The sequence below is a fragment of the Astatotilapia calliptera genome, chromosome 4, assembly GCF_900246225.1.
Source record: "Astatotilapia calliptera chromosome 4, fAstCal1.2, whole genome shotgun sequence".
Taxonomy (NCBI): domain Eukaryota; kingdom Metazoa; phylum Chordata; class Actinopteri; order Cichliformes; family Cichlidae; genus Astatotilapia; species Astatotilapia calliptera.
In genome coordinates this window covers 23755300-23899478 of record NC_039305.1, presented here as the reverse complement: position 1 = coordinate 23899478, position 144179 = coordinate 23755300, and the positions used below count along the sequence as shown (strand labels likewise).

The 144179-nt window shown below is 40.6% G+C and overlaps 6 protein-coding genes, 1 long non-coding RNA gene and 2 pseudogenes across 12 annotated transcripts; 5 read left to right on the top strand and 4 right to left on the bottom strand.

Annotated features, from left to right (window-relative positions):
- Window positions 1-997: 997 nt before the first annotated feature.
- LOC113021155 (class I histocompatibility antigen, F10 alpha chain-like) lies at window positions 998-5060 on the bottom strand. Its single transcript, XM_026165639.1, has 7 exons — window positions 4796-5060; window positions 4134-4189; window positions 3917-3977; window positions 2751-3071; window positions 1502-1585; window positions 1301-1318; window positions 998-1173 (listed from the first exon to the last, which is right to left on the bottom strand). The coding sequence occupies exons 1-7, from the start codon at window positions 5001-5003 to the stop codon at window positions 1106-1108; spliced, it is 816 nt and encodes a 271-aa protein (XP_026021424.1). The 5' UTR covers window positions 5004-5060; the 3' UTR covers window positions 998-1105.
- A 9649-nt stretch (window positions 5061-14709) lies between these two features.
- On the top strand, window positions 14710-37626 carry LOC113021170 (uncharacterized). 4 transcript variants are annotated; one of them, XR_003272264.1, is made up of 4 exons: window positions 14710-14929; window positions 27926-28029; window positions 31759-31848; window positions 36949-37626. It is a non-coding gene; the product is annotated as an uncharacterized LOC113021170 (long non-coding RNA). The 4 variants fall into 4 exon arrangements; XR_003272265.1 differs by having other exon boundaries at window positions 31756-31848; XR_003272263.1 differs by lacking the exon at window positions 27926-28029 and having other exon boundaries at window positions 37459-37626.
- Window positions 19800-21517, bottom strand: LOC113021146 (uncharacterized). The gene is made up of 2 exons (XM_026165627.1): window positions 21358-21517; window positions 19800-21090 (listed from the first exon to the last, which is right to left on the bottom strand). The coding sequence occupies exons 1-2, from the start codon at window positions 21409-21411 to the stop codon at window positions 19951-19953; spliced, it is 1194 nt and encodes a 397-aa protein (XP_026021412.1). The 5' UTR covers window positions 21412-21517; the 3' UTR covers window positions 19800-19950.
- On the top strand, window positions 24841-26511 carry LOC113021147 (uncharacterized). Its single transcript, XM_026165628.1, has 2 exons — window positions 24841-24981; window positions 25249-26511. Exons 1-2 carry the CDS (start codon window positions 24928-24930, stop codon window positions 26380-26382), a joined length of 1188 nt encoding a protein of 395 aa, XP_026021413.1. The 5' UTR covers window positions 24841-24927; the 3' UTR covers window positions 26383-26511.
- An 18691-nt stretch (window positions 37627-56317) lies between the features above and the next one.
- LOC113021153 (major histocompatibility complex class I-related gene protein-like) lies at window positions 56318-63807 on the bottom strand. Its single transcript, XM_026165636.1, has 5 exons — window positions 63536-63807; window positions 62728-63006; window positions 60606-60908; window positions 59641-59739; window positions 56318-56885 (listed from the first exon to the last, which is right to left on the bottom strand). Exons 1-5 carry the CDS (start codon window positions 63741-63743, stop codon window positions 56776-56778), a joined length of 999 nt encoding a protein of 332 aa, XP_026021421.1. The 5' UTR covers window positions 63744-63807; the 3' UTR covers window positions 56318-56775.
- Window positions 63808-70434: 6627 nt separating this feature from the next.
- On the top strand, window positions 70435-75526 carry LOC113021572 (interferon-induced very large GTPase 1-like; annotated as a pseudogene).
- A 7671-nt stretch (window positions 75527-83197) lies between these two features.
- LOC113020061 (interferon-induced very large GTPase 1-like) lies at window positions 83198-93094 on the top strand (annotated as a pseudogene).
- A 3579-nt stretch (window positions 93095-96673) lies between these two features.
- On the bottom strand, window positions 96674-99715 carry LOC113020060 (microsomal glutathione S-transferase 1-like). 3 transcript variants are annotated; one of them, XM_026163729.1, is made up of 5 exons: window positions 99679-99715; window positions 98500-98538; window positions 97862-97994; window positions 97496-97587; window positions 96674-97024 (listed from the first exon to the last, which is right to left on the bottom strand). In XM_026163729.1, the coding sequence occupies exons 3-5, from the start codon at window positions 97976-97978 to the stop codon at window positions 96778-96780; spliced, it is 456 nt and encodes a 151-aa protein (XP_026019514.1). In that variant the 5' UTR covers window positions 97979-97994; window positions 98500-98538; window positions 99679-99715; the 3' UTR covers window positions 96674-96777. The 3 variants fall into 3 exon arrangements, with proteins under 3 accessions (XP_026019514.1, XP_026019515.1, XP_026019513.1); XM_026163730.1 differs by lacking the exon at window positions 99679-99715 and adding an exon at window positions 98262-98357 and having other exon boundaries at window positions 98500-98564; XM_026163728.1 differs by lacking the exon at window positions 99679-99715 and having other exon boundaries at window positions 98500-98580.
- Window positions 99716-108559: 8844 nt separating this feature from the next.
- On the top strand, window positions 108560-124063 carry LOC113021571 (interferon-induced very large GTPase 1-like). The gene is made up of 9 exons (XM_026166312.1): window positions 108560-108606; window positions 108727-109326; window positions 110399-110539; window positions 110709-110797; window positions 110896-111430; window positions 111727-113990; window positions 118991-119069; window positions 119211-119248; window positions 119342-124063. The coding sequence occupies exons 1-9, from the start codon at window positions 108573-108575 to the stop codon at window positions 124061-124063; spliced, it is 8502 nt and encodes a 2833-aa protein (XP_026022097.1). The 5' UTR covers window positions 108560-108572.
- Window positions 124064-144179: the final 20116 nt, after the last annotated feature.

Sequence of the window (144179 nt, the reverse complement as noted above, 5' to 3'; positions counted from 1 at the left end):
CACCCAATAACTTGTTGTTTTAGTGACCATGAGAGCAACCGTGGCTGAGATACCTGACGATGTTTATGTCTCACATGGTACCGATGACCCACCTTATCATAGTACTTAGTGTCCCTTTACTTTGAAACTTCTACACTGTCACCATTTCTAACAAAACACTGTGTAGACATCTAAATTCTTAAGCTCTTATTTGCTATAATACTTAACACATGAAAAAATCCGATTTGAGCTGACCTCGTTGTTCTCTTTCCCCCTCACCCCTTTAGTAAAAGCTATTTCCTTACAATTGACACATACTTAGCATAATTCACTCGATTTAGCATTATTTCAACAGGATTTCTTATTTTAAACAAAAATACATTGTTTTCCTCCATCATTCTATTCTTTACACTCACATACAGCGTTTAAGGTGACATCTGCACAGAAAGAGTGCAGATGTGACATTGTGCAGTACACACACAGAGAAAGTCTGGGTTGAAAGGTTATTAGAATTATTTCATTGTAGTGATAATTTTCTTGTTCGACTTTATTAATTCTTGATTATATTTTGATTACGTTTCTGATGTGATTAGAGCAGAAATAACTATCAGCAAAAACACTTACATATAACTCTACATATACCCCCAAAGGCTGGATTTCAGGCCTTTTGCTTAATTTCTGACTGCATCACGGCTGAGGAATCTCATTCTTCTTTACATTATTTTACCGAATGTTATTTTAACACATTCAAAATAACCTACAAAATAAAAAAAGATTCTTAAAAAACGGTGGTGAACAAACGTGTGTCTACTCGTTTTTTCTCAATCAACGACACCCCCACCAAGGAACACGTCTGTCCAGCATTATCCCCCACCACCTGATCATCAGGATAAATACACCATACAAATTATATATACATTATATCATTAATAGCTATAGCAGTGCTATAGGAAATATGATATGATAAAATATTAAAATGCATTTTACCTGAGTTATTACAAGTTAACTTGAATTTAAAACAATAACAAAGGAAAAAAGATTTTGTGTAAAAAGTCATGTTTACATAAAACAAAACTGAAATAGACAATCTTCTCAGTTCTTGTTTGTTCAGTGTTAACTGCAGGTGTCAACACTGTGTAGACTCCTCTGTCTGTCTGTGTGGTCTTTCGGAGAGTTCTATCGTGTTGTGAGGAGCTGTTACATCCAAAAGTCCAAATAATAATAACAATAAAGTTAACAATAAATAAAATTAGCACAATATTAATCAAATAATTTAAATCCAGGGTGAGAATACCAGATTAGAGGGGGATAGTGTACTTACAAGAGGAAGGGCATCTGCCTAAAATAAATTAAATAAATCAATAAAATTCATTTTGGACAGTTTTAAATGCCTAACAATCAAACCTTCTCTTACAAAAATCAGAAGTAACAATGTTTAACATGTAGACTATTATATTGCAGAGATAATGAAATTAAGCATTTATGTCTCTACTGACTGGTAAATAAACTTTAAATCTCTTACCTTCTTTCATTTTGTGAATGGCAATTACAGTGACAGCAACAATGATGACAACAAGAACAACCGCTGCAGCAATGATGAGGATTTCTGCTCAGTGACAACAAACAAGATAAAATGTACTGATAAATAAGATGGAATAAAACTGCATCCAATTATTGAAAATATTTTTTTTGACAATTTGTTTGATCATGAAGCCACACACTCAACCTGATGAAAGAAATCTAATTTAAATTGTTCCCTTTCGAGGTCACCACAGCGGATCATCTGCCTCCTTCTCAGCCTGTACCTAACATCCTCCTCTGCTATCGTCTCCAAACCAAACATTGTAGCAGGTCTCACTGCTGCACTGGCCTTTGCTTTGAAATCATTGACCCCAAGTGTTTTACTACATCTGCTCCTTGCATCACAGCTTCACTGTCTGCACCGTCTTGAACCAACTTTCTCTAGAATTCCTTTTTTTTCTTCTAACTAATATCCAAATCTGTGGGCCGTACACACTGACAACATTGAGCATTACCTCTTTGAGTTCCAGCTTCAAACTCATGATCCTGTCTGATACTGTTCAGCTCCAGAACACTCTTCACATGCTCTTCTTTCCAGATTACTCAGTTTCTCTTCCCAAATGCACCATGATAGAACAGTTTGAATAAACCTGGCACTGCTTCCCTCCCACCTGTTCACTTTACACAAAGTACCTACATTCTCTCTGTTATATCAGCCAGCTTTCTCCCATAATCTCTATATTTAAAATCCCACTCATGATGATGATGATGATCCCATGCATTCTTTAGTGTGAATACTTTTTTGATAACATATGTCACATATTGGATTTAAATATGATATGATATCTATGTCAACTCGACTGATGTAACCACAAATGCAGCAATATACAGTGCTTAACAGACACACCATAATTCATGTCACTGAATTTTTAACCCATTTACATGAGCTGTTTTTCACCAAACAAAATGCTCCTAAATGGGCCACAAATAAACAACCAAGGCTTTCATAGACTGCAGATGCTGAATTTGAAACATAGAAGTACTAAACTAATTTCAGCTTGATGGTTTTCTTGAGAATATTAATTTCAGTTTTGTTGAAGTGCTGGAAATTTTTTTTTTTTTTAGGATCTCCATCAGTAATTCCCATAGTAACAGCAACTCTTCTTGGGATCCGATAAAACATTTAAGCGTAACATTAAACATGATCCACAATAACAGCAAACAAAATAACTCAAATCTGTTTGTCTTACTTTGATCATGTCTAATTCTGTTTTTTCGCCAGTTGACGGTTTTATTCAGGTTGGTAATGATGCTGTCCTCAGCGTTAGAAAACTGAAACACACACTCATATCTTTTCCACTCCTCAGGTGTGACTGATGAAACATTCAGGCCAACACTCATCTGGAAGGTCCCATCATTGTTGGGCAGGATCTCTCCAGGATCCACACCTTCATGGATCTCCACTCCATCTTTCCTCCAGAACATCAAGGCCCTTTGAGGGTAGAAACCTGTAGCGTGGCAGCTGACTGGAGAGGAGGGAGTCTTCCAGAGGAGAAAAATAGAAGGAAGAACTGGAGAGAGGGAATGTGGGAAAGAGAAGGTGTGAGAATCGGTGAAAGAAGCAAAGCAGTATACATCAAAGAAGAAGTAAATGTAGTACACTTGTTTGATGAAAAATGTTAATCAAGAAAGACTGTAATAGTAATAAAAAAGTAATAATTTAAAATGGAACAAGCAATTTGAGCAAAAGTTTCACTTTTTGTCCCTCTGTTTCTGTGCACAGGTACCTGCCTAACTGTGAGTGTGAGATCTGTACATATTGGATGCCTGGAAACCCTTCCTCCCTTGATCCCCTCAATTCCAATAATACTTTTTGTATTTAGTTTGGACCACTGTAAATAAACACACTAAAGTGAAATTTTCCAAGTCTGTGTCTGGGTCCATTAGCCTTGACACTGATGACTGAGGGACTATTTCATGTTATTTAGATTTTGTTTTATTTGTTTGCACACATATGTGTGTACATGCATACATGTAAATGAAGGTATGTGTGTATATTAAGGGTATACATGAACTCAAGGTAGTGACTGAAAGAGTGTTATAGTGGCTACAAATGGTGGAAAATTGTACCTAAGGGGGGAGGAGTTTAGTAAGTATGGGGTCAGAGTAGACCTGCTACTCCCTGGTTTAGACTGCTGCCCCCATAATCTGGACCAGAATAAGAGGCAGAAAATGAATCGGCGGATTTATTTTGATAATTTATTTTCCTTGTGTGTCATTTACTTCCCAGTTTTCACCACTAATTTTCATTTTGATCTGCATAAAACAACACGTTAACACACGTTGCCGTTTTTTTTTTTTAAAGATCATTAATAGAAAGATAAAGGATGTAGTTTACACACTCATGTGATTCTACCTTTTCTCAGCAGGGTGCTGTTCCCATTTTTCAAATATTTCTTCAGCCAATCAGGACAAGTCTGAGTGAGGAAGATTGTTTCTGCTGAGTTTCCATTAGCATTCCAGTCCTGTTCGATAATGTCAGCTTCTGGTTTCAGTGCAATCCATTTCATTGTTTTAAGATCAAATTCAAGAAGGTTCTCTGCATTATAACCATACTGTATCACACCATTCACCTCTCCAGTGTTTTCATCCCATTCACAGCCTTCCATCATCTGTAAAGTGTTGACAACTGAAAAGTGAATTAGAAATTAATTAAAATGAATAATATTAATACTGTGAGGCACTGCTATTCTATCTTTGTTGTGTTCTTCCTGTGATTTAACTGATCTGACAACATTATATTGGAAAACAGGCGCAATTCATGATTAAAAGAAAAAGATGAAGGACAAGAGGAAAAAAAACAATTCAACCATCTAGGGTATCCAGAAAAATAATTACAGGCAGTTTGAAGGCACTAATAATTAATGCAATTAATGTAAGGCAACTATTTAGAACAATGTGTACATGTATTCTTTTGTCTCCAAAAGTTGATTCTGTTCATCTGAACGTAGCATTTTCAGTGGGAGAAACGTTTCGTCACTCATCCAAGTGACTTCTTCAGTCTCAGCTGCAGGTTTCCCTTTTCTTATAAATGGTCCAGATGAACAGAATCAACTTTTGGAGATTTACTTACCTGGATGATTGTGAATGCAACAAGATATTCTTTTGTCATGCAGTTTGAAGCATGTTCACATTAGTAAAATTTCTGGTCACAATCAAGATGCACAAAATTACAATTTAAAATCTAGAGACTAACAACATGATGTGACATAAAGTATAAGAGAAAATACTACACCTTCACTTTGGCTGGCCAGCTGCTGCCACTTTGAAATCCACTTTCTGAAGACGTATGGCAGTATCGCAAAGCAAAGTTCATTGTACGAATCCAACTGAGCCTTGTCATTATATAATGTTTTTTGGACCCAGTCTTGTCTTGTTTCCAATATCTTTTTGCTGCTGTCACAGTAACCAAACTCAGTGCGTTTAACCTCTGCAACTGCCATAAACTCTGGGATGTTTCGGACTTCAGAGGATTCAGTAATAAAATACACCAGTGAGTGTTTCACTGTGGGAAACAAACATTGATAACGTGATACATTAAATAAGAAAAACAATATAGACATTATTAGAAATATGAGTCATTCATTGTGATTCAGCTTGAACTTTTTAAATGTAAGCTGCATGCGTTATATGCTGCAGAACGTTGGTTATAAACATTGTTAGATAGAATTTTTTGAGATCCTAATAAATATTTAAGATCAAAAGATGAAATGCAATTTCACCAGCTGTTCATAATCCTGGACCTATTCACATTTTTTCCCCCTAACTGTGGGTGTTTTATCTGATCCACATGGTGGCAGTGTAATTAATAATTTCAGAAAAAAAATCCTGACAGACAGAAACACACGCATAAATAAATAAATAAATAAATAAATAAATAAATAAATAAATAATTCAACTTTGTCACAATCAGTGGGGCTGACTGTGTGTAGAGTCAAAGGTGGACCCAAATGCAGATGAAACAAAACGTGACTTGAATAACTAAACACGAGCCGTTTATTGAGGCTGGCAAATGAACTGCACACAAAAGGCAAAAGGCAGTGCTAACAATAAACTAAACTGGGTGAGCTAAATTAAATAAAAAGCGACAACAGGAACATGGACCTGACATAAGAAAACTTGACATGAACTCTTGGCCTAGAAACCAAGCAGACGATCTGACAATGACACACTGAAACAGAGGACTACACAGGAGGTGATTAGGGGACGTGGGAACACATGGGGGAACAGCTGACTGACATGAGGGTAATGACAGGACAGGGGAAGTGAAACTAAATACAATGAGCAAAGAACACACGACTCCTTCAAAATAAAACAGGAAACATGAGACGCAGACATGACAAAACAAACTTGATAACATAAGACACGCAGCATAAAACACAAAGGGTGAGGGGAAACTTAAATACAGGGGAAGAAAACACAAGGAGTCTAATAACCAAATGAACTTCGCTAATCTAATGAACTTAAACATAAACAGCATCCAAATACTGTAAACTAAACCTAAAACGCTGGGTCAACATACCCAGGAACATGACAAACGTAGAATAAATATTCTATTAAAAATAAAGTTCTACTAAAAATAGTTCCTTAGTTCCAATAGTTCCAAATTTATATACTCATAATGAGTTTTTTTTAGAGGCAATGAGTTTGCATATTTCTTTTTCTTTATTTCTTTTCTTTATTTCTATTCTTTTAATATCAATTTTATAAAAATTAATAATGTAACAGCATGATAATATTTTTCATCCTCCTGTTAGCATGAATTACATATTTGTGTGCATATTTGTACTTTGGTGTTCTGTGGCAGCTGCAGAGATTAGGAATTATCATAGCCAAGAGTTACTTTGTATTTTTTCTTGCTTTTCCCTTTAATGCTGATGGACATGATAACCAGATGCCAGGGCTGTTTAGGGGAAATTCCAGGTTCATCTTTGCTTCCTTTTTCCTAACTTAAAGAGCCACCCCTGGTGACCATCGCCCGATTCTCCTGTCTCATTAAAACCAGGACCATCACAGGTGACCCCTTGCACCCTGCCCACCACCTGTCCCACACCCCCAGACTCACAAACAGCTTCTTCCTCTGGGCTATTCAGACTATTAACGAACACAACCTTTACTACTTAAGTAAGCTTTACTTAGTTTTTTAGAAGCAACAGGTTTGCATATTTCTTTTTAGTTCTGAGAACTACTTAGCTTTTACAGTGCACTTTACATCATTTAAAAAACTATGTTGCTATATTCTTTAACATTTTCACTAAAGCTTCTGCTAAACACTTTTGAGACAGAGTCTTTGGATTTGCTAAACTGCAAATGATGAAGAATCATCTGTTTAACAGAAATATGTATCAGGAAACTATTTCACGTGTATTAAAAGCATTCTGCCTAAATCTTGTGGGAGTGTAGGAGTCTAGCAGTGTAAATAAACCATGTTTAAAATATATGTTTTTTATACTACATACCAACCCTTTTCTACTACATCACTAATGGACAGTGCAGAAGAGTTGTAGTGCAAATCAAAATTCAATTGTTAATCACTGGCTGATAAAACATGCATTTGTGTTATCCAATTTTTTAATCCTAATTATTTCAGAAAATCAGAGCTAAAATGTTTTGGCTCTCCCAATAAAATAAAGCAAAAGTAAAACCACTGCTCGAGGTCAGATTATATTTCTGTTAGAGCTTGAATGTTTGAATGCATTTCTTAGTTGCACTAAGAAAAGACGCCATGGCAGAAAAGACGCAATAAAATAAGGTATCTTTTCTTTATCTTTAATGTTAACTATTGTTGTTCTAACATTTGAAAAAATCTTCAGGGCTGGCAGTACTTAGTTTAAACGCTTATCTATTGTTGCATCTGTTCCTGCTTTCACCCACTGAAGCATGAAGTGCTTCACTTGCCTGCTTGCCAATACCTGCCTATGTCCAATACAATGTGCCAAATTCTCTGACTGTAACACAAAGAACCTGACACGCAAACTCGAATGTAACAAGTTCAGAGTGAGTCCCAGCATGTATGTATTGTAGCTGGGATGTTTGCTACATCAGTTTAGTTCACACTATCAGTATATGAGGTGTGCTTAACCTCAGCTGACACTCAGCATACTTGAACAAGGGTTTAATTGATATTATTATTATTATTATTATTATTATTATTATTATTATTGAAAAGGCATTTCTTTTGTGTCCCAAAAAACAATATAAGCATTTATCTATATGTTACCTGTTCCTGCCTGTTTCCTGGAAAATAAAGATGCATCTTCTGATGCATGCATCCATCAGAAAATGATCCAAGATTTTCTCCTAATAATATTAATACATCTGTCAAGTTCCTTACAGCTTATGCCATTTAAGACTGCCATTGTTTCATGGGGATAACATAAGTAACATATTTTTTATATACATCTTTCTAGACAAAAGATCACAAAGTGCTTCAAAAAGAGATAACAAGATATAAAACAAAAAAAGACAAAAAGTTAACGAAATGTAATTCTAAAAAGATGTGTTTTTAGTTGTTTCTTGAAAGAGACTACTGAGCCCACAGATCTTAACCTCAGTGAGAGAGAGTTCCACAGTCTGGGAGCCACAGTGGCAAAAGATCTGTGTCCCTTAGTTCCCAGCCTTGTATGCTGTATGACAAGTAGGCCCTGATCACATGACCTCGAGGACCTGCTAGGGACATAGTGCTGTAGAAGTTCAGTGGCGTAAGCTGGTGCGTGTCCATGAAGAGCTCTAAAAGTCAGAATCAAATCCCTATATACATGTCAAAGTTAGCATACTTTACTAAAAAATAATTTGCTCCAGTAAAATGATTGTGGATCATGATCTTACCTGCAGAAGCAATGTGACAGCAAAGTTGGGCTAAATCCATTGTTAAGGTTTGTTTCCTGGTGCAAGTCTAGTTTACATTCTCGGTATATGAGGTGTGTTTAACTTCAGCATATTAGAGCAATTATTATTAATTATTAATCATTACATTTTTTTAAATTAAAAAGGCATTTCTGTTATGTTGTTACGGTCGCTGACCTTTAGTGGCTCTCCCTCTGTGAGAGAGTTTTTTTTCTCCTTTCCTGTGTTACAGGTCTGCCTCATGAGCCACAGCTGAGGTGTGTTGCAGCTTGTCAGCCACGGCATATAGTCTGCCATCCTAAACTGCCACGCCCCTGCCACTTCCCCCATTTTGCCAGAACTGTGAGCTACAGTGCTTTGGGCAGCAAACTTTAGTGTGTGTGAATTTAAACTCTGTGTAACTTTGGCTTTCTTTCTTTTATTGTGAGCAAAGGTGTGCCTTTACAGTGGTAATTAGTTCATCACAGTGGAAGCAGGTAGGGGTTCTCCTGTTTTTGGCTCGACAGGGAGCTCAGCCACTGTGTTTTGTTTTCGGCTAGAGAGTTCTTGGTTTGATTTTTAGTTAAAGGGGGTGTTTTGTTTGTTGTTTTGGCCGGAAGACTCTGAAGATAAGCGCTTCCCTGTGTTCATTTTTACTTCAGTAGTTTTCTGCAATAAATCATGTTTAATGACATGATTTATGTCCCCCCCTCACTTCAGTCAGCACTTCGTTTTTAAGTGGGGCATATTTTTTAAGTCTAAAAACTACAATATAAGCATTGATCTACTTAAATGGTTAGGTATCTTGGGACAGGGGAGCGGGACATCAACAAACAGACTGTAGCGATGTGGACAGTGTACCAGTCAGTTGTGATGAAGAGAGAGCTGAGCATAAAAGCAAAGCTCTCAATTTACCAGTTGATCTATGTCCCTACCCTCACCTACCCTCATGAAAGAATGAGACCCCGAAAACAATTGGCGAAGGGTGGCTGTCCTCACCCTTAGAGATAGGGTGATGTGTTCGGCCATCGGGAAGGGGCTCAGAGTAGAGCTGCTACTCATCCACATCCAAAGGAGCCAGACTATTGTCTTATAGTCTCATACTGTTGCTTCAGATTTTCAGTGTCTGCAACCACATTAGGCAGTTTAGATTAAAAAAAATAAGCTAGAAAACCAATGTCATTTCCTGTGCTGAGAATGATCACTTCAATTATATGATTAGATTTGCCTCGGTAAATTTGACAATGGTCACCATATCACACATGACCTCAGAATTTTTTTTTTCATGTAAAACTCTTACACCATTAAAGAAACCCTATAATCCATCGATCCTTGGGTGAGAACACTTCAAAGGAAAAGGAAGCGCTAGCACAATGCACAAACTGCAGGTCAGATCCTGAAATGGACTGGAGGCCAGTGTAGGTTTAACACTCTTTCTTGCCCAACAAAAGGCAAGTTGCTGCATTTTGAACAGCAACAGCAACCCGACCAATCAAGTCCACACAGTTGAGCTTAACAGTTGGGCAGAACTCTTTTGGCTCTCAGCGAAGGCGGTCGCACTTTTCTCCTCTCCTGCCCTTATCTTCCCTGCTTAGCTTCTTATGTCCTTGTCTTGTGTTTTTACTTACTTTTCCCTGGAACACTCTCTCACAGTCTGTTCTCTAAAACCTAAAAGAGGAATTATGGATTTGATCACCTGAATGCAATTGACAGCCCTTCTCAACGAGACGTCTGGGCTCGGGTGAGCCTGACTGCTGAAGATATCTACCTATTCGGAACCATGATAACAGGGTTCTTGCTGATCGGAGCTGGCTTGGCCCTGGCTTATTGAAGAATTAATGAAGCATGGGCAAATGTTCCCATAACTCACATTGCAACACCTGGTCTGTTCTATTTACTTTTTTTTATTTATACATTTGATAAGCATTCCAATATCTTAATGAATACAGAATATAGATCTAGCACAAAGCAAGAAAGCGCGAGATAAAGCTAATCAAAAAGGTATTGGCTGAAGCAAATGTGTGTTATGCCAACCCTTTTAACAAAAGATAATTTAGGAAGCAGCTCATTTACAGGCCTTGAAGCAAAAGAGTAAAACAAAACAAACAAACATAAAAACAAAACAAAAAAAGTCCATCTTAGATGAGTAAGTACTTTAAATTAAATTTCATGACGATAATCCACGCAAAACAACCAAGAGTTTTAGTCTTATTATTATTATTGCTCTTCTAATTCTTGATTTATACATTTTTCTAATCTCTGGTTTTAAACATGTTTTAACCACCAGCAAGTTAGGTAAACCCGGATGAGCAGGAAAGGCAAGATGGATCCACTGAAGCCCCAGTGATCGTTGAGTTGGGAAAAAAAATCCACCTGAATAGCAGAAAGAATTAAACCAACAGCCACATCTCAGGTAAGATTTAGCTCTCAGCAGAAGACCTACACATCTCCCTCTTCATCTGAAAGATTAGATGACAGCAGGCAAGTAAACAAGTGTGCCGGTGATCGTAGAGGGGTTGAGGTTTGATCACCCACATTATGCTTTATTCAAGTTTTGTGGGATGACTTGATATCAAAAAGTGCTTGGTCGTCATATGCCACAAGAGCAGATACACATTGGCAACAAACACAGAATAAAACAATAGCAACTGCTAAGTAAGTTTCAGTAATTACAACAATGAGAAACTACTTCTTAAGTATGTATGGTGTGCCATACTTGAGGGTGCAAGAACACATAATGCTTACAGTAAGTAATCAGTATTGAGAGAGGGTTTACTTTTTTTTTTTTTTTTGCCTGTCCCGTTTGGCTCTTTTGCCATCAGAATTATTGTCTAAAGGCGAAGAAAGATGCCCAGCGGATTTACTTTACCAAATTGACCATCCCAGCCTTGCCGTAATGGTCCATTTGAGTCACCTTTTATTGTTTATTTTATTTTCACTTGCTGAATACGGGACAGACTTGACTGGGGGAAAGAAGGGGAGAAAGAAAGAGAAAGAGCTGAGAAGAGGGACAGGGGAGAAGGGCAAAAAACAAAAACCAACAGAATGGGCAGAAAAAGAAAAAAAATGCATATATCGATCACCTGGATCACCTGTTGAGAAAGAAAAAAGAAAACAAGCAGAAGAAAACAAGAGTAATAGAATAAAGAACATCACAATGATATATGGGAATATGACAGTAAATACTAAATGTTAAACATTATTGTGCAGCACATAAGATCAACAGAACACAGTGTGCTTTGAGGTAGGAGCCAAAAAGGGTGTAGTTTGTGGGTGTGATCACCCGTGTGTACCTGTGTGCATGGACGCGCTTGTTTTTTTTTAAAAGGTTCCTTCATGTAATGATCTGCTAGAGGGTGTGGGGGGGCCACAGCCCCGTCCTCCAGGGCATGAAGCAGGTATGGAGGAGATCAAAACTCCAGACATCCAGAGGCCCCCAGAACACAAGAGACCAAGGAAGACCAACAGAGGGGCAGCCGCGCCACTGTCCCAGAAAGAGCTGAGGAGAGTCCCAGAAGAGGGCTCATTCAGCAGCCGCGGAGCAGAAGCCAGGGGGGGTTGCAGTGACGCGCCCGTGAGCTCCGCCGGCAGCCAGCCGTGCCTGAGTGACCGAGCCCCAGGCCGAGAGGCCGGGGGCACCCCACCTCCGAAGTGGCCCGAGCGAGCCCCAGGATCCAGGCCCCGATAAGCGGCCGCCAAGGAGTGAGCCGGTGTGCTTAAGTAATCAGTATTGAGAGAGGGTTTACTCTTTTGTGCTAATATTTTGGGTTGAAAGAGGAGTGCTCATAGCTCACGCAATCACTTAATCCCAGTTTTAACCCATGCTAATATAACAAAGTTACTGTACATTGATTAATACATTGATTAAAAAGCAAAGTGACAGGATTTGCTCTAAAAGCTAGAGTGCATAGTTATTGTCTTCAAAACACTAAACTGTAGTGTTACAACCACTGCAGTTTAGTGTTTTGTCCAATTTGATGATGATGTTCTCATTTGCACCGGAAAAGTGAAACACACAGACATATTCGAACTGAGCTTTTTCAGCTTCCCATCGCAGTTTGGTGGTGACAGCCTGTGGTGATGTGGCGATCCACGTCACTGTTTGCAGGTCAAATGATAGAAGACTTTCTACATCATGCCCATACAGATTGAAGCCATTTATCTCTCCAGTCTCAACACCCCATTCACAGCTATTCATTCTTTGCAAAATATGAACACCTGAAAAAGAGAGACAGATGAGATCTCAGCACATCTTACAACTGATATCCACTCCAGGTGCCGAGGATCGTTCTTCATAAGGTTTTTAATCCACTCTGTTTTGAGTTCTGGTCCCCTTCCATTGCTGTCACAGTTACCTCCATTATTGTTTTTTATTAATGTTTTATAAAACGTTACTAATCTTTGTCACATTATTGAAATAAATGTGTGGCTTAATTTAGATTTAAAAAAAAGCGGAAAATATTACTTAGGCTAAACATTTGTAATTATGTTAAAGCTCTGAAAAAATCTACTTCTTGCAACTTACATATATGTTATCGTTAATTGATGCATTCATCACTCGGTAACTTACAGAATCTTCTTGATAGCCAAACTACTTTGAGCTAACAGGAAGGCAACAATAACTCAAACAATCACCCATTACAACCAAGCAGAAGAACATCTTTGAATGAACAACACACTGATCTGAGAAATACAGGGCCAGTCTCATCAAGTGCTGACACAGATACACAGATATATAAATTACATAGGCAAATCTATGTACTGAATGCATAATGTACTGAATATATGATATATATTGATAATAGCCACTGGGGGAGGGGAGCAGCTCTGCTTGCCTTTCTGTAAAGTCCCCACAGGTCACTGCAAAAACCCACAGTATGCTCCGCTTTCTCTCTCCCATTACATTCAGTGTTTTGAGCCTCCCCTGTGTTTGTGCAGCATGGCTGAGTCACGTGATGACACAACAACAAAACACAGCAAAGCAGTTATGGTTAAGCTGCTTTCACAGACATATCAGACACATCTTTGATGAAACTGAAACAGTCTTCTGAACGTAAAAGAGAAAATTGACTGAGAATTGATTTAACCACGCTATTACTGACCAATACCAATGTTGGTATTAATACTATTGATTTAATAATTGGAGGTTATCATTGTGCAGCCAGCACATATCAATACATACCTAAATTTATTTATTTATTAAGAAAAAAATATGTATATGTAAATGAGCTGCTTGCTAAATTATCTTTTGTTAAAAGGGTTGGCATAATAAGCACGTGCTTCACCCAATACCTTTTTGATTAGCCTTGTCTCTTGCTTTCTTGCTTCGTGGTCATTTTTTTCTTCTGTATTCACTGAGACATTTGAATGATAATAAAACCCTCCACTTCTACAGCTTCTCTCAGCAGAGGAATAGCAGAAAGAAAGAAAAAAATGGACTGAAAGATTCATAACCAAATTCAAGGCCTATACTCTCTGGCCAGTTTAATAGGTACACCTGTTCAACTGCTTATTAACACAAATATGTAATCAGCCAATCAGATGGCAGAAAATGTAATTTAGTGAATTTAGGGATCTAGACTTCTTGGAAATACAAACATAGCATATAACAAAAATAAAAACATAATAAAAAAAAAGAAATCAAACGTTGTGGCGTACACGTCACAATCGCGCCCTCTCTCTCTCTGACCCAAAAATAGTCATTGTGTATAACTTTAATTTAACCAGGAGAGGGCAGTGTTGCTTTCCTTTTGCGTGATTTACACGTGTTTTTGTTGTTGTACAATATCAACCACCTGGGATCCCAAATTCTTAAATCCACTGCAAATGTAATAACCTTCCAAATAAAGCTGAGCTCTGTGTATTGCTGAATTCTAAATTTCAGTGCTAGACTAAAAATAAATCAAATAAATGTATTGTTTTGCAGATACAAAATATCATTTTAACTCTTTTAAATTCCACTGACTGCAATCTGTCTGAGTGTATAACTGAAATCTAACAAAATTGTAAAAATCTATTTGAGTTAATCTGAAATCATACAGATTAACTGTATGATTTCAGATTAACTCAAAAAATGTAAAAATTAAACATAATTTATGGACACCGTTTGATTTCTTTGCATGTAGCTATATTAACATTTATAATTAATAAATCATGAAATTAATACGCGCATGTTCTCGTAACAATGCAACTAACTGTTTGCTCTTCATTCAGTGAAGTGAGCATCACACGCTGCTCATATAAAACATATTCTGACAAACAGCCGCACAGCTGAGGAGCCTTTTTTTTTTAAAGAAACTTGAAGGATAACTTCCCAAAGTCTGACCTGCATCGGACCATCCGCTCAGTGTCCGTGGTTACCATGGTTACTGCAGAAGCTGCTATGAATTAAACAGTTGTCCCTGAGATAACTTACCGGAGACATGAATGTTTGTTTTTCCATTACAAAAGAATTGGATGACTTGGATAACTTATAGGAGTATCAGACTCCACGTGCCATGTCCTCGGAAATCTGGACTCGTGTGGATTTTTCAAGGACAAACTGGTAAGAGTCGCACACCACTATACTGAAATAAAGAAGCTATTACTGAAATACACGTGCTATATTATAAACTATGATATAAAACTTAAGGTTTAGTTATAAAGGACACCTTCCTACCTTTAGTCTTATTCATGAGCAGTATCAGTTGTCTTCTAACATCCAAGAGTCTGCACGATGTGTTTCATAGGTCCTAACTAGAGATGGACGGTCCGATACTGACCTAAATTACTGGATCGGATATCGGAGAGAAATAAAAAATGTAATCCGATCCATTAAATATCAAAAAAGCACCTCACAAAACTTGCGACCTGGCGTAACTCGGCTCATAACCGTAGCACGTCGGAGCATTATGCATCAAGTGATAGAGCGGCTGTGGCGTGCGGGACCTGTCACGGTCTGGTTGAGCATTTGGAGCCTCGCCACCAAACCGGCATTTCATCTCCAAGAAAGTGATCCCAGAGAGAAGTAAAGCAAGTGTGTAAGTTCATCTCTGAATGTTTGTAAAGCATTCCAGCGTTAAGCTTATCAACCGATATATGGAGCGACTGCCTCTTCTCTCCCCCTCCCTCTCCTGCTGCTACTTAAATCATGAAACTGATTAATGATCAGCTGATCGGCTTTTCTGTCGCGAGTCCGTCTCTCTTGTTTGTTCGTGCCAGAAAGAGGAAACAAGCGGCTGAACAACAGCAGCATGTTTAAGCTTGATAATCTGTTGTTTTGTTTTTTTTTTGACAAAGGATGAACTGAAGCTCTGCCATCACGTAATGTCGCATACTGCTGTTTCTGATGTCATTTAAAAAAAAAAAAAAAAGCATAGAAGAAACAGGACTGCCACTTCAGACTTGTGGTGGTAATAACATAAAAAAAAAAAAAAAAAAAAAAAAAAAGATAATCTGTTGTTAGAATTTATTTAATATTACTTTCTACACCAGGATCTTTTTCTATGTAGCTGACGGCTGGTAACTGTGCAGGGGCGGATCTAGCAAAGTTTAGCCAGGGGGGCCGATAGGGCATGAACAGGGAAAAGGGGGGCACAAATATATACTTTTCTTTCTTATTCTCTTTTAAAATGTCTGGCTTTTAATAAATAATTATCTGAATCTTACACCCAAAATTTTAATTTGATGTAAAAAGTATAGAAGACCATTACTGTATATAGTAACTATTAAGTCTAATATACCCTTGTAAGCTATAGTACTTTTTCCTTTGGGAAGGTACCACCTGTGCATTCTGCAATTCTGTTGAAGAAAGATGTTGAATCTATTTAAATATTGTAGAAAAATAATTGATTTCTGTGCATTTTTTTCACACTGCATCAAATTAAAGTTGATTACGTCGATTAAGCATCATGAGGTGGGGGGTGGTTCCCTTTTTTTATTTATTTTTTGCTGGGAGTTTGCAACCCTATTAGTTAGGTTGCTTACTCTTTTAAATACCAGAATAGGGAGGATGGAGTAGGTTTAAGTTTATTAGATTCATCAGTTTTGCTGAACTATGAAATATTTTCGGTGCAGTGTATTTTTTGCATACAGGTATAACAAAATAGCATTAGTGTTTTTTTTAAACTTGAGTTTGGACCCATACAAAATGCAGCAAGATATTAAAAAAACAGTTTTATTGATTATAAAACACACTATATTGGATTCATATCGGTATCTGCCGATATCCAAATTTATAATATCAGTATCGGACATAAAAAAGTGGTATTGTGCCATCTCTAGTCCTAACATGAGGATCCCAGAACCAAAAAATAACCCAAAGGGTTAAAAAGATTTCCACATTGATGCAGATGATGTATATGATTGTGGGACTTGTATAAAAAAAATGTATATGCCATATTTGTCTGTGAAGGTTCTCAGTCATCCAGGTCATCGTAGTCAAAGGAGCTTGCAAAGAAAAGCGTCTGGACTTCTTTAAGCTGCTTGAAGACATTTCACCTCTCATCCTAGAAGCTTCTTCAGTTCTAAGGTCAAATGGCGGAAAGTCCCAGATTTAAACCCAGTGGGAGTATCCCCCCAAAGAGGGACAAAAGGACCCCCCGATGATCCTCTAATCATGGTGTGAAAATGGGTGTGGGTCCCAATCAGCCAGGGTTTCAGGTGAGCTCATTGTGAAACCTGGCACCACCTTATCATGCCCAGGAAGTGAGTGGGCGTTAAGGCGTCTGGGGGAGGGAACTCAAAACTGGATTATAGATGGCAGACAGTTGGTGTCGTAAACCCCCCTCTGTTCAAAGACGTTCGCTCACGGTGAACGTAAATGGCTTCTTTCACTCCTCTTTCAAACCATCTGTCCTCTCTGTCCAAAATGTGAACATTGGCATCCCATTTCACCGAAACAATAACATAGCGCACAGTGTGACGTCAAAAAAGGCACACACATTTGACGCTGCGCTTGTCTGGAGGAACGGAGTTTTCGAAAATCTCCACCCTGGCAGGTGGTTTCAAAAATCTCAGTTTTCAGTGACCAAAAACGCCATTTACGTGTGGACTAAAGGTGCAAAAATATGGGTTTTCAAAAATACCCGGGTACATGTGGATGTGTGGACAAAGCCTAAGGCTTTTCGTTTGAAAACGCATCCTTTTCTCTCCGTTTTGGCCTCCCATCCACACTGAGATGGCGTTTTCACAGATGGAAAACACAGCGTTTTGAAAACACATACATTTCAAAAGGGTGCTTTCCATGGCAGTGTGGACAGCGAAAATGGAGACTTTCTAAAACGATGACGCATGATGCAGTCATGTGATCAATTAAACTAAGGCTACGTTCACACTGCAGGCAAAGCGCATCAAATCCGATTTTTTTTGACCCTATGCCACCCATATCCGATCATGGTATGACAGTGTGAACGGCACAAATCCGATATTTTCAAATCCGATTTGGGTCACTTTCGTATGTGGTACTGAATCCGATACATATCTGATGTTTTAGAAAGCGACTGCTGTTTGAACGGTCATGTCGCATTAAATCCGTCTTTTACGTCACTGACACAAGACAGACGCCAATTATCAGCGCCGGGGAAGCGCCCGAGAAGACATCGCGAACGCTTCCTGGCCATCCCGTGTAGATGTTAGTGAAACTGTTGGAAAGACAACGTGAACATTTTATTTGTACTGCATAATCTGCAGATTCTGACAGAAATCTGCAACTATCCTTTGAAGCACCGCTCCTCTCTAAAACAGCAATAAGGATCATTATTAGGTTATCTACATTATTATGTAAATAACAAAATAACTTAAAGCAAAATTTGGGAAACGTAAAGTCTGAAGTCTTTCTATTAAGGGCCATCAGTCAAACAATATTGTTTGCTTTGGGTCTAAACAGAGCGCGTTGTGTATGACATCTTCTTTTGCGCATGCGGGCCGCATCGAGCGTTCACACTAGAGCACGTTTGCTGTCGCATTTTATTTGTAGTGTGAACAAGCAGACAAAAAAAATTGGATTTGATCAAAAAATCGGAATTGAGCATTAAGACCTGCGGTGTGAACGTAGCCTAAGATAGCGGAGGGCATTATACAGCAGTGGTTTTGTTTGCTCTCAATTTTGACAGCCTATTAAAGATTAATATCAGTCTGTACATGCTCCAAATAGCTTTTCTTCAAATTCTTTAACTTTCACTCGCTTTTGCAACTTTGTACTTTTGTGTTACTTGCAGCAACAACTGTACCTCATTGTTATTCCATTTAAAAAACTTGGTGCTTTTCCTCAACATTTTGCTGCGACGTTTCAAAAAGCCGGAAAGTAAATAAGCGGCAGACAGAAATGAGGCAGGTCAAATCATCTTGGGTTTCACATATGAGCAGTACTGGAACGTCAGCGTTTTCGGCTGTTTCAATGTGGACGCACAACTCTGTGAAAATGACTGAAAACGCTACTGTGGACGCGGAGCGTTTTCACACACAAAAACGCCTTTCAAATCTATCCGGGCTACTATTAAAAACCAAAACAAACAAATAAAAAAAAACATTAAAAGTCACAAAAACCTACAAGGGCACTTAACACCACACACAGTCAAACAAAATACACAAAAAAGTATTAAACAGAAAAAAGTATACAATCCTAGTAATTTGCACCCCCACAGGTGAACTGCTGCCTGAGCCAAATGTAGTTGTTGTGATATTTGATCCCAGCGCACTCCAAAAAGGAATGTAGAATAGTTCTGTGGCGACTGAAACAAGTCAAACATCGCTGTAAACAACCATCAAAACGCACGGGCAGGGGATCACGAAAGCCCGACTACTTGGGCACAACAATTATAAACCGTCTCACAAAATAAAACTGTAGACAGGAAAAGATAGCAGTTCCTTAAAGGATGGGCCCAAAACAGCGGCTGCTGCAGGCGTTTCCCTCATCCTGACACATATCTTTATATTTTGCTGGGCAAATTTGGTTACCAGGAACAGTAATTTCTTGACAAATGTGCAATCATACAGGTGTGGTGAAAAGTTTAGATTCACTCCTTATGGGTATGAGTGTTATGGGAATTTGGGTTTTTAATGATTTAGCTGAACTGTTTTTTGTTTTTTTTACCTGAATGGTATGATTGTACAGTATTGTATCTTTAATGACTTTAAAAAGTAAGAATTGGGTGCACACGTTTTTAATTTACTGAGGAGAACAAACAGCTATATGGCAGCTGTGTCACTGACAACTGACAATCTAAATGTTCTTGCTTAACAATGACTGTAAAAAAATCAACACTGATCAGAAACTTTTATTCCTCATTTATGCAAACAGATTGAAAATTGGAATTATTTCAAATATACAGTTATGTTGTTTAAAACTGTTCACTATAAATGAGTTTTTAGCTTCAGCCTAAACTGAAAATGTATACACAATCTGAAGACAAATAAAACAAAGCTCAAAATCAAGATCTTTTTTTTACATTTTTTGTTTTTTATTATTTGTTGGTAATAATTTCATGTGGTCTTTAGTGAACAGTTCCACAAGTTCTTGTTACTCTTCTGGGCTTTTAAATAAAGTGAGTAATCTTCTTTGTAATGCCACCATGTGTCAGGTAAACTTTAGCGTACACATGAAAACATCCTAGAGAAGATATTTGGTCTCTTAAATGGTGCATTTCTTATGAAACTTTTGACAATCTCTTTGTCAACATTTCGGTGGCCAATTTTCATTAACTGCATGACAGTGTTTGGATATTTCCACTTATCCTGGAGTTCATTGTATACTGCCACGCTGACCTCTTCAATGTCCTCCAAGGAGATTTTGAGCTTTTTGGACACAATTTTAGCCCAGACTTTTTGGGCAAGCCTCTGTTTAATGGCTTCATCAGCCCCTAGAGGCAATTTCCCTGCTTCATTTGTATTGCTCATTGCGTGCATAACCAGATCTCTGGCAAGGCGTTCCACAAGTTCTCTGTACTCGTCTCGGTTTTTAGATAAAGTGAGTATTCTTTTGGGTAATGCCAGCAGATGTCTGGTGAATGTTGGGACAGTAATATCATCCTCAAGCTCTTCCTTCAGACTTGAAATCAAATCTTTTTCCTTGCACTTATGCGCTCTACAAAGATTGGTGAAAATGGCTTTCGCCATACTGGGCAGCCTCTTTGGACATAGATCCAAATGTTTTCCCTCAATTTCAGGCCAGATTTTCTCAAGCAGACGATAACAGTTGGGAATCCTTGTGGAGTCTTTGTGTTTAGGGGAGACTTTCTCTAAGGCCCGTGAAACTACCAACTGAGTAAGTGCATAAACAAACATTTTTTCTGCAGACACATCATCAGATGCCAGACTGATGACAGAAGAAGAATCAACTTCTGACTCATGTACAGCTGGAATCACAGGCTTTTCCACGGGACAAGCTTCTATTTTGTCCCAGTGTTTTGTATCAGCTGTGGGCTTTTTCTCCATACAGCTTTTCTTTGGTTCTGCTGTGGCTTGGGATTGTGTGTCCACATGCTGAAGACTTGCACTGGCCTCTGTCTCCAGTTCCGGAGTTTCGGTTTTCTTATCATCACCACAGTTGTCTACAGATATTTCTGTAACCATGTCTTCCTTTGCTGGTGTTACCCCTGTTTTCTCATGGGAATCAGCGTCCACTGACTCAAGACACTCCTCTGTCAGTGTGGACACCGGAGCTCCCTTCTCCATGGTTGTCTCTGTTGCATCCACTAACATGGAGCAAAGTGATGTTGTGGCAGGTATGTCTGCTCCGGTGTCCACATGCTGAAGACTTGCACTGGCCCCTGTCTCCAGTTCCGGAGTTTCGGTTTTCTTATCATCACCACAGTTGTCTACAGATATTTCTGTAACCATGTCTTCCTTTGCTGGTGTTACCCCTGTTTTCTCATGGGAATCAGCGTCCACTGACTCAAGACACTCCTCTGTCTGTGTGGACACCGGAGCTCCCTTCTCCATGGTTGTCTCTGTTGCATCCACTAACATGGAGCAAAGTGATGTTGTGGCAGGTATGTCTGCTCTTTGTGAACTAAATGTGTTTAAATGTTGCTCGCTGTTCTGATGCATGAATGCGCTCTGAACTAAATCGCAGGTGTTTATGGAGTTCTGGAGTTCTATTTATAGGGTCGTGTCCTGTAGGCCCCGCCCACTGCCCTTTGATAATTGCCAAGCCCCGCCCACATCGAATGACTGTTGCCTAGCAATCGCTAGATGATAGTAGCACGGATGGGCACAGCCACTGTGACGTCATCCAGTGTTCTTTGATCAAAGAGAAGTAAGTGTTGGCTTTCTTGCTGCTCAGCAATTGATAACAAAGAACCTTGAAATGTGTTTTTAGCTAAACTTTGACACAGCTGCAGGACATTAATAATAATGAGAAGCTACTTAATAAATATATATATATATATATATATATATATATATATATATATATATATATATACAAGAACAAGCTCTGAGCACAAGATCCATAGAGGCTGGGGTCTATCACACCAGGCAAGACCCCAGGTGCAGGCTGTGTAAAGATGCCCCAGAGACAATCCAGCACATAACAGCAGGGTGCAAGATGCTAGCAGGCAAGGCATACATGGAACGCCATAACCAAGTGGCCGGCATAGTGTACAGCAGGGGTGCCCAATCCCGGTCCTCGAGAGCTACCGTCCTGCAGCTTTTAGGTGCATCCTTGTTCCCACACACCCGAATCAAATGAATGGCTTGTTATCAGGCCTTTGCCAAACATGATGGCATGCTGAAGAGGTAATCAAACCATTTGATTCAGCTGTGTTGGAGTAGGGATGCATCTAAAAGCTGCAGGATAGTAGCTCTTGAGGACTGGGATTGGGCAGCCCTGGTGTACAGGAACATCTGTGCTGAGTATAACCTGGAAGTCCCGAGGTCAAAATGGGAGATGCCCCCAAGGGTGGTGGAGAATGACCGAGCTAAGATCCTGTGGGACTTCCAGATACAGACGGACAAAATGGTGGTGGCTAACCAACCGGACATAGTGGTGGTAGACAAACAGAAGAAGACGGCCGTAGTGATCGATGTAGCGGTTCCGAATGACAGCAATATCAGGAAGAAGGAACACGAGAAGCTGGAGAAATACCAAGGGCTCAGAGAAGAGCTCGAGAGGATGTGGAGGGTGAAGGTAACGGTGGTCCCCGTGGTAATCGGAGCACTAGGTGCGGTGACTCCCAAGCTAGGCGAGTGGCTCCAGCAGATCCCGGGAATAACATCGGAGATCTCTGTCCAGAAGAGTGCAGTCCTGGGAACAGCTAAGATACTGCGCAGGACCCTCAAGCTCCCAGGCCTCTGGTAGAGGACCCGAGCTTGAGGGATAAAACGTCCGCAGGGGCGTGCTGGGTGTTTTTTTTTTTTTATACACATATATATATATATATACACATATATATATATATATATATACACATATATATATAAGGTGTGTTGATTTCTCCCTAAGATGGCAAACTGAAACACTCAGTTGGTGACTTTTGGAGATTTATTTCCCTGGATGATTGAGAATGCATCAAGATGAAACACAAAAGGAAGTTCACAGCTTTTTGCAGCTCCCCCACCCCCTCAATCACACACCCCCACTCCCCTCCCTCCAGAATTCCCAGGTAACAACCTAATTTACATATGAATGACTAGCCAATTTAGCTTCCACTTGGCTGAAGCTAAAGCTTAGCTAAAAGCCTACCAGCCATTTGGCTGCTCTCCGGGTTTTAAAGGTAGAAAGGTAGAAGCCTGGGACTCCTAGTGTTAAAATATGCAATTTTCACGTGCGTGAACCAGAAATGTGGGAGGAAGTAGTGCCAGACGGTATGTTTGCAAGATGGCAGCTGTCGATCTAGCGTTTGAAGAGAGAGTCTCCCTTCTCTATTTACTGTGGAGAGCAGAGCAGCGGCGTAAAGGACATCCTGACCGTACCTGGGTCCATCAGGTCCTCCACGAGTGTGAGCAGTTTGGTGAGTTTCACCACTTGCTCCAGGAGATGCGTCTGGCTGACGGCCACTTTCAGCGGTACCACCGTCTGTCCCTCGCCCAGTTTGAGGAGCTGCTGTCCCGCGTCGGTCCAAGCATCGCCCGCTCAGACATCACAGACGCATGGACGCCGACCTGCAATTAAATTTAAATCTTGAAAATATCTTAACCCATTGTTGCGACTTCTATCCACAAATAAAGCCGCTGCCGGCTGAGTTTGTTTCTGTACTGTGACGCGTCTCCAATAAGCCATACTAAGTCCCACTTGTGTTTCACGTATTTATTTAAAACTTAAACAATAAACGTTTGCTTTCAATCAAAACAAATAGCGCATAGCGTATTAACTTACATCATTTGTGAGCATTTGTATTTGTATTGAATCTTTATTTTAAACATGTTTAAATAAAAACAACAGGGGAAAAAAGAGACAAACAAACAAAAGGAAAACAAAGCAACAATATTTATAAGTAACTTACATGTTCAAAAGGACTAGGAAGAAGCATAAGCTTATTTAATCCCACCCCCTTTCCACTATTTAGTAATTAATAGTCAACACTTTTTCTTCCCTCAGAAATTCATTACAATTACATTACATAATGCATGTAATTTTTAATTTATTTAACCCCAGTAATACGTCAAAACATATACAATTTACAGACATATATGCATACTTGTGCACCCACAACACACATATATACACATCACTGTTGTGAAAATAGTGGGTGAACACCCGATCAGAGCCACCTCCTCCCTGATGAGTACGCCTGTGTCACGTAAATAACACGCGATCACCTGAGGTGCAGGAAAATCCAAACACCTGTACAACCACAATAAATAAACAAAACATAAAGATTCACTTTGGCTCTTATACACTTTTAAAAAACCTCTTTGTATTTATCTATTTATTGCAGGACATTAATAACAATGAGAAGCTACTTAATATTAATGAGAAGCTACTATATGTATATGTAAATGGTAAATGGCCTGTATTTATATAGCGCTTTACTAGTCCCTAAGGACCCCAAAGCGCTTTACATATCCAGTCATCCACCCATTCACACACTGGTGATGGCAGCTACATTGTAGCCACAGCCACCCTGGGGCGCACTGACAGAGGCGAGGCTGCCGGACACTGGCGCCACCAGGCCCTCTGACCACCACCAGTAGGCAACGGGTGAAGTATCTTGCCCAAGGACACAACGACCGAGACTGTCCAAGCCGGGGCTCGAACTGGCAACCTTCCGATTACAAGGCGAACTCCCAACTCTTGAGCCACGATCACCCGCTTTGTATATATATATGTCCTGCAGCTGTGTCAAAGTTTAGCTAAAAACACATTTCAAGGTTCTTTGTTATCAATTGCTGAGCAGCAAGAAAGCCAACACTTACTTCTCTTTGATCAAGAACACTGGATGACGTCACAGTGGCTGTGCCCATCCGTGCTACTATCATCTAGCGATTGCTAGGCAACAGTCATTCGATGTGGGCGGGGCTTGGCAATTATCAAAGGGCAGTGGGCGGGGCCTACAGGACACGACCCTATAAATAGAACTCCAGAACTCCATAAACACCTGCGATTTAGTTCAGAGCGCATTCATGCATCAGAACAGCGAGCAACATTTAAACACATTTAGTTCACAAAGAGCAGACATACCTGCCACAACATCACTTTGCTCCATGTTAGTGGATGCAACAGAGACAACCATGGAGAAGGGAGCTCCGGTGTCCACACAGACAGAGGAGTGTCTTGAGTCAGTGGACGCTGATTCCCATGAGAAAACAGGGGTAACACCAGCAAAGGAAGACATGGTTACAGAAATATCTGTAGACAACTGTGGTGATGATAAGAAAACCGAAACTCCGGAACTGGAGACAGGGGCCAGTGCAAGTCTTCAGCATGTGGACACCGGAGCAGACATACCTGCCACAACATCACTTTGCTCCATGTTAGTGGATGCAACAGAGACAACCATGGAGAAGGGAGCTCCGGTGTCCACACTGACAGAGGAGTGTCTTGAGTCAGTGGACGCTGATTCCCATGAGAAAACAGGGGTAACACCAGCAAAGGAAGACATGGTTACAGAAATATCTGTAGACAACTGTGGTGATGATAAGAAAACCGAAACTCCGGAACTGGAGACAGAGGCCAGTGCAAGTCTTCAGCATGTGGACACACAATCCCAAGCCACAGCAGAACCAAAGAAAAGCTGTATGGAGAAAAAGCCCACAGCTGATACAAAACACTGGGACAAAATAGAAGCTTGTCCCGTGGAAAAGCCTGTGATTCCAGCTGTACATGAGTCAGAAGTTGATTCTTCTTCTGTCATCAGTCTGGCATCTGATGATGTGTCTGCAGAAAAAATGTTTGTTTATGCACTTACTCAGTTGGTAGTTTCACGGGCCTTAAACAAAGTCTCCCCTAAACACAAAGACTCCACAAGGATTCCCAACTGTTATCGTCTGCTTGAGAAAATCTGGCCTGAAATTGAGGGAAAACATTTGGATCTATGTCCAAAGAGGCTGCCCAGTATGGCGAAAGCCATTTTCACCAATCTTTGTAGAGCGCATAAGTGCAAGGAAAAAGATTTGATTTCAAGTCTGAAGGAAGAGCTTGAGGATGATATTACTGTCCCAACATTCACCAGACATCTGCTGGCATTACCCAAAAGAATACTCACTTTATCTAAAAACCGAGACGAGTACAGAGAACTTGTGGAACGCCTTGCCAGAGATCTGGTTATGCACGCAATGAGCAACATAAAGGGGTTGAAGAAATGGCGTCCAGCTGAAGAAGTTATACAGAGGCTTACCGAAAAGATCTGGGCTAAAATTGTGTCCCAAAATCTTGAAATCTCCTTGGAGAACATGGAAGATCTCACTGTGACAGTATACAATGAACTCCGGGAAAAGTGGAGAGGTGCTGACAATGTCCTGGGGTTTATGAATAATGGAAATCCAAGACTTGACAAAATGATTGTCAGAATTTTCAAAAGTAAGGCCCCATTGAGAAGACCAAATATCTTCTCTAGGATGTTTTCATGTGTACGCTAAAGTTTACTTGGCGTTACAAAGAAGATTACTCGCTTTATTTAAAAGCCCAGAAGAGTAACAAGAACTTGTGGAACTGTTCACTAAAGACCACATGAAATTATTACCAACAAATAATAAAAAACAAAAAATTTAAAAAAAGATCTTGATTTTGAGCTTTGTTTTATTTGTCTTCAGATTGTGTATACATTTTCAGTTTAGGCTGAAGCTAAAAACTCATTTATACTGAACATTTTTAAACAACATAACTGTATATTTGAAATAATTCCAATTTTCAATCTGTTTGCATAAATGAGGAATAAAAGTTTCTGATCAGTGTTGATTTTTTTACAGTCATTGTTAAGCAAGAACATTTAGATTGTCAGTTGTCAGTGACACAGCTGCCATATAGCTGTTTGTTCTCCTCAATAAATTAAAAACGTGTGCACCCAATTCTTACTTTTTAAAGTCATTAAAGATACAATACTGTACAATCATACCATTCAGGTAAAAAAAAAAAAAAAACAGTTCAGCTAAATCATTAAAAACCCAAATTCCCATAACACTCATACCCATAAGGAGTGAATCTAAACTTTTCACCACACCTGTATGATTGCACATTTGTCAAGAAATTACTGTTCCTGGTAACCAAATTTGCCCAGCAAAATATAAAGATATGTGGAGGGGCCAAAGACTTTGAACATTACCATACATAAAACAAAACTATGATCTCTTTAAGGTCTGCCAATATCAAACATTAAAATAGTTGACAGCAAAGGGTCCACAATTAAAAAGTTTTTCTAGCAATACAAAGTGCTGTGTCACCCCTAAGGTTCAAACATGTAAAGTGAAACACACACTTGTTTCATAGCACATGAAAATAAAAACTAACGAACTATTAAATCATGATACATCCTAAGTGCAGAGCCAGCACTGGATAGTTCAGGTGTACTATAATCAAGCGGTAATGACAAGAACTGCTAACCAAGAACATACCCACAGAAACAAACAATGCTGTTACCAATATTTTTATCTGTACGATATCAATGGAACAGATAATATGAAATATTAGTCAGATATTGCTTTTTTTCTAGTATGAATATAAAAAGAAATAAATTAAATAATTACTGAAGTGCATGCAGTTAGTTACAGACAATTGCAGCAGTGAAATTCTGGTTTGCATTTCTACTCTTTACATTCACTGGAAACCTCATCTATAACATCTGATTAGATAATTACCTCATATTTAACATTTGGCTGGAAAAAATAAGTAAAAGTAATGAAAAATGTGAGGGCTGATTTAAGTATTCTGGTCTCTTCCAGTGCGTATTTCCATATCAAATCTAACTGAGGCACCAGCTATACCACATTTCTCTCTTACTCAATGATGACCTGTTTATTAATGTGATCTGGCTTATGTGAACTCGCACTACGCCTTAAAATCTTGGAGTCTCTCTAACATGTAAGAATTGTTCTCCTACATATTCATGCCCCATCTTAGCTTAAAGATCTCACAGTACTGTATAACCCCAGCAGAGCACTGAAGCTCCTTCCATTCTTTCTCCAGAATATCACGGCTCTTTGAGGATAGCAACCTGTTGCGTGGCAGCTGACTGGAGAGGAGGGAATCTCCTGGAGGACAGAAAATGAGGGAAGAATTGCAAAGAGAAAGTAAAAACAGACACATGTTAGATTCTGAGTTGTAACCTTGGAAAAAGAAAGCCATGTTACTTTTTCTCTTACTACTAAGAGAAATAAAGGTTCCAACTGGAACCAAAAGTGGTTCTTTAGACTGATGCCATAGAAGAACCTTTTTTGGTGCCACAAAGAACTTTTCAAACAATGGTTCTTTGAAGAACCATTTCTTTCAGTGGTTCATTGAAGAACCTTTAAAGGTGCCCCAAAGAACCATCAAGAAATGGTTCTTTGGGGCACCTTTAATGGTTTTTCAAAGAACCTTTTTAAAAATGGTTCTTTAAGAACCATTTTTATACAGTAGCCCCTTTCTGTTTTCACACGGAGCATGGGGTACTGTAATCTGTCTGGAAGGTCACATTATGGTTATAGAAAATCTCTCCTTTAAACACATTCATGGATGTCCTTCCATCTTTCCTCCTGAAGATCGTGGCTCTCTCAGGGTAGAAACTTGTAGCTGGCAGCTGACTGGAGAGGAGGGAGACTTTAGGAGAAGAGACACTGAAAGAACAACTGCTGAGAAAGAGCTGTTTAAAACAAATGAATGATACATCTTTTTAAACTGTGTAAATAAATCATGCTCCATCATCTGATGCTATTTTTTCCTTGTAATAACACAGAATTAACAAGATTCTGTACTACACTGATGAAAGCAGAAAAATCCTTCCCAAGTTGTTTACATATAATGACTCTCTACTGAAGATGCTTTGCTGAACTCATAGACTTGTGGAAAGTGGTACAAACTGTTTTCTGTAAAGTGTCAAAAAGTAACCAAGTAAAAGTAAATTTAAAGCATTATTATGTTTTTTTTATTTGTTTCTCATTTGTTTCTGAGTTTCCTTTAATCACGGCATCACGTCTGGCTTTTGAGGATTGGTATTGCACTTTGACAAGCAGGTCCTGTTTGAGTGATTTCTTGAGAACAGTTGTGACAGTAATGAAGAAAGAGAACTCAGCTTCACAAAGAAACACCACAGTTAATTGTTGGGGGAGCAATCCCTTTTTCGCACAGGAATATGTAGGCTTCCTTTTTTTTTTCAATTGTTAATAAACATCTTAATTCAGAAACTACATTTGGTGTTAACTTTTGTGATCTATTTGATCTGAAACATTTAAGTGTGACAAATATTCAAAGTGAGATCATGAGGGACTTTTAAATACAGACAGAAAAACTGGTGATGCCTAACCAAGTGGAAGTAGTAGTGGAGGGCAAGCTGAGGAAGATGGCTATAGTGACAGATGTTGCTATACCGAGTGACAGCAAAATCACAAAAAATGAACACGAGAAGCTGGAGTAATAGCAAGGGCTTAGAGAAGAGCTCAAGAAGACTGTTGCCAAAGTGCTTGCTCATAGGGGGTCATATGATTGTTGGGTTTTTCTCTGTATCTATGAAGCGCCTTGAGGCAACTTTTGTTGTGATTTGGCGCTATATAAATAAAATTGAATTGAATTGAATTGGAGGGAAAAGGCACCAGTGTTCCCAGTGGTAATTGGGGCACTCGGTGTAGTGCTCCCCAAACTGGGTGAGTGGCTCGCAGGAGATCCCAGAAACAACTTGCCTGATAGAAGGCAAGTTCCTAATTTTCTGTTAGGATCTCCACTAGTTATTCTCACATATCAGCCAACATAAAAACAAACAAAAAAAACAAAACAATAAAAAACAGAAAAAACATTCAAACATCACATTACAGACAATATTCTCATTCTCGCATCTTTCCCGTTTGTTTTTTTGTTTTTTATTTGTTTACTTCTCAGTTGGTTCTTTCATTTTATTCCATTTGGTGAAAATATTGTTCTTTACATCAGAACTTTAACGTTACAGGCAGCTGAACACACCAGCAGGTGGAGCTAAAGGTCTCGTATTTCAGTTCTTACAAATGGTGCAGAAACGGATCCTGTGTGTTTGTGTATGTGTGCGTATATGCATGCCTTCAAATAAATTACAAGAATTAATAATGCTGCCACAGATGTGACTCTGGAAGAGTTCGTGGCATGGGAGTAAATAGAAAAATAGTAAACTTGCATTTATTAAATAGAGATGGTTTTTTTTTTTACATATTTACTACAACTTCATTTCATTTTCATGAGATGTTTAATATCTACAGCTGTTCAATAGAAAGAAAACTTAGAAGGCATTTAAGCTTCTGTTTCATGTCCATCACTATTTCTCTTTTTCCTCAGGCTCATATGGACTTCGGAAGTTCTGTGAGATTTTTTTCTGTTTGAGTGAAGCCGGTCTCAGCATGTTCAGACAGAGCTGCTAGGACAGGAATGTTGCTGATACGCATCATACTGTGGAAACAAATGGTTTGATGATTCTATAACAGGGGTGTCAAACTCAAATACACAGTGGGCCAAAATTCAAAACAAGAACAAAGTCGCGGGCTAACGTTAATATTTATTGAAATATATTTATTCCTCCAGATATAAGAATGAATCTTTTCTTATGGACTCAAACACGTTTGAGTATTCAGTTTTTTCTGAAAAACTGAATATGGAACAAGCAAAGCTTAATGGTTTCTTTATAGATGGACAAACACAGAAGAAAAGAAGCTGTTTCAGAGCTTTTAAAGTGTGCCTGGGAGTGCTGTATCTTCTGATTCTCGCTGGAATCACGACACGCTGTGAGGAATTTTATTCCAATAACGACGGCAGTATTATTTCCACATTAGATATTTTTAAGCAACATTATTTGATGCTGCAAGTCTGCTATTCTTTCCTTCCTCTTCTGACTTCATATTTCCATTTAAAGCAACCGCCCTACAGTGTTTCCCCATGTGTGTTACACTGCTTCTGCAATATGACCACTGCTGAGGTTTTTTCTTTTTCTTTAATTGACAATGTAACCAGAGTAGGCATATCTTCTCCTTATATATCATCATATACATCGTTTTACAGTCATTTTAATGTTGTAAGCCCACTAAAGAATGCTAAGCTAACCATCTTCCTTATTTGACTCCTGAGACCTGTACCATAAAGCATTATTTTCAAGTTTAGTCCTAAGCTTGAGATCTTACAGGGGTTTGAGATCATTATATACTATGCAACTGCTTACTGAGCAATCAGTTCACTGGGAAATAGCGTGACCATGCCTGATCAACATCTACAAGCACTGGTGTGCTGTTAATGGGAGGATCTGTAGGTCTTAGATATAGTCTAAATGTTTGCTCTTTGCTTGCTCTCACAGCATTTAGCCTCAGATTGGAGCTGCAGCTGAAGGAATAAGGCTAGAACTAGCAACATCAAACAACATCAGACTGTTATTTAAATGGAAATGCAATTGTAGTTATAGTCAGTTCATCCTGTGATTCATGAAAATCAAATCTGTGAAACTGATATATCTTCTAACTCACCATTATCATTCATACATCTCTTCTTAATACTACACACACTATACTTTTCCTTTTGAGATACAGATGGTCTGTCTGTGGCAGCTGTTTTTTTCTGCTGTTTAATCTGTCCATATTTTCTAAAGTTATAGTTTAATCCTCTATGTTAAATATTCTAATCTGCTGTTAATAGACCTGTCCATGTTTGTTATTAGTCATATGCTAACCAATGTTCTTAGTCACTTAACAATGAATAACAAAATTAGTTTGGAAAAAAAGTGTGATGCTGATTTTTACAATAAAAATATGGCTGTATTTATAAAGTTGAATATTTAGATGTTTTTTTCGTTTTTGCTTTGTTTTATTTCTAAGCAGATATTTCAGTCACTTTGGAAAAAGAGCAGCTGCAGAACAAATACAACAAACTGAGCAACAATTACAGCCAACTGCAAACCCAACTTTTAGGTAAGAAAGTTGTGCCTCATGTGCAAATATAGCAGTACTCAGAATTGTATTTTATACTTGTTTTATTAACTATTTTCCTCTTAGGTCATGGAAGTGACTGCATATCAGTTGTAATATACTATTACTAAAAGTGTTCACTGAATTCAGGTGTTTCAATCGCTTTTATAGCCACAGGTGTATAAAATCAAACCCCGAGGCATGCAGACTGCTTCTACAAACAGTTTTCAGAGAATGGGTCACTTTCAGAAGCTCAGTGAATTCCATCGTGGTACCATGTTCAACAAGTCCATTTGAAATTTCCTTGCTACCTAATATTCCAGTCAGCTGTTAGTGGGATTATAACAAAGTGTAAGTGATTAGGAATGACAAATTCAGCCTTGAAGAGGTAGACCACATAAAATCACAGAGCAGGGACACTAGAGGCACATAGTGGTCACCAACTTTCTGGAGAGTTAATCAATACAGACTTTCAAACTTCATGCTTCCTTTGGATTAGCTCAAGAACAGAGCTTTATGGAATGGTTTTCTATTGCCGAGAACCTGGATCCAAGCATTACATTACTAAGCACAATGCCAAAGATATTTTAGACAATTTTATGCTACCAACTTTGTTGGAACAGCTTAGGGATATCCATTCTTGTTAAAAGATGGCAGCACCCAAAGTACATAGAGCAAATTCTCTAAAAACATGGATGAGCAATTTTTGTGTGGAAGAATTTGACTGGCCTGCACAGAGTCCCGACCTCAACCTAAAAGAACGCCGTTGGGGTTATTAAGAGTGGACACTGTGAGCCAAAAAAACAACAAACAAACCTCAAACTCTTGTAGCTGCAAAGGGTGGGCCAAAATCATACTAGACCCTGTAGATTAAGAATGGGATATCATTCAAGTCCATATCCATATGAAGGAAGACAATTGACTACTTTTGGCAGTATAGTGTATTAAAAAAGTTGTAGTATGATGTGTTGCAGTTGAAAACCCAAACAGATGGGGAGCAACTGTCAATTTGTTTTGTTTTATACAAAATGCCCTTCCCGACACAACCCCAAAAGGATTTGTGTCTCTTCTGAGAACTGAACAGGGGATCTTTTGCTTATTAGGTGAAGATGTAAACCACTATACTATGGAGCACTTTAGTACTTTGGTTATTTTTTCCCCCCTTCTTCACAGTTTTTTCTTAGTCTTCCTTAAACAACAAGCAGTCTGAGGAGTGTCCAGAAAATTATGTGGGCTTTGTAAATAATTGCACAACTTTCTGTTGAAAACCTGTGATTAGGTGAAATGGTATCCATCCAACATTTGATGGACACGCTCTCATTTCTAGAAATCTTTTAACACACACACCCCTCCGCCCCCCAAAAAATATGACTGTACAGCGCTGGGACAAGGAAGCCAGACTGCAGTCTTATATGTGTCTCTGAAGCTTACAACAGCCCTGTTCAAGTATTGACCAAAACATTCATACATATGGTGCTTTTAACGCAAAAGTACTGCACGGTGATTTTCTTTTCACATTACTGAATTATTCACAGGAGCTGTGTTACTTGCATGTTGTGTTTTTTGTGCAATCACTTCATATTTTTGTAATATAGTGTACTCTTTCTGTGTAAAATCAACCACTCAGCTGCCAGCACACTAATCATGCCATGGCTATGCTGTGTGGCAGGCAGCATGTAGGACCAAATTGCAGGTCTAAAACACAGGAAGTTAACAGAAAATGGTAGCGTTTTTGCTGGACATAATAATACATCTATACAGGAAACAAAATCAAAAACAAGGAATTCGAAATAAGAAACTTAACCAAAAAGAAAAACAAAACAAGAAACAAAACAAGATACTCAATTCAGAGATGGTCTTTCCCTTTGCATCTAAATGGCCTCCTTGACTCCGCGCTCAAACCAGTGTTCCTCCCTGTCGATGATGTGTACATCCTCATCATTGAAAGAGTGTCCACTGGCCTGTAGGTGTAAATAGACTGCAGAGTCCTGACCCTAGTTTCAGGAGACATGACACCTGCCGGCATCCAAATCTGCTTACGTGCATCTTTTGCCCGTTTCTCCTCTACTTTTCTCTTCTTTTCTAAACTGAGAACCTGATGGCTTTGACCTTTTCTTGTCCATCTTCCATCAGTAATTTTGCACTCCAGTATCAACACTCAACCCCACAACATAAACTAACAGACTAATAGACCTACACCTTGTATATTAATTTTTTTTTCTAGGATTTTACACAACCGAGGAGAAACAATGAATATATAATGGGCTTGGATTAACAACATTATGAATGAAATGTGCACTATTTAGAAACAGCATGCCCCCTCTCCTTTCGACAGGTTGTGTTGTAAGACTTCAGCACAGCAGCAAGCAGGCACACCAAGGGCCCTCGCGCTCACTTTTCTCGTATATGTGTGTGAAAGAATTTAGAAAACACATCGGTCCAAAATTATTATAAGTCTATATCATAATGTCTTCAGTTTTTGTGTTTGTTGTAGGCTGTCAACGTTAACGCATTATTACCGTCATCATGATTAACCCGACTAAATATTTCTTAACACAATCAACCCATTTGGAGCACAGAATGGACAAACAACAAATGCGTTGACAGACTTTTCAGGGATTTTAAGTACTTCTGCACTCCAGATGGATTAATTGCATTAAAATTTTTAATTGCGTTAATCGTGATGACAGCGTTAACGTTGACGGCCCTTTTGGTTTGTTTTTATTTTGTTTTTGTAAAGGCACGTTTACTCCTCGCAAATAGGCAATTGAAAACAGATCGGTGCCCATGCAATCCCCAAAATGCACTGGCATGATGTCGGGGCACCATGGGTGCGAGCAACTTCTTTATTTGGACTCAGCCATGATGCTGCCCCCACCACGATGCTGCCCTGGGCAACCGCCCATGTCGCCAATATCAAAAGCCACTCCTGGAGACAAGGGTGATAATAATAAAAGAACATAATTCCAGAGTCTGAAGCATATATGCTGGGTTTCAGACACAGTACTGTGACAAATCAGTGTGACTGATCAATGTTGCCAGTGCCAACCCTGAGGTCACTAGATTCAAATTTCACATTGCACACCTTAATATCATTTTAACATTTGATTTCATTATTAACACCATGTGTTTTTTTCATATTGTAAAACATGCTGCAAAACAAACTGAGGTAGACTAACTGTGTTATTTAAAGAAACACTCTGGCATTTTTAAACAGGCTAGTTGTCTGTACTGTGATGGATTTAACTTAAAGAACACTGTGTGACTGGTGCACAGTGGCAGTGGTTTCATGGTCAGAGTCAGGTTACATCGAGTGTAGCAGAGAGTCCATATGAATTTCAGGTGATGATGCTGAGATCAACTGACTAAATTCCACCTTCATACCAACTTTATACTAAATAGAAAAGAGCATAAACAGTGTACTGTCATTGTAGAGGATGGAAATCAGCCAGGAACACTCATGAAACATCTGCTGACATCTGATTAAATTTAGTTGTGTACATCCATAAAGAGCAGACTGTACACTAAGAAAATCTACTAGAGCTCTCAATAGAAATTATTATGAGTTATGATTCTTTTCCCCACACTGAACCATTACAACCAGTTTTAGGGATCCTCAAACTTGTGAATCCACTTTAATCCCTGATTGTACAAATTTTCCTGTTTAGAGGAAATCGTTTTAATTTTCTTTCTTTTTCTTCTGATTCAAGCTGAGTATAATTAGAATTTTAAAAAGTTAGACTGAAGTTTGTATTCTTATCTATTGATATTACTTTATCATTATGTTAATATAACACAAGGTTCAGTTAGCTTTGCACAAAAATAGAAATGTCCTCTAAAGAGCTACTTTTTACTTTCTCAGTTTGAACACATTTCAAAGACTGTACTTTTTTACTTTTACTTGAGTAAAGAAGTTGAATCAGTAATTCAACTTTTACTGGAGTATTTGTTAAAAGTAGTGTATTTCTACTTAAGTACAGAGTGTCTGTGCTTTTGTCAACTCTTACTAAGCTTAGGACCTGAGGATGGAATAGCTGAGGAACAACAATTTGATAAATATGTATTAATAGACCTCTCTGCATTGAATCATATCTGTTATTAACCTCTGTCTCTCTTATCCTGTCTTCCTTCTCTCACCCCAACCGGTCGCAGCAGATGGCCGCCCCTCCCTGAGCCTGGTTCTGCCGGAGGTTTCTTCCTGTTAAAAGGGAGTTTTTCCTTCCCACTGTTGCCAAAGTGCTTGCTCATAGGGGGTCATATGATTGTTGGGTTTTTCTCTGTATCTATGAAGCGCCTTGAGGCGACTTTTGTTGTGATTTGGCGCTATATAAATAAAATTGAATTGAATTGAATTGAATCGAATAAATAGACTCATGTGTGCAACCAGAGTTTGAAGTCCAACAGTATGTCAGAACCCCAGCCTCAAAACGTTGGCAAAATGTGTTTTTTTCCAGACCAAAGGAATGACGAGCTTTCATAATTTATCTGAGCTTCTATGACCTTCTCTTTGTCTACAGAGAGTGCTATGGCTTTTTTGTCCTCATAGAAGCTCTATTGAGACAAGTGCACTTTTACAGTCTGGTGTTTTTTTTTCACTTAATGATGTCATTAAGATTCACCAAGTCTTCCTGTTCACAAGCCTGCACATGTCACAACACACACAAGCAATAGAAGGATAAAAACGTGAATTCTGTTTTTGTATCATGTGTCTGACTTTAAGTGAAGTGTCCTGTCGATTGGGCCAAATTTTGAATGAGCTGTTACTTTAAATCCACTGAGAGGAAAATTTGGTCTGACAGCAAGGCAGACTGTCAGTCCAGAGGAGCCAATCTGGTGATCATAAACAACAAAGAGGAACAGGTGGGTGTGTTTGTTTGATGCAACTGCCAGAAGTTCTGTGTTTTGACCATCTGCCCATCTACTGTCTATTGATCTATCTATTCTATAAAGGACAAGAGAAGTGAACTGAAATGTTTCAGAGAAGTGAACTGAAATGTTTCATCTCATTTAGTTTTTCTTTCAGACAAATTCACAACATGATATTACAACAACAGAAGTACTGAATTATGACTGGCCGAAATATTTATGTCTGTTTTCAATTAGGAATTTATTGAACTGAATATGAGAGGAGACTCCTGGATTGGTCTGACAGCCGGTTACAAAAGTAAAACTGGGGAACATGAATGGGAATGGGTGGATGGATCCCCGCTGACAGAGGCGTGAGACATTTTCCTTTAAATTAAAACCAAAACCAAAAAGTTATTATTTAATACCACCATGTGTTGGAAGACAGCATGGCAATACATTACATCAGCAAACAAATATATGACCCACATTTAAAACCGATGTCTGTAAACAGCTGTGAAAATATTTTCAAAGAGCAGAGAGTCAGCTCTGCCTTCGTTTTATTCTAAGATTTAAGAGTATGAAGATTTAATATTCATAAAAAACTTGAAAACTGTTAATGTACATGATGATACTCAGAGAAAAGTCTAAAGCAGGTCAATTGCGACAGAAATCTGGAAAATGCTTATAGAGAGTCATAGTTATATAAATGTGACAATTGACATGATTTTAGTCTAGTTTAATATAATATTTTTTTTTATCCAACAGGTTTTTGGCGCCAGGCCAGCAGGATCCTGTTCATGGTTTTTCTGCAGTATGCTGTGAAATTAAGGGAAAATGGACACGATCACAATCTTCTGTATCCAAGACCTGGATCTGTGAGAAATGATTTTTGACTGATGACACAAGGAAAATTAAAATTTCTGAATAATCCAAGTAGTTCTCCAACTTCAATTAGACATCATTAGTGTTAAATTTCATAAAGGTTTGTCATCTGTTACTCATGTTTTTGTTCTACTGTGAACAACTTCCTGTCTTCACCACAATGGATCATTTTAATGTTCATATTTTTGACTTGGTATTTTAATATTTTATTGTTTGCTTAGGTTATTGATCATTGGTTTTGGACAGAAGTTTTTTTTCTAAGGATGCAGGAAAGATTATCGCTGATGTATTTTAAGAATTCAAAACATTAAAAACAGTTACAATTGTTTTGAATTCTTAAAATCTGTTTTTCATTAAATTTTAATGAGAAACAGATTATATGCACATAATAAAATATTTACAGAATATGCAACAGAGAAAAATAAAATAGAAAATATAAATATAAACTGTAAAATCAATTGTTTATTTTCTTAATGGAACAATGACAAACACACACCACACACACATATATATGACTGATTTCCTCGTAATAATAATATTATCTCTGCTCGTCTAAGTAGCTTGGAAAGAAAAGCCTCTGGACTTCTTTGAGTTGCTCGAAGACGTTTCACCTCTCATCCGAGAAGCTTCTTCAGTTCTAAGGTCAAATGGTGGAGAGTCCCTTTGTCCCTCTTTGGGGGGATACTCCCACTGGGTTTAAATCTGGGACCATTTGACCTTGTGAAACGTCTTCGAGCAACTTAAAGAAGTCCAGACGCTTTTCTTTCCAAGCTCCTTAGACTACAATGACATGGATGACTGAGAACCTTCACAGACATTATCTCTGCTCAACTAGGGATCATTGGGTACAAGTACTATATGTGAGGCTAGAATACTCTTGTCTACAAATTAGATGTCTATGAGAAAATTGTCCTTCCCTCCCTTTAGACATGTTGTCCATAAAAACCTTTCAGAAATGTATGGTGAGATGACAGTTTTAACTCTTACTGAACATTATGATCTTTTTTCTTTAACTATGGTCCCATTAGAATGAAAAAGGTCCATAAAGAAAGATATGTGTCGAAGCACATTTGCCCTGTTTCCGTCTGTCTGATTAATTTCAAAAGCCTAATAATGATGGTTATTAATCGCTGTCTCTTCCACATTGTGTCTTTTGTCCTGTCTTACTCCTCTCACCCCGAACTGGTCATAACAGTTTGTCCTTTGCCAAAGTGCTTGCTCAAAGAGGATCATATGATTATTTTTTTGTTTTCTCTGTATTATTGTAGGGTCTTTGCCTTAAAATATAAAATGCCTTGAGATGGCTGTTGTTTTTTATTGGCACTAAATAAATAAATTTCAACTGATTTGAAAAAAACAAATGTACTGAATTTGATTCGACTGGCCTAATATGCACCGCTTTGACCACGAAGAGGATTTCAACACACAAAATTAATTGTATGTGACTGTAGCTCCTGACACTAAAGAGTCACTCTAGGAGCTCACAGTAGCTGAAATACAGAGGGGCAGAATTCAGGAATGTCTGGCTGCCTTTCAAGCATGAATGAATTCACTGAGTCCTTTTAATCTCACAGGCTGGAGGAGAACACCATCAAAACATTTTAAAGATTTCATTTAATTGAGAAAGTTTTCTGCAAAAAAAGTAAGTTATATAAATGTACCGCTGTACTTTGTTGTTTTTATGATAACATCTGTTGTCAACATATCTGTGACATACTTGAAGAGAATATTCAACTGAGAAATGACATTGACTTAAGGACTTTGAGCTGCTCTCCAGCAAGTTGTATTCTGAACCCAATGGAGTGGATGCAGAACTCAATAACAGATGAGCCACAGAATTCAGAATGGAAATTAACAGGTCATCAGAGTCAGCATCAATTGTTTTATGAACATTTTCAGTCTTAATTTTCTTGTATTCCTTTCTGATTTCTTCAAAAGTTAAAATATTCAGTTTGATGGAACATTACCAGCAAGCCCTTAAGTTATCTAAAGACCTTAATTAAATATTGCTATTACTTTTTCCAAATATGTACTTAAGAATAATTGAAAATGATTATTTGATAAGTGACTGTAAATATGTGGCAAATATGTGCATTAATGTTAATATTTGTACAGAGAAATTAAAAAAAACATTCAGCTGTTAAATATTCTTTTTATCATCAAAAAAGTCAACCTGATGAAAAAACAAAAACAGCAGGTTTGATGAGTGTGCATATATCAGCAGATCCTGTCAGGTTTCGTAAATCGGACTCACGCGCAGACCACTAGTGTCTTCAAAAGGTGCATTTATTTACAGTGTTTCCTACAGTGGAATTCATATATACACATAATAGTGTCAAAGGAAAAAGGGGCCGGGGTTCCAGGGTCCAGGAGTGAAAGAGGCAGGAGTCCAGGAAGGGAAAGTTTCCATTCAGTCCTAGCACATCTCCTCTCCTTTATCTCTCTTGCTCCCGTTCAGTCGCCAGGCACAGGGGAAGAACAAGTCCAGAGGCAATCTATGCACAGGCAGAAAAAAAAAAACCCATTAGTCTCCTGGTTCAGACATGCTCATAAACTGACTTTACAAAATACAGGACGACTGACGCTGATGACTCAACGATCCAGCGACGAGTAGAGCAGACTCGCCCTCTTAAGAAGGGTTCCAATCTTTCATGATCAGCGACAGATGTGCTGATCACCTCCAGGTGCGTAGGCCAGGGGCAGGAGCCCATACTGAGCTCCGCCCCGGCAGGAGAAAGAGAGAATGGAAGAGGGCGAGAGAGAAAGGGAGAGCAGAGGTGAGAGAGAAAGGTAAACAAAAACAAAACACCTGACGGCTGTCAGCTGACGAGGAGCGGAGAGCATGACAGTACCCCCCCCTCAACGGGAGCCCCCCGGCGACCCACCAGGCTTGTCCGGATGCAGGCGGTGAAACTCCCGGAGCATGGGCACATCCAGAACGGCCGCCCGAGGGACCCAGCAGCGCTCCTCCACGCCATAACCCTCCCAGTCAACCAGATACTGACAGCCACGCCCACGGCGCCGAGAGTCCATGATGCGAGTGATGGAGTAGGCCGGCAAGCCATCCACGAGCCGGGCGGGAGGAGGGGGCCTGGAAGGAGGGCACAGAGGACTAGACCGGACAGGTTTGAGTTGTGAAACATGGAAAACATCATGGATTCTCATATTGCGAGGGAGTTTTAACTTCACAGAGACAGGATTGACCAAGGCGGAGATTTCAAAAGGGCCAATGAAGGTGGGTGTAAGTTTCTTAGATTCAGTCCTGACCGGAACAAAGCGGGTAGAAAGCCATACCTTCTGGCCGACAGAGTATTCGGGTGCTGGAGTCCGGTGCCGGTCTGCGATGCGTTTATTGTTCTCCTTCGTGCGCAGTAGGGCCGCTTGAGTTGCCCGCCAAACTCTGCGACACCTGCGCAGATGAGCCTGGACGGAGGGTACAAAGTGCTCACCTTCCACAGCAGGAAAAAGAGGAGGCTGATATCCCAAGGAAGCTTCGAATGGAGACCGGCCGGTGGCAGAGGCAGTCAAGCTGTTATGGGCGTACTCGATCCACGGCAACTCCTCACTCCAGATGGTTTGATTGGTGGAGGCGACGCAGCGCAGGGCGGTCTCCAGTTCTTGGTTGGCCCGCTCGGATTGGCCGTTGCTCTGAGGATGATAACCCGAGGATAGACTGACCTTTGCGCCCAGGGAGTTGCAGAACTCTTTCCAGACCCGAGAAGTAAATTGAGGCCCTCTGTCGGACACTATGTCTTCCGGGATCCCATGCAGGCGGAAGACGTGAGTGGCGAGTAGGCGTGCAGTCTCTAGAGCTGTGGGAAGCTTAGGCAGAGCAATGAAATGAGCCACTTTAGAGAAACGATCGATTATGGTGAGAATGACAGTGTTACCTGCTGATGGAGGTAACCCGGTGATGAAGTCCAGTGCTATGTGAGACCATGGCCTGGAAGGAGTGGATAACGGATGGAGCTGATCCGCCGGGGGTTGGTTCGATGGTTTGTTTCGGGCACAGACCGTACAAGCAGTGACGTATTCCCGAGTATCTTGGGTGAGTGAGGGCCACCAGAAGTACCGCTGGAGAAACTTGACGGTGCGATGTATCCCTGGGTGGCATGAGAACCGGGCCGTGTGAGCCCATTGCAGAACCTGGGATCTGACAGAGCGCGGAACATAGAGTCGGTGGACGGGCCCCCCTCCCGGATCCGGTTCGGCTATCTGAGCCGCCCGGATGGCCGCCTCGATCTCCCAGGTGATGACCCCAATAGTACAGGTTGCCGGCAGAATGGAATCCGGATCCGCCTTTTCGTCAGCAGCGGAAAACTGACGGGAGAGAGCGTCCGGCTTGACATTTCGGGAACCGGGTCTGTAGGTGATTGAGAAGTGAAAACGGGTGAAAAACAGGGCCCATCTGGCCTGTCGAGCGTTGAGACGTTTCGCCGTTTGAAGGTAGGCCAGGTTTTTGTGATCGGTCCAGACCACGAAGGGTTGAGTGGTGCCCTCCAGCCAATGCCGCCATTCTTCCAGGGCGAGCTTAATCGCCAAGAGCTCCCGATCGCCCACGTCGTAGTTACGTTCTGCAGGGGTGAGACGACGGGAAAAATAGGCACAAGGGTGCATCTTACCTTCCCTCTGTTGGGAAAGGACGGCCCCCACCCCTGAGTCGGATGCGTCGACCTCTACCACGAACTGAAGAGTGGTATCAGGTTGGACCAGGATGGGCGCTGAAGCAAACCGTTTCTTGAGCTCCTGAAAGGCTGATTGGACAGCGTCACTCCACTGAAAAGCAAGCTTGGGAGAGGTTAACTGAGTTAATGGTAAGGCAATCCTGCTAAAGTCCCGTATGAATCTCCTGTAGAAGTTAGCGAAGCCAAGGAAGCGTTGCAACTGGCGACGGTTGTTTGGTTCTGGCCAGTTCACAACAGCCTTGACTTTCACAGGGTCGGGTCGAAGATCTCCCCGCTCGATTATGTACCCTAGGAAGGCAACCGAGGGCACATGAAACTCACATTTCTCGCTTTTGACGAACAGCCGGTTCTCCAGAAGGCGTTGCAGCACCAGCCGGACCTGGGTCTCGTGTTCCGCCTGGGAGGAAGAGAAGATCAGAATGTCGTCTAGATAGACAAACACAAATCGGTTAATAAAGTCCCTTAGAACATCATTGACCAGAGCCTGGAATACTGCAGGTGCGTTAGTGAGGCCGAACGGCATGACCAGATACTCAAAATGTCCAAGGTGGGTATTAAACACCGTCTTCCATTCATCGCCATCCCGAATCCGGACCAGGTGGTAAGCGTTTCTCAAGTCCAGCTTGCTGAAAATGACGGCGCCCTGGAGAAGTTCGAAAGCGGAGGTGAGCAGAGGCAGTGGATATTTATTCTTGACCGTAATGTTATTGAGTCCCCGAAAGTCAATACAGGGTCTGAGGGTCTTATCCTTCTTTTCCACAAAGAAGAAACCTGCTGCGACGGGTGAGGAAGAGGCCCGGATAATGCCGGCAGCGAGAGATTCAGTTATATATTTCTCCATAGCCTCCCGTTCCGGCAACGAGAGGCTATAGAGGCGGCTGGTTGGTAAGGGAGCTCCCGGCAGCAGGTCTATGGCGCAGTCATAGGGCCGATGGGGTGGCAGCGACTGGGCTCGGTCCTTCCGAAACACCTCAGCGAGATCGTGGTAAACAGACGGCACATCTGCTAAGTCGGAAGACCGCGGTGGCTCTGGGCCGGTGACAGATTTGTTAGGAGGTACGGCAGCCTTAAGGCAAGTCATATGACACTCCTCTCCCCAGCCCGTAATGCCTCCTTTCTGCCAATTAATCGTGGGGTTGTGTTGCTGGAGCCAGGGATGACCGAGAACTAACGGCGTCTGAGTGGAGTGAAAAACAAAAAAACTAATCTCCTCCGAATGATTGCCAGACAGTGTGAGGGTGAGCGGTTCAGTGATGTGTGTGATGTCGGGGAGGCGCTGCCCTGATAAAGCCGTGACGCGTAAGGCGTGGGGTAGTGAGTCCACAGTCACACAGAGTCGTTTAGCTAGTTCAGAGTCAATGAAATTTTGTTCTGCTCCAGAATCAATAAGCACAGAAAGTGAATGACACTCGGAATGGACCAGAAGCTTAGCCGGCAGGGCTAAACGTGGAGGAGATTTATCCTGATTCAAACCGCCCACCAGTACTCCTACCATCACTGGCGGGCGCGGCCTTTTGCTCGCGACGGACAGGAGGCAATCATGTGTCCCTTATTACCACAATACAGACACTCACCGGCCGTGATGCGTCGCTGACGTTCTGCAGCAGTTAGGTGAGAGCTGCCGATTTGCATGGGCTGTACCTCTCCGTCGGCGCCCCCTGATGTCCGGGAGGACCGGTAATCGGCCGAAGCCTCCGCCCATCGCGGCCCTGCGGCCTCCTGGGAACTGGAGTTCCGTGCTTGCCGACGAGCTCGTAGCTGCTCATCCACCTTAATACTGTTAAGATTCAAGAATTGAGAAAGGGTACAAGAGGTGATCGAAAAATAACCACACTGGTCCGGCCGGGTGAAGTCAAACGAAGATTTTAATTCACATGTGGGAAGATCACTGAACACAGCAATTGATCTTCAACTTACTAAAGCACAAACAATTATTTTATAACATCAGGGTTTATTTACTGACGCCCCTTCATGCGTCACAGATACATTTTATACATAGATCAGATCAACATCATCATGACTTTTTACCTAGAAAATCATCTTCTATTTTCATGGCTAGCCCTTCCTGTCTACCTTTCAGTTCTTGTCTTGTTCCTCTTTCTTGCCGAGACACCAAGAAACGGTTCCTCTTTTACCAAGACAATTTTGCAGTTACAGCCAAACATATCTAACCTCTTCCTCTAAATAAATCTAATTTAAAGTGTGTGTGTGTGTGTGTGTGTTGACCTCACATGCTCTTTGTGTCACCTCTTCACCTACTGTCTGTGTCTCATCCTCAAATGCTCTTTCTCAATTCACCTGTTGCACTTCTGACCTTTTACCAGACCAGAAGCTCACTGAGACTATGTGTATGTCTTCTACTAAATAAATGTTTTAATCAAGAACCTCTACTAAAACCTTAATACAAGAATATGAACATATAAAAGATAATAAAATAAACTGATATAAGTGTTTTGTAAGCATGTATTGCAATTCCTTCTATGTTCTAGTTTTCCCTCAGCATGTATCACCTGAACAGTCACGTCAGTGAGGCTTACGACCTTTAAAGAACCTGAACATCAACTCAAATAAGCACAGATATGCAATATGTATAAAATGGTTATAACTGCACCTGAAATACAAAGTTAACATCATCATAAACATCTTAAGGCCATCTTAAAGCTATCTGTTATATTGTTAAAGCAATGCTCATACTGCAGATTATATTATACTGGTAAAATACTTTTTGTTTATCCCCACAATCCCCCTTTCGACCTCTGACACCCCAGAGGTCGATACATAGGTTGTTGTTCACTCCTCAGTCCACTCGGCTACCTCCAGATCCATCATCGGCATCATGGACATAGGGGCCACCGCCCCAGGGTCCACTGCCTTTACAATCACTTTCTCTACCAACCTTCGTGCACAAGGAATGAGACAACAACCACAGGTCACCAAAATACCCACCAATACAGATAGAGACGACATAACTGACAGAGCAAGCCCCTTCCACTTTCCCCTTTTTTTTTTTTTTTATTTAAACCACCCCTTTTCAAACTCTCAATTTGTTACCACTCCTTTTTGTAGGCGCGGCGATCTCCTCCTAGGCTGCTCTTCTTTCTTCGGCCTTCCAGGTAGACTACTGGTCGGCCCGTTGCACAGGTGAAGAGGTTTATTCTGCCTCTGTTTCTTGACACCTGCGTTCCTTGACGACGAATTTTCCTCCACCAAGCTCTCGTGTGCGGGTGCACACTGCGACCAATGGTACCAGGTGTCGCCTTTCCCTTTCAGCTGGACTGCTGTAGCCGTCCGGGCGGTCACCTCATACGGACCAGTCCAGCGGGGCTCCTTCCACTTTCGCTTAATGACCTTCAGCCACACTGCCTTTGCGTCCGGGACCTCTCCGTTCCCCGTGGGTCTCTCACAAGTGACCTGTTTTGTAAAGCTGGACACAAGAGCTTTCAACTCATTAAAATATTCTGCATGAGACCTGTTGCTTGTCCTGGGCTGCTCCACCGGGACCACTGTCCAGGGTGCTGGAAACTGTCTCCCAGTCAGCAGCTCATAAGGGGTGAAACCTGTGGATTGGTTAACAGAACATCTTATGGTCATCAAAGCAATGGGCAGGGCTGCGACCCAATTTAGCCCTGTCTGCGCACAAATTTTAGCCAACTTGTTTTTCAAATTTAGGTTCATCCTCTCTACCTTTCCTTGAGATTGAGGATGATAGACCGTCCCGAACTTATGTTGCACTCCCAACATCCTCTCTACCTCTTGCAAATCTTTGTTCTTGAAGTGAGTACCATTGTCTGACCTAATTCTCTTGGGAAACCCATGCCTTGGAATGTAATGATTGATTAAGCACTTAATCACACTTTTCGCATCTTCACATTTGGTCGCCCATGCTTCGGGCCATCCAGTCAGAACATCCACACACACCAACAAATACCTCACCCCACCTGGGCCTGTATCAATCATGTCGGTATAATCAATCACGACCTCTTCTCCTGGCCTTTCTGGCATGAGAAACTTACCAGCTTCAGGTTTTACTGCTGGCTTTGGGTTGTGTGCCCCACAAATTAGGCACGTTCTGGCCTTTTCCAGTATCATCCTTCTCAAATCAGGATGCCACCATCGGCACAAATTTCTCTCCATCTGTTTCACTCCCACGTGACCAAGCCCGTGAGCCTCATTCACCTTCTGTTCCGCCATTTTGACCGTTAAAGCGGGACGCCCATCTGGCCCCCTCCACAAACCGCCATCTTGCCAGGCTCCTTGGTTTTCCCACACCCCCTTTTCCTCTGGGGATGTCTCCTCCTGAGCCTTTCTAACTTCTTCCATGCTGTTAGTGCTAACCTCCTCTTCTGGGGTTACCTGCACCAGTTGTCTCTGTCCTTTGTAGCCCGCTGCTTCCTTTGCGGCTTCGTCAGCTTTCTGATTTCCTCTTGCCACCATACTGTCTGCTTGTGAGTGGCCTTTGCATTTTATAATACTTACCTCGTCTGGGTCCTCCAGGGCCTTTTCCAGTTCCTCCATTTCCTTTTTGTGACAGATGGGTGCATTAGTGGCCGTCCTGAACCCGGCTCTCTTCCACTGAGCCAGTTCCACATGAGCTGCTCCAAACGCATACGCTGAGTCAGTGTAGATGTTCACTCTCATGTTTTTAGCCAACCTCAGGGCTCGAGTTAGGGCTATCACTTCAGCTCTCTGGGCCGACTGTTGTCCCTCAATTTTTCCTGCTTCTTTCACCTGAAACTCAGTTCCTACTCTACAGACTACTGCATAGCCCGCTTTCAATCCTTCTTCATCTCTGTGGCAGCATCCATCTGTGAACCAATCCTCAGCTCCGTATATGGGCTCTGCCTTCAGGTCTTCCCTGATTTTTCCTTCAACCTGGGCTTTCTTAATACAGTCATGTGGTTCTCCTGACCCCATTAGGTCTGCCATATTTATTCCTTCATGTGTGAATATCAAATTTGGCGCCTCTAAAATTTTGCTCAACCTTTGTTGCGTCAGTGGAGTCATTGTGAATGCCTGTGAGTTCACATAGGCCACTACACTGTGTGTAGTAAGCACTTTCAGTGGGTGTTCCCTCACTATATGTGCTGTTTTCTGAATTATCTTTGCTACTCCTGCTGCGTGTTGTGTGCATGTGGGATGCCTTGCTTCTGTTGAATTTAATCTTATGCTGACATACATAAGTACATCCCTACCTCCCCCTTTTTTCTGAAACAACACACCATTCACAACTCCCTTTGTTTCTGAAACATCAAGGTAAAATGCCTCATCATAGTTAGGTGTGGCCAGATCTGTGGCTCTTGACAAATCCTGTTTTAGTGAAATGAACGCTGTCTCTGTGTCCGGCGTCCAAGGCAATTCAGCCTTCAGATTTCGAACACCAACTTTCTTGATCATGTCCCTTAAAGGGGCCGTTTTACCCGCATAGTTCGGAATGAACTGCCTGCTGTAACCTGTCAAGCCAAGAAAGGAAAGCAACTCCTTCACAGTTCTTGGTTTTGGATGTGTCAGAATTTGGTCTCTGTGTGTGTTCATTAGCCCCACTGATCTGTGTGCTATCACCCGGCCCAGGAATGTTACCTCTGGCCGGACCAACTGCAGTTTTTCTTTGCTCACTTTGAAGCCACACTCCGCCAATCTGTTCAACACCACGAGCGATGCTGCCGTACAGGCCGCTGCTGACGGGGCTGCAATAAGAAGATCATCAACATACTGTATTAATGTACAGCCCCCTGGCAGTTGACATGGGGACAATGCCTCTTTCAACACCTGATTAAAAATTCCTGGTGAGAGTGCAAAGCCTTGTGGTAGGCGTGTGTACCTAAATTTGCGGCCTCTGTATGTGAATGAGAAAATGTCTCTGAGTGACTCGTGCAGTGGGAGACAAAAGAATGCATTCGCCAGGTCAATACATGTGAACCACTTTTGGTCCCCAGTAATTTCGGTCAGAGCCGTGTAGGGATTTGGTACAGGCACAGTGTCAGTCCTCAGCATGGCATTTATTGCTCTCAAATCATGTGCCATACGGTACTTCCCTGTCCCATGTTTTTCCACTGGCAAAATAGGTGTGTTCCAAAATGACCATGAGGGCTCAAGCACTCCTGCCTTCCACAGTCCTTCAATGGTTTCAGCTATACCTTCTTCTGCTTCAGTTTTGTGCTTATATTGTGGTCTGTTAATTGGTATGTCAGACTTCAGCTGGAACAGGACAGGCGAACAGTTAGCTAGACCTACATCTGTGGGCCCTGCGGACCACAAAGTACCAGGCAATTTTGAGAGCTCAGCTACTGCATCAGGATGATCCATTCTTTCCCTGCCATGTATTCTGGAGATTTCTTTATGTTCTAAGATCACTGCATCGTTGGACAAACAAGTTATGCGATATATTTTACATTTTGGTGCATACCAGACATTTGGAATTTGGGTGCTTTGCCAGCATGCGTTGTCCAGCGCCCGCTTGACCATTGGTCCCAGATCTCTTGGCCCATGACCCTCGTGGACCGCCAATGTAATGTGAGGGGCTGAATCCTCTCCCACATTGTACCAAGGCAGTTGTTCACCAGTAAATTTCACAGCCGCGGCCACACCTTCTGGTCCAACATAAATGTTATGTGTTTGCACATTCCACGTCTGTCCCTCAAGATCAGACTGGAACTGTTCCCGATAGATATCGTTATCTTCCCTATCATAAAAAAGTGTAACGTGGAAAGGATCTCGCGGGGGGGAATAGACGGCCAGGCTCATTATCCAGGGTCTCCACAGCTGATAATGTCTCAGAATGCCTTCTTCCACTAGCCTCCCCCAGTAGATTTCGGCAGTGGGTTGTTCAGAGTTCTGGACTAAATATTGAGTCTTTGAAGGTGTACCCAGACACGGGAATTCTTTTCCTCCAGGCAGAGTAACAATCAGTCCATCTGGTGAGCACATGATTGTGGCTCCCAGTTTCACAAGCAGGTCCCTGCCCATGAGATTTGCAGGCACCTGTGAGGACACCACATATTGGTGTTTCAAAGTCTGTTTTCCCAGCTGTGTCAATGCTGGATCTGTCAATGGCAGTGTCATTGGAATCCCGGAAAAGCCTACCACATTAACTGTGTGACAGGAGAGTGTTGCACTGTCTGGTGTGTCTTTCAAAGTTGAGTATGTTGCTCCAGTATCCACCAGGAAGGGCAATTCAGTGCCTTCCACGGTCATTGACAGCATGGGTTCTGCCGCCCCCACGCTGTTCAGTTTCTCCGGGCTCCGTCAGTATTGCTCCCTCTCCCAGCCCCAGTCGGCTACTGGGTACTGGGGGGCTGGTGCTGCATTCGGGTTTGGAGCTTGATATGCTCCCCTGTAAGCAGCTCTTTGTCTTGGGCCTCCTCGTGCCTGGGATTGATAGCCTCGCCTCTGATAATTTCGCTGCGATTCAGGGCATTCTCGGGACCAGTGTCCCTCTGCTCCACAGCTGTAACAGGCAGTCCAAGACACATTGTTAGGATTCCCTGGATTCCGAGCCCTTTGTCCTCCCCTCGCGGATCCACCACGCCCTCTCTGCGGTCCACCGGTCCCCCAATTCCCTACTGGTTGACGCTGCCTTGGTGCATTGGCGGGCCAACGGTCATCAGGGTAGAGACCCGGATCCTGATCTGGCCAGTCAGGCACAGGATCGGGCTGAGGCCTTGCCACCATTATTTTCCTTGCGCTCTCTTTATCCTCTTTCTTTCTGTCTCCTGCTTTGTTTTTTGCTTCTGCCAGCTGCAACTTGACCAGCCACGCCTGGGCTTCCTCCAACTCTTTCTTTTGTTTGTTTGCCAAATCCTGTTCCTGCTGAAGTCTGTGGGTCACATGTCTGTCCCACTGCACCGAGTCTGCAACGGCAAAATCTGGGTTCTTTTCCAAGTCAACTGCAACCTGATTGGGCAGCCCTGCCAGCACTGCCGAACGAAACCACGCTCTACTTTCACCCTCCTTCCCCGGATGTATTCCTGTTTCTAACAACCATTGTTCCTTTGCTTTAGCTAAAAACTCTCTGGGTGTGTTTTTGGGATCCCAAATAATTTTTGGAATGGCTCCAGAGTTAGGAGTTGGGTACTTCTCCCGGACTGCATCTGCTAAGTCATTCTGCACCTCATGGTATTGTAGGTCATTTGCATATCTGGTTGTTTGAGCTATCTGCTCTACATCTGCTAACCCACCACCCAGCATACAACGTCCGGCCAAAGCGCGAAAATCGCCCAGCGCTAATTCTTCTCCTTCGGTCAGCGCGCCCAGCTTTCTCAACCAGCTAGCTCCTCCCTCAGTTATTGGTGGAAGTTGTTTAACCAATGCTTCCAAATCTCTCACCTTATAGGCGCGATAAACTGGTTCGTTCTTTGGACCTGCTATTAGAGGCAGATTTAAACCAGGGTCAGGAGCACCTTGTTCAAAACTCACTTTTCTACTCTTCCTCGACTTTCCTTTTCCCTTTGAGCTCCTAAATATGGGCTGTCTCTGTGCTTGGTCTCTCTTCACACTTCTTTTCCTCAAAATTAGGCTTGTACTTGGTTGGGGCTCAGGTCCTCCATCTTCGTCCTCCTTATCGTCCTCTTCTTCTGATGACGTCGCACGGTCTTCATTCTCCTCTTCTGGCCCTCCCTGCATTACTCTCTGCTTTATAACCTCCAATGCTGTTAATGCCTCTATTAACGCACGTGGGGGCTCATGCATTTGTCCATACACTTCTCCTTCCCAATGTTCTCCCTTGGTTATCACTCCTTGTGGTATTTTGTCCTTCATTCTAGGGGTCCTTTTGGCCTCCCCGTCCTGCTTTGGCTGTTCCACTGTAGACACCTCGGCCCGTATGATGTTTCCACTATCCACCGAACTGGGAGGCAAGGTCGAGCCTTCATCTGCAGCTGAGGCTGTCACTCTCCCTCCCATATCTTGGGACTGACATTCCACTGCCCTTATCCCTTCTTCGGGGATATTCAGGGGAGTAGTAGTATATTCAACATCTGCTATTCCGCCAAGGACAACTCCAGTCTGTCCATCAGGACCACGAACTTGTCCCCCTCCAAGGGTCATTACAGGCATGACATATGGTGGTGGTGGTGCACAACGTGCCAATTCAGCCCAAGGATATAATTTCGGTGTGTAATACCTATTAGCCTCTTCTACCTTCGGAGTCAAGTCCTTCACTTGGTCCTCTAGCTTTTTATTTTCCTCCTTCAGATGTTTCAAAGACTCCATTATACTCACCATGTCTCCTGATTTTCCTGTGTCATCCTCCTCCTCAGTCATCCAGGAAGAGGCTGCCCTCCACAGGAGCAGCCACTTACAGCACCTGGCATGAGTTTCTTTTAGATCCTTAATTTCTCCTCTGGCTTTCCTGTTCACTGAATGTCCCTTGGACTCCTCTTCAAATTGTTTCAATTTCTGTTCACATCTCTCTCCCTCAGTTTTTAACACCAGGCTCAGAGCTATTTTATCACCCAGCCCTTTCTGTTGAGATGTAATAAGTTTGCTTACCTCAACCTCCATCGCTCGGCACTCTTTCTCTGCTGCTTTTAATGCTCCAGGTGAAGCCAAACGAATAGCTTTCTTAAGCTGTTCAAGCTGATCCTTCAGAGGTTTGCATCCCCTTTTCCCACTAGGTGTCGCACCCGAGCTGTCAGCCATTCTCTGAAACACAGACTTACCTCTTCCAATGGCGTTGGTCGACTCCACCTTCTTGGTCTAGGTCACCCAGACACGCTTAACTTTCGGTTTCAGTCTTCGTCTCGCTGTTCTCGCAACCACTGGCTCGTCTTCCCCTGCTCGGTGATACACAAAGTTTAACCCAGCACTTTAGACGCTGTCCTCGCGTTCTCAAGCGTTGACACTCAATCAAAATTATTCGCCCTCAAAGTGTTAATATATGACACCAGCAACCCTTATGCGCAACGCGCTCACCTCCGTATACTTACCTCTCCAATAGTTCCTCGGATTAGTGTTTTTTCATTTATTTTAAACCCATTAACGGCGCTGCGCGTCCCTTATATACTTTACAGCAACACACCCTCAAGGGTCCCTCAACTTGTCCCGTACTAATAAGTCTAAAACCAAGAAATCACCTCCAAATGATCCCCTACAATTGAAATTTCAGTGTGGAATGACGCAGAGATTAACATTTCCTTATTTATTCACTATATGTAACCTGAATTTTCTCTCTCTCTTCAAATAACAAAGGTTATCTTTACAATTTGTTATTGAACTACTAATTAAGTTGCTTTTTATGGTGTCAGTGATAAACTGCCCCTAAAAAGTCCACTTTATTGCGTGCTCATTGAGTTACTCCTATCAAAACTATTTAACAAGTTCAATTTACACATACTCATTAATTTGTCACGCTTATTAGTGGCTCATGGTTGCTTAAAGCCTATGTCTGACTTGACCACAGAGTTAGAGCATCATTCAATCCTCTCAGGATGACCACTCCACTTACTCTGCATCCAGTCAGCTCATGAATTAACAACCCTTGCAGACTGTAACCCTTTTATTTTTTGTTTATGCCTTCAAATCCACCTTAAATCTTCTTTACCTAAACGTTGGTTTTAAACACAAACAATTCTTATATTCTATTTTGAAACGCTGTCACCATTCATATATTTACAATGTTGTTATTTACTAAGCCAGCATTTTAATTGCAGACATTTATCCACATTTGCAAACAATAGTTATAGAGCTGAATGACACACAAAACCGAAAGCATAGTCCTCTCATGCGCTCTGCATCAGCTGCCTCATTTGCATGCACACACACTCTTCATCTAAGAATAGCAGCAGGCAGTCAGTGCATTGCTGACTCGACCCACAGAGATCTTTTTTATACAGAGACGTCTTATATTTACAACTGCACAGATTTTAAACCTTTTAACACCTATCGAATTTCGACAAATTTAACATAACCGTTTTTTGCGATCAATTAACCAGTATCAAGACTTTAACTGTTTCTGGCCTCATTTCTAAAATCCCTAACTCAATTTAAAAGCGTCAACCAACCCAAACTTTTTGAAGATTTAGGTTAAAGTTACACGCCCGAAGCCCACTTCTGCTGGCCAAAAAAGCGCAGATACCGTTGCAAACGGTAAGGAGACTCTAACTCCTAGTTATTCTGGAGTGCCCCAAGCTCCACAGTGACCAACTGACTATCCCTCTTCGAGGACAATGCATAAGCGTCCTTTGCATTGGCAAGCGTTACCTCTGAGCACTGCGCTTCCTAGCAGACTCGAACTGCCGTTCTAGAATAATTTATAATACTTTGAAACCACAATCAACACTCGAAACAAGTGTATAACTGAAGCAGGTGCAACCTAGTGGTCAAATGGAGACTCCAACTCACAAAATGACCGCTCAGGTCCACTCTTATGACCAAATTTGGACTCTAACCAACACAATAACCAATTCCCTACCAAACTACTTGAGACTCTAACTCAATTTCTTTGGGACTTCAACCCAATATTTAAACTTTTTCCTGGCAGACTCAAACTGCTTTAGCAGACTTTACTGCTTTCAACTCATGAAATTTTCATCAAAATCAAAACAGACATCCACCAGTAATTTCAGTGAGTAGACTTAAATTTTATCATGTCCAATTTGGCACACTTTGGAAATAATTCAACAGGTAGTGCCTTACCTTTTGGATAAGCCGGCTTATGCCCACTCACTTCGGCCACTGGACTTCATGTCTGCCCGTCTGACCACCTCGGACCACCGCTCACACCTCCACTTTTTTCCCTTACTCAACCACCGGACGAAGCCCCCAGATGTTAAGATTCAAGAATTGAGAAAGGGTACAAGAGGTGATCGAAAAATAACCACACTGGTCCGGCCGGGTGAAGTCAAACGAAGATTTTAATTCACATGTGGGAAGATCACTGAACACAGCAATTGATCTTCAACTTACTAAAGCACAAACAATTATTTTATAACATCAGGGTTTATTTACTGACGCCCCTTCATGCGTCACAGATACATTTTATACATAGATCAGATCAACATCATCATGACTTTTTACCTAGAAAATCATCTTCTATTTTCATGGCTAGCCCTTCCTGTCTACCTTTCAGTTCTTGTCTTGTTCCTCTTTCTTGCCGAGACACCAAGAAACGGTTCCTCTTTTACCAAGACAATTTTGCAGTTACAGCCAAACATATCTAACCTCTTCCTCTAAATAAATCTAATTTAAAGTGTGTGTGTGTGTGTGTGTGTTGACCTCACATGCTCTTTGTGTCACCTCTTCACCTACTGTCTGTGTCTCATCCTCAAATGCTCTTTCTCAATTCACCTGTTGCACTTCTGACCTTTTACCAGACCAGAAGCTCACTGAGACTATGTGTATGTCTTCTACTAAATAAATGTTTTAATCAAGAACCTCTACTAAAACCTTAATACAAGAATATGAACATATAAAAGATAATAAAATAAACTGATATAAGTGTTTTGTAAGCATGTATTGCAATTCCTTCTATGTTCTAGTTTTCCCTCAGCATGTATCACCTGAACAGTCACGTCAGTGAGGCTTACGACCTTTAAAGAACCTGAACATCAACTCAAATAAGCACAGATATGCAATATGTATAAAATGGTTATAACTGCACCTGAAATACAAAGTTAACATCATCATAAACATCTTAAGGCCATCTTAAAGCTATCTGTTATATTGTTAAAGCAATGCTCATACTGCAGATTATATTATACTGGTAAAATACTTTTTGTTTATCCCCACAATACATAACGACATCAATTCGTCAAAAGCAGTGGGTAGGTCCCGCATAATCAATTCATCTTTCAGATCTTCCCGGATGTTATTTAACAATGTGCTCCTGAGCGCATCCGGTCCCCAGCCGGTTTCTTCTGCCAAAATCCAAAAGTCGATTGAATAATCTGCCATACTCCGCTTACCTTGCTTAAAGTTAAGGAGGCGGAGCGCCGCAGCCTCGACTCCAGAGCCCTGATTAAACACAGTCTTAAAGTTAATCACAAACCTCTCAAAAGAGATCTCCGGGTTGGAGTTTAACACGACCTGGGCCCATTTCAAAGCCCGGTCACGAAGCATCTGTACCAAGAACGCAATCTTTGCCCCGTCATTGTTATGAAAACGCCGCTGTTCGCGGAAAATCAATGAACACTGGGCCAGAAAGCCAGAGCACTTCTCTGTCTCCCCTGAAAAGGGCTCAGGCGAAGGCAGAGGACCGTCAGAGGATGGGGTGGCTGCCGATGAGGGACCGGCCGTAGCCGCCGCGAGTGTCTCCTGCTGGGCAGGGCGAGCCGGCTGGGAGGTCCCTGGCTGTACTCCCCCTGGCGTAGTCAAACCGGAAACAGCTTGAGTTAGTGCAGCGATCTCACCTCGCAGCTGATGTAACATTTGTTCGTGGCGAGTCAGCGCCGCTTCTTGGGCAGCCAGTGCCTGACCGATGGTATTCTGATCTGCTGAGTCCATGTTGTGGCTGGATCGTTCTGTCAGGTTTCGTAAATCGGACTCACGCGCAGACCACTAGTGTCTTCAAAAGGTGCATTTATTTACAGTGTTTCCTACAGTGGAATTCATATATACACATAATAGTGTCAAAGGAAAAAGGGGCCGGGGTTCCAGGGTCCAGGAGTGAAAGAGGCAGGAGTCCAGGAAGGGAAAGTTTCCATTCAGTCCTAGCACATCTCTTCTCCTTTATCTCTCTTGCTCCCATTCAGTCGCCAGGCACAGGGGAAGAACAAGTCCAGAGGCAATCTATGCACAGGCAGAAAAAAAACCCCATTAGTCTCCTGGTTCAGACATGCTCATAAACTGACTTTACAAAATACAGGACGACTGACGCTGATGACTCAACGATCCAGCGACGAGTAGAGCAGGGTTCCAATCTTTCATGATCAGCGACAGATGTGCTGATCACCTCCAGGTGCGTAGGCCAGGGGCAGGAGCCCATACTGAGCTCCGCCCCGGCAGGAGAAAGAGAGAATGGAAGAGGGCGAGAGAGAAAGGGAGAGCAGAGGTGAGAGAGAAAGGTAAACAAAAACAAAACACCTGACGGCTGTCAGCTGACGAGGAGCGGAGACCATGACAGATCCTTTAGCTCAAATAGCATTAAAGACACGATTTTAAAAATAAAATAAAAACATTTCAGTCTTTTTTCATAAAGGTGAACACAATTCAAAAAATGTGTATTTATGCCTTCTTTAGCTTAATTTTCTTAATACGAGCTAAAGTTTAGAATATGAAATATACAAATATTTTCTTCAATTTTCCTTATTTATAATGTAATTCACCCAGCTCTTACTTGCAAAGTGCTTCACAGAGCAAAAAATTACAACAAATCAATGACACAAAACCATAACAAATGAAAAAAAAAGTCTTATAAAAGATATATGAAACACTAATGATGGAGACACTCTGACCTCAGTAAGACTGTTCCAGAGTTTGGCAGCTTTAGTCATCTCTGTTTACAAGCTGAAAATTCTAAATAATGAGAAGACCTCTAATCCCAAAAGGACCTGACTGTGACTGTGTTATGTGACTGTGACTTTTATTTTGACACAATCAAACAAAGTTTGTAACTCGTGGCACTTTCCAATGCACACTGCTCTGGCTCCGGTGCTCTTCTCCAGCAGCAGATTCCTCTCTCTGGCCTGGCTGCTACTGAAATAGGGAAGGCATGATTAGAAGATGCTCGCTGGCTGTGACAAACAAGTGTCCCTGACACCACACCCTGAACCTGCCACTCCACTCCTCCACTCTGGCCGAGCCACCAACCACACCCCGCAACAAGCTCTTTTCACAGAATGCTTTAAAAATACATCTTAAAATCAATGTGTAGTGCTGTGTTTGTTTCTGTGGTCTATGGATTCAGTCTCGAGAATTCAAATATGTTTCCAGAAAGGTCCAGAACACAATGTTAGTCCCACTGCCTCTGTTCGGTAGTGTCGAGCCAAACGGACTTTAACGTGTGTTTGAACGAGTTTAAGTACTTGAGAAACATCAAAAATATCATTTATGTATACATTGAAAAGTTTTGGTCCCAACACTGACCCTTGGGGAACACCACATGTAATACCAAGTTTCTCTGAATGGTAATGCCCTATGCTAACATATTGTTCCCGACCTGTTAGGTAACTTTTTAACCATTTACCAGCTTTCCCTCGAATACCATATCTTTCCAATTTATCCAATAAAATTGAGTGATTGATTGTGTCGAAGGCCTTTTTGAGATCAACAAAAATACCAACTGCATATTTATTTTTATCCAGTGTATCAGTAATTTCTTCTACTGCCTCAATTATCGCCATTGAAGTGGTTCTTTGCGTTCTGAAACCATACTGACCAACATTTATTATTTGATGTTTTTCAAGGAATTTTTCTAATCTTGAATTAAAAAGTTTTTCTAGAATTTTTGAGAATTGAGGCAGTAGAGAAATAGGCCTATAATTGGTAAAATTGTTTGTCATTACTTTTATATAGTGGTATTACTTTTGCAATTTTCATTTTTTTTGGAAAACAACCGGACTGAAATGATAAATTACAGATATATGTTAAGGGACTAGCAATATTCAGAATAACCTGTTTAACTACAGACATGTAGTTATGTCATGATAATCCATTGAAGACTTACTTTTACATTTTAATGTGATATTTATTACTTCTTGCTCATTTGTAGCTGAGAGGAACAGTGAAAAGGGATTTAATTTTATATTACTGATATTTTCATTTTTATGACACGGGATGTCCGCTGCTAGTTCAGGGCCAACATTTATGAAGAATTTATTGAACCCATCGACAATATTACTCATGTTGTGATTTTCACCATTTGCATCAGTAAAATATTCAGGATATGATGTTCCAGAAGATCCTTGTTTAATTAAGTTGTTTAAGACATCCCAAGTTCCTTTTATATTGTTTTTATTTTCATATAATCTTCTTCTATAATAAAGTTGTTTGCTCGTTCTTATAATATCAGTCAATTTATTTCTATATGCTTTATATCTTTGTTCCACTTCTTTTGTTTTTACTTTGATAAACTGTTTATACAGATTGTTTTTCTTTTTGCAAGCATTAATAATTCCTTTTGTGAGCCAAGGACTTTTTATCTTTTTTTTCTTTGTCATGTGTTCGTTTACAGGACAATGTTTATTGTACCACATAGTAAAAATATCTAGAAAATTATCATAAGCCTTGTCCACATCTGACTCTTCATACACCAAACTCCAATCTTGTTGTGCTAAATCGAAATTGAAGGCATGAATTGCTTCTTCATTTATTGTTCGCTTTGCTATCATGATCTTGGTATCTATTTTTTTTTTTAAATCACAGTCACACAAGTAAAAACTGGTAAGTGGTCAGTTATAGTGGTCGATGAATGAATGAACCACAAAAATATTAAATTTTTATTTCTGTTCTTGGTAATGTTTCGTCCCTTCCTGACACTGTTGTAAGAAATCCTTAAGGCCATGTTGGATGATTGAAATGAGAGTAAAACTTTTGACCAGTCTCGAGAAATGAACCTTTTTAAGAGAATTTTATTATAACCTATGAGGCATCCAGCAAAGATAATTCAAATGATGAAGATCCTTTGCTGCCACACTACTTTAATTTTTCAATCATATTTTAATCCTCTGTAGATGTTGAAGTTAACCCTGTAGCACACTACTCAAATCTTTTCATTAAATTGATTTTTAATATTATTTATATACATGAATCCTTGTAATCAAGGTGTAGTTCTGTTTTCTGAGGTATGAAGGTATATGTATATGGTTTAATGAAAAAGTATTTTTACTTTGGATACTGAAAGTAAAATTGTCTCTCTGTAAGTCTCAGCACACCACTGGGTTACAGTAACTCCTGAATCTAACATGTAGACCAAAAGAATTCAATAGAAATTAAAGTTCCAACTAAATAAAATTTTAACCAGAGAAAACAAGTGTTTCTCTGGTGGATATTCCTTATTAATAGATCACTAAAGGTTGTTTCAGTTCATTCAGGAGTTCACTGTGTCTCTTATTGTTTCTCTTACTGTTAAGAGAGCAATAAATGAACCTGTTCACCATTTTAACTAATTATTGTTATGCATCCAGTCATGACAAATACAAGAAGACAACAAGAGAGTGTATGGATCTTAATAGTTTCTGACGTTTTGTTGTTGTTGTTTTTGTGTGTGTGTGTGTGTGTGTGTGTGTGTGTGTGTGTGTGTGTGTACACATTATTATTCCAGAGTGCATTTCAGATCAAAGGGACAAAATGAAAAAAAGGACAAGTAAAGACAAATATTTTCAGGTTTTAAATGAATTCAGAAATAATTGTCTAATATGTACAACACTGCAGAAAAAATGTAACAATAAACAAGCCTCTGAATGCTGCTACCGCTCTGTTGTTGAAACAGCTTCTGTGAGTCGCTCACCTTTCTTTTTGTAAACAACAAATCCAACAGCAGCAATTAGCATGACCACAGCACCCACTGCAACAATGATGGGGATGGGCGTGTCAAAGTGCGACTCTCCTGAAGAACAAACAAAACAGCAGGTTAGAACAGAAGTGCATCCATCCACCTATAAGGTTCAACTAGTTAGTCTATGAATCGCATGCTGCTGAAGGGAAGTGAAAATACACTGTACTGCGTGTCTATTGTGACCATACACCATACACACTATTCACTACCTGCACATACAGTAGATGCAGAACAATTGTATTATTTACCCTTTAAAGACGTTACAGTAGCTCTGTATTTCTGTCTGAAAAACACCTGTAAATGCATTCAGTAACAGCCCTCCGGTTGCAAGGCTAAAAAAAATAACCGAGGGTTTAATGGATTAAACACATTTTGTTGAACTAGTAAATATAAAAGTTCCAAAATGGCTATCAGAGTTTTATGGTCTAAATAGTGAAAGAAATTTAAAAACTGTTATTTAGAAAAATCACTAATAAAATAACCATGAATCTTCGGTTCCCTAAACTTGTCTAACTGGAGGGGTGTATCATCGGTTGTAGGGTGCTGTGTTTGTCTACGTGATGTTGATTCAGTCACACAGAGAGTTCAGTGACACTGACAGGAGCTGGAGGGTTAAAAAAATAAAACAATTTCAGTTAGTCCACTGATCGTGGAATGGCTTTTGTATGAAACATTAGTGGAACTTTTTTTAATTCACAGACTAAAAAAATAAGTTTTTTTTCTTAATCTTAAGAATATTAACAGCATTAACAGCCTCGAAGAATGTACATATTTTCCAGCCCAGCTTGGATCTCCATCAGTTATTCCCAAAGTAATAATAATAATGAAAAAAGAAGCCAGGAAGAAAGATTCAAGCCTCACATTTTAGACAATCCACAGTATCAACAAACTAAATTACTCAAATATGTTTTTCTCACCTTTCCAGTTGGTCCTGATAATGCTTTCATTCAGATTTGTGATGATGTCCTCACCACCAGAGAGCTGAAAGACACAGTCATACCTTCCCCAGTCTTCAGGTGTGACTGATAATATGCTCAGGTCAGCACTCATCTGGAAGGTCTCATCATTGTTGGGGAGGATTTCTCCAAGATAAACATCTTCATGAATCTCCTCCCCATCTTTCCTCCAGAAAATCACAGCTCTGCCAGGATAGAAACCTGTAGCGTGGCAGCTGATTGGAGAGGAGGGAGTCTTCTGGAGGAGAGACACTGATGGAAGAACTGGACAGGAGGAAGATAGAAGTTGTGTAGAGTGAGTGAACGTGGATGAAAGTAGTATTGAAAGTTGAGAAAGAAAAACAGATAAGGAAAGGAAATGCAAACAGTTAAGGAAAAAACGCAATTTGCAGTATTTCCACACGTCATATTTAACTGACATTACTTTAACTTGAGGCTATGAAACAGAAATGTGTTATTTTGTTAAACACCTGCTTGCTCCACAGCTCCACTTGGACCTCTGGTGGGAGGTACCAAAACAAAAGAAATGGGTTTAAGGTTGTCCAATGTTGGAAATCAGCCTCTTGCTTCATCGTCTCACATCCTCAGTAGGCAGCACTACCTTCTCCTCCATAGTTCAAGCATTTTGGTTTGACACCAGCCCCACATTTTCCATTCATGATCTCCACATCCTGAAGACCTTCTCTTGCCTCCACGTGCTTTGGCAAGGTGCCGAAACTCAACCACTTTATAGGTCTTGAGACATTCCCTCACATTTATACTTTATAAACACTAAATACAGTTTTTATGTTCCACCTACACGTTTCTCTGACCCTCTTATCATTCTTTTTGTACTCCACAGTTATGCAAGCTTAGACTATTTCTGCTGTGTTAACACTAAAGGGGACTCCTGTTATCATCTCCTTACTCCCACTTACTCTCTGCACTCCAACTTTCACACTTCTTTACACTTTGACTTTTCCTACACTCGCAAGCTTTGTCGCCTTTTCCACCTGTTTTTCTCCATTACCCTGGAAGCTCAACACAAGAAGGGATTCCAGCTGTGGCTTCTTCACCACATCCTCCCAACTCTTACTGTCTCTACCTTCCAGCCTAGCCTCCTGCTCCTTGTTTCTCTTCCTGTCATTGGCCATCCAGTATCCACCTCCTCTCACCACCTCCTGCTGCTCATTTACCTCTGTATTACTCCCATATACCTCCTCATCGCTCAACTCCATAACTGCTGTTATAGCTCTCCACCTCCTTCCCTATCATGTTAGTCTGCCCAACCCTCCCACACTGACTCCACTTTGAGTGAAGGATTTTTTATATTGATAAATGCCTGCTGCTTCTGCTCCCCTGAGATCTCTACTGGGAGTAAGACACAACGGGAAGAGTCGGTCGAGTCAATCAGTTGCAGTCTGGAAACGTGAAAAGTAGGGTTGCCTGTCTCCTGTGGCTTTACTTCCCACCTCTGATTCGCTGATTGTCTGCACCTGTGTCTAGTTTCCCTCCTGTGTGATTGTCTGCCACACCCTCACTGGTTTCACCTGCGTTCACTCCACACTGTGTGGATATAGTCTTCTCCCTGAGCCTCACAGGTGTCACACTGTTTTACCTTCTGTGTGACCTTCTGGCGCTCTCCATGTCCTTTGTGCTTTACTTGTTACTGCTACTTTTATTTTTCATCTGTCTGTAGCATCTGTATGACATCCCCCTTTACCTCTCCATATCTCTTTGGGAGGCAAAGTGAGCCAGTAAATATTGTAAAAGTTGAATAAAATGTTTGTGTAGGCAGCATGATCAGAATCTAGCAACTAAAGGGAGTGACAAGCTCTTTGGACGAAATCCTTTTTCTCCTGCTTTTTGGTTGTTAGTATAGGTTTGAGAACTGTTGTTTAAACTTTGTTCAGGAATCTTGGGATTGAAAGAATGGAAAATTACAATCCTGTTAAGTCTAGGCTGAGGATGTAATAGTCAACCTATACATTTTTTCAGAGATAACTATTTTTATACATATATTTTAACATAAACTACTGCATATAATATAAAAACACTGCAGACTACTGCATCCATGAAAATGCTTTGGGTCATGTAATTTTACCTTTTCTCTGCAGGGAACTTCTTGCAGTGTTCCAAACTGTCTTCAGCCAAGTTGGACAAACCACATTGAGAAAGTATTGATCGTTTCTCAGTTGAGCTCTCTCAGCATCCCATCTTATTTTGGTATTGACAGCCTCTGGTTTCAGTGCGATCCATGTCAGTGTCTTTAGATCAAGCTCAATAAAGTCCTCTCCATCATACCCAAAACGTGTCAATCCGGTCACCTTGCCAGTGGTTTCATCCCATTCACAGCCATCTATCCTCTGTAAAAAGTGGACACCTGAAGAAAGAGAAACAAAACACACACTAAAATGAACCTGTTAATATTATTCATTTCATGAATCAGTGCTATTTTTCAAGGTTTGAGCTATGCTCAGATCTGAGCTGATCTGTCAACTTTTTATTAGCATGACTAAAGGAAGATAGCTGAAATGCTGTAACATGTACAAATTAACTTGATGTGATACCTCAAAAATAAAAGATGAAGGACAAGAGACAGAAACTAATTTAACCCAGGAGTAGACATCTAGATGACAAATTATAAGAATCAGAACAACTGTTAAGATACAATTGTTAAGGGCAGGACAAACAACAGTGATTATAAGTGATTGTTTTATCACAGTTTTAAGTATGTTCACATCTACAAGGTTTGATGATTCCTGGATTCAATGGAGAAGTAAATTTTCAAGATTTAAGATCTTTAATTACAAAATTAAAAAAAAACAAAATTAATTTACTTAAATCATTTTTGTGTAGGTATTTGTATAATTTGTACTGACTGGTGTAAGGAATAACATAAAATATCACACCTCCAGTTTGGTTGAAATCCTGCTTCACAGTGGACATTGTATCTGTGAAGAAAGGTGGCAGATTCTCAAAGCACACATGAGTGTAATACTGTAACTGCCGAGGGTCTTTGTCTACTATTTTCTTCGCCCAGTCCTGTTTTATTTCCAATATCCTGTTTCTGAGGTCACAGTAACCCGCCTCGACGCCATCAACCATCCCAATACCCATAAACTCTGAGATGTTTGGGTTTCCAGAAGATGCCGTGATGAAATACTTCAGTGAGTGTCTCTCTGTGGGGCGAACAATGTTTATATTGTTAGTATATAAGTCAATAAAACATACAAATAGAGTGTGAAATGTGATGCATTCAGTATGATTTGGTGAACGCATTCTCGTATGAGAATCTGTAAAAGTGATGTGAGTAGGAGTGTGTGTGTGTGTGTGTGTGTGTGTGTGTGTGTGTGTGTGTGTGTGTGTGTGTGTGTGTGTGTGTGTGTGTGTGTGTGTGTGTGTGTGTGTGTGTGTGTGTCTGGCAGAAAGTGAAGCAGGAAGTCTGAATATAGCTTGTGAGCTTGTGAGAGACGTTTCAAAAGGAAAACAGAGGAATTAGAGAATGAAAGTGCTAAGAAATAGTAATGAAAATGATATTAAATAAATGTCTTAGTGTGTTAATACAGGTGCCCATGGACTTGGCTCAACCTCAGATGAGTACAGCGGCAAAATGATAGATTAACATAATTGGAACGACAAACAGGCCAGGCTTTGGCTGAAACTTTACAGCTTCACCTCTCATCCTGCCCTTATCCTGAGAAGAAGCTTAAAGGACAGTCAATCTCCTGATGAAGACAGAAGACAGACAGAACAACACCGTAGATTTGAAGAATTAACAGAAGGCAGAAGACAGTACAACTGACCTAAAACACTGAAGGGTCCAGCAGCATGTATGTTAATGGAACATGTGCTCTGAATTACAAGCTGGAAAGTGTACCAGTGACATGACTGTGTGAAAGCACTGCATTGGACTGTCTGAGTTCATATTTGCCATGCTGGGAGTTAACCGCCAAGAAAAGACTGAAAAGTTGAAGAGAGAATGAACAGAGAAGAAGAAACGGCTGATTTGGGCCTGTGTTTGATTTGGGAGGCCACACAGGAAGCTGTGAGAAGAGGGGACGAGGACCGGTGAGAGGTGAAGGCTGGACGTGTTCAAGTGAAAGTATAGGAAAATTGGGTTGAAAATTGAGGCTGAACTTGTGGGGTTTAGAAATGTCCAGAGCATCGCAACAGAAAGGTGAATTAAAAAAAAAAAAGAGAGAGAGCGGGATGAAGAAATAAATAAACTAATAATACATAAATGAATAGAAAAATCTTTTGTATATGGCATGGTATATGGTTGCATCTACTGAAAATCTCTGTGAAGCTTAAATCTCAATGACCTTGACTTCAAGGTCAGAGGTCAACTTTTCTGAAAATCAGAGGAGTTTCACATTCATAACACAGGTATGTCTACTAGGAGGCTGAAGGGTAGCTCTATATATTTATAAACAATCAAAAACAACAATTATTACACAATTTATTTCCAATTTGTATGGAATTTATTTCTGTAAAGGTGGTGTTTTAGGTCTGATTGAAGGACTGATGTGATGGTAAGGTGTCCGCTGCTGCGCTTTGAAGATTGGTAGGCTTTTTTTTTTAAATTTTCACAAGAATTGCTACTTCCCCTAGAGTTTTGGCCACTCCAACAATCAGAAGATTTCCCTATGAGCAAGCATTTAGCGACAGTGGGAAGGAAAAACTCCCTTTAAAAAGGAAGAAACCTTCAACAGAGCCAGGCTCAGGAAGGGACAGCCCTCTGCCACGACTGGTTGGGGTGGGGGGAGTGAAAATTTAAAAAAAAGAAGCCAAAGTGATCATTTTTGGAGCAGCTTAATTAATTTTTGCATTGTAATTTGCTGTTAATGTCATTTTCCAACCCCAGTTTGTATTTTTATCACTTTTGTCCAGGGTGGAAGATGCCATGCTGGAGACTGATTCAGTATGGTCTTTCAATGTTGATACATGGGAACCTTTTAGAGAGGCCAGGGCTGAAAAAGGGATGCCGGAGAACCTGAGAGGGTGTTATCCGCTGGTGTGCATCCAAGGCCAACATCTCTTTAATTAGGCTGACAAATAAGCGTTGGCCAGCTTCTGGTCCTCGTCTAAACATCATTAGCTGTTCGAGGTCATCCAGACGTGTAAGTATTATGTATCTTGTCTCCAGGGATTCATGTCCTGTCCCTGGAACAGAGCCTTTATATTGTTCTTCCGTCTTAAATGTCCAGCGCTGTTGCTTGTATTTGTCTCCAATGAAATAGTTTTCAGTGTACATGCCAGAGTCTAGCACATGATCTGGTGGCTGACCCTGAGTCTCTATGATGAATTTCAGATAATCATAGTCATTCTCCGAAGGGTAGAGTGGCACCCCTGTAGCAAGCTCCACAGCCACCAGCCCCAGAGACCACATGTCACTTGCTTCATTGTAAGGAAGGCCAAGCATAACCTCAGGTGCACAGTAGCCAACCGTCCCCACAAAGTCACCAGGTATCACTGCAGACACAGGACATGCGAGGCCAAAGTCTATAAGTTTGACTTTGATGGGAGACTCATGGCGGTTTACAACCATGATGTTTCCAGGTTTGAGGTCAGCGTGCACTATTCCCACAGAACTCAGGTGGGACAGAGCATTTGTGATTTGACCTAAAATTGGCCTGACTTCGCTTATGGGGAGACCCTGTTTATTCCGGTCCCCTATGTAGTCCCACAGGCATTGATCAAGGAGTTCAAATTTCAGGCAAACCCGCTGTCCGTCGTGGAAAAAGCCGTTCCATTGAACAATGTTGGCGGCATCTGGATCCAACCTTCGCAGCTGCTCCAAGATGAAAATTTCCACATGTGCCTGTTGCAGAATATCAGGGTCGCTCTTGTTGACTTTAATGGCAACAGCTTGGTTGGTTGTTGTGTCGCGACATTTGGCTACAATACCAAAGCCCCCTTCTCCGAGGAAAGCCTCTACCTTGTAGTGCTTTCCCAAAATGCTCCCTTTAACTAATTCAAGCTCATCTGAGCTGAATGATGGACTGGCTGATGTGTGGACGAATACTTGATGAGAAAATTCAACCGAGTTTTGAAAACTGCAGTTGATTTTCTGTGATCTCTTGCTTTCCAAGTTTGAAGGGTGCTGAAAGACCACAGGGTTTTGTGATCTTTCAGCACTCATGTCAATGCACAGGGAACTCTTAGGGCTGAAAAAGGGATGCCGGAGAACCTCCGAGGGTGTTATCCGCTGGTGTGCATCCAAGGCCAACATCTGTTTAATTAAGCTGACAAATAAGCGTTGGCCAGCTTCTGGTCCTCGTCTAAACATTATTATTTGTTCAAGGTCATCCAGACGCGTCAGTTTTATGCATCTTGTCTCCAGGGACTCATATCCTGTCTCATACTGAAATTGTTGGTCAGTCTTAAATGTCCAGCGCTGTTGCTTGTCTTTGTCTTCAATGAAATAGTCTTCAGTGTAGACGCCAGAGTCTAGAACATGATCTGGTGGCTGACCCTGAGTCTCTATGATGAATTTCAAAACATCATAGTCTTCATTTCCAGGGTAGAGTGGCAGCCCTGTAGCAAGCTCCACAGCTACCAGCCCCAGAGACCACATGTCAATTGCTTCATTGTAAGGAAGGCCAAGCATAACCTCAGGTGCACAATAACCAACCGTCCCCACACGGTCACCAGGCATCACTGCAGACGCAGGACATGCGAGGCCAAAGTCTATAAGTTTGACTTTGATGGGAGACTCGTGGCGGTTTACAACCATGATGTTTCCAGGTTTGAGGTCAGCGTGCACTATTCCCACAGAACCCAGGTGGGACAGAGCATTTGTCAGTTGACCTAAAATTGGCCTGACTTCGCTTATGGGGAGACAGTGGTTTTTCCGGTCCCATATGTAGTCCCTCAGGCATTGATCAAGGAGTTCAAATTTCAGGCAAACCCGCTCTCCGTCGTGAAAAAAGCCGTTCCATTGAACAATGTTGGCGGCATCTGAATCCAACCTTCGCAGCTGCTCCAGGATGAAAATTTCCAATTTCGCCTGTTGCAGAATATCAGGGCGGCTCTTGTTCACTTTAATAGCCACAGCTCGGTTGGTCATGGTATCACGACATTTGGCTACAATACCAAAGCCCCCTTCTCCGAGGGAAGCCTCTACCTTGTAGTGCTTTCCCAAAATGCTCCCTTTAACTAATCCAAGCTCATTTGAGCTGAAGGATGGGTGAGCTGACATGGTGAAATGTGTCGGCTTGGTCGGTGAATTGCTAAGTAAAATTCTCTCAAAACTCTCCAAAAAGGGTTTGCTTGCTGTCAGGTCAAGGTCCGTTGAGCATTAAAGTTTAACAGAGCAAAGCTCCTACTTAAGGGTTTTTCTCTCAGCAAGATGATGACATAACAAAGGATCTATGTCATCATCTTGTGATGTCACAAGATGTCACCTTTTTTCACAAGATGCATTCCATTTGGATCAAAGGCATTCTATTTTTTCAGTTGAAACACTAAAAAAAAAACAATGTTTCAACAGGCCAGGCTGCATTTTCTGCTGCAACATCTCAACAGGAGATAATAAGATAAAGACAAGGAAGACTGGTGATCTATCCATATCAGCAACATCGGCAGCTTTCTAGTGCAGGAAGTAATAAATTCAGCCCTCGTGTTTGCACTACAGGTTGCTTTCATGAGTATTTCTGTTTTTGTGGTGGGGGAATTTTTCCTCGTTCCAACGATGTAAACAAAAACATTAATTGTGCTTTCCGCAATGACTAGTAATCATTTTGTCCTACTGTTCATTTACAGAACAGGAAAGGTTTTGTTTGGTTATGATTGTTTTGCAAGAAATACTTCAATCACAGTGGGGTAGTCTTGATTAAAATGTTATATGAGAACTGTGGCACCATGTGTGACCAGATATTGGCATGTAGTCGTCGCCAGACTGTCATCAAAAGTGTGAAGTTTGGGACAGACTGGACAAAATACATTTTTAGAGATGAAAATCTTATGTCCAGTGATAAATGATCAAAATTCCACCACAAACATGGCTTTGACGAAGATGTCCCTTTCTGAAGTAACCCCAAAAAGTTCCTGAAGTAACCAAATGGAATTTAACCAGTGACCTCTCACTTTGCAGGCGAATGTGTAAACCAGCGATGCCTGGAAAACACTAAAACTGTGCCAAAATGTCATTTTACATTCAAAATGGCGGACTTCCAGACTTCCTCTTTGGATTGGGTTCACTGAATCTGTGTGTAATAAATGTCATACATGTATTTCAAGCTGTAAATAAGTTGTTAGAAGTTCTTTAAAATTTCTTAAGTGGTGCTGTAGATCCATTTCCGCAGTGCCAGTCACTTTTAAAAAAAAAGTACATTTTGACCTGATGTGAAGAATGCAAAAAATGTCATTAGTTTGGAAGCATGTTTGGTATATGATATACTTGCCTGACTAATAATAATTTATTATTACTATTACTACTGTTGTTGTTGTTGTACAATGGAGCCTTTCCCCTGTGAATGACCAGCTCCCAGCTAAAATGTGTATTTTGTGCCATTTATAAGGTCAGTGCTTTATCATACCTTAAACTGTGCAGGGTAAAAGCCTCAGCTGCTGGGAAAAGCACAGGTGTATTAGAGTTTTTCTGAATTGCTAAAACACTAAACCCCATTGTAAAAACTAAACTGTCAACTATGAAAACTCTTTCATCAAATCAGTCCCACTGTTGCCAAAATCTTAAACACTATTCAAAGCTCAGTCTCCCATTTAGCAAAACTCTAAACACAAAACACACTGAGCAGTGTGGTGCACCTGTTGTCGTGTGAAGGCTGTGTGCAGTAGTGATGTCTCCTGTGTGTCGAAGCTTTGAAGCGTGTGTCGGGTAATCTCGTGGTAGTTTTGTAAAGCGCGTATCGAGGCTTGCTTTGATTACGTATGCAGTGATGTTCGAGGCCTCGCGGGCAGTCCGTACCACGTGACTGATTCAGGAACTGGCTCGCCGGTTTGCACCAGATTCTAAATAAATTGGGCAGCAAAACACAGCTGATTCCCCGTCACATTGTGTTGTGGAATTGAATTACGTCCCAGTTACATACTTACTTGAACATTTCTCCTTCGATGGAACCAGCAAGGAAGAGAATATTTGTCTGACAACATTTAATCTCATCTCTCCTAATAAAGTATGCACACAGTAATAAATATCACAAATGATAAGTACCATAATATAAATCAACAACACCACAGATCTTATAATCTGATTTTCTAGTTTATTAAAAAGTGAAGCACCACACACTAGTTTGTGTCATTGTCCAGATGTACATAAGCATGATTACACAGTTACACAATCATACCAAACTCTGTCCTGATAGTTTCCACTTTCTCTTTTGTATCAGACATACTGAGACAATATTCGGGATAAATAACCATGAAAACAATTTATTTATTAAGTTTAGAGGTTTACACATCACATCATTATAATCATTGAGCCTATCTGACTTTAATCGTCCACTTGATGGTGCAGTAGAGCCAATGAATCGTCACAATGCTTCGAACCATGAGTCGACCAGTTGGATGGAAAGCTTCAGTTCATCACAAGGCTTCATCTCACCATCACTAATGAAAGCTCTTATAATTTGGCTGCTATTAGAGACCATTGATTTAGGCTCTCTTTGGTTACTACGTGGATCTTTTTTCAGACAAATTAATGAAAAAAATATAATAAATGGAAAAACAGAGTACAAATGTGGACAGTTAACTGGATATTACAGCGCGATTTCAGTGCATAAATACATAAATGCAGGTCTGAGACATAAGTGGTGCAATATTGATAGAGCTCACATGACTCCGTCCTGTTCGTATCCCAATGGATGTTCAGATGGCAGTATTTCACTGCTCAGACAGTTTTCTGAAGTAGAACATAATTACAAAGCTATCCCAGTGTCAGTACGCCTTACCTTTGCTTGTCCCTGACTCAGTCACTATGGATGTTGAATGTCCTCTGTGGACATTCAGGCAGATAAAAAAAACATGGAAGAAAACTAAAATCAAGGGTGATTCAAATTCCATCACCATGAAGACAATGCCCATCTGCAAAGCCGAGACACCCATGGTGTTTTTCTTCCGCCTGGGTTCACTTCCAGTGTCAAAATCTCAGCTCATGAACACTGTGATCAATGACCGTCACAGCACCTTCTTCCATAGAAATTGTCCAGGTAGCACCAAATCTCGCCTGCTGATGGATGGTGTGGCAGAGATTGCCTGGTACTGCCCTGCTGGAAAACCCAATGACTCCTTCACAGACTGCACTGCCTTTTGTAATCTTCATGGTGATGCTCTGTCATTTGAAAAACAGCGTGAGATACTGATTGAAAAATCATCAGTCACTGTTGTTCTTGTGAGAACTCTGGAAAAAGGCCAGAAAGGTACTACAGTCATCTCAGACCTTTACAGGTCACCAAAGCCTCTCATTATTCTCATTGCTGATACTGATGGTAGTGCAGTTCAAGTCAAAGATGGAAAATACAAAGTGGGTCTGAAAGACAGAAGTCAGTCAGATGTTTCTGAAGAACTGAAATGTCATGATCCTGGGCCATGTTGGCCCAGTATTCTTAGTTTCATGTATTTTTGTATTTTGTTCCTTATTTAGGCCATGCTTCCTGGGCTGCCCTGTTACGTTGTTCCCTAAGTGTTTTCCCCTTGTGACTCTTACCCCTTGTGTGGCCCTCTGTGTATCTGTGAGCCCTCGTCTCTCCTTGTGTTTTATTCCATGTTTTCCCCAGCCCGTTATGTCTGTGTTCTCTCCGTGCTCTCTCTCCTCCTGTCTGAACCTCTGTACTTCCTGTTTTACTTTGCCCGTCTCCCGTCAGTGTTGCGTTCACTCCTGCCGTGTCTTGTTATGATTATCAGTGTCACCTGTGTTCCCCGTGTGCTCCCACTTCCCTCGTTAACCCTCTGTGTATTTATGTCTGCATCTCCCTCAGTTCTGTGTCGCGTTCTCCCTCATGCTGTGTGTTTCTACCTGTAGCTCCCTGTGTGTTTTGTTAGAGTCTTCCCAGTTTAGATTTTGTAGAGTTTTTATATTCAGCAATAAAAGCTGCCATTTTGAGTTCAGTCCTGTCTCCAGTGAGTTTGCGTTTGGTTCCAATTCCTGCCGGCACACAGCCAGATCATGACATGAAAGGAATTATCAGAAAGATTTTATATGAACCTCATAGATCCTTCCAGCTTGAATTCATGGCCAAAGTCCCTGGAGTCACAGTGGATGAAGATGATGAAGTCTGTCAAAAAGGGAAGTCTGCTGCACTGAAAACAGTTAAAATGCTTCAAGGGATGGGAATTTCAAAGAACAAAGATACATTTCTACCTTGTCAAGGCGATCTGTGGCATGAGCGGTGTAAAATAAATAAAGAGCTGTATCACCTTAAAGGAAACATTGAGAAGGAAAAAAGTCATAAGCAACAGCAACTGAATAAAAAAAGACAAAATCAATGCAAAGCTTCATGTAGTGAACTGATGAAGTCATTCACAGAAAGCCTCTTGTCTTTGCCATCAAAACAGAAGGAGTACTTCCTGAAATGGACTCAGATCTTAATAGATGCCCTATCCACAGACATAGCCGGTGGGCCGCTGGCGATTTTTTGTTTTTATGGGCCGATGGATTTTTTTTTATTTTTTATTTTAGGAAGGGTATATATAATGAAAGGTGTTGGATTGGCCAATTGGTCATGATCGACTCTGGGCTGGACCAATTACAGGCCGGATGCACCCTCCCCCTTGTTTAGCAATCTCGTGATTTTCGCGCATTGCATGCCGGGAACTCGTGGCAAAACAATCCAAGTAGCGCATCAAATGCAAGCATTTGCAGCACCGCAAAACGTTCATTCTCCGGTTCCAATACCTTCTTGGTTTTTCTTTGCCGCACAAAAGAGGAATGTACAAAACAAAAGGAGAACAATGCCGGTCCGTACAAAGACAGACTCGACGAAAAGACAAAGAAAAGATACGAGGAAAAAATCAAAGGAGTGAAAGGGTCAGACCCTTACGAGCGCACAGAGTGGACAAAAGACGTTAGCGTGCTGCCCAACTTTCACCACGCTCAGATTTATAATTATACGGTTCTTGGAGTGAGTGCATACACTCATGAAGTTTAGTAACTTCAGGTCACTGCAACAAGCCCAGGTACAGGTAAAGCCAGGTAAAGCCCGACGATGGTAATAACAGAAGCGAAACACAATATTGTGTCAGGACAATTCACTATTTATGCACAATAAATAAAGGAGCATAGCGCGACAATTTCTGTTCAGCGCCAGACTTGCTTGTAACCTATATCACCAATTATGTTAAGAAAAATGACGTATTAACTACTACAAAACTCTGACCTTTGTGGGAATGCTTGGAGCAGACTAACATGTGAGCTGAGTGTTCTGAGACGTTATATTTGATATATCCAGACCATCCGTCGGCTCTTACTTCGGAAACATGGCTTAAAAAATTTCTCTTCAACGACGTAATCCGATAAAAAAAAAACGATCTCTTTACCCGTCGGCTTCCCGTGGCTGTCATGCGACCGACTATTGCAGTTAATAATACAACAGCTTCTTGCCATTTTTTGGGTTTCTTTTTATCGCTGTGTAACTGAGTTCAATTGAAAGCCTGCGTGCGCTAGTACCTCTTGCCACAAGTTCCCAGAATCCTTTGCGGTTTTACCCCTGAATGACGTCACATTTTCAATCTTTATCCTGGTGGGCCGGTCTCTAGTCAAAATGTCAAACATCATAATGTCTAAGGCTAAATGCTCTCCTGGGATCACTCTCTCACATTTTAACAGAAAGATACAAGACCTGTGTAAAGCTCTGATGAATGAACACTTTGTTTTCAGATTCAAAAAACACATTAGAAATTGCAGTTTACAGAAAACTTGAGGTTGAGTATGGAAACTGGACCTGGGCCCTGAGGATCAACATGCTGGTGATTGAAAACCAGCTTCATACCAGAATTGAAAATGGAGAACTTGAAAGAAATGTTGGTTCAGTGGAGAGGCCGATTTGAAAACAAAATAAAGGAGTTCCAAGAGGAGCTGGTGACAGGAGTGGAACGAAAACTGGATGAAGTTATTCAGCAGAAGAAAGCTTGTAAAAAGCTGGATGATAAGAAGACCGAATTTGAGAACAAGCTGCTGCAAAAGAGTAAAAAGCTTGCTCATAAGTTAAAAGACAAAGCAAAAAATGAAGAGGAACTTAAAAAACATTTCAAGTCAGTTTAGGATTACTGGGTAAAAGAGTTAACTGCAGATGCACAACCCATTCAGGACATCAAGCTGGATGACGATCAGGCAACTATCTTTAATGACCTTGGTTTTGAATGGAATCTCACATTTGAATGCAAAAAGAATGGCAGATACAAAAAAATATCTGAGGTTGGCAATTATTCTGATTATATTGTCCTTGGCAAGCACCAAGATACAACAAGAAAAGGGCTTGCCAGCCAAGTGGCTACATTTTTTGAAGTTGGTGCTAAAACAATAATACATGACTTAAAGAGACCTTTTGAGCATGAAGACCAGGAAATGATAAGAGCCCTCATAAACAGTGTTGAAAAACAGTCTCTTGATGCCATTATGAGCAAGCCTGTAGCAACAAGAGGCTACAGTTCAACTTACTTACAAGAAGTGGCTAAAACAGTTCAGGACACAGTGACAGAGTTTGAATCAAATAAGAAATGTGCTTTCAAGAAGGAGTTCAGAGTTGACCTGTTACTGTATGTATTTGACACTGCTTGCAGTTGGCTTTCACAGTCTCACAAACAATACAAAACGAGCAATGATGCACTCACTTACTTGGAAAGCAAGAAAACACAATACTACAACATTTTCAGCAGCTTCTGCAAAGGAAACTCATCTGCTGTTGTGTTTGGAGAAATGATCTGTGAAAAACTGAGGTTTTCCATTGTTGAAGCAGTCTGTAACAAGACTGCCATTGATCTCGCTGGAGAGATGAGGTGCACTTTCCCAGCATTCAATGGGAACAGACTGAACTTAGAGAAACATTTGTTGAAGTCACTTGCAGAGAAAGAGGACTTTGATGCTTTCATCACCTACATTCGAAATCCGAGGAAGCAAGTAGAAGCTTTTATCAAAGAGAAAGTAAACACACACATGCTTGGAGAGCACAAAGATAAAGCACTAAGTATACTCAGGAAAAATGTGGAGGACATCAACAAACTTGTCATTCATGCTTTATTTGACACAACAAAAAAAAGTCAAAACCCAGAGAGGAGACACAGACATGTGGGCAAAGGAGTTTTCTAGTCTCCTCAGTGATAAACTGACCCTTGATGCCATCTCTTGTCAAAACTTCAAGGACATAAAAAATTTTGACTTCCTTCAAGAAACGATTGAGAAAGGCTTTGTGTCCATCACAAAGACGATAAGCCAGACTTCGCTGGATAAGATGAAGGAATTCAGACTGAGACCTGATCAAATCCTCATCGATCAGCTGTGTAACTGCTGCTGGGAAACCTGCCCGTTCTGTGCAGCTGTTTGTACCAACACAATTAAAGATCACAGTCCTGAAGATCACAGTGTCCCCTTTCATCGATCTCAAGCAATCAATGGTTGGCACTACAGAAACACTGAGATATTGTGTGTCGACTTTTGTACAACCCAAGTTGCAAGTGAAGGAAGTTTTTACCCTTGCCATGACTCAAATCATACCATTCCTTTTAAAAAATACAGAACTGCTGGACCACCATATGAAAATTGGAGCATTACCCCTGATGAGTCTAAGCTCAAGTATTGGACATGGTTTGTGTGTCAGTTTCAGGAGAAACTCGAAAACCACCATGGTTTAAAATTCACACAGCGTGGTGAGATTCCCAGTGAATGGAAAATGCACGATAAAAAAGAGGCTATTCAAAGTCTGGATGAAATGTACAGTACAAATTGAACAGTTTCAGTTTTACACATTTTTAGTTTGCTGAAAATCACAAGAGCTGTTTTACCTTGATTACTCACAAATAAACTTTAAAACATAATGTTAGTGATTTAAACATTACATGTGGGTGACAGAATGGTATATATATATTTCTGCTTTGGTCACATAAATGCTCACACATGAGAGAAACATTCATTTTGAGAATATAATGAGAATTAAAACCAAATATATTGTTGTGAACATTAACGAATAGTTTGTTTTATTTTTAATGAGAAATTACAATATTTTTCTTTTTTGTAGCTTCATGAAACATTTCTTTCGATAATGTGTTTATGTGTGTGTTCTATTCTAATTTTATTTAGATGTAAGGTGTAACAAATGAATATTTTATCTTTCTGATGTTTATGTTTCTTTATGTTTCTGATTTGACATACGAACTTTAACTTCATTTAAATCATCACAGCATGTTTTACCTTTTACTCAAATCTCAGTTTATTTTAACTATTGAATATTTTTAAACAATGTTGTTTCGATTATTTGTGGAATTGTTAATCAATGACAATAAAAAAGTGGAATTTGACCTCATGTTATTAATGGTAAATGGCAAATGGCCTGTATTTGTATAGCGCTTTACTAGTCCCTAAGGACCCCAAAACGCTTTACACATCCAGTCATCCACCCATTCACACACACATTCACACACTGGTGATGGCAAGCTACATTGTAGCCACAGCTGCCCTGGGGCGCACTGACAGAGCGAGGCTGCTGGACACTGGCGCCACGGGCCCTCTGACCACCACCAGTAGGCAACGGGTGAAGTGTCTTGCCCAAGGACACAACGACCAAGACTGTCCAAGCTCGAACCGGCAACCTTCCGATTACAAGGCGAACTCCCAACGGTGTTTTTATGTAGCCTATCTGTTTAGTCAATTTAATTAAAAACTTACAGATGACTTCTTATTTTATACGGTAATCTTAAGATAAATATCAATACCACAGATTTTTTTGGACACTTTTTCTTCTTTCTGAGGTAACTTCCTCCAAACTATCATTTTAGACCATTCATTAATACTTCAACAAACATCATGGATGTTTGTTGTCTCCTCCTGGCCTGTGGTTCTAACTCTCACCAGTCCTCAGGCCTCCTTCCTTTTGCTTAGTGTGCAATCTCAAAGTGCTGGATTTGGGGTGAACGCTGACCCTGTGGGATTCCCAGGTAATTTTAGCTGTCCTCAGTGTCTGCAAGATTGTCTTCTGGTAGTGCAGTTGTGACTGCCTTCCCTCTTGCCCCATACAGGGTGGCCCATTTATATGGATACACCGTAATAACATGGGAATGGTTGGTGATATTAAAGTCCTGTTTGTGGCACATTAGTATATGTGAGGGGGCAAACTCCTCAAGATGGGTGGTGACCATGGTGGCCATTTAGAAGTCGGCCATCTTGGATACAACTTTTGTTTTTTCAATAGGAAGAGAGCCATGTGACACATCAAACTTATTGGTAATGTCACAAGAAAAACAATGGTGTGCTTGGTTTCAACGTAACTTTATTCGTTCATGAGTTATTTACAAGTTTCTGACCACTTATAAAATGTGTTCAATGTGTTGCCCATTGTGTTGGATTGTCAATGCAACCCTCTTCTCCCACTCTTCACACACTGATAGAAACACCGCAGGAGAAATGCCAGCACAGGCATCCAGTATCCGTAGTTTCAGGTGCTGCACATCTCGTATCTTCACACCATAGACAATTGCCTTCAGATGACCCCAAAGATAAAAGTCTAAGGGGGTCAGATCGGGAGACCTTGGGCGCCATTCAACTGGCCCACGACGACCAATCCACTTTCCAGGAAACTGTTCATCTAGGAATGCTCGGACCTGGCACCCATAATGTGGTGGTCCACCATCTTGCTGGAAAAACTCAGGGAACGTGCCAGCTTCAGTGCATAAAGAGGGAAACACATCATCATGTAGCAATTTCAAATATCCAGTGGCCTTGAGGTTTCCATTGATGAAGAATAGACCCACTATCGTTGTACCCCATATACCACACCAAACCATCACTTTTGTTGTTCCAACAACAAAATCTTCTGCGTGAACTGAGGGTCCTGTTCCAATTTTTGTTTTTCCCATTCTGCAAATTCTGCGCGCCGATCTGGGTCATCCTCGTTGAGATGCTGCAGTAGCTGGAGTTTGTAAGGGTGCCATTTCTGAGTAGCTAATATCCGCCGAAGGGATCTTCAACTAATGCCACTCTCCAGTGACATGCGGCGAGTGCTACACTGTGGGCTCTTGCTGAATGAAGCTAGGACAGCCACTGATGTTTCTTCATTAGTGACAGTTTTCTTGCGTCCACATTTTGGCAAATCCAACACTGAACTGGTTTCATCAAACTTAGCAAGCAGTTTGCTAACTGTAGCATGGGAGATGGGTGGTCTCGTAGGGTGTCTTGCATTGATATCTGCTGCAATGACCCGGTTACTGCGTTCACCAGATATCAACACAATTTCGATCCGCTCCTCACGTGTTAACCTCTTCAACATGTCAATGGCTGTGAACAATGGCTGTGTATTTACCTGTGCATTCATCCATTTTCTTCCGGTTGTCCGGGGATGGATCATGGGGGTGGTAGCCTAAGCAGAGGAATCCAGACTTCCCTCTCCCCAGCCACCTCCTCCAGCTTGGAACACCAAGCTTGTCTGAGGGAACACCAAGGCGATCCCAGGCCAGGTGAAAGATATCTCTCCAGCGTGTCCTAGGCCTGCCCAGGGTGGGACACATGAGCGTCTGATAAATATCACCTTTTTGCGCCCCCCATATAACTCACCGAACTTAAAACAGCTTTCAAGTGCTTATGTTTGTTTTTATGTTAAAGGAAAAACACGAAAGCACTTAAAAACATTAATCATCATCATCATCCTAGGAATCGGCAAGTGTTTTCATTCACTAGAGGGCACCAAATAGCTATAAAGATCTCTGCAGTCCATTTCTAAACACAAGCAAACCAAAATCCAAGATCATCTAAAATTATAGTGCTGTAACTATTTATGACTTCTTTCTTTTTTTCTTCTTTTCTTTTCTTTTTGTATTTTAATCAGAGGTTAAAAATATTGATGATTAAATTTTCCTTATGTGTTGACTGTTGTATTATTTGTATGTGTCAGAGGTGTGGACTCGAGTCACATGACTTGGACTCGAGTCAGACTCGAGTCATTAATTTTATGACTTTAGACTTGACTTGAAAAAATGTTCTAAGACTTGTGACTTGACTTGGACTTTTACACCAATGACTTGGGACTTGAATTGGACTTGAACCGGTTTACTTGAAAAGACTTGATATTTTACCCCAAATATAAAATTTAACACGCATATTATATGGAGATTGAAAATGTGACGTCATTCACGGGTAGAACCGCAAAGGATTCTGGGAACTCGTGGCAAGCGGTACTATCGCACGCAGGCTTTCAATTAAAATCAGTCACACAGCGATAAAAAGAAACACAAAAATGTCAAGAAGCTGTTGTATTATTAACTGCAATAGCCGGTCGCATGACAGCCACGGAAAGCCGACGGGTAAAGAGATCGGTTGTTATCGGATTACGTCGTTGAAGAGAAATTGTTCGAGCCATGTTTCCGAAGTAACAAAGAGGCGACTGGATTGCAGCCATTCAAAGATCAAATATAACGTCCTAGAACACTCCAGCTCACAGGTTAGTCTGCTCCAAGCATTTACACAAAGGTCAGTCTGCTGTTGTAGTTAATGCGTCATTTTTCTTAACATAATTGGTGATATAGGTTACAAGCAAGTCTGGCGCTGAACAGAAATTGTCGCGCTATGCTCCTTTATTTATTGTGCATAAATAGTGAATTGTCCTGACACAATATTGCGTTTCGCTTCTGTTATTATGGTACACTGACAAAAACATATACTTTTATTCACAGGATAAAACAGGTTTTTTGTATCACTAATTGCCCAGTACGATTACAGCATACAATATTATTGTCACTGCTACATTTCTGTGATGGGTACCAGAAATTATTTCTACTACTAATTAATTACCGTTGAGCTCAAAGGTCCTATTAATAAACTGTTAACGAATGTGTATTTATGAAGACGATTTGTGAGACTGGTAAACTTATGATACGTACGATGGTCTTTCGTTCTACACGGTGCATTTCAAGGTCCTGTACCCATCCGTCGGTAAACTGTACCTGGGCTTGTTGCAGTGACCGGAAGTTACTAAACTTCATGAGTGTATGCACTCACTCCAAGAACCGTATAATTATAAATATGCATATAAATATGCTAGGATGAGATAGCTGACTTCATCTAACTAGCAAATGTTTTCCAGGCTACGTTGGTGATACAGTTTTTTTTTAATGTGTATGATATTTTTGTCATGCGATTTTAAAGCTGGTCCTACAACCGCATCCAAGAATAACATGCAGCTTATCTCAGAACTGTCGGTGAAAATTATTCTTGGAGCTAAGTTTAATTGAGCTGCATTTTAAAGAGGTGCAATTTCACAATTTGTGTATATTTTCTAAGTTCACTATTTTGTATGTGTTGAGAAAAACACAGATTTAAAAATTACATGGTCTAATATTTACATTTAGCATATAACTGCAACATTATTTTTTCGTTTGTTTTTTTTAAAGACTCGAAAGGACTTGAAATTCAAAGTTTCAGACTTGTGACTTGACTCGGACTTTTACACCAGTGACTTGAGACTTGACTCTGACTTGCCTGACATTACTTGAGACTTGACTTGAGACTTGAGGATAAAGACTTGAGACTTACTTGAGACTTGCAAAACAATGACTTGGTCCCACCTCTGGTACGTGTCATAAAAGTTTCATGCTACACCCTTTCAGTTTGCCACTGGATTTCTTAGGATCAAAATGAACTGAATTAAAAACAAACAAACAAAACAAACTAAAAACCCTACTCTGACTGAAGACAATCATAAAGGGTATTCACTGAATACTCATGATATACTTACATTTGCTTTAAAAGAAAGGAGTTTGAGTAAAAAAAAAAAGGTCTTCTTTCTTTTTTTTTTTTTTTTGTCATTATGTCACTAAGTTTCTGGCACCTGAAATTCACACAGAAAAAATGTCTAAAATAATCTTTTTACCTCTTGAGTTTTACGAGAGATGGTGAATGTCACTAGGCCTTTAGGTTACATTTTACAGTTACATTCTTTGTGGCATATTTCATTTAGGGAATTATTTTTCATCATTACTGTAAGAATGAAATGCAGAAAAGTGAACAATGGAAGAGAACAATGATAGTAATAGCATAGCATCTTGAAAAGATGTAAAGTATAAAGCCAAGTCTGTTTCACTGATGACAAATAACAAAGGTAATCAACTGCTAAAATAAAATCTTCCTAATAATTTTCAATCAAAAATAAAAATGATCCTATATGATCCTTTCTTACATGACATGACTCTGCAGTCCACTTGTGGGAGAGAACAGCTGACAAGGTAACAGCATTCATTTATGTTTTGACCCATTCATTATATATATTGTATCAGTGGAGTGTAGCCACTTTTACAGAAGGGAAGCAGAGATGATTCTCACCCTCATCCCCCCAAAATGCACAAACAAACAAAAATGCCTTCCTTCACTATTTACCTATTAGACAAGATAAACTGAATCTGAATAAAACATACCATTTGTACTGTCTGTCTGCACTACATGGACATCATAATAACATCATAATCTTAAATCATCATTCATGTAACATGATCTGACTGCTCAACACATGGTGTGTCAAAGTTCATTTAGTAATTTTATTCTGTATAATATGTTGGCTGTATAAAAGCATGCTGATAAGAATACAGTTATTTGTAATCTTTACAACATAATACTTTGATCAGGGTAAAATAAATTTATTAGTACGTGGGTGTAGAAAAGCTTTTACTTGGCATAAAATCCAAAAAATTTATCAAATGAATGAAGAAATTTTATGACCTCACTGCATTTATTTTGTTTTTTTAAGTTGCCATGTATTAATCTGCTTTGACTCCAAGCTTTGAGTTCAGTAGTTGAATTTTGCTCATTATTATATTTTTTGCATAATCTGTTCTTTATTCTTGTACTTTAGATTTTCATATTCTAACCTTGTTTTTCTTTCTGTGTTGTACTGTTTGTACTGGTTCTCAGCCCTTGTGGTTTCCCATACTACATTTTGACTTGTTCAGCTTCTGTCGTTTACTGTAATTTATATTTGCTAACACAATTGAAATAAAGGTGTGTTTTATTTTGTGTTAGTTCTTATCTGAGTCTACATCTGGGTACACTTCACTCCATGACAGGGCAGTGCTAACAGTTTCATTACCAGTATCATTACCAGTAAGCCCAACCCAAAATTTTCCCGTAAGTGATAAGGTTTCAAAGCGCCACATTTTTTTCTCTTTTTACCTTTGTGGGAGGGATTGGTCAGAAGCAGAAATATAGTGCGACATATAATCATCCTCTGATCTTACTCTAAATATCTCAGGGGTACTAGGAGGATTTCTGACAGGGCAGCCGTATCTAAACAGAAATGGTGAGTTGATCAAGCTACAAATTTCTGTCATTGTAATGGTAGCCGTAGAAGAGTGTCATGCTGACAAGAACATGATCATTTTTATTAAAGCTTTATGAGAGACTGAAAACTTAGTCAGCTGGAAAATCAGAGAATGTGCAACAAACAAACTAATCAAAACAAATAATTTTGCTCTGTGCATTTTTAAGTCATCAAGGCTTCAAGAACTTCTTGACTGGTAGTTAGGCTTGCTGAGAAACTGTCTCTGCGTTTCATTGCAGACATGTCATAAGAGAGAGGCACTAAAAATGGACTTTGTTCAGTCCATTTAATTTGTTATTGCATAGCAACAGGAAGAATAGAGAATTTTTTCTACTGACACACAGATACTTCCCCCATCAGTTTGTTATTATGGTATAAAGATTAAAAAACTTTATTCTTATCACCTTTATTCATCTTTTATAGCCACGATAAGAGACAGTGAATCTTTAAAATTTACCAGTAAATGTCTGTTGCACAATTGGGTCATCCTAAGAAGTGAGAAAAGTTGGCATGTTTGCAAACTACTATACTTGCAAGAGTTCACTTTTAATAAAGTTCTTAATTTGTAAAACAAACAAACAAAAATATGTTTGCATTTTAATCATTTTACAAAAAAATCTTTCTATGTGATTTCATCTTTTTTTCTTTCTTTCTTTTTAAATTACTTTGTCCCGTGACTGTAATGGTAATAAAGCCGCTGGATGGAAGAGAATAAAGATAATGCAGCACCTGGAGGTGGAAAATAATCCAAAACCAATTGAACTACATCTGTGAAAGATAACAAAGGTAGTCTAGCATTTTAACATAATATGAAAGGTTTGCCAAACAGATTTTATGTTTTTCATCCAAGTGAGAATTTGTTGTATATTTTTTTTCTGCCTTGTTGTATATTTTTTTTCTGCCTCCTTCCTTTTGGTACCATATGCTTGTTTTATCTAGCTCTATATGTAATACTGCAGTAGTGCAAGTGTATTCTGACATGGCGTATTGGTGCATGGTTGCTCTTTACGTGGTTTCAGGTATGACCACTCTTTTAGTTGGAATCCCAGTAATGAAGTTTGCTACTCAGTGAGCAATAAAACTACAAGAAGACAGAGAGAAACTATGTCTGCATCAACTGCAGTTAGTGACAAAGGTAATATTTGTAATAATATAACAATTGTTTTTCTCTGATAGTGTCATTTTAATTCTTTTGTTTGTTTCTGTTTGTTTCAGTGCTGCCTGACCTCACGTTTGTGCTAACCGGTGAGCGAAATGCCATTGACTTTGGACCGAGAAACATTTTATTTGACCATGATGAAGAAAGAAATGCTGAACAATTTTCATCCAAACTATATGATTTGTGTGGCCGGCACATCTCGGTCATCAACATTCTTGGTCTGCAAAATATTGACAAAATTCCTTTAAACCAGGGAATTCATGCCTTTCTCTTACTGGTACCATATGGTCGGCATAGCAGCCATTACACCTCAGGGGTTCAGTGGCTTGAAAAAGCTTTTGGGAAAGGATCTCTTCCTTATGTAATGACTGTTGTGACTCGGTGGCCGGGTGAAAAATATGAAAGTGCACTGGCAGACCTGAAAGCTAACAGTAGATTTAGTGAAAAAAGATGCCACACGTGCACAAGAGGCATGATGGATGCCAACGAGATAATAGATCTCTTAGAGAAAATAGATATCATGGTCTCTGAAAATGATTACCACTGCTACAGTAGACTCAAGCACGAGGAACATGAAGAGCTGGACCAAAAAGAAGAAATGGTCAAGAGAGGTGAGATTTTAATATGTGGCGGATTGATTTTGACACTTTATGAAAGTTTAGGTTCAAAGGGTTGTATTTTTGTTTTTAATTATCTGAACATTTGGATGTTGTAAAGTTCAAAAGTTTGACTTTACAGCAAACTTTACCACAGCTGTCAATCAAGGCAGCCAACAGAGCATGGCTGCTTTGAGGGCCAGGGCCAGTATTGCAGATAACAATACAGATACTGTTACTTTCAACCTATAAAGGCAGCTTATGTAGAAGAGAGCAGTGTGTCATGATTTATGACACGAATAATTACACGTTTTCAAATTCTGAATCAATTTTAATGATCACTAAATCACTGTGCCGGCTGCCCCAGAACCGGAGAGGCCCAATCAGTCTAGGATGGCTCAGCTGATGTCAGTCAAGCTCCCTTGTAAGGCTGGCAGCAGGCTCAGAGCTGCTGTCTGCGCCTCTCCTGACAGCAGTAGCCCTGACCAGCCTCTCCAGCACCCAGGTTTGGCATTTGGCCTGGTCCTAAAGCCTGGCATCTGCACTTCTTTCGCTGCTGCATGCTCCCTGTGCACTGCGGCCATCTCTGCGTGGTCAGCACATCCAACATTGCAAGCTGGGTTTTGGCACCACTTGTAAACCCCAGTCACTTGCAGTCACTCAGTACGCTTGTAAAGAACTTTAATTATTCCTGTGATGACCAGACAGCCTTCCAGTTGTCACCACACCACACCCCTTCTACCTGGAACCAGCTGGACTGAAAAGGGAAGGGCGTAGTTGCCTGATGAGCTGCACCTGCCCTGCCATCCTCCCTGACCGTTCCCCTCAAGCCTGCTGCCTGCTGCTTCCCTGCAGTGGAGCCAAAGACCACACCTCAGCCACAGACTTCTCACAGAATTAAGTTTGAATTGTAATTCATGTACAACAACTTATGTATTTGCCATTAACACACAGTTATTAATAGGTTATCGAGGTAACTTTTCTTTTGCAAGTAAAGCTCTGACCTCGCTCTGACCTCATCTGTCAGGCTGTCCATCCCCACTGTGAACAGTGAATTTCACTCCTGCTGCAAACTTTACCACTGTCTCCCTGTCCTCATAGATGTACTGCAGCAGCCATTGTTTACATTCACAAAGAAATAGTGCAACTGCTTCTGACCTTCTCAACACACACTTTACTTGTCAGCACTTTAACATTGCTATCTTTCATCATACTAAACTGCTGTAATTCCTTTCCAGCTACAGCTCTCCTTCTAGCCAATTGCCTACACTGAATGTCAATTGCCTAAATACAGTGCAGGCAGTTATAATGTAGGCTGGATTTGTTACACAAAATTATATGTAATTACTAGGGGTGCAGCAATACTCGTATCGATATTGAACCGTTCGATACAGTGCTTTCGGTTTGGTATGCATATGTATCGAACAATACAACATTTTTAATTTATTTTATCAACTTTTCTTCTGACGATGCTGTCTGTGTTGAGAGCTCAGTGGATCTGCGTTCGACTACTCTGCCTAGGTTGCACTGTCGAGCGCAGATCCACTGAGCGCAGCGCAAGCTAGCGAGACAGAAGCTAAGCTCGTTGCAACATGGCAAATTGAACCTCCCCACCCTCGTTCAGATCTGGCGTTTGGAACTATTTTGGTTTTCATGTGAAGTATGACCCTGAAGGTAAGCGCATCATGGACAAAAGCAAAACAGTATGTCGGATGTGCCACGCAATGCTCAATTACATTGGATGGGAACTAGTGCGTTAGTGCAGTTAGCTCGTTAACGTGTTGACGCCATCCAGCACCAAGCACGGGGCGATTCGCGGTAACTCATTAACGGAGATTTGCAGTGTTATGGCGTTAATGTCATTTAAACGAGATTAACGCTGACAGCACTAGTGGGAACACAATGATTATGACTGCACATTTATGCCGACACCATCCTAGTGCAAAGACAAGTGGAAGCAGACAAAAAACAACAAGCATGCATGCTACAAAATTTACCAGAGTCATTTTGAGTTAAAATATATATTTGTAATTTTAATAAATGACAAATTAAAAAGGCATGAATATTTTTTGTATCAAAAAATATTGAACCGTGACACCAAAGTATCGAACTGAACCGTCCTGTGAATTTTGTGTATCGTTGCCCCCATTGTAATTACAGGGTACCCTGTCGCAGGTGTCACAGGTGACCCCATAATATGGCCTGCACCCCATAAAGGACAGGGTACTTACAGTGTAGTTGTTTCCTGCAACAACCTGACTTGTTGCCTGCACATTGCACATAATTACAGGTACTTGCACCTTGTTATCGGCAAACTGCATGTAAATACAGGGTACATGCGCCTTGTTACGCACAAACTGTAATTACAGGATACTTACACCTTAGTCGCAGGTCTTACAGTGTAATTGTTTCATTGTTTCCTACAAATATCTGACTTGTTGCCTGCAAATTGCATCTAATTACAGGCTACTTTTGCCTTATTCTAAGGACTATTATAGAGTGCTGCTGAAATGTGTAAACAAATGGTGGCCCAAACTACTTTAGGCAGTTTGGGCCAAACCATTTGTACCAAAAAACTGAGAAGCATTGATCTGGGCTGACATTTGAGGTTTTGGTTTATTTGCAAGGCTGGTAACTAATGAACTGCTCTTCTGTATTACAGTAAACTTTTAGTCCTACTTATTAGGAGTTATTGTGTTGTACTATACTTTGTTCCATATATTTAATGGTTTAAAGTAAAATATTAAAAACAAAACCTTCAATGAGCAGGCACAGCACTATTGAAACTACTATCACTTCCTTCTATTTTGCTTCCAAGGAGTCAGACTTTTCTGAGATTTCTGATGGTCTTTCAAAGTTTTCTGTGCACACTGGCTGCTTCGTCACTCATTTTTAATCTTGTCCTTGTACCTAACCATTGCAAAGAAACTTTTTTTTCTTTGTGATTATTTTAAGGCATTTAACACTGACCTATGAATACTCAAAGCATAAAAACCCACCTAACTCACAGGATGAACCAGAGCGGTATCTGCACATAACAGACAATATAGAAAATAATTTTTTGTAAACGTTACTAGCAGCTTTTTGCAAAAACTCATCAATTGTTCATATTTGTTTTATTTTCATTCAAAAAATGCCAAAGATAACACAGTTTAAGAGGCAAATAATAATATTTTTCCACCAACAAAGTGAGTCTAAACTTATCTTCCAATGGTGTGCTGTGTGTCCTTATAAATTCTCTGGCATTTTCATCCTTGTTTCACTAAATTGTTGCAACTATTTTCCATTTTCCTAGCAAAATGGAAAGAAATTAATGTGGCTCAAGATCTTTGCACAGTACAGTATATACAAACGTCCAAGCAGTACTAAAAAAAGAAAAGAAAAAAAAGGCTGTGTCTTCAGCTCTCAGGCTGAAGACACAGCCTTCTGTGGAACAGCTTCCAGTTTAGATTTGTGAGACAGACACTATTTCTACTTTTCAGATTAGACTCAAAACTTTCCTTTTTGATAAAAGATACCGTTAGGGCTGGATCAGGTGACCCTGAATGCTCCATTAGCCCCTTAGGCTGCTGGGGGATTCCCATGATGTACTGACTTTTTTTTTTTCTTCAGTCACCTTTTTCACCCATTATGTGTTCATACACCTCTCTGCATTAAATTGTTATTTATTATTAATCTCTGGCTGTCTTCCACAGTGGGTCTTTTGTCCTGTTTTTCTCCCCTTACTTGGTCGCTGCAGATGTCTGCCCTCACTGAGCCTGGTTTTGCTGGAGGTTTCTTCCTGTTAAAATGAGTTTGTCCTTCTCACTGTTGCCAGAGTGCTTGCTTATATGATTGTTACGGTGTTCTATGTTTTCTTTGTATGATTGTAGGGCTCTTACCTTACAATATAAACAACCTTGAGTCATTTGTTGGTGCTGTATGAATAAAACGGAATTGAATAGAAAGGTGTATCTCTGCTAATCTGTTAAATCGTTGCTATTCTGCAGGTACCCTCAGAATGAATAAGAGTGGAAACAAGAATAAGGTCAGAAACTCACATTCATTGTACAAAGTCTTCAAGAAGCTATTTATTGTTCTTTACAAACAGTAAATACAAACACTGATTTATCTACAGGATTTATTAGATGTTTCTGAAGAAAACTACACAATGAAACACAGTCAACGAGAAGATGAAATACTACTCAGAAGACTCAACCTTCAAGACAAACATCAGCAGAAGATGTCAACAGCAGACTTTCTTAAAATAGGCCCTCCTGTGAAACAGGGCCATGACACATCTGAGAACGATCTAGCTCATACATTTATTCAGAGGTTGATGATGTTAGACTACAGAGCCAGATACATTCCTGTAAGACAAGACAATCCTGCTGTGGGCCATTCACAGTCTGTGCAAATGTCTGACAGTGAAGACACAGATGATGATGACTTTGATGCACTATTTAGTGAAAGTGTAGACTCTGATGAATCAATACAATCTCATGTGCATCCAATGGATGTTCAGATGGCAGTATTTCACTGCTCAGACAGTTTTCTGAAGCAGAACCTGGTTACAAAGCTATCCCAGTGTCAGTACGCCTTACCTTTGCTTGTTGCTGACCCAGTCACAAAGGATATTGAATGTCCTTTGTGGACATTCAGGCAGATACAAAAAACATGGAAGAAAACTCAAATCAAGGATAATTCACATGCCATGACCATGAAGACAATGCCCATCTGCAAAGCCGAGACACCCATGGTGTCATTCTTCCGCCTGGGTTCACTTCCAGTGTCAAAATCTCAGCTCATGAACACTTTGATCAATGACCGTCACAGCACCTTCTTCCATAGAAATTGTCCAGGTAGCACCAAATGTCGCCTGCTGATGGATGGTGTGGCAGAGATTGCCTGGTACTGCCCTGCTGGAAAACCCAATGACTCCTTCACTGACTGCATTGCCTTTTGTAATCTTCATGGTGATGCTCTGTCATTTCAAAAACAGCGTGAGATACTGACAGAAAAATCATCAGTCACTGTTGTTCTTGTGCCAACTCTGGAAAAAGGCCAGAAAAGTACCACAGTAATCCAAGACCTTTTCAAGTCACCAAATCCTTTGATTATTCTCATTGCTGATAATGATTGTGGTGCTCTCCAAGTGAAAAAGAGAAGATACAAAATGGGTCTGAAAGACAGAAGCCAGTCAGATGTTTCTGAAGAACTGAAAGGAATTATCAGAGAGATTTTACATGAACCTCACACATCCTTCCAGCTTGAATCCTTGGCTGAGGTCTTTGGAGTCACAGTGGATGAAGATGATGAAGTCTGTCAAAAAGGGAAATCAGCTGCAATGAAAACAGTTAATATACTTCAAGGGATGGAAATTTCAAAGATCAAAGTTACATTTCTCCCTTGTCAAGGCAATCTGTGGCATGAGTGGTGCAGAATAAATAAAGAGCTGTATAAACTTAAAGGAAACACCGAGCAGGAAAAAAGTCAGAAACAGCAGCAGCTGATGCAAATAAGACAAAATCAGTGCCAAGCTTCATGTAGTGAACTGATGAAGTCATTCACAGAAAGCCTCTTGTCATCAAAAGAGACATCAAAACAGAAGGAGTACTTCCTGAAATGGACTCAGATCTTAACAGATGCCCTATCCACAGATGATCTTTCTTTGATTCTTCAAAGCTATGATGAAAAGTGGACTGAGCTCTTGACTCTGAAAAAGAAACACGACAAATCTGATCTGTTAACAAGCAAACAAACAGAGCTTGAAGAAATCTCCAAAACACTGCAGTCTGCAACCTTTGGCCTGGAACACATCTTCAGAGAAATGGGACAGATCTATGAAGCCCACAGAGCAGTACAAGCAGAGAGCAGTATGACCTACTGGACTACATTTCCTGAACTGGCTGCAGATCTGATGATTTCAGGACACCCAGTGGAGCTGATGGATGGTGATGCAGGTCATGTGCCTCTAACATGGATCTCCAGTCTTTTAGATGAAGTTATCAAGAAACTAGGCGACCAGAGAGTTTTTGTGTTGTCAGTTTTGGGCGTACAAAGCAGTGGAAAATCAACAATGCTGAATGCCATGTTTGGATTGCAGTTTGCAGTGAGTGCAGGCAGGTGCACCAAAGGTGCCTTCATGCAGCTGGTCAAAGTGTCAGAGGAAATCAAGAAAGACTTCCAGTTTGACTATTTTCTAGTGGTGGACACTGAAGGACTGCGAGCTCTTGAGCTGGAAAGTAATGATACTCTTCATCACGACAATGAATTAGCAACATTTACTGTTGGTCTGGGAAACATGACACTGATCAACATCTTTGGTGAGAATCCAGCTGACATGCAGGATGTCCTGCAGATTGTTGTTCAGGCTTTCATGAGGATGAAGAAAGTTAAACTTTCTCCGAGTTGTGTGTTTGTTCACCAGAATGTGACAGATATCGCAGCTGCTGAGAAAAACATGGATGGGAAAAGACGCCTGCAAGAAAAACTGGACCAGATGGCTCAGCTAGCTGCTAAAGAGGAATCATGTGATGCTGAGTGCTTCAGTGACGTCATTGCCTTTGATGTGCAAACAGATGTGAAATACTTTGCTCAGTTATGGGAGGGAAGTCCACCGATGGCTCCTCCAAATCCAGGCTACAGCGAGAGTGTCCAAGAGCTGAAGAACATCATCCTGTCTAAGGCCAAACAGTCCACTGGGATCACTCTCTCACATTTCAAAATCAAAATTCATGACTTGTGGAAAGCCCTGATGAACGAACACTTTGTTTTCAGCTTCAAAAACACATTAGAAATTGCAATTTACAGAAAACTTGAGGTCGAATATGGGAACTGGACCTGGGCCCTGAGGAGCAACATGCTGACTATTGAAAACCAGCTTCACACCAGAATTGAAAATGGAGAACTTGAGAAAGTTGAACGCAGTGATCTTTTTAAAGAGATGAGCAAATCATATGAAGCAATTAAAAATGACTTGGTGACATACTTTGAGGATGATGGAGACAAAGAAATACTGGTTCAGTGGAGAGGCCAATTTGAAAACAAAATAAAGGAGTTCCAAGAGGATCTGGTGAGAGGAGCGATAAAAAAACTGGATGAAATTATTCAGCAGAAGAAAGCGTGTAAAAAGCTGGATGATAAGAAAAAAGACTTTGAGAGCAAACTGCTGCTAAAGAGCAAAGAGCTCGCTCATCAGTTAACACACAACGCAAAAGATGAAGAGGAACTTCAAAAACAGTTTAACAGTTTTTGGAGTGATTGGGTTAAAAAATTAACTGCAGATACACAACCCATTGAGGACATTAATCTGGAAGACGATGAAGCAAACATTCTTAATAACCTTGGTTTTGAATGGGATCTTATAATTAGCTGCAAAAGCAACGGCAAATACAAAACCATATCCAACGTTGGTGATTATTCTGAATATATTTTGTTCAGCAAGCAGCAAGACACAAAAGAGAAAATGAAAGTCAAAAAACTACTTCAATTTTTTGAAGATTGTGCTACAAAAGAATCTTTTCGATTTGAAGATAAACAATTAATCAGAGCCCTCATAAGAAATGTTGAAAAACAATCACTTGATATAATCAAGAGCAAACCTGTAACAACAAGAGGCTACAGTCCAACTTACTTACAAGAAGCGGCCAAAAATGTTCTGGAGAAAGTGACAGAGTTCAAATCAAACAAGAAATATGATTTCAAAAAGGAGTTCACCGTTGATCTCTTACTGTATGTGTTTGACAGGGCAGCCATTTGGCTTTCACAGTCTCACAAAAAATTCAAAACAAGCAATGATGCACACACTTACTTGGAGAGTAAAAAACCACAATACTACAACATTTTCAGCAGCTTCTGCAAAGGAAACTCATCTGCTGTTGTGTTTGGAGAAATGATCTGTGAAAAACTGAAGGTTTCTATTGTTGAGGCTGTTTGTAACAAGACTGCCATTGATCTCGCTGGAGAGATGAGGTGCACTTTCCCAGCATTCAATGGGAACAGACTGAACTTAGAGAAACATTTGTTGAAGTCACTTGCAGAGAACGAGGACTTTGATGCTTTCATCAACTACATCCAAAATCCGAGGAAGCAAGTCGAGGCTTTTATTGAAGAGAAAGTAAATGAACATATGTCAGGAGAACACAAAAGTAAAGCACTCAAAATACTCAGGAAAAATGCAGGTAACATGCATGAGTTTGCCTATCAAGCTTTATTTGATGCAACAAATAACGTCAAAACACAAAGAGGAGACATCGACATGTGGGCAAAGGAATTTTCCAGTTTCCTTAAAGATAAACTGACTCTTGAATCTATCTCTTGTCAAAACTTCATGGACATAAACAATTTCGAATTTCTTAAAGAAGAGATTGAGAAAGGTCTTATATCCATCAAAGAGGAGATGAATCAGCTTTCCTTGGATAAGATGAAGAATTCAGACTTAGACCTGATGAAATCCTCATTGATCAGCTGTGTAACTGCTGCTGGGAAACCTGCCCGTTCTGTGCAGCTGTTTGTACCAACACTGTTAAAGATCACAGTCCTGAAGACCACAGTGTCCCCTTTCATCGATCTTTAGCAGTTAAGGGCGCACAGTATCATAACAGTGAGGAAATGTGTATTGAGTTCTGCACGACAAAGGTTGCAAGTGATGGAAATTTTTATGCTGGAAAAAATACAACAAAACTAATTCCTTTTAAACAGTATCGGAGTGCTGGACCACCATATGCAAACTGGAGCATAACCTCAGATGAGTCTAAGCTGAAGTACTGGAAATGGTTTGTGTGGCAATTTCAGGAGGAACTTGAAGACTACTATGCTTTAAAATTTACAGGACATGGTGAGATTCCCAGCGAGTGGAACACACACACTAAAGAAGATGCTATTCAAAGTCTGGATGAAATGTTCAGTACACACTATGAATAAATCAGCACAGTTCCAACTCTGCTGAAAATCACAGCAGCTATGTTCATGCGGCATTTTTACAAATTAAACTGTGTAAAATGACAGTTACATAATCTTAGTGATTTAAATTTATAATGTGGGCAGTGAATAGGTGATTAGACCAATACACAGAAACCTGCTTTACTGAAAGGAATGCTTATACAGACCAAAACGGTCGTTTTGAGAATTTACAGTAGAAGAGAAATAAAGGTAAATATATCAAGGTTACTAAAACGATATCACTACCAAAGGATTTCTGGAAGAGGAAACAGTTTTAATAAAGGAGAATTTAGTTTATTTATTATTTTTAAAGAAAAGTGACAATTATGTGTTTGAATGATTTTATATTTTATGATATGAAGCATAGATAATATAGAAAAGAGCTGCTATGTGATGTATCTTGTCAAAATTGACATTTTGATGAACTGGTGAATGTCTGCCTATAGTCTGAATCTCTCTTAGATGATCTTGTCTTATTCATGCTACTGACCTGTTGTCAGTTAATCTAATTAGTTGCAAAATGTTTATTTTGACTACCAATTAATTTTAAACCCTTTGTTGCCCCATTCCCAAATTTTGTGAGACATGTTACTGCCATAAAAGGTAAAAAAAAGCCAATCGTTTTCTTAAAATGCAACATTTTGTCAGTTTAGTAGTTCTGCAAATGATTGCATTGTTTTTCTTTACATTCACATTTATTGAATTGTCAATCAGTGACAACACGAAATTTTATTCTTGTGTTATTAATGATAGTAAAGAGGTTTAATAATCTAACTGCTTAATACATGAATTTTTTTAATTTTATTTATTTGTTCAGTTTGGGGGGGGGGGGGGGGGGGTGTCTGTATTTCCAGCTCCCTACGTTGTTTACCACCTTCTGATTTCTAGTCTTTATGTATTGTTAATGTACCTTTCCTCAGTTCCATGTTATTTTTAGTCTGCGTCTCTGTCGTGCATTTTTTATTTTACTTTGACAGCCAGTGTATTGAGTTTTGCGTCCTCGTGTCTCGTCATGTCAGATTCGTCCCGGCTGTTTTCTCACCTGTTCCCCATCCTCTTTTTTTTCTACTTGTGTATTTAAGCCCTGCGTCTTCCTTGTTCATTGCTGGTTTGTCTATTTCTCATCCTGCGTCTCCCCCTCTCGGTGCTCATGTCTCAGGCCCGTCATTCCCTGCCCTGTGTTCTGCCTTCCTGCCTGTTTTTCATGTACATTCCAAATTTAATTAGTTTTCTATTTCCTGATGTTCAGCAATAAAGCTGCCTTTTGAGTTTATGTTTTGCCTCCTTGAGTCTGCGTTTGGGTCCTCTCTTGCCTGCTTCACATGGCCAGCATATGACATGTTCATTTAATCTAAATTTAATTTAGCTATTTTCTCACAGAACAGCAGACAGTGTAGCAGTCCTTTCCACTCATCCATCATGTTTAACTCTAACCACTGTTCTCTGGCAGCCTCTTGACAGTCACTAAAGTGGAGTAGGAGGATAGTAAGCTTTGCACTGACTCTTTTTGAAAGGAAGAGAGTACTTAGTCTGAGAGTACTCACATCTTAAGGACAGGAGAAGGAAAAATTCCCGTTCTGCGTCACATGATACCTCCATCAATTCAGACCACCACCAACTTAGTCTGGAGGAAACTTTTAGACGCTTACTAGGTCATTTTGTTTAGTTTCTGTGTTTTTCATGATGCAAAAGGTATCTGAAGCATTAGTAATTTGTACTTACTCCCACAGTATTTTTCTTTATATTAAAATTGTAGTAAAACGAAAGCATGGTCAGTATATTTACTTCTACTTTACTGAGAGTTAAAAGTACAAACAGTAGAAAGTACTTAGTTCATAGCTCAGTGCAGCATAATAGCAAGTTCTCTTTGAATTTACCAGCACAAGCCAGTCCAAGGGTCAATTTGATACAAATCTTTGGAATGCATTCTATTGTTTTGTAATCTACTTTCACCCTGCTATTGTAGCACAGTACAGCTCATACATCACACAGAGAATTAGAAAGCTGTGTTATTTTAAAACACATGAATTACCTGTCAACACTTTTAACATATTCACTTTGATATGATTCAAAGACAGTGTGGCACACTTAAAAAGTTGCACTTCTGTCTTAACACTTCTTCAGTAGGGGTGGGTTTAAAAAATTGATTTCCCTATTCAAATCAGTTTCTTAAAATATAAATGTATATTGCCAGGAATGCCAAAATTTCAGGTTAAAGCTCACGAAATGTGACGTCGGACCCCTCCCAAGAACGCACAACACTCGCCAGGCACACCTGTTCACCCGGCCTCCACGCCACCCTGGGAGCTCACTGTGCCACCCATCCTCAGCAGCAGGCCAGAGACCCCCCGCCCCCGGTCCTCTGTTCGAGGCAACTGTCTGCAGGAGAAAAGGAAGGGAGAAGTTAGGCGTGAACAGCAGCGGCTCCCCACAGAGAGTCCATTTTACCTGCACAAACGCCGCATTGGCACTGCTTCGTCCACTGGACCAGGTCCGGGGCACCTTTCCGGGTGAAATCAGTTAAGGGGTTGGTGAGGTCCTCAACACAAACCGGCAACAGTAGCCGGCCAGCTTGGGCACCCCAAGTGGTACCCCAAATACTATACGTCCAACTGCACACTTCTTGAGGTTGGCCGTGAGCCCTGCCTGCCTCAGAGACTCCAGGATCGCAGCCACCCACCACACATGCTCCGCCCACATGTCACTGTAGATGATTACATCATCTAGGTAGGCGGCAGCATATGGCCGCAGCACCCGGTCCATGAAACGCTAGAAGGTGGCAGGGGCCCCGAACAAGCCGAACGAAAGTGTAACGAATTGGTACAAACTGTACAGAGTGGAGAAGGCCGTTTTTTCCTTGGACTGCAGACAAGGGAATCTGCCAGTAGCCACTGATCAAATCTAGTGTTGTGAAAAAGCGAGCAGTGCCCAACTCGTCCAGCGGCTCATCGACCCTGGGCATTGGGTACGCATCAAAACGTGACACCTCGTTCACCTTGTGATAATCGACACAGAACAGCATAGAACCATCCTCCTTCACGACCAGAACAATGGGCCTACACCACGCACTGTGCAACTCGTCTATTACTCACAACTTCAGCATTTCGCTCTATTCCCACTGAACTACTTGTCTTTTATGTTCAGGCAGCCTGTAGGGCCATGAATGCACCATCACACCAGGCTGCATATCAAAATGGTGCTCCATGAGAGACGTACGGCCGGGTAGGGGGTAGAACACATCAGCAAAGCGCTGTTGCAATGCAGCAACATCCACAATGGAGGGAGGCGGGAATGTTGGATTTTGGAACCAATGTGATCTCGGACCCTCCCAAGGACGCACAACACGGTCCATGTGGTGACAGCGCTTTTATTGTTACAATAATCCAACTGTGGTTTCAGCACACTGGCATGGGACACAGACACTCCCGTTCAGCCATCACGCACACACCACTGCCTCGTCGAATGTCACTGCAAAAGTTAATCACCTCGCCAGGCACACCTGTTCACCCCGCCTCTGCAGCAGGCCGGAGACCACATGTCTGCCACACAAAACTATATCAACAACCGCCAAACAGCTAAAACAGTAAATGATAGTATGTAAAAAGATTCCACAAAAACATGTAAACACAAGTACTGTAACCCCCCCCCCCCCCCCCCACAAGACAGCTCGAACGCAGTCAAGCTTTGTTTTTATACATAGATATAAAAATATGGATATGTGCAGATAAATGATCATAATTATAATATTTCTGACTGAGTCAAAAGTGAATTAAATTGAATCAGAAATCGAATCAAATCGGGACCTTGTAAATCAGTTATAGGAATCAGTGATGATACCCAGCCCTATTCTTCAGTACCTTAAGAAAACCCACACACATTTTGTTCATTTCCAACAAACAAAAGGTTATGCAAAGAATGTTTATTTGTCAAGCTCACAGATTGATGCAGCAAGAGAAAAGTAAACACATGCATATGTCTTTAAGAAAGTCAGCTCTATGGCATGTTTTCTACAGGAAAAGAACTGTGTTGAGCACTCTGTAAGCCATTGAGAAGGTGACCAGCATGCCCACGACCCAGGACAGAGCCCTGCTCGGCTGAGGCAGAGCGCCAATGTAGGCAATGGTGTGGAAGATCCGAGCGCCAGCGAAAATGCGAAAGTGAAGAAGAGCGACAGAAAGCTCGGGTCCAGTCAGAGCATAAAGGAGGCCGACAATCACGAAGGGAATAATGTTCTCCAGGTCATTCTGGTGACACCTAGAGGACAAAACAAACAGAGGTTTAGAAACTGCGATGGCCACATTATTAGTAACAGTAGGCACGACTAATTTACACAATTTATTATACACATTTATGTTTTTTGGTAGTGTCTGTCCAAAGAATATCAAACACGCCCTAAAACCCTAAAACAACCCCCCCCCCCCCCAAAAAAACCCCCCAAACAAACAAACATGATATTTTCTTAACTTCTTTAGATCAACCGTTGTTCTAAAGCAGGGGCGTCGAACTCCAGGCCTCGAGGGCTGGTGTCCTGATTAGTTCATTACCTCTGGAGAACTTCAAGACATGTTGAGGAGGTCATTTAGCCATGTAAATCAGCTGTGATGGATCAAGGACACATCTAAAACCTGCAGGATACTGGCCCTCGAGTCCTGGAGTTCGACACCTGTGTTCTAAAGACACATCAGGATTCTGTAGTATCTGAATTTTAGGGCCAGATTATCTCACCTTCGAACTCGTTCTACATCTGGGTGAGTTTTCAGCAGCTTCTTCTTTTCCTCTGCAGACTTTCTGGCTACATCCTCTTCATTAGAGAAAGACTTTAAAAAATAGAGAATACAAGTGTTTGTTTCTACCAGGACTTATCACAATAATATATCAGGTTGAAAGGATCAACACTGAGAAGTGAGGATGGTTCGGGAGCAGTTATGCATTTCTTTATTCTTTAGTTATGTAATTCTTTATTTTTCTTAAACCAACATGAGTCTTGTAAATTTTGAACTTGCAGTTTTATAAAACCAGGACAAAAAAGCAACTAAGCTAATCTTACAGAGAAATACCCAAAATGTAGAACATGCTGGCATTTGAACTCACCCCTCTGGTGAAGCGGTAGTATCCAGTCATTGGCCCCATCAGTAGCATCTTCACAACAACAATAACTGCATATGTACTGAAAGCCCTCACTACCTCATTTTCCATCAGCTCTGCCATCTCTGCTTATTTACAGCTGAAGAATGAAGAAAAGAAGGAAGTTTGTTTACCTTCCTATTAAAGCAAGGTTACTTCAAATTTAAATCTATTTGTAGTTTCTGTGTTTTTTAGAGGGTGTATACCCAACACAAAGTACCACTGTGAAAATAACTCAATCCAAAATAGTAAAATATTTAATGCTAAACTATTCATACACCATTTAAGCATCAAATAGGACCGACTGCACTCATAACCATAATATAAAGCATATAAGACAGTGCTATCAGTAAGACTACAAACTTACTAAAATGCACAAGGAACAACTGAAGTGGCAAATATGAAAGGATGAGTAGTAGCACAGCAGCAGAGCAAACGCACCAAAACCAGTTTCAGCTTGACACTGTTTGTTGATTCAAAGCACACATGTTAACACAGCACTCATAGAAATTTGTCATTGTCAAATAGTTCATTATTTGACAATGACAAAATAATTTTTATACAGTTTACTTTGGAGTTTTAGGTAGTTTATCAGGTTTACTTACTTTGCGCGGTGACTCTGCAGAAAACAAGCAAGTCTGGATCTGTTGCACAAGAAGAATCTCAACTGTTACCCAGTTATCTCTGGGGGCAGGGCAAGTACAAAGGTGCTGTCATAGTTTGCAGCAAGAAACATGGCCCAAATGCAAAACGCAAAGGCAGATGAGATAAAGAAAAAATAAAATATTTTTGTTAGGCAGTAGGCAGCAGTTCAAGTGTAATGCAACTAAACCCAAAAGCCACAAAGTTCATGCAGAAAAGTTCACTTTCTATATGTCTGTGAAGGTTCAGAAAGAAAAGTGTCTATACTTGAGTCTAATCTGCTGCCAAATCTCTTTTATTCTGCTGGAACTGCAGCTATTAGAACACCAAACACACACCAAGAATGTTTAATCATTCAAATTAATTTGACATTGAACTGCCAGCAAATGAAAGAGACTTCCACATTAATTTATTTGGCTGTTCAACACTAAGATTTAATGTTTAAATGTCACCAGTTGAACTTTTTCAGACCTCAAATGTGCAGCCATCACCCTGTTTGTTGTTGTTTGTTACACGTGTAAATACTTTTTTTTTTTTACCATAAAAATCTTCAAAAATAAGATTTCATGTAAATTTAAAGCTACAACAATTGCATTTTAATTTACTGTCCAACAGAATTTTTTTGAATTAAGGAAAAAGTAAATTTCCATTATTTTAGAGTATTCCTCCGGTGCAACTAACTAAATTAAAGACTAACTTCAAGTTGCCAAAACCACAGTAACTGCAAAAACTACATCATAACATTGCAGTCCTTTATTTTATAAATAAGCATATGACTTTGTAATGGGTGTGAAATTGTATTGAAAGTGAACAAATGGTAAATGGTGTCTTGACACGTATTTCCTCTTATAGAGGAGTGGCTTTAAGCCTCCATGAGTTTTGGCAGAGAGCCAACAGGAAACAGTGACTTCTTTATTCGTTTTAACCTGATGGTGTAAGCTAATGTGACAAAGTGGTTAGGCATGAACTCATTTACTACTTGTCCCTTAACCATATTGATAATTTATTTCCTTGTTATTTTACCTTCAGCCATAATGCTTTAATTTAGACATTGCTGGTGTAACTGTCATTTGAATTTTCTCCTGTTCACAGGCAAATGTCTGGTAAATTATGTTTCTTTATGTTACTTTGGTTATACTTACCATGTTTGTCCATTTATTCAGGTCCTATATTTAAGACAGGTATATGGGAAGGGCCGCCCCAGTACTTCCTGTTTATATAGAGTCATGAGGTCATTGATTGCATCACTGGGTGTAACCAAATGAAGGGTTTTCATTTTGTATAGTATTGTTTATTTTCTTTAAAGTTGCCTTTTTAGTTATATTGTATGCAATGTTTTACTTTTCAAACCATTTAGCTTTGTTTAGAATTGTATTGTTTGGTCTGACCTATTTGTTTCAATGGTAGCGACTAACGAGGTTCAGGTGTGGGTAAAGTCCTGTATAAAGCAAGTGGGATTTTTGGCTACCAGGTTGATTGTTTTATGGTAGAATGGCGATGCCAAAAATAAAGTATACTTAAAAGAAACTTAAATAGTCTGCTGGTGCTGTTTACTTATAACCTTCCTTGGTGCTTATGTTATGCTACCTCACAGCTACCCGCTTTTAGCCTTCATAACTGCCTTAGTTATGTATAGCAGGGATTCAGCAAATAGCTTTTCCAGTTTGGGTACATACTGAGAGCATCACTCAGTTGCTGAAAAATTATGGCTAACACTTGAAATCTGGTAATTGTCCCAGGGTGCCCAACCCTAAATCTACCCCAAGGCAATCAGAACATGAAACTTTAAATTTTATTAAATTATCTCCTATAAACCTTAGCAGATGATTTCTTGTGAGAGAGACGCTCTTATTTTCATGTCATCCTGTTGCTGGCAGTCCTCGGCCTGTTTATTCACACTGTATGATGGTCGGGAACAAAATCATGAAGTTTGATGAGTGCTACAGATCACATTCCCAAACTACAATTAATATAAACATTTTGAGTACAATGAATTTTATTAAGTAGCAATATGTAATATGCATGCAGAGTTTCACATATTGGACTCTTCACATCCCATCAGATCTATTAAAGACATGGGAGGAATTTGTTGGTGCTGAGAGTTAAAAAGGACGTCAGCTCTTGGGTTAGACAGATGAAAAAAAACAACAAAAAGTGAGCTCATGTTACAGGGCTTCCAGTTTTAAATGAGTATTTTCACCAAGTTATTATTGTTAAGCTGCATTTATTTAATGGCACACCTTCTCACATGTGTGAGATAAAACCTAGAATTTAGCAATTCAGAGCCTGCTACAAGAAATCTATTTATTATAAATAGTATAATAATAGCATAAATTAATAATATAAATTAAGCTTTTAAACTTTTTCAGCTTTACAGTGTGTTTCTATCTGTCTGTCAATGACTGTCATGGTCTGACAGCCCTCGCTGGTCAGCTTGCCTGTTTCGTTTATGTGTTTGGATGTGTGTGTATCCAGAAGGCTGGTTTCCAAGTGCCATCAGGCTGGGAAGAGTTCCCGCGCTGAAGTCAGCCACACCTGCTGCTCTTCAACCATCACCAGCTGCAGCTGATCATCATCACGGGCAGTTTGCTGCTGTTCTGAGTTTCCGTCAACGCTGGATCGTTGAGTTTAGACTTTGTGTGTGTGTTGCTTGCCAGACTAATCTATGCATCTTGTCCTGCCAGGATTTGGGAATGGAGTGATCCATGGGAATGGAGCCATTGTACAGTTTGAGACTTGGAGTTTCACGATTCATGCCACGGACAAATAAAAAATAAATCTCTGTAAAATAAAACTTTTGGGAAAGGATCTTTTCTTTATGTAATGACAGTTGTGACTCATGAGCCAGGTGAAAATGTGAAAGTGCAATGACAGATTTGAAAGTTAAGAAATGTTTTGCTGAAAACAACAACACACGTAAACAATTAGTATGATGTATGAAGAGAGACAATAGCTTTGTTAGAAAAGATAGACACCATTGTCTCTGAAAACAGTCCGACTGCTACACTAGACTGATGTGTGATAAAGACAAAGTGATGAAAGAGAATGTGAACCAAAACTCCTTCAAAGAACTGATGGGAGCGACTCTTCAGTTTCACAAGATAAGATTTTTTGGACAGAAAAAAAATTCTTATATATCAGTGTTTTGTTTTTCTAAAAAATTAAGAAAAATTGTCATTTCACTGCATTCCAGAGACAGAATTTTGCTATGTTATGCAAAATAACAATCTATGTGAGAATTCAGTGCTGTGCATCTGACAGAACTACTCTAGCTCCCCTTTCCTGCAGCGTCTGGACACAGTACAGAGGGTTGATCCAGGAGTTTGGACTGGAGTGAAACTGCCTCCAGATCAGTGCTGGTGAACCACCAGTGAACATCCACGCACCAACTCCTGTGTCTCTGTCATAGAGGGGAGTGACTGAATGTTTGTCCCAGTATTAAAAAGTCAGTTTGATCACAAATGAATGGCAGGAGACAATGAGCCAGAAAAGCTGATTGCTCACAGGTGAGGTGAGAGAGCAGCAGAGATAGATTAACATCTCCAGATGTCAAGGAGGTGAACACTAACACAGTTATATGTTTATGTACCGAGGTTGTAACCCATTTTGTCAGTGGATGGTGGTGTTGTACTACTGGGGAACCACTAGAGACATGCACAGCTCAGAAATACATGAGCTCTGACCTGGGAAAGATGCTAACTTTGGTGTCCTCTCTATTTATCTACAGGTACTGAAAAACTTACATTTATATCACTAAAGTAATGTAAGTTAGATAACAACTGTTCTGTCATTTTTGTGATGACTTTGAGACGTTGTTTTGTTTTTTCTTATGTGTTAACAACAGTGCCAGATTATTTTGAGTTATGACCATTATATAAGTTATCCTTTAACTATGAGTGTTTTTGTTTAATTTATGTGTATATGAATATGTCAAACTCATTTCAGTTGGCTACACAACCTTTGGAGTTGAAGTATGAAATACCTACCTGTCTCACTTAAGATGGTCCACCTTGCCTGTAGGTCCTCTCTGGAGCACTCAACTCATTTACCCACCTGCCTGCTCACCTTCCTTTTCTCCTGTGAAAACGCAAGCCAGTGGCTTCTCCCTCAGAAAGTACTCTTAGTGCCCCATGCGTTATCTTTCTGTTTGGACTAACTAACTATACTCTAGCTAGTTAGTTTAGTTAGAGTAACCCAGATCTCCTTAGAATCCTCTTTAACTGCTACTTTTCTTGCTTGTGCAAAATAAAGACTATTAAAAGTTATAATTGAATCCACTTGACTCCTGCATTTGAGTCTACCATCATTTATCAGCCTATGTGGCCTGAAACACAGACAGGGAAAGATTGTTTACTTGTGCTTCAAGGCTGTAGATCTATATCAAATGCACTGCAAGTGACACTGGCAAGCACAACATTCCTCAGGTGGCAGTGCAGAGGGCAGCACTGAAGGGCCAACAACATCCTCTACCCATGTCCACTGGCATCATCCTTCACTCTGGGTAATATTTTAAGGCCCCATCGCTTGCGTCACTTCTGTGTCATTAACTATTCAAACAGCGATGTCATAGCCCCACCCCACATATGTAGTAAAACAGCATACTGATGGTCAGCTTTCATACTTCCACAGACAGATTTCACCATTTTTATCGTGGAACGGTCAGGCCCCAGTGGTGGAGAAAGTAATGTACTTGGGAATTTTGGCAATGTTTCTGAAACATTCACAGAAAATCCTGTGAAGATAAAATGTTTTGGTATTGTGGAATTTTGTCCTCTGTTTTTTCTGATATCTAGACACAGGTGAAAAGTGTTCTTCCAAAACCAGCAAAAAGATCTCAAAACTGTTGACTGCATTGTAACAAGAGACTTGAGAAGAAAGATGTGGGAGTCCCTTCTAAGTGCAGTGCACTGCAAACAGTTGTAAAGAACTGTTGGATGCACTTGGATCAATGGCAATATTACAGACAAATTGCAAGATCCATAGACAGCTGCTGACCTGACAAACAAGCCCAATATGAGAGCCAGAAAGATTAGAAGACAAAGTTAAGCATTCTACTCCAACAGAAGTACAACAAGCCACACCAAATGGTGCGCTACGCCACCTACAGGCAGAGGTGAGATTGTTAATTCCCACTACTACTTGATATCCTGGTTATAAGGATTGCTGATTGGAGTTACCCTGCACTGTGCAGTGATGTTGGACTAAGATGGTCACAGCTCAAGAGAATTTATAGTTTGAGCTCTTAATATAGAAAAACTTCTATTGTAGAACAATAGAGAACTAAACCTGACTGCCTTTATGCCAAAAGCCATCACAGTGTACCTGTAAGTGTGTGTTTATGACAGGGTGAGGAATAGAGCTGCTATTTCTTTACATCAGGTCTTTTTGCTGGTGTTGGAAGAGCCCCTTTCACCTGACTGGTGAGAGGGGGAGGGACCTTATTTTATTATATTTATTGTTTTAATTTACAATTAGAAATGAAAATATGTGTCTGCCCACAAGGTAGAAATGTCTAAAACTACAGCTTACACCCTGCAGTAACATACAGTACATCTGAGTTGTTGTAAATTGTCAGACTGCTAGGATCATTTAAATCCCTCATACACAATTTGAAATGCGTCACCTCCAAAATTATGCAGAAGGTCATCACTTCCCAAAAGAACCAACCAAACCAGATTAAAACCACACAAACAAAACAACCCCCAGAAATGTTAGGTCAGTTTAACCCAGCCCCCTGCTTTGTCCATATCTGACCAGCCGCATTACTAAAATAACAAAATTTGGATCTTTTGTAACAAAGCATTTCCCACACTATTTAGTCCCTCAGCTCTAGACTGTACTGCTGATATTTAAGGGTGTTGTCTTCTTCCTGCTTAGTTTTACCGTATCTCTACCTTGTACAGCAAGTTCAGCAAACTTAATTGATCTTAATTGGCCTTTCATGTCCACAGAGTTATATTTATAGCTTGTAGAGCATAGCTGCTGGGATTTTGTTGGGTGTTCCATTTATAAGAAACATTCTATAATAGAAAAATAAAAAAACAAAAAACTATCTTTAACAGTTTGAACCACAAACTCAGTTACACTGTTTTTGAGTCTATAGGCAACAGACAATATACCACGGTCAGCTAGACACTTACAGTATGTGTTGGGGTTTTAAAGTGTGTTGCATTGTGTATTATTAAGATCTCTATGTTTAGAAAGTGAACAATAAACTGTGCCCATCTGTCTGTGATAATATTAGCATTACTGGCCCTGAGAAGCTGCGAGCTGTTAAAAGCAAAAGCAAAACGTTTCAATGCATCACTTAAAGTAGTGTCATGCATCTAGTTTGTTGTAACCTACTTTTGGGAAAACCCCTGCTGTCATAATTTTCCAGTTTGAAGGACTCAAAAGCTGGCTTGAAGGAAAGCAAACACTAAAGATATTGATAACTGAAACGATTCAGAATACAACACAGGGTATTTTGGAGACTATAGACTGAGAAGTCTTTAAATATACAGGAATGTTGATGAGGAAACTGCATGGAGGTGTGCAATTCAACTTTTAGCCTGGGAATAGCTGAGAACTAAGAAACAAAAGCATGAGAGTGTGACTTACCAGTGCCCAAAGCATGCACACAACCTCCACTTAGAGTTCCCCTGCTGTCTAGCAGAAAACCTAAATACATAACTCACACTATTCTTTCTTTGGCTTGGTTTCACATATTTACACTTTTAAAGCTCACTGGCTTGGGAAAAGGAGCTGGGTAATCACACAGCCTGTGACTATAACAGATGCAATCCATTTAAATAATTCTGAGACTTTTCTCATTTAATCAAAAGTCCTCTTTTAATGTCCCTGATTGCTGCTGTTGCTCAGCTCTGTGTCAGTGTGTTCCCCTTTGAGCCATCAAACTCTTTGTGCCCAAAGAGTTCAAAGTAAAATTTCCAATTTTGGTTCATACTGACATGAAAGCATAACAGAGTTGCCCAAAAAAACTTGCAAGTAACACTTTCATGATGTGATTATTATATTCTACCATTTTCCATAGTTGCCCTGTTGAAGGATCCAGTGAAGCCTCAAACCATTTAACCCTCTGAGGTCTAAATCATCACTCGTGATGACTCCAGCCCTAAGACTAAGTCTAACCCTAGATAATATGAATATATAATTTTTTATTTTTTTTAGATATTATTCGCCCAAGTTTTTTCAAGTAGGAAATAAAGAAAACCACCAATATTACTGGCACACATCAAAGCCTATTCACTTTTTTTCCCAAAAAGTCAGTTTTGCCTTTCACTAGAATATACGTTTATCGCAGGGTTTGGGTTATCGCCTATGTCTGTGAAGGTTCTCAGTCATCCAGGTCATCGTAGTCTAAGGAGCTTGGAAAGAAAAGCGACTTCTTTAAGTTGCTTGAAGACGTTTCACCTCTCATCCGAGAAGCTTCTTCAGTTCTAAGGTCAAATGGTGGAGAGTCCCAGGTATAAACCTAGTGGGAGTAACCCCCCACAGAGGGACAAAAGGACCCCCTGATGATCCTCTAATCGCCTGAGCCAAGGTGTGAAAATGGGTGGGGGTCCCAATCAGCCAGGGTTTCGAGTGAGCTCATTGTGAAACCTGGCCCCACCCTATCATGTGATTTCCTGAGATCAGATGGCCCAGGATGTGAGTGGGCGTTAAGGTGTCTGGGGAGGGATCTCAAAACTGGATTATAGATGGCAGAGAGTTGGTGTCGTAAACCACCGCCTCTGTTCAAAGATGGTCGCTCACAGTGGACATAGATGGCTTCTTTCACTCCTCTTTCAAACCATCTGTCCTCTCTGTCCAAAATGTGAACATTGGCATCCTCGAAAGAGTGACCTTTATCCTTAAGATGCAGATGGACTGCTGAGGTCACTCTTTCGACCTCAGCAGTCTGGGCCATTTTTATTATTTTGCATAGTCTATTGTTGTTTTCTGAGTCTTTTCCCTTTTGCCCCTTTATGTCGAGTTTGTATGTTTGAAAACATCTTCACTGAAATGTCGCTTCATTACCTAACCTATTCATTGTTTTAATCTATTCTTGTCCTTTATCATGTTGTCCCACATTGCTGTGTTTTTCTTAGTCTTCCCCAGTATTCCTTGTGGCTCTTGGAGTTTTGAGTTCTGTGTATGGACTGTATTTTAGCAAGTGGTGCTGAATCAGTCTTTTAGAGAAAAGTGGTGTAGCGAGTGATCATAATTATCCATGGTGGATAACAGCTTGTTGAATGACCTCCTCCACACCTTCAAATTTCAAAAGTAGAATGGGTGTCTTTCTTCTGAATCCAAACTTGGAGCTGATTTGTCAAAAGAAGGGCCTTTTAAATATTATAAGAACAAGTTAGCCCACAGTCTGATACCTGATTATTCAAGTTATTGTTTGTGGGAGAAGGATTTTAAATTTGAGTCTGGATTTAAGAGAATACAGGAGAAATACACTCTCTCTTTCGAGTCAGTGTCAATATTTTTGCTACAGCATTTTGGATCAGCTGAAGGCAATACTGCAATCTAAGAGTAATAAATGCATGAACTAGTTTTTCAGTGTCAAAGGTGTTCAGTATGCAGCCAAACACAGAGCCAGCCTTCCTACACAGTTTATTCAGTCTGTTGTCTGCAGCATCAATACTGATCCTCCAGTAGATCACGGAAAAGAACAAAATCAGTTTAACGCTCAACATGTTGTGCATCCAGAGACTCTTTGTGCAAACCCACATTTATGACAAGTTATTTTAGTCATAGTTGTTGGGTATTTATTTATTTTTTGTTAGCCATTCTTATCTCTGCAATTAAAAATGCATTTTTCATTTGAAATGTAGAAAATGTGCTTTGCTTTTAGGCTATTCTTTGTCAAATGTGAAACAGTGAAAAGATCCAAATAGATCAGTAATTGCTGAAATACCAGCTGCTTCCCACCAACAACCTTGCCATATTCTAACTCACTCTCAGCATGTTTCTTATCCATTATGTAGATGAAACCTAAATTCAGTGAGCTTTTGCCTGTCACATGATTTACTCACAATATTTACTTTAAATGACCAATTGAAAGGGGTACATCAGTGAGCATGAATAAATGTAGAACTTCATGATCACTGATATGCCAATTTTAGTATTCTAAAAATTACTGTGTTGCGTGTAAACATGTAACTGAAGCCAAACTTTTGTCTTGTAGAATAGTGTAAAGCATCGCTTTAGTTATCCTAACTACACTGTGCATTAGACATTTTGTTTTTCATTTTCATGTCATCATATTGCTGGCAGTAAACATTTTATCTATTCACTCTTTAAACTGTTTAGCTCAGAATCATGAAGCATCCAGAAGTCAGTTAATTGCATCGTAACAAGTCTGACCAGCCTTACAGGTCTCATTATTACAATCACAATTGATTTTCTGTAAGTCGGAAGTCTCAAATAATTTTTCTTTTACTTTCTCTTTTACTTTTATAATTATTGATTTGGTAGTGATATGAATGCAGAGAGCTTCACAGCCTGTTGGATGTTTCTCACCACGCTAGATCTGTTAAAAACAAGTGGGAGGGGTTAGTTGGTGTTGAGAGTTATATATGGCCTTGGATCTACGATCCAGGAGATGAGAAGAAGCAAACAACAAAAGGTAAGTTTATTTTTATTATTTTGTTTGTGGATTATGATCATCTTGATTTTCCCCTCAAATCAATTGCCCCTTCCACTGCTACCTCTTCTTTATCTGTCTTCCTCTTGTTGGTCTACTGACCATTTCCTTTGTACTTTTAGTTTGGGGAGTTTTTTAAACTTTTGAATTCTTTTACCTTTTTTTGCTTTTTATCAAATTAAATGACCAGCTTTTGGAATCAAACTCTCTTTTCATTTTATAACTCTGTCTGCATTTGGGTCTGCAACATTAACTAATATTATATAAGCTGGATATGGATGTCTTCTTTAGTCCAGACCAAGAGTTATCCTACCAGTCTCTTCTGGACTCATTCCCTCACTAACAAACCAACTGTTCTTTTACTTCTCTCTCAGTGTGATCCAGTGAATACTCAAGGAGCTCATGGAGCTTGAAACTGGTATTAAGACTGGCAGAGGTAATATGTTAAATAGTAACATTGTAACATTTGTTTATTTTTTTAATTTCAGAGAATGTTTAACAACTTTGAATATTCCATTTTAACTAATATGACCTGTTGATGTTTGGTTTCTTTCAGAATCACCCAAGCTCACCATTGTGTTAACTGGTGATACAAATACTATTGAGATTGGGCCAAAAAACATCTTACTTGATCATGATGACAAAACCAATGTTAAAAAGTTTTCGTCCAGGCTGTATGATATGTGTGGTCGGCATATCACTGTCATTAACATGCTTGGTTTCCAAAAGACTGATGAAATCCCACTAAACCAGGGAATTCATGCCATTCTCTTACTGTTACCATATGGTCAGCATAACCACCATTACAGCTTAGGGATTCAATGGTTAGAAAAAGCTTTTGGGAAAAAATGTTTGTCTTTTGTCATGACAGTTGTGACTCATGACTCAAGTGAAAAATGTGAAAGTGCACTGGCAGACCTGAAAGCTAACTGCACCTTTGCTGAAAAAAGATACCACACATGCACAAGAAGCATGATGGATGCAAATGAGATAATAAATCTGTTAGAGAAAATCAATGTCATGGTCTCTGAAAACAGTCCCCACTGTGCCATTAAAGTGGTGGGTGATGAAGATGAGAGAGAGCATTTGGATCAAAATGCCAACAGAGAGGAGGAAATTGGGATCAATTCTTCTGTTTTTCTGAAAAATCAAAAAGGTAAGATTTTATTGTGAGTAGATCCTAAATTCTTCTAAAAAGTTTATGTAGCCGGGTGGAAGTTCGATATTATGGGACATGCCACTGGATGGCACTGTTTTTCTTTTGGGGTACCTCTGAGAGCGGAAGGGATCATGGGGATCTACGGAGACATGCACGAGTGCTAGCTTGCATTGGTGTTATGTGGGTGTGCAATGCCTTTTTTTCGCTGCGTGATCTGTTTTGAACGCAAAGTGTGCAACAGTTAAGGCACCAGGAGTAGCTGCCACCAACTTCGCCGTTCGTCTCAGAGGGATCCATATTCCGTTTTCTGCTGGATTAATGCACTGTATGTATTTGAGTTCACACTTGTATTATACTATCTCTGTGGGTAAGAGGGAAATGTACCGTGTTAACTGTTTAATCTTGGCTCTGTATCTATGCAGGAGAAGCCACTACAGTTATTTTTGCACTGCTAAGTTTTGTTTTATTTATGTTTGGGTTTATATCAGACACGAAATGACGCTAGATGTCCTTGAGTTCCAGATGCTGATAAAGTTGGGGAAATAACCTGCAGTAGCAGTGGGTTACCAGAGCACAAAGCTGTTACTGGATAGGAGCTGTCTGTAACAATTTTATTTCTTTATTTTTACAACCTTGTTATTTTCTTCTGAGCACTTACTTTATCATTCAGATTAAAAGAACCCCAAAGATAATCTGTGTTCTGGGCTGGTTAATTTAGCCAGGCTACACAATTTGGTACCAGGAGTGGGGTATCTGCAAAAGTGGCAGCTCAGCGATTTTGTTTTTTATGGGTTTCCGTTTAAGTAGGTTATTTTACGGTGCAAGAAATAACTGTAGTGGTGGTCACCTGCGACGCGAGGGATTGGAAAGGATCGGACGATTGAGGCCATACCAGAGGTGTGCAGAGGAGCAGTGGCCAGTCTTTCCAGAAGAGGGTGATTTCGATCGAGGGAAGGATTCTTTCCAGAGGAGAAGAGGACATCAGTGGCACCTAGCTGAATAGACTGCTAAGGCAATTTCTGCATCCTGACCAAAGACTAATCTGGACACAGACATTTCATTATGTCAGACACAAACAGTGACGATGACCAGGGTTTGGCGGGGGCCACCGCAAGGGACCCTGTCACTGAGCTTCAGGCAAAATTGTCAGAACTGAGTAACAAACATGACCAGGCTATGGCCAGGATAACTGCTTTGAGTGACGGGGCAAGTAGGTCATATGTATATCTGCCGCGAGAGCGACCTATTCAACCCTTTAGTGGGGATGCAACCGTAGATGGACGTTCTGTAGAGGAGTTTATTGATGAAGTACAGAGGGGTATCAGAACTAGAGGCTTGGGTAATGATGATCAGGTTGACTTCATTTTTTCCCTCCTCAGGGGTTCTGCACTTGAAGAGATCAAGTTATGTACTGGGGGAGAGCAAATTGAACCCGAAGAAATATTTTGTTTTCTCAGAGAAGCTTATGGTGAGAGGCGCAGTGTAGCACAGTTACTGCAAACCTTTTTTAGCCGTTTCCAGCTAGAAGGTGAAGATTTCTTTGAGTACTCACACGCTCTGTCCCAGATCCTCCGCTTAGCCCTTAAACAAAGGCCTGATGCAGTACGAGACACAAAGATGGCAGTTAGAGACCAGTTTGTGGAGGGAGTAAGAGACTCCACTCTGCGAAGGGAGCTTCGCAAGATGGTGAGGGAAAAGCCAGAGTCTACGCTTTTTGATGTACGTCAGGAAGCAATTGCTTGGTCGATGGAAGAAAAACCTAGTGGCACCAGAGTTGCCAAGAGCAGGCCCATATTAAGTGACAGTGCGGTTGCAAGGGATCAGAGTACCCGTGAAGCTCCAGATAGGTCATCTGCAACTCTAGATGAAATCCTTAAGGTGGTTTCTGAGCAGGGCAAGGCTATTGGGGAGTTACTCAGTGTGGTTAGGGAGAGTGTTACATCCGGAGAAAGGGCCCCTAAACGTGGGATTCCCAGATCAAAGTTCCAGTTCACTGATGATGGGAAGCCCATCTGTTTCAAGTGTAAGGGAGTTGGACACATTGCTAGGGAGTGCAAAACCCTTAAGCAAGGAGCCTCTCCAGTTTCTGTTCCTGCACCTGGTCAGGGAAACTAGCCACCTCGGTTGCCAAGAGCCGGGCAATTCGAGGGGAGACTACTGGCTCAAAGACCCTAACTCGTGAGAGATTTTTTGACAGAGCAGTTGGTAAATGTCCTGAAGTTGAAATTGAGGTGGGAGGGATTAAGGCTAGAACCCTTTTGGATACAGGGAGCCAGGTTAGCACCATCTCAGAGGCATTTTTCCGACAACACCTAATGGGTGAAGATGATGATGTAACCCCTACAGCTAAATGGCTTAAATTGACTGCAGCTAACTCATTGCCAATTCCTTATATAGGTTACATTGAGCTGGATGTGCAGGTCATGGGGTTAACAGCGCAGGAGTGTGGGTTTTTGGTAGTCAGGGACCCCGCCCCAGAACCAGGAGGGCCACAGGACCAAGAGCTAATGTCAGCTAAAGTTAAGGTGCAGGAAAATGATGTGGAACAGCAGGTGGGAAAAGGTGCCAGCAGACTAGAGGGATCCCCCCCTGTTCTTGTTGGAATGAACATAATAAAGAGATGTAAGGAGCTAGCCATTGCTAGTTTTGATTCAACTCTCGGAGGAGAGTTAAATGCTGCTTGGGGAGAAGCTTTTCAGAGGGTGCAAGCCTGCGAAGTATTAGAGAGGTCATCCATCGCCCGGTTAGCTGGTAAAAATACTGTACACGTGCCAGCATCATCCGTGGCCACAGTATTTGCTAGAGGGCTTGGGAAAGTTTCAGATGACCAGACCTTAATGTTACTTGAGCCAACCAACACGCTCGTTCCCAGTGGTTTGGTTGTTGTTCCTACTCTTGTTGAAACTGACAGGCACGTGTTTCCAGTTCAAGTTGTGAACTTCTCTCAGGAAGATGTGTGGTTGGCTCCCCGGACCAGACTTGGTATGCTTACTGTAGTGGAGTGTGTTGAAAATGCAGCTGAGGTGCAGTTTAATCGTATCTCTGCTGACCACGAGGAAGTGTCACTGAATAAGGAAGGGGCTAAAGAATCTGATGGTGAACTGAAATTGCTGATAGAGCAGCTGAGCATTAGTGGCTCCCAAGAGGAACAGACCAAATTAGCTGCACTTTTGGCTCAGTATGCAGATGTTTTTGCTTTCAAGGATGAAGATCTAGGTTATACAGAGAAGATCAGTCATGAGATACACCTAGTCGATGATGTCCCGGTCACTCAGGCCTACCGACGGATACCTCCAACACAGTACAAAGAGGTGCGAGAACACATAACCCAGCTTCTGAAAAAGGGTGTGATCAAAGAAAGCACTAGTGCCTATGCATCGCCCATTGTGCTGGTGAGGAAGACAGACAACAGCTTGAGGTTATGTGTCGATTACAGGCGGCTAAATGCCAAGACCAGACGTGATGCCTTTCCTTTGCCCCGTATAGATGAATCCTTTGATGCATTACATGGTGCAAGGTTTTTCTCGACTATCGACCTGGCAAGTGGCTATCATCAAGTGGCAGTTCACGAAAGAGACAGGCACAAGACTGCTTTTACAACCCCATTTGGGTTGTTTGAATATACCAGATTGCCCTTTGGTGTGTGTAACGGTCCAGCCACTTTCCAAAGACTCATGCAGGCCACTATGAGTGACTTAATCCTTCAGATCATGCTCGTGTACCTAGATGACATATTAGTCTACTCATCAACTTTTGAAGACCATTTGACACGTCTTCAGACAGTGTTGCAGAGACTCAGGGAAACTGGGCTGAAGGTTAAGGTGGAGAAATGTCATTTTCTCCAATCTAGTGTACGCTTTTTGGGTCACCAGATCTCAGCTGAAGGGATAGGTACGGACCCAGACAAGATAGCTGCAGTGAGGCAGTGGCCAGTACCCACCACAGTTAAAGAGCTGAGATCCTTCCTGGGTTTTTGCAGTTATTACAGGAGATTTCTCCATGGATTTTCGCAGCTGGCAGGTCCTTTGCATGATCTGATTAATGCATGGGGCAAGGAGGACAGTCCAGCTAAATATAAAAACTTGCTGGAAAGTGTGTGGACGCCATCTTGTCAAGAGTCATTTGAACAGCTGAAAGAGAAGCTCACGAGTGCCCCCCTACTTGCTTATGCTGATTTCTCACTGCCATTTGTTGTTGAGACGGATGCCAGCAGTTTAGGACTGGGAGCAGTTCTTTATCAGGTGCAGGGTGGCAGGAAACGTGTTATAGCATACGCCAGCCGAAGGTTGAGAAACGCAGAGAGAAATGACAGAAACTATAGCAGCATGAAATTAGAGCTCCTCGCCCTTAAATGGGCTGTGTCTGAGAAGTTTAGGGGGTATCTCTTAGGCTCCAAATTCACAGTTGTGACAGATAACAACCCCCTCTGCCACCTGAACTCAGCAAAGCTGGGAGCCATTGAACAGCGCTGGGTTGCCCAGTTAGCGCCATTTGACTTTGAGGTGCAGTATCGTCCTGGTCGGTGTAACACAGCAGCCGATACCCTCTCTAGACAGCCATTAGCAGGGGAGCCCCAGCCTGCAGGAGATGAGGAGGAGTTTGATGGATGCATATCCATCTGTAACCTTGTCAGCAGAGGGACAACGCTAGGCCTGGACTTAGTAAGTGCAGGTGTAAAATGTTGTCAGGTGAGGCAGGCCCGGGTCACAGCAGTTGAGCAAGACACCCATTTTACTGATTCCCAAGGGAATACACCCACTCTGCCAGGATATTCTAAGGAAGAGTTGCGACAGTTTCAGTGCTCTGACCCTACTATCAAGTCCTTTAGGCAGTTTTGGGACAAAAAGAAGAAACCCACACACCAGCAGAGGAGAGGTTTGGCTAAGTCTGTGATTTCTCTGCTCCGGCAGTGGTCACGTATCATGGAGTTGGAGGGATTGTTGTATCGGGTCATTGAGGATGGACATTTGGGGAGGTGTCAGCAGCTCCTTTTGCCAGCTTGTTTAAAGGAAGCTGTACTGGGGAGTGTGCATGATCAGATGGGGCATCAGGGGGTGGAGCGGACCCAGAATCTGTTAAGACAGAGATGTTTTTGGGTTGGTATGTATGAAGAAGTGGACCAGTGGATTAAGAAATGCTACAGATGTGTGCTTACTAAGTTGCCACAGCCCAAGATTCATGCCCCTGTCAAGCCTTTTTTGGCCACTAGACCTCTTGAAGTGGTTGCAGTAGATTTTAGCATGTTGGAGCCAGCCTCAGATGGACGGGAAAATGTGTTGGTGGTTACAGATGTTTTCACCAAGTTCACACAAGCTTTCCCCACACGCGACCAGAAAGCTGATACAACTGCTAAGATTTTGCTTAGAGAGTGGTTCATGAGGTATGGCGTACCAGAGAGGTTACATTCTGATCAGGGCAGAAATTTTGAAAGTGATGTGATTCAGGAACTGTGCAAGTTATATGGGGTTAAAAAAAGCCGTACTACACCACATCATCCCCAAGGTAATGCACAATGTGAACGTTTCAATAGGACACTTCATGACCTATTGCGTACCCTCCCACCTGACAAGAAACGCCGTTGGCCTGAGTATTTGCCAGAATTGGTCTATGCGTACAATGTGACTCCCCATGCCACCACAGGGCACTCGCCGTATTACCTCATGTTTGGAGTGCACCCCCACCTTCCTGTAGATGCTTTACTGGGGCAGGAGCAGGTGCTTGATAAGAGACATGACTGGCTGGTTGTGCATCAGCAGCGCTTAAATGAAGCACATAACAGAGCAAGGCAGTACACGGAGCAGAAAGCAGCGGAAAGGCTTGAGCTGGACAAAACCCGAGTCTATTGCCCCCCTGTTGAAGTAGGTCAGTTAGTTTATCTGCGACACTGGCCCCAAGGCAGGAACAAAATTCAGGACGCCTGGAGCCCTGTGGTTTATAGGGTTGTCGAAGTCCAGGGCAGCACACATGCAGTGGAGCCGGTGGAGGGTGGGCCAGTAAAACGGGTTCACAGAGCTAACCTTAGACCTTGTATTGGCCCAATTCCTGCACCCAGGAAAAAGAAAAATAATGAATCCCCTGTGGTAGTGAGTCCTAGGACAGAAGAGAAAACAGGCTGTTCAGATCCAGATCCTGAGTATGTGTTGTTCGGAGAAACCTCATACCCAAGTGCAGAGCAGGGGTCTGATGAAGCAGTTCAAAGCAGTGACATTTCTGAGTCTGTAAACACTGATGATGCTCGTGTTACTGTACCATCTGACTCTGAGCAGGTGTCCACACCAGAGACAGTTGCTACTGAAACTAACAGGGATATTGGGGTCATTCCACCAACACCAGTGCCCCGTCGGAGTAAAAGAGCTAATGCTGGAGTGCATTCAAACCCTTACCATGTCCCTGTATCAGCATGTCATGCCATCACCTTGAGCCCTGAGGTACTGTCTCAGTTGTTGACTAATTTGGGTACTGCTCTCTTTAAGGAAGCAGTGCATGAGTTGAGATATACCAATTGAGTCACCGGGGACGTTGACTCTTAAGCAGGGGAGTATGTAGCCGGGTGGAAGTTCGATATTATGGGACATGCCACTGGATGGCACTGTTTTTCTTTTGGGGTACCTCTGAGAGCGGAAGGGATCATGGGGATCTACGGAGACATGCACGAGTGCTAGCTTGCATTGGTGTTATGTGGGTGTGCAATGCCTTTTTTTCGCTGCGTGATCTGTTTTGAACGCAAAGTGTGCAACAGTTAAGGCACCAGGAGTAGCTGCCACCAACTTCGCCGTTCGTCTCAGAGGGATCCATATTCCGTTTTCTGCTGGATTAATGCACTGTATGTATTTGAGTTCACACTTGTATTATACTATCTCTGTGGGTAAGAGGGAAATGTACCGTGTTAACTGTTTAATCTTGGCTCTGTATCTATGCAGGAGAAGCCACTACAGTTATTTTTGCACTGCTAAGTTTTGTTTTATTTATGTTTGGGTTTATATCAGACACGAAATGACGCTAGATGTCCTTGAGTTCCAGATGCTGATAAAGTTGGGGAAATAACCTGCAGTAGCAGTGGGTTACCAGAGCACAAAGCTGTTACTGGATAGGAGCTGTCTGTAACAATTTTATTTCTTTATTTTTACAACCTTGTTATTTTCTTCTGAGCACTTACTTTATCATTCAGATTAAAAGAACCCCAAAGATAATCTGTGTTCTGGGCTGGTTAATTTAGCCAGGCTACATTTAGTCTGAACTTTTTTTTATTTTAGGACAAATCACTGAATGCTGTTGTCACAGAGAATATGGGAAATACAAACTTTGTTTTTTATTCCTTTAATTTGTCACTAGTTTCTTTGTGACTCGCTCATTGTTGTTAGTCAGAAAAATATGTTTTATTGAATTTACATGTGTTTTTGTTTAGTTTTTTCCAAGTTTGCTTTAACTGCATTGGCAATATATTTGGGAATATTAATTTGTCCTCTCTCCTCCAGAATGATTATCATTTTAGGCATCATGCTTTTGCATGATGTACTAAGATTATTTCTGGGTCATCTCTAAGATGAGAACATAGTAATAGCCCATGGTATCAAAGCTTTTTGTCACTACTCATGTGAGAACTTACTGTAAATGGTAAATGGTAAATGGCCTGTATTTATATAGCGCCTTACTAGTCCCTAAGGACCCCAAAGCGCTTTACATATCCAGTCATCCACCCATTCACACACACATTCACACACTGGTGATGGCAAGCTACATTGTAGCCACAGCCACCCTGGGGCGCACTGACAGAGGCGAGGCTGCCGGACACTGGCGCCACCGGGCCCTCTGACCACCACCAGTAGGCAACGGGTGAAGTGTCTTGCCCAAGGACACAACGACCGAGACTGTCCAAGCTGGGGCTCGAACCGGCAACCTTCCGATTACAAGGCGAACTCCCAACTCTTGAGCCACGATCGCCCCGGATGTATGTACTTGAAGATGATTAAAAAGCCAGGTCCTGAAAAATTAGACTTTCTTAGTTTGAAGTGAATTACTCAAGTTCAAGGTCGATTGAAAGGTTTGTTAAACTTGCTTCCCAAAAAAGAGACATAGGTTAACAGCAGGAGTTTAAGTAGGATTTGGGCGGTAAGGGAACCCTTGTTCTAGTTCTAGTGTAATGGGGAAGCAGGGGGAAATCACTGATAATAATTTGTATTGTCAGCTGCAGTAAATTTTTGTGGTCAGCTGGACTGCCCTGCAGCTGGTTCCAAAGTCACATATATGCCGTTATGGCCGATTGTAGAAGATAGTCCTGTTAATCAGCAACTATACTGAAGCACATCTGAGCACTTATTTATACAATTATTTGATTGTTTCTGTTGCTTGCAAATGGTGTCACATTTGCAAGCAACCAAAAAGCATTTGTCCTCTTCCTGACTTCCTATTTTTTGTATGCTTGTCACACTTAAATGTTTCAGATTATCAAACAAATTTAAATATGAAGCAAATGTAACACAAGTAACCACTGTGTGAAAAAGTGATCAATCCCCAGTCTAACATAAAGTGACTGTGGAGTATTAGATCTTCAAAAAGTTCGATTTCACAAGCCAGACCCAAGCATGATTACTTCCACACCTGTTCTCATGAGTTCCAAGATGAAAACACCTGCTCATCTCAGTTTTGCTCAAAATCATCTTGATGATCTTAAAGACTTTTGGGAAAATACTCTGTGGACTGACAAGACAAAAGTTTAACTTTTTGAAAGGTGTAACCTATTACGTCATATTACATCTGGCATAAAAGTAACACAGCATTTCAGAAAAGGAACATCATACCAAAAGTTCATACTCCTCCAAATCTAACTGTGGTTGCCCACATGAATGTTGAAGTTCCCCAGCAGAATAATAGAACCCCTGGGAATAGAGCACTCCTTAGCACCCCATCCAGTGGCTCTAAGAAGGCAGGATGGAGCATTGCGGCTACCACAGTCAGGAGGCTCATGTACCGTGCTTCAACATAATATTACCGTATTGTGTACGAGAATCCCAAAATGGCACCTGTTAAGAGACATGCTCATGAAGCAGAGTTCAAACTCTATCAGTCACGCAGTCGAATATGGGCATAGAGCAGCTGCAAGAGAATTCAACATTAATGAATCAATGGTACAGAAGTGGAGGGAGCAAGAAGAATGAGTTGAGTAAAATTGACCTATCTGACTATTTGGTTTCGCTAAATGCACTTTATAATCCGGTGCGCTTTATGGTCCAAAAAATATGGTAACTTATCTTTCTTGTAGAAATGTGCTCCAAATAAAGAACATTGTGTTGACAAGATTGTCAGTTAATCATTTATAAATCAATATTGTCTGTCTGGGTAGAAGTGTTGAGTGATGTGGTTGAAACATTTGCGTGCACCTCACTTTTGCACTGGTGCACCTAAGAAAAAAAGTTAGGCGCACCAGTGCACCCATGGCAAAAAGTAAGTGTAGAGCCCTGCACTGGGGAGAACTCCAGGTACTCGTAACATACTGGGGGGATACAAGTATACCCGCTCCTTCCTGTTGTCTCCTCACCGAGGGCAACACCAGAGTTGAACAATGTCCCATTCCTCTCCAGGGTTACCCAGGGTACACTGGACCCTTGATTGTCATACTACATAGGAGTTATCTCGGTCGCTCTTTATCTGGCATCTCACCCAGCGGAAACCCTACCAAGGAAAAATTGCTCACAGGTTCACTGGAACACAAAAACCCCCTGATAAGGTGGCAATTGATGGAGGTGAACATGAAATAAATCATAAAGAAACAAAAAAAAAACTGCTTTTAGTGCTGCTTTGAACAAAAAAAGTTTCAAATAAGACTTTTCTTTACTTTTGAACTGTCCACTTTACTAAACTGTTACATCATTGCTGTTCTGCAGGTGTCTCCGGTATAGGTATGAGTGGAAACAAGGATAAGGTAATATATTCTAATTAATTTTACAAAATCCTAAATGTTTAGTTTTGTAATTTTTGCATACACTAACTGGTGATTCATTTATTGTTATAGCAGCCAATAGATATCTCTGAAGAAAGCATCAAAGAGAAATGCCAAACAGAAACTGAAAGACTTCTGAGCAGACTTAACCTTCAGGACAAACAAACACAGAAAATGTCACCAGCAGACTTTCTTAAAATAGGCCCTCCTGTGAATCAGAGCCACGAGACATCTGAAAAAGATTTAGCTTGTACTTTTCTTCAGAGGATGATGATGTTAGACTACAGAGCAAGATATATCCCTGTAAGGCAAGACAATCCTGATGTAACCCCTTCAAAGTCTGTTCCAGTGTTCAACAATGATGACTTTGATGCTCTATTTAGTGCCAAGGTAGACTCTAATAAATCAAAATCTCACATTCACCCAATGGATGTTCAGATGGCAGTATTTCATTGTTCAGACAGCTTCCTTAAGCAGAACCTGGTTACAAAGCTATCACAGTGTCAGTACGCCTTACCGTTGCTTGTCCCTGACTCAGTCACTATGGATATTGAATGTCCTCTGTGGACATTCAGGCAGATAACTAAAACATGGAAGAAAACTCACATCAAGGATAATTCACATGCCATCACCATGAAGACAATGCCCATCTGCAAAGCTGAGACACCCATGGTGTTTTCCTTCCGCCTGGGTTCACTTCCAGTGTCAAAATCTCAGCTCATGAACACTTTGATCAATGACCGTCACAGCACCTTCTTCCATAGAAATTGTCCAGGTAGCACCAAATCTCGCCTGCTGATGGATGGTGTGGCAGAGATTGCCTGGTACTGCCCTGATGGAAAACCCAGTGACTCCTTCAGTGACTGCATTGCCTTTTGTAATCTTCATGGTGATGCTCTGTCATTTGAAAAACAGCGCGAGATACTGACAGAAAAATCATCAGTTAATGTTGTTCTTTTGCCAACTCTGGAAAAAGGCCATAAAAGTACTACAGTAATCCAAGACCTTTACAAGTTACCAAAGCCTCTCATTATTCTCATTGCTGATGATGAAAGTGATGCACTTCATGTTAAAAATGGAAAATACAAAATGGGTGTGAAAGACAGAAATCAATCAGAGGTTTCTGATGAACTGAAAGGAATAATTAAAGAAATTTTATCTGGACCTCATAGATCCTTCCAGCTTGAATCAATGGCTGAGGTTTCTGGAGTCACAGTGGATGAAGATCATGTAGTCTACCAAAAAGGGAAAGCTGCTGCACTGAAAACAGTTAAAATGCTTCAAGGGATGGAAATTTCTAAGCTCAAAGAAAAATTTCTCCCCTGTCAAGCCAAGCTGTGGCATGAGTGGTGTAAAATAAATAAAGAGCTGTATCACCTTAAAGGAAACATTGAGAAGGAAAAAAGTCAGAAACAGCAGCAGCTGATGCAAATAAGACAAAATCAATGCAAAGCTTCATGTAGTGAACTGATGAAGTCATTCACAGAAAGCCTCTTGTCTTTGCCATCAAAAGAGAAGGAGTACTTCCTGAAATGGACTCAGATCTTAATAGATGCCCTATTCACAGACGAGATATCTTCAATTCTCACAAGCTCTGATGAAAAGTGGACTGAGGTCTTAACTCTGAAAAAGAAACATGACAAATCTGATCTGTTAACAAGCAAACAAACAGAACTTGAACAAATATCCAAAACACTGCAGTCTGCAACCTTTGGCCTGGAGCACATCTTCAGAGAAATGGGACAGATCTATGAAGCCCATAGAGCAGTACAAGCAGCGAGTAGTCACACTGAGTGGGTTAAATATCCTGAACTGGCTGCAGATCTGATGATTTCAGGACACCCAGTGGAGCTGATGGATGGTGATGCAGGTCATGTGCCTCTAACATGGATCTCTAGTCTTTTAGATGAAGTCATCCAGAAACTAGGTGACCAGAGAGTTTTTGTGTTGTCAGTTTTGGGCGTACAAAGCAGTGGAAAGTCAACAATGCTGAATGCCATGTTTGGATTGCAGTTTGCAGTGAGTGCAGGCAGGTGCACCAAAGGTGCCTTCATGCAGCTGGTCAAAGTGTCAGAGGAAATCAAGAAAGACTTCCAGTTTGAATATGTTCTAGTGGTGGACACTGAAGGACTAAAGGCATGTGATACCACTCTTCATCATGACAATGAATTGGCAACATTTGTTGTTGGTCTGGGAAACATGACACTGATCAACATGCCTGGTGAGAATCCAGCTGACATGCAGGATGTCCTGCAGATTGTTGTTCAGGCTTTCATGAGGATGAAGAAGGTTAAACTTTCTCCAAGTTGTGTATTTGTTCACCAGAATATTACAGACATTGGAGCTGCTGAGAAAAACATGAATGAGAGAAGATGCCTGCAAGAAAAACTGGACCAGATGGCTCAGCTAGCTGCTAAACAGGAATCATGTGATGCTGAGTGCTTCAATGATGTCATTGCCTTTGATGTGCAAACAGATGTGAAATACTTTGCTCAGCTATTGGAGGGAAGTCCACCGATGGCTCCTCCAAATCCAGGCTACAGTGAGAGTGTCCAAGAGCTGAAGAACCTCATCCTGTCTAAGGCCAAACAGTCTGCCGGCGTAAAACTATCTCATTTCAGAATAAAAATTCATGACTTGTGGAATGCTCTAATTAATGAGCAATTTATTTTTAGCTTCAAAAACTCACTAGAAATTGCAGTTTACAGAAAACTTGAGGTTGAATATGGGAACTGGACCTGGGCCCTGAGGAGCAACATGCTGACTATTGAAAACCAGCTTCACAACAAAATTGAAAATGGAGACACTGACAAAATTGAGCGTAGTTATATTTTTAAAGAAATGAGCAAAACATTTGAAAAAATCAAAAAAGATATGTCAAAGTACTTTGAGGATGACAGAGACAAAGATATGTTGGTTCAGTGGAGAGGCCGATTTGACAACAAAATAAAGGAGTTCCAAGAGGAGCTGGTGACAGGAGTGCAAAGAAAACTGGAGGAAGTTATGCAACAGAAGAAAGCTTGTAAAAAGCTGGAGGATAAGAAGCCAGAGTTTGAGAACAAGCTGCTGCAAAAGAGCAAAGAGCTCGCTCATCAGTTAAAAGACAAACCAAAAGATGAAGAGGAACTTCAAAAACTGTTTGACACTGTTTGGAGTGACTGGGTAAAGGATTTAATTGCAGATACAAAACCCATTGAGGACATCAACCTGGAAGAGGATCAGGAAACTATCCTTCAAGATGTTGGGATTGAACAAAATATTATAAATGATTCCAAAAGCAGTGGAAAATACAAAAATATGTCTGAGTTTGATGACTACACGGGTTATATCGTCCACAAGCAACAAAAAGGACAGGGCATTGTAGCCCAAGTTTTTTCATTGATTGAAGATCACATTTGGGGACCTATGGAGTATGAGGACCAGGAACAGATCAGATCACTAATAATCAGCATTGACAAAGAGTCTCTTGATGCAGTCAAGAGTAAACCTGTAGCAACAAGAGGCTACAGTTCAGCTTACTTACAAGAAGTGGCCAAAAATGTTCAAGACACAGTGACAGAGTTTGAATCGAACAAGAAATATGATTTCAAAAAGGAGTTCACAGTTGATCTCTTACTGTACATATTTGACAGGGCAGCCATTTGGCTTTCACAGTCTCACAAAAAATTCAAAACAAGCAATGATGCACACACTTACTTGGAGAGTAAAAAACCACAATACTACAACATTTTCAGCAGCTTCTGCAAAGGAAACTCATCTGCTGTTGTGTTTGGAGAAATGATCTGTGAAAAACTGAAGGTTTCCATTGTTGAAGCTGTTTGTAACGAGACTGCCATTGATCTCGCTGGAGAGATGAGGTGCACTTTCCCAGCATTCAATGGAAACCGACTGAACTTAGAGAAACATTTGTTGACATCACTTGCAGAGAAAGAGGACTTTGATGCTTTCATCACCTACATCCAAAATCCAAGGAAGCAAGTAGCAGCCTTTATCAAAGAGAAAGTAAACACGTACATGTTCACAGAATACAAAGAAAAAGCTCAAAACATACTCAGGAAAAATGTGGATGAGATGCACAAGTTTGTCTCTCAAGCTTTGTTTGATGCAACAAATAATGTCAAAACACAAAGAGGAGACACAGACATGTGGGTAAAGGAATTTTCCAGTTTCCTTAAAGATAAATTGACGCTTGAATCTATCTCTTGTCAAAACTTCGGGGACATAAACTATTTCGAATTTCTTAAAGAAGAGATTGAGAAAGGTCTTATATCCATCAAAGAGGAGATGAATCAGCTTTCCTTGGATAAGATAAAGGAATTCAGACTGAGACCTGATGAAATCCTCATCGATCAGCTGTGTAACTGCTGCTGGGAAACCTGCCCGTTCTGTGCAGCTGTTTGTACCAACACTGTTAAAGATCACAGTCCTGAAGATCACAGTGTCCCCTTTCATCGACCTTCTGCACTCAGTGGTGGACACTACAAGAACAGTGATGAAATGAGTGTCGAGTTCTGCACGACAAAAGTTGCAAGTGATATACGTTTTTACCCTAATCTAAGGTTAGATCCCATTCCTTTTAAAAAGTACCGCAAAGCCGGACCACCATATAAAAACTGGAGAATCACCCCTGATGAATCTAAGCTGAAGTACTGGACATGGTTTGTGTGTCGGTTTCAGAAGGAAATGGAAAAGCACTATCGTTTTAAATTCACAGGGAGTGGTCAGATTCCCAGAGAGTGGAAAACACACACTAAAGAAGATGCTATTGAAAGTCTGGATGAAATGTGCAAACTGTGAGTGAGTCACCACAGCTCAACAATTATTCAAAAATGAAACCACATAAAATGATAACATTGCATTAAAATATGGACTTTTAGTAGATTGTTCGAATGGTACATAGAAACCTGCTTTATTGAAATGAAATTTTACAAAGGAGAGCAAATAGGAACAATATCAATTTAAAAATGATAGTTCGAAATACTATCATTTTTAAATTGATATTGTATAAATTATTGTATGCTTATTTTAGCATTTGCATTTTAAAGAAAAAAATGAAAAGAAACATGCACATTTAACTTTTAAAATAAATTTTAATGATCAACATTTTTTTTATCATTATAATTTCATTGTATTCAGCATTTTGAGCTATAAAGTAAAGAGCGCTTAATAATGTTTTCATTCATTGAGCTGTTAATCAGTGACAACACATATATTCACTTTGACCTCTTGTGTTACTAATGGATGGTTACAAAGAGTTGTAATGAACTTAATTTCTTCATACTAGGGTTCTTTTCACTTCTGAAAAATGTTGTCTTTGTAGATTAAAGTATCCGTAGAAACCCTGCCAAAACATGGAATGTCACATGTATTAGCTTTTGACTTATTTGAGCTAGTGACTTACTAAGTCCTGATGTAATAATAGAAGACATCCTGTTCTTTTCATTCCATCTCATGCGTCTCATGTCTTTTAGCTCCAAAAAGAGGAAATCACAAAAAAAACAGTTTAATGGGAAGAATCTTTTTTCCTTGGGTTCCATGAAGATATACACTATGTTATTTAAGTATCTGCATTTTGAAATAAAGGAAATGGTTAAAACATGATTAAAAACTTGAGTGCTATATGTGTGCGGTTCATCTACATCAAATGTTCCTCTTCCTCTCTCACGGTTCTAATTCCTGGCCAACTCCTGTCATAACTCAATTCAATTCTCACATCACCTGGCCAGTAGTTCAGTTTACCGAGCTCGAATGCTCAACCCAGTCACTCTGTCTAATCATTCCAACAGTTCGCCCTTTAACCCACATGGCCAAAGATATTCAAAAATATTTATTTTCAAAGTTCATTATCTAATGAATTGTGTCTCGACCCTGTGTGCAAAAGGTGATAACTGAATCCCCTTCAGCTCAGTTTTAGTTTCTGCTGTAGACCAAATGAGCTGGAAGAGCAGCTAACTTGAGGCATTCAGCTCAAGTCACTTTGCGAATCCAAAGAACCCCACAAAAAGCATATACAAAACCCTATGTATATTAAAAAAATATATACGCTTAGGTTACTCATAGAAAAATCTAGACACAGTTCTAAAGTTGCAAAAATATCATAGTAATTGAGGCAAAGCAGGAGACAAACAACAGAAACAAATTTTTCAGGTGTAGAAGCGGACTCACCACACACTGGAACAGTTAACGTGAGCTCAAAAGTTTAAATTGCTCACTAAGAGTAATTAAACTGAACTCGCTCAACTCATCCCTTATTTAGTTTTTCTTACATTTAAACAATGGCATTAACTTGTGGATGGGCATCCCCAACAGTAGCAGGGGATGAAACATTCCAGGATGCCCAAAAGTTTGAAGTTTTGACCAGTGGCTAAGGAGTACAAGGACATGAGATGTCAGGCTTGGTAAAGCTAAACAAAGGTTTTTCAGATTAGATTTTTCTCTGTCTTTTAACAGCAACAGTATTTTGTCTATATCCGCCTTTGTATAAATTCCTTTCATGTAAACAATAACGTGGCGCACAGCGTGACGTCAAAAAAGGCACACACCTTTCACTTTGCCTGACTAAATCTCCGTTTTCAACAATCTCTGCCCCGGCAGGAGTTTTTAAGAATCTCCACAGAAAAAGCTGCGTTTTCAAAAATACCTGTGTACATGTGGACGTAGACATAAACATTCTGCTTTGGTTACTAATTTATCTGATTGTGAACTTCTCTGTACCTGCCTATTCTGTTGATGAAGAGCAAGTTCATTCAGATGCTATTTTGGCATCCCTCATCACTTCTGTAAGGATATGTGTTTTTGAAGTACAGGACAAATAAACTGAAATGTAATCAAATTTTTATTTTTTCTGACGATGTAGAACGGACAACAAAAATTGCAAATGACAGAAAAGCATAGTGACAATATCTGTGTATGGTCTACCTGTGTTCCCAAGCACTTTAATTTCAGAGAAGGGTAGATGGTACAAATGCATAATCTGTCAAAAATGTGGGAACATTTTCAAAATAACTATTTTTTTAATCCACTGTACAATCCTGGCTTACAATCTTGATTCTTCAAGAAAATGTTGAATCTGATAATCATTTGTAATTATTTAAGGCAGTATAGAAAAATTATAGATAATCTGTATGTCACATTTTGGCAAATGCACAAACTCCTTTTCAAAAAGATAAAGAGCATATTACAATCACAAGTTAACAAAAAAAAAAGGTAGTAAAGGTTTTGGAAGTATTACATAAAAATTCAGAAAGCTAATCAAGGAATCGAGGACTTACTGTTACAAGATGGTGTTTATAGGCCACATTTCACACAGGATACATCAGCTTATACAATTTCTAAACAGAATTTCATCATTAACCTCCTAATGTTGATTTAATAGAAGGACTCAAACGCAGACTTAGATGCAGGGAGTGAGTTTTATTTAACGTAGGTGATGCACATAACAGGAACGAGTATGGCATGAACAAAACGTTGCTATTTGGGCTGATTGGGACCTGATGAATGTAAAAACAAAGAATTCATTGATTTATTTTTTTTTTACCTGATTTTTGTTTCTGAGAAAAATCAGATCCACATATGAGGACATTAGTTTTCAATTTCGATTGAACAGTGGGAGTATAATGTCCTTGTAAGTAGATATCAGGCCTTGTAAAGCAAAATTTAATATTTTGGTCTAGACAACCCAAAATGTGATGTCCACATATGTGGACGCCAGGTCCTTGGAGGTTAACTATCAATCACCTTTTTTTCAACCAAAATAAAATCAGTGGTGTCCTCTTCAGCTGACCTGTTTTTCATGGGTTCCTTGGCTGTTATACCACAAGGCAAGCACCATCTAGTTTCATTAGATTTACCAGAAGGAAGATATTTCTACAGCTGATATCTCCCAAAACTGGGCAACTCACACCAAAACAATCTAGATGGATAAACAGCAGGTCAAAGGAAAATGTGTTAGTGCTAGTATTAGTATAGTTGTAGTGTTAGACATTTATAGACCACGTTACTAAAAATTGTTTTGTGAAGTAAGGTATGAGTAAGGTAAGTTCAAGTATTTCGTGCCATGGCGTCCACATTACCATGGTAACAACTTTCACCAAATTTGTCGCCTTCTCAACCCCAGTCTTTTATGCTAACATGTTCTTTCATGTCTTCTCCGTGGACCCTTCTGATTCCTGAATGGACAGAAACAGAACTGCTACCAAAAAGTAGTGGGATCTAGCAAAACCTGTTGTGGGATCTCGCAAAAGTAACTCAGGATCTCAGTCACACTCACTTTTGCACTGCACTGTAGGATTGTGCAGCTCTCTCTGCAGCTGGATCCTTAACTTCCTGTCAGATGCCAAGTGGTCAGACTGGGTAGCATCACCTCATCCCCATCATAATGAACACTGGTGCTCCACAGGGGTGTGTACTGAGCCCTCTCCTGTGCTCACTCTACACCAGGGGTAGGCAACTCCAGGCCTCAAGTGCCGGTGTCCTGCAGGTTTTAGCTCTTACCCTGGGTCAACACAACTGGATCAAATGATTAGTTCGTTACCAGTCCTCTGGAGAACTTCAAGACATGTTGAGGTAATTTAGCAATTTGAATCAGCTGTGTTGGATCAAGGACACATTTAAAACCTGCAGGACACCGGCACTCGAGGCCTGGAGTCGCCTACCCCTGCTCTACACCTATGACTGCACTGCCACTAGTAACTCCAACATCATTGTGAAGTAGAGCTAGAGTAAGATCTCAAAACCATCTTTTGAGTCCAAAATACCAGCTGTGAGACCAGACTGTAGCGAATTACTGCAGTTGGTGGGAGACTGTATCCCTGGTCTGCTGCCTACCCTTGAGTTTGTATTTAAACTTGCCTTGTTTTTAGCATTTTAGGTTGGGAGTTGCTCAAAGTGAATCAGTGGCACCAAACTTGGCAGGGGATTAAGACATTCATTCAACTTCACTCAGGAAGTTGAACTTATTGATGTGTTCCTTCGGTGTGTCTCCCAGAGAGGTGGCCATCTCTGACAGTGAGATAAACAAAACCAGAAGGAAAAAGAACAACCAAAGATTTCAAGCTAGTTGGCTAACTAACTGACTAACTAACTTTAGTGTTCTGGTAACATTTCACTGTGAACAGGTAAACGTTACATTGTAACTAAGTAAGTAAGTAAAATTTATTTATATAGCACTTTTCATAGATAAAAATCACAAAGTTCTTCACAATAAAACCAGAAACATAAATAAAATAATATAAAACAATGTAAAAAATTACTTAAAAGCTCTTTGGAGAGAAATGTCTTCAGCTGCTTTTTAAAAGAGTCGACACAGCGTAAAGACAACAGAAGAGAATTCTACTGCCTTGGTGTCAGTGCCGGGAAATATTTATATATATATACACCTAGTACTTGTATACATGTGTGCATAAATAAGTAGATGTCATACAGAAGTTGGAAGCTGTGGCTCTGGGGCCTAGCTGCGGACAGCTCCTCTCTCTCTAGTGTGACAAAGTGGCTAGGACAGAATTCATTTGCCATTTGTCACTTGCATATATTGTTATTTTGTGTTCTGTTATTTTACAGTCAGCCATAATGCTTTAATTTAGACATTGCTGGTGTAACTTCTCTTAACACACACTATCCCGGGTTTTGTTTGTGGTAGCAGTAGTTACATCCTTTACATCCATGCATGTGTTTTAAAGCAAACACTACTAACCATCAGATCATCTGAATTTTCTTCTGATTACAGGCACATGTCTGGTAAATTATGTTTCTTTATGTTGCTTTGGTTATACTTACCATGGTGTCCATGTTGTGCATTCAGGTCCTATATGTGAGACAGGTGTATGGGAAGGGCCGTCCACTACTTCCTGTTTATATAGGGTCATGAGGTCAATGATTGCATCACTGGGTGTAACCAAATGGAGGGTTTTTCATTTTGTATAGTATTGCTTGTTTTCTTTAAAGTAGCCTTTTGAGTTATATTGTATGCAGTGTTTTACTTTACAAACTATTTAGTTGAGTAAATGAGTTTGTCAGTTTCATGCATGACTTTATTCCTGTTCTTTGTTTAGAATTGTATTATTTGGTTTGACCTATTTTGTTTCAATGGTAGCAACTAACGAGGTCAGGTGTGGGCAAAGTATTGTATAAAGCCAGTGGGATTTTTGCATGCCTGATTGATTGTTTTATGGTAAAAGGGAGATGCTAGGAATAAAATATGCTTAAAAGAACTTCAATCGTCTGCTAATGCTATTTACTTATCACCTTCCTTGCTGCTTAAGTTATGCTACATCACAAATGGTGGCAGCAGTGGCTCCAGGCCAATAGGTTATAGCAATGCAGAAATCAGCCAAGTCAAGGAAACCTCAAGGGCCAACAGATTTTCCCCCAGAGGAGGCCCAAGATGATGGCAACCTGCCAGAAGCTACGGGTGAGCACAGCACGGAAGCACAAAGTCTCTCAGAGCTCTCAACTTTATTAAAAGGCCTGATGCAACAGCATGCTGACCGTGAGGCAAAATGGGAGCAGGACAGACAACGCCAGGATGAACGGTGGCGTAGAATGCAACACCAGTTCAGCCAACTGCAGCAGGAAGTCCAGTCGGAGCGCCAGGAGCATCAGATGCTGTGGGAAGGTGCAGTAGCCGATTCCGGAGTGCCTCCGAGTTCCTCAGTGCGGCAAAAGGTGCAGCAACCTGTTCAACAGCGAGGAAACCCCCCCTGAATCTTCCGCAGCACCACATTCATCCAATCTGGGCAGAGTAAGCGGTTGGAAAGGCCCGAAGATGCAGCCCTATGGTGAGGATGAAGATATTGAACATTATTTAACCACTTTTGAGAGGATTGCAACAGGATGTCAGTGGCCACAAGAAGAATGGGCACTGCATCTGGCTCCACTTCTTAGTGGTAAAGCACGTGCGGCACATGTTGCTATGGACACTGAAGAGACAATGGACTATGATAAGGTAAAAACCGCCGTTCTTGAAAAATTTGAAATAAGCGCTGAGACTTACCGAACCAGATTCCGCAACATGACGTGGAGGACAATGAGACACCCAAAGAGCTGCGAACCCGCCTTAAAGACCTATATGAAAAGTGGATGCTTCCAAAGGAGAAGACAAAGGACCAAATAGGAGATGTCATAGTGATGGAACAGTTTCTCAGAGTTCTTAACCCAGAGCTGAGGACCTGGGTGAAAATAATTGAATGCACTAGCATGAGCATAAGTGCACTTTCTTGGTAATACATTGCACACTTAATATTAAGAAGAAAAGAAGAAAACTGCTGTCAGCACAGTATAAAGGTTATGTTAACTATGTATCATATGACTGTGCAGTATTGGTCAAGTTACTTGAAAAGAGTAATTACTTATTAATTACCAATTACTTCTACAAGAAAGTAATCCTGTTACCTTACTGATTACTTATTTTCAAAAGTAATTAGTTAATTTATCACCCAGTTACTTTTTAAAAACATTCATTCATTTCATTTCATTTATTTATTCATTTTCAGGCACAACAAACACCTATATTGAACATAAAATACACAAAACAAAAAACAAAAATTGCCTGAAAAAGGAGTGGGACGAAGAAAACTTATTAAATCCCACCCCTATACTCACTCATCAACAAAAAAAAACAATAAACTTCCCGCAGCTACGCCCATCATTGCATACAGACCCATCAACAGCCCCGGGCAGATACAAGCATCTAAGCGGCAGCTCGCAACCAACAATTAGAGCCTTCATAACTGAATACAGAATATATAAATTATAAATTGCATTACCACAGGTAACAGGTAGTAATAACTACAAGTAACAAACACACATCCATACCAGCAATGGTAAGAGGACAGACATTACAGAGCACACTAAAACCATCATTGAGTATACTGTGACCAGACCAACTGTTTGTAGAGAAATTTAAATCTATGAATATTTTTGCATTGTTTCAGTTGTAAACTCAGACTGTTCCAGATTTTCACACCACATACAGACACACAAAAACCTTTACGGGTTGTTCGAGTTCTGGGTAATTTGAATTCTCCAAAGCCTCTCACATTATAAACCTTTTCTCGAATTTCAAATCTAGTTTGTAAATTTGCCGGTAAAAGTTTAGTAAAAGCTTTATACAAAATTATGGATGTATTGTAATTAACCAGATCCTGGAATTTAAGTAACTTTGCCTGAAGAAAGAATTTGTGAGTATGATCTAGATAACCAGCCTTGTGAATAATACGCAGTGCTCGTTTCTGTACTGTGACTAATGGATTAGTTGTATTTTTATATGTATTTCCCCACACTTCCACACAATATGTAAGATATGGAAGAACCAGGGTACAGTACAGAGTACGAAGTGCATCTTTATCAAGGAATTGTTTCACTTTGTTCAAAACTGCGAGGCTTCTAGAAATTTTGGTTTTTATGTGTCTGACGTGGGGTTTCCATGAAATTTTGTTATCAATTATAACTCCCAAAAATTTGTTTTCACTCACATTATCAATTGGTACACCTTCAATGATAATTGGTAATTCTATATTATATTTTAAATTACCAAAAAACATTGCTTTAGTTTTATTTATATTTAATGATAATTTATTTATGTCCATCCATTTTTTTATTAATTTTAGCTCCCTGTTTACGGTCATTACAAGATCAGTATAATCATCGCTACTGAAAAATATGTTGGTGTCATCTGCGAACAGTATGAGTTTAAGTACTTGAGAAACATCAAAAATATCATTTATGTATACATTGAAAAGTTTTGGTCCCAACACTGACCCTTGGGGAACACCACATGTAATACCAAGTTTCTCTGAATGGTAATGCCCTATGCTAACATATTGTTCCCGACCCGTTAGGTAACTTTTTAACCAGTTACCAGCTTTCCCTCGAATACCATATCTTTCCAATTTATCCAGTAAAATTGAGTGATTGATTGTGTCGAAGGCCTTTTTGAGATCAACAAAAATACCAACTGCATATTTATTTTTATCCAGTGTATCAGTAATTTCTTCTACTGCCTCAATTATCGCCATTGAAGTGGTTCTTTGCGTTCTGAAACCATACTGACCAACATTTATTATTTGATGTTTTTCAAGGAATTTTTCTAATCTTGAATACATGATAACATGATACAAAACCTGATTACATAATAAAGCAACAGACCTTTCAGCCCAATTCTATATTTTCTGCATAATCCATCATATAAAATTGATTCAAAAGTGTATTTTTAAAAACGGTTTTATTAGTTTTAATCTTTTAACTTTATGCACATTGCATCAAGCAAAAATGAAATTCTATGCAACAGTCTTTGACTTGAAGACATTTGTTTAACATTTAAACCTATTTTCTGCATATTCCAGCATATAAAATAATGTTTTGTGTTTACACTCACTCTTTCAAATAGATGCAAGTAAAACACAGCAAAAAATAAATGAAATCAAAGATTCAACTGCACTAAGTCCTGTCCCTCTTAAGTCTATTGTCACCTGTTTAGCAGGAGTGGGGCCGGTGGAGGTTTGCCCGGTCATGTGGGGTGGGGGGGGGGGGGGGGGGTCCTGGGGTTTCTCTGTGAATTTCACATTCCCGTGACAGCTTGCTAGGTACTTGCTCAGATTTTAAGTTTCATTTTTTGCTTTAGAAAGAAGTTTACTTCCCACACAGAGTGTACAGCGGACACTAATGTTTTGTCACAGTCCTGGGTCATTTGATGCACCGTTTTGTGTTTATGTATTATTATTATTATTATTATTATTATTATTATTATTATTTTGTTGTTGTTATTATGATCCTTTGTTCTAGTTTATGCTGATTGTGTGTTTGGGTTTACACCCTTTGGTTCCTAGAGGTTTGGTTTTGCGCTCACTCTGTTTTGTGTCTACCCATGTGTTCCCTCTGTTCTGTCTGTACCGCATCTCTGAGTCCAGTCTCTGCATTTCCTGTTTTATTTTGAAGGTCTGTCTTTTGTCAGTGTGTTCTGTTTGTGCTCTCCCTGTCTCGTCAGTGTAATCAGTGTAATCATCTCCCAGCTGTTTCCTCTTTGTTCTGTTCACCTCTTGTATTTAGGTGTCTTCCCCTGCTCGTTGTCGCATCGTACAATCAACCGTCACCGTGTGTTCCATTAACCTGTTTGCCTGCCTGTTAGTTTGTTTTCCCAGTATAGTTGCCTCCTGTTCAATCTGCAACTGGCAATAAAGCTGTTTGTTTTGAGTTTCACCCTTGCCTCTGTGAATACACATTTTGGGTCCTTTTCCCTACCTGCCTGCACACAGCCATGACAACTTTTTACAGAGTCAAACTAAAAGTAAGGTCAGTACTTTCACACTTTAAATGCTACATGGTCGTACTTGCTCCCGCATGCCACATTGTTGATCTACACACGTCTGTTGTTGCCATGGACGTCGCGCGCACGTAAGTCATGGTCATGAGACACTCTGACAAACATAGTAAGGCTGGATGCTTATGGGAAAGTAACAGTAATCTAATAACTTTTTTGCAATCAACAATTTGTAATCCCTTTCTTTCCTCGTTACTTGAAAAAAGTAATCGGATTATGCGTTACTGCGCATCTCTGATCAAATGTCAGTCTTTTTTCTTATTATAGCAAACACTTTAGTGTTTTTAATAGATATTTATATTTTTAATACATTTATTTCATGTGTCTGTTTCACTTTTACTAGTACCTCATTCATTCATTGTGTGAATTTCTAATAAAATAAATAGTGTGTCACAGTTTTTCTGTGTCTTTTCCCCACTTTTATCCTTGTATACAGTGCTCACTGTAGTGTGTAATCTTGCTCACTCAGAGAGAACATTATACATATACAGTCATCCCACCAACACAAAGGGGATAGAACCAGTTGGCTTAAATTTTAAAGATCAATCTTACTAGTACTGCAGATTGCAGAAACAAATATGTAAATAAAGCAAATTCAATGAGTTTTAAACTTTAAGACTTCTTAAAAAGAGCAGACCAATCAGAAGCTTAATATATTGAAGTTTAATATTCTTGACAATCCCAGGGAGTTGGGTATCCAGAGTCCAGAAAATCCTCTTCCAAGGTGCTGACAGAGAGTCTGTGTTAGGACAGAGAAAAAAAGAGGAAATGTTAGAGACTTGGACACGTAAATGCATTAGAAGATGAGATGGGCTTTATTACAAAACGTAAGTTCTGAAAATGTACCATATTTTTTAGATCATAAGGCGCACCGGATTATAAGACACATTAAGCAAAACAAAACAGTAAGATAAGTCAAACTTTACTCAACTCATTCTTTTTGCTTCCCCCACTTCTGTACCATTGATTCATTAATGTTGAATTCTTTCGCAGCTGCTCTATTCCCATGTTGTTGCAGTATATTAATGATTAACCTCATATTGTAGATGGATTATCTCAGTAGTTCTCCTGACTGAAGTTTGGACCATTTACAGAATCCTGCCATGCGATTGCATCAGGAACCCTTACATTAACTTTTATCGAGTTGAAAAAAGTTAGCGTTCACCCTCCAGCTTCACTGTGCTTATGTTATGCTAACATACCTGTGTCGCTAGCGACCACATAGCACATCATTATATAACATCTAGTGCAACTTCAGTAACCCTACAAACGTCACTGCTGTTTAGTTTTCTGACTTTATTTATGTTGCAAGTGATAGCAGAGCTGTATGTTTTATTTTTTTCAGAAATCCCTCAGTCAGATCATGTTTAAGTGGAAACTAGCGAGCTAACATCCTGCTAACTTCTAACTCTGTTAAATTTGAATAAATTCTGGTTTCATGGATGCCTGGATGTTAAACTTAATTGTTACACCTGGTAAAGCAGCAACACTGATCCTGACTACGGTAGCCGTAATGCTCTGACAATCCATCAAGCAGTGCGGCTTCGTAGGTTACCAAAGTCGTATTAAAACATTCTTTAACAGATTTGAGCGCCGTGTACCACATAAAATCGGTCCAAGGTCAGTAAGCACAACCAGAATTCAAACATAAGGCACACCGGATTATAATGTGCACTGTCGATTTTTGAGAAAATTAAAGAATTTAAAGTGTGCCTTATAGTGCGAAAAATACGGTAATTACAAATTCATAAGTTCATAAGTTACTATGAATTTGTATTAATAGTATACACTAACAGAGTTATATTGTTGTTGTATATAATACAGTTGTACACAACTTTAAGTATTTATGGCCTTGTGATTTTATTTTCAAAGCTAGGGGCATATTTTAAACTATTATATTATCATAGTCCCAAGTGGTCATACTTGTTAAAAAAGGCCAAAAAGCTGCAATCCATGATTTGCTACCATTAAACACCATCAAATGAGCAACAGCTCATTCACAATGTTGGATAAAGTAACATTAAGATAACAAAATTTGCAGCTAATTGGTGTACTGTATCTCACCCTCTGGTAGCTGGGATAGGTTCCCCTCCCCCAACCCTGACAAAGATAAGCAGAAGAGAATGGATGGATGGGTGTGCTGTAGATGTTAATGGGTAGTATTATTTGTTTGCTAACAGCATTACTTCAGCCCAAAGATGTCTTTTTTTTTTACATCACAGCCCTACGGAGCCCTGCAAGGGACATGGGAGAAAAAAAAAATAAGATGAACTTTTGCGAGATCTCACAAAACTTTTGCAAGGTCTTGCAAAAGTAACTCAGGATCTCGCAAAGGTTTAAAGTCCATACAACTCCAGGTCAGCACTGAAACCTTAGGAACAATCACAGTGATGATGGACACACACCCATGTGAGAGACTATAAAGACATTAAAACAGTGCTTGGCGGTAAACACAGTTTTAATATAAGTGAGAGACATCTGAAGCAAGCCCTTAGCGCAAGGGGGCAATCTTGGAACTGAAAATGGCCATGTTAGAGGCTTTCAGCGTTTCCTTGTGCCCGTGGCTCCTAACGACACCCTTAAGAGTAACTTGGAGGGAGCAAGTACTGCCAATGAAAGAATTGAATACTGGTGGCGTTTTCTTCGCAGCCAGTGTTTGGAGTCCTGGTTGTCCTTATTTACAGACATCAAAGACAATGGGTACTTTGATGGTGGGTTTCTGGACAAAAACCTCCTTCAGTTTTGTTGCATGGGACTTATCCAGGTGAGTTAATAAATTATGTTTTGTTGCGTGTATGGATCATGCGTGTGTGAGTGAGAGATAAAGATATAGTGAGAGATGAGATCTGGACCAGGTTGACGGAATGGAGAGACTTGCAGGAATAAAGATACAAGAGAGGGAGAAGAGGTGGAAAGGAGCAGGGAGTAAATGAAATGATATATAAATAATATGAAAAACATGTGGACAGTACTAAATAATATTGTAAATAAAGGAACTAAAGGATTGGAATATCCAAATAACTTAATATCAGTGACATAAAACAAATTGCAAATGGTTTTAATGACTTTTTTCTTGATGTTGATCCTGGCTTGGCTAAAGAAATTGTAAAAAGTGGACAACCTCCTAAAACTAAAACTATTAATGTAGCAAACTCAATATTTATGAGGGGAGTAGATGATCCACGCCAGTAGTAAGGACTAATGTAAAATATCACAGCATTACAGTAACAGGAGTTAGTGTGTGGAACACTAATACAGATGAAATTAGGAAAAGTACATGAATACAAAAATACATACGATCGTTTGGGTCTGCCGTGGTGGTTTACAGTTATCTATCTATCTATCTTAAAAAGTGCAGGCAAACCAATAAACAAATAAAAACAAGTACTGTTGAGAAACTATAATACAAAAATTATAATTAAACAATAAAACAACAACTAGTGAAAAAATATAAATAATATGTAAACAACTTAACAACCCCCAAAGCATCTAAGTCACGTCACAGCGCAACATCTAAACACAAGAGGGGGGAGGGGGAGCAAAGTGTGCCTACTCTGCGCTGACACAGGAGCGGCGAGTCCGACACCCTGGCTGTTTCGTCTTTGCCAAAAACCACAGCATTGCAAACAAGAGCGGAACTTCAAGTAAAGAATCGATCTCAGCAGGCTAGTATCCATCCAATACCGATGCCGACTTGGTATCGGTACAATTGATATTTGGATCGATCTGCCCACCACTAATGGGCATCCCCAACAGTAGCAGGGGATCAAAGATTCAAGGATGCCCAAAAGAGAAAGTCCTTGAGGTTTTAGCCAGTGGTTAAGGAGTACAGGGTCATAAGATGTAAAGCTTGGTTAATTTATATAAAGATTTTTCAGATTAACACTGGCGGCTGCTGTCCACACAGGGCACCTAGATGTAGGAAGAAAAACAACAAAAAGCATAGAGTACAAGACAAAAGATGTCCCCCTCTTCTCATCTCTGTCCATGAGAAGAAAGAATAACAATCCAGGAATACATTAGGCCCACCAACTGGAGTGTTATGAACAGCATATGGCAATTACCACTTAAATACATCCCAGCAAAGACTTGAATAACATTCAAGACCATGTTGTTGCCTCATTAGGTTAAAATACACCCAGCTTTTGGGAAGTCTGACCACAACACCATCTTCCTCATTCCCCAGTATAAACAAAACATACGGAGGGAAGAAGTAACCAGTGTGTTAAGTAACAGCTGTGTTAAGGACCAAAAAGCTCTTCAGAGAGTGATCTGTACAGCAGAACGCTGCTGCAGGATTACTCTCCCCCCGCTTCAGGACACCTACACCAGGAGATGCCGGACTAGAGCAGCGCAGATACTGAAGGACCCGTCCCATCCTGGCAACAAACTGTTCCAACTTCTGCAATCCGGTAAGAAGGTTCCGCATCTTCCAGGCAAGGACAGAGAGACTCAAGAGGAGCTTCTATCCCCAAGCCATCCGGGCCCTAAAATACATGTCAATGCTTTTGTATTATTTCGGAAATGTAGCTGGGTAATTATGTCATTGGCATCGGTGAGCCACTGTCAATATGTGACATATTGAAATCGCATTTGAATTTGAGCTTGTTTTTTGCTTTCACTTTGCAATCGCGCGAACTGTGTATAGAGAGCGACAGCACTGATTGGTGAGTGACGATCATTTGCGCACCAATTCCTCTGACATCGTCTTATCAATCATTAGCTTAGTATGCAAACATGACAAGTGAAATCTCCTGCAGCTTAAACATGTGAGAGGTTGATCGCGCAGAGAATCGCTGAGCATTATGTGAGTGTGTGTGTAAAAGCAGCAGGATATATATTTTAGTTCTGCTGAGCCAAATAAGACAGGTCAGGGTGAAGAAGTGACAGCCAAAGAAAAGCTTACCACAAAACGGAAAAGTTATGACAAATCAGACTATAAGGCAAAAAGAAAGTGCAGCTTTATGGTTTCATGGACAAAAGAATTTCTGTGGCTGCGATATGACGAGCTATATAACCGGGGCTGCACATAAGTGGTCCGCAGGTGCGCATTCGCTGTCAAAATAAAAAACGCGCACAAGATAAGAAGTTGCAACGCCTGTTTGCGTACATAAGATTTTCTGGAGGAGGACAGACATTTGTTTAGAACTCTTAAAGATGTCGAAGAAGCTCCTTTAAGCAATTACTTTGGTGTTCCTCCACCTCCAAAGAAATGTCAAAAGGAGTCCGAACCACAAAAGAAGCACGTATTCTCGGAAAAGTGGTTGCAGGAGGTGAGCTGGCTTCAAACAAATGATGAACGCACAGAGATGTGGTGCGGAATGTGCCGTGAAAATCCCACTCTAGCGGACAAAAACAGTGCTTTTTATATGGACGCAAACGCGCGTTGCAACTTCTTATCTGGTGCTAGTCTTTTATTTTGACAGCGAATGCGCACATGCGGACCACTTATGTGCACCCGTGTAAATAACATAATGTTCTGCCGGGTGTGTTGTTGGTTTTCTCTCGATTTCTGAGTCGACAAGCGCCTTTGTTACTGGTACCAGTCATTTTAAGAAAGGCCCCCATTAGAACCCATGAGAAATGCAAGAAATGCATTATTGCTCAGTCTGCAATATCTTTCCCAGAACAAACACCAATTGTAAATAACATACTAAAAATAAACCTGAAAATCTGTTTAGAACAGCGTACTATGTTGCAAAGAGTGAACTACCACTGGCACAATTTAGCAGTCTATGCAAACTTCAAAAAGCAAATGGCCTAGATCTTGGTTCCACTTGTCTCTTACCCGTGACTTCAGTGGAAATTTCAAATTCAGGATCTGACACAGACTGATTCATGTCCTACACAGTTCTTACAAGTTCATAGAAATTTCTGTTCAATTAGAACCAAGTATTTGAGTTGATGATTGTAATTTTTATACAATGTTGTAATTTGTGTTTCAACAATTTTTTGATTAATGTTTTGTTTCCGTCACAATATTATACTTTAATGTATAATATTGTAAAGGAAACAAAACAGGAAACAAAACAGCAATCAAAAAATTGCTCTCTTTTTTTTATTCGGGCTACTTAAATTTATTTTGGGCTACCAAAAACTGAAGAGTCCCTGCCCTACCAGGGATTTTGAAATTTTGTGAGCCCTGTTGTCTATTCTATTGTCTATTAGGTAAATTATATTATATACATAATTATATGGAGCGTGTCAGGCTACATTTCACTGTGTGTTATACTTGTATAACTATGCATGTGACGAATAAAGAACCTTGAACAGCTCCTTAAGAGGTGTTTGCTACAAGCTCTCCAGTGTTAAAGATCGTACTTGAATGAGTGAGTACGTGAATGAAATGTTTGTTAAGATGTTACCTTTTTTTCCTTTGTGCGAAATGGCAGAAGCTTGAGTTCACCCTCTCCTCCTGCTCTCGTCATTTTTCTTTGAGTATATGTGTCTCAAGTTAATGTTGGGTTTAGATTTTATTATTGTCATTTGTATTAGGAAACATTTAATCATATATGCTTAGAGGTGTATAATCAATTGTGTAGTGATAAGTTGTGTGATCTTTAACAGGCTACAGAGGCTTGGTGTGTATTCCACACTGGAATGCACACCTGCATCTTGGGGGCATGGGAAGAGGTCGCATCTTGTTTTATTGTTTTATGGTAGGATTAACGTAGCTACATTTGTTTTAGTCTAAGTGCTTTTCTGTTTAGATGAACTGCTGGACTTCCTTACCGGGGGGGTCTAGTCTACCCTCTTCCTGACCAAGGATGATTGCCTTCGTGCTTTCATGTTGTTATATGACCTTTGACACACACACACACACACACACACACACACACACACACACACACACACACACACACACACACACACACACACACACAGTATTCTTTGTTCACATGTATACCTATGTAAGATGTTATATGTTAATGACCCTATGCATATTCATGTAACCACAATAAAAGGAGTGCTGTGGGGAAACCTGGCTGAGAGTCTGACAGTGGTCAAGTGGTGGAACGACACTTGGCTCCAGCCAGGTCTCCCTCATGCATGAGTAACCAGAGAACTTTGGTGCCTTGAGTCTTGCTTTTTGCTGTGTAGCAGATTGTCCTTAACGTTCCAGCGAATAGGTTTATGCTACAAACCTATCATTAATTGGTCCTTCGAGAGCCGGATCCCTAGAGTCGACGTTCACCGAGGGGAAAAGAGACACACCGAAAGACTGACGTCAGCCAGGACTTATAGAGGTCCTGCAACAAAGTCCTGAGGCGTGAGAATTCGTCATCGGGCCGGTGGATTAGCCGTCTGTTTTTTTCTCCTCGATGGATGGCGATTGATGGGATTCGGGACTGACGCTACACGCAATAAGCAACTCCAAGTAAGAAAAAAAACAAAAAAAGAGTTTATAGCTATAATTACGTCTTCACCGCTCAGTGGGGTGTTGCCCGTGGCCGCTCAGTGGGGCTAAAATTCGCCGTCTAAGTGGGGCGATGTACAAAGCCGCTCAGTGGGGTTTTTTGTACAGAAGCATTAAGTCGCAGAGTTGCGCAGTTCGAACTTTTTTTGGTTCGCCGTCTTAGTGGGGCGAAATACAGACCGCTGTGTGGGGTACTGTAGTGAGTTCTCCACCGCTCAGTGGGGTGTTGAGAAGTTCCGTGGAGTCCATTTGTGCTGGACGATAGGCCTATTTCGTGTTAATTTTTTGTTGTTGTGTGAGTGTGTTTGTGTGAGTGCGTGCAGAGCAGAGCACGTGGTCTGTGATGTCAGCAGTTGTTGTTGTTGTTATTGTTGTTGTTGTTGTTGTTGTTATTATGGGTTCCCAAGCTACCAAGAGTGTGCCAGAGGGTGACGAGAAGTTTATGATGAAATTCGCTCCCGGTAGCACAAAGTATTTAGGACATTGGCGCAAGAAATATGATTTTGAAGGTAAATTGGTTGTAGGACAATGTCAAATGTTAGTAGACCAGTTGACAGTGAAAGCAGCCTGTGCGACAGGGAAATTGAAACAGGAGCGAGAGTTACAACTGGCGTCCGCTAAATTGTGGTTAGAGCAGGCGCAGAAAAGACAGGAGGCAGTGAATGCAAAGAGAGCAGCTTTGCAGGCATTAGCTGTGAAACCTGAAGATGAAACGGTGCGGTCTACTTCAGTGGTGCTGACGTTAAAGGACCAACAGCGTAGAGCAGCATTAGAGAGAGAGAGAGAGGTCAGAGAGGAGGAAGAAAAGCAGGAGCAGGAGAAGAGAGAGAGAGAGGAGGAGGACAGAGTACGGCTGGAGTTTGGGGACGCCGCAGCAAAATATTTAAGTCCTTATAACACTAGATCCAAATCTAAAAGCCATGAGGCGAGTGCATCTGCTATGCCTGCCTCCCCTTTCCATGATACCTTTCCCATGGTGGAGGTCGCGAATCCCCATTTTGGTGTTGAGGATGACCGAAGCCGTGTTATTTGTGTTTACAGGCCATGGACTGAATCTGAATGTGCAGAGGCATGTAAAGATTTAGGAAACCCGTTGACTAATGTTGATGAATTTATCGCTCGACACAAGCAACTCTGCTCCTCGTACCGTTTAAACGGTCAGGAAACAGAAGCAACCTTTAAGAAGTGTCTCACATATAACTGGGCTCGGGTGCGAGGCACCTACACAGGGAGGGATGGTAATACCGTCCTACCCTATGGCCATGCAAATTTAAGAGGCCAAGTTGACGGGGTTTATGAGCGTCTTAGAAATACCTTTAAAGCTTCTGTAGATTACAACAAAATTGCCCAATGCATTCAGAAGGAAGGAGAGGATGTTCATGAGTTCAGGGCAAGAATAGAGGAAGTTTTCAAAGAACATAGTGGCCTTGAAGAGAGTGCAGAGAAGGCCAGCCCATATCAGCAGCAGTTAAAACATGCTTTGATGAATGGCTTCCATCCACGCATTGCTGCTCTCATCAGGAAACAAAATGTCAATCAGAACACTGATGGGTCCGTTGAATGCATGAACTGGGCCCGCCACGCACAGGAAGTTATTAAAAATAAAAAAAAGAAGCCACAAAACGCTGAGGCCGCTGCCTTTTTAGTAGATGAAATTTTGTGTCAGGGACAGGCTGGAAGAGGGCAAAACAGAGGCAGGAGTAGGAGAGGTAGAGGCCCATGGCGACCCCAGGATAACCGTGGTAAAAGTAATGATAGATGCTATGCATGTGGGGAAACGGGCCATCACGCAAGGGAGTGTCCTGATCGCATGCCTGAAGAGTATAAGCGCCCTGATCCAAGAAACCCTTATTATAATAAATGACTAGCACCTGTTGACACTGCTAACACACATACATGTACAAATGATCCCTTACTTTGCCAGAATTTACAACAGCCTGTGTTTCAGACTCTAGATTTGACTGAAGTATTGTTAAATCTGTCAGGGAAAGAAGTAAAACCAGTTCGCACGTTAACTGTGCAAGGCAAAACTGTTCAATTTCTGTGTGATTCAGGTGCAGATAAAACTGTTTTAAAAGATCATGTGTCAGGAGTTGACCCTTCAAATGGCACAATTTATGTGAAGTCTGCAAATGGTCAGTTAAATCAGCATAGAATCTCTAAACCAGTCTGGATTAGAGATCCTACCACAGGAGAGGCAGTTCAGAGTTCAGTTGTAATGTGTCCAACTTGTCCGGTGAACCTCTTGGGAAGAGATATGATGATGAAACTTGGAATTTCAATAATTCCAACATCCATTGGGATGATAGCTGCAGGAAAAGGTGAAACTGCTGAGACAATGGTTCATCAGGGCAGTGGGGATTTGCATTATTACTGGACACTTGACCTGTCGGCCTCCAGACCTGATCAAATAAACTGTAAACTGTTAGCTGCAGCTGAGGAAATGTTGACAACTAGCCATGACATACAGCCACCAGATGATTTGCATGTCACACTGAGATTTAAGACCATGCCTGGGCCTGATGAGGCCTACACAGATAAAGTGCTGAAATTAGGGCCACAGAGAATCACCATAAAAGTGATATATACTGATGGTGAAACCATGGCTGGATGTAGTGTGATCCTTTCTGAAGCTGCACAACAACTTTTTACAGGGCAAACACCACACATTTCACTGACAAAGAGTGTCACAGCCGAGTGGACAGACTTAGCATCTTTGGTGAGACAGGGGGAGAGTGTTAGAATGTGGCAGCAAGCTGGAGGGGGTTGGGAGACAGACATCCAGCACAGCATCTTTCGTAAAAAGCTGGGATGGGTGACACACACTACACCACAAACACATTTAAAGGGGAGTGAGAATGACACAGCAGAATGATATGTTGTAGATGTCAAAGATCACCCGGAGCTTAAACAGGTCCCAGAGAAGCTCTGGTCTACTGGGAAGACTGATGTGGGGTTAATAACAACAGCGAGTCCAGTAGTTATAAAACCCAAAACGTCTTTTAGGCCAAGAGTGAAACAATATCCCTTAAAGCCTGATGCAGTAGAAGGCATTAAACCAGTAATAGAGGATATGATTAAGGCAGGGATACTAGTTGAAGCTCCACAAGCAGCATGTAACACACCCATCTTCCCAGTTAAAAAGGCTGATTCACAGTCGTGGCGCATGATTCAAGATTTAA

Coding starts and splice junctions, on each gene's coding strand:
- LOC113021155 (XM_026165639.1), bottom strand. CDS start 5,003: ATGGCAGTTGCAGAGGTTAAACGCACTGAGTTTGGTTACTGTGACAGC. Junction 4,190..4,795: donor GCTGGCCAGCCAAAGTGAAG/GTGTAGTATTTT, acceptor TTCACTTTTCAG/TTGTCAACACTTTACAGATG. Junction 3,978..4,133: donor GGGATGAAAACACTGGAGAG/GTGAATGGTGTG, acceptor TTCCTCACTCAG/ACTTGTCCTGATTGGCTGAA.
- LOC113021146 (XM_026165627.1), bottom strand. CDS start 21,411: ATGCATCAGAACAGCGAGCAACATTTAAACACATTTAGTTCACAAAGA. Junction 21,091..21,357: donor TTAGTTCACAAAGAGCAGAC/ATACCTGCCACA, acceptor ACCGGAGCAGAC/ATACCTGCCACAACATCACT.
- LOC113021147 (XM_026165628.1), top strand. CDS start 24,928: ATGCATCAGAACAGCGAGCAACATTTAAACACATTTAGTTCACAAAGA. Junction 24,982..25,248: donor TTAGTTCACAAAGAGCAGAC/ATACCTGCCACA, acceptor ACCGGAGCAGAC/ATACCTGCCACAACATCACT.
- LOC113021153 (XM_026165636.1), bottom strand. CDS start 63,743: ATGGGTATTGGGATGGTTGATGGCGTCGAGGCGGGTTACTGTGACCTC. Junction 63,007..63,535: donor GGATTTCAACCAAACTGGAG/GTGTGATATTTT, acceptor CTCTTTCTTCAG/GTGTCCACTTTTTACAGAGG. Junction 56,886..59,640: donor TGTTGTTTACAAAAAGAAAG/GTGAGCGACTCA, acceptor CTATTTCAGTAG/CAGCCAGGCCAGAGAGAGGA.
- LOC113020060 (XM_026163729.1), bottom strand. CDS start 97,978: ATGGCAGAGCTGATGGAAAATGAGGTAGTGAGGGCTTTCAGTACATAT. Junction 97,588..97,861: donor ACTACCGCTTCACCAGAGGG/GTGAGTTCAAAT, acceptor TATTTTTTAAAG/TCTTTCTCTAATGAAGAGGA. Junction 97,025..97,495: donor GATGTAGAACGAGTTCGAAG/GTGAGATAATCT, acceptor TTTGTCCTCTAG/GTGTCACCAGAATGACCTGG.
- LOC113021571 (XM_026166312.1), top strand. CDS start 108,573: ATGGAGCTTGAAACTGGTATTAAGACTGGCAGAG. Junction 109,327..110,398: donor TTTTCTGAAAAATCAAAAAG/GTAAGATTTTAT, acceptor TCATTATGTCAG/ACACAAACAGTGACGATGAC. Junction 119,070..119,210: donor TAAGGTGGCAATTGATGGAG/GTGAACATGAAA, acceptor GCTGTTCTGCAG/GTGTCTCCGGTATAGGTATG.